This window comes from Manis javanica, chromosome 15, assembly GCF_040802235.1.
Source record: "Manis javanica isolate MJ-LG chromosome 15, MJ_LKY, whole genome shotgun sequence".
Taxonomy (NCBI): Eukaryota; Metazoa; Chordata; class Mammalia; order Pholidota; family Manidae; genus Manis; species Manis javanica.
In genome coordinates, this window is record NC_133170.1 from 28634084 (window position 1) to 28777879 (window position 143796).

Here is a 143796-nt window from a genome sequence, read left to right on the forward strand (position 1 = left end):
TGGCTCAGTCCAGCCCTCCCAGTGCCTGGGGATCTCAGAAATGCCTGCCGGCCTCAAATGCTGCGGTTCCTGGGGCACCTTGAAGGCTCTTGGCCATGTAGGATTTTGCCCCACTGACCTGGATGGAATCCTTCATGAAGTTGAATGGGCTCCCTGCCCAAGATAGGTAGAGCCCTGGGCTCCCTGACTCCCACCACAGGAAAAACCCACTAATGAGCTCCCCTCGAATGCCCACTGGGAAGCCCACACCCCCATGTCCTTCCTCAACCCCTTTCCCTCTCCTAGCATGCTAGTTGCTGTCCCCTCTGAAGCATCTCTTCTCTGTCTTTCCTATCTAACACACAGGGGCAAGAAGCATTGTATGATTTTTCTCTGTCTTTGTCTCCAGGTGCAAAGGGAAGCCTCCAGGGCCTGAGGTCTAAGGAATCATCACAGGCAGCAGAAGGCATGTTGAACAGGACTTGAGGTCACAGAACTCCACTCCTCATCTCAGGACCTCAAAGTGCCTCAGCTACAAAGTGGGCATCCCAGCCTGGCTCCTGGGACTTTGAGAAGCCAATGAGCATGGAAGAGCCAGAAGGGAAGGAGCCGTTGCCCCTGGAGGCAGCTCTCGTTTTCAAGGGCACTGCCGGCCCCAGTACATACCCCCCCACAGCCAAGCTGAGGCCTCCCTGCACTCCCACTCCCAGCCCTGGGCCCTGTAAGCTCTGTTCACTCCTGAACAGCCCTCTTTCGTCCTGTACCTGCAATGCCTCTCGTGGGGGAGATGACACAGGTAAGACTGCCTGTCACACAAGCCAAAGCATGACCCCAAACCAAACCAAATCAAAACACTTCCACAGGCCTGGCAAGTACCTGGTATTTCCATTCTAAAGATCCTGTTACCACCATTTGACCGAGGGCAGAACTTTTGCCAGTAGGTCGCTAATGAAAAACATGATTGGCTCAGAACTGAAGCACAGGACAGCCTTTGCTGGCTAGAGGGGAACAAACAAGGGCTCCAAGGGGACCAGCACAGATTCTCTCGGGGCCTCTGAGTACTGTTGTGCATTCTGCGCACTGCACAAAGGCAGCAGGCCAGGGGGCAAAGTGGGGATGGAAACCTACTTTGCCTGCCAAGCAGAGCATGCACAGAGCTCTGTGTGCCTTGAGGGGCCCCTTTTAAATTTCAGACAAAGGCCCCACGTCTGTCCACAGAGCCTGTCCCCTTTTCTGAGTGATGACCGTGCCAGAGAGAATATTTTAGAGCTGATTAGAATGGGAAAACATAAAGATGCAGGCGTGTGAACGTGTGGTTCTAGGCCAGGTGGTGGGCACCCAGCCAAGACCCAAAAGCTGCTCTGGGGTCTTTACAAGAAACTGCACAGGGCAGGAGGGAAGGGAAGGGAGAGGGGCCAGGATGTCACTGACCGCAGAGTCTGAGGGCCAGGAGGACCTGGGCTCACCCAGGTGAGTCATTTCAAAGGTGTTCGGTCTGGGTCTTGGGTTCTTTTCATTTCTTTATTTTATTTTTATTTTTAGTAGTAAAACTCTCTCCCCAAAGAAAACTAAAACAGACAAGGGAGAAATTGTTCATTTTGAATTTGGGGAGGGGGCCCCCAGAGCTCTGCCTGCCCAGACCCTGGCACCTCCCACAAGCCCTAGGGCTCCGCAGGACACAGTGTGGAAAACACTCCTAGTCCAGCTACCACTCCTCAGTGACGAGACTGAGCCCCAGCTTGCCCGAGGTCCACAAAGCATGGTAGGCAGGGCCAGGCCTGACCCCACAGCCCAGCACCTGGCCCTGTCCCATCCCTACAGAAAAGAGGCAGGCCCTCACACTTCTTGGTCACTGAGTCTTCGTGGCAGCTAGGCCTGTATTCTGCCTACAGTTAAGGCCCCCTTTTTATCTTCAGTGATCATTCCCAGCCCCAGGAATCTCTTATCTGGTCTGTCCTCTCCATTATTGGAACAGAGTCTAAAATCTTAGAGGTGGCAGGGCTGAAGAAGTTGGGGCACTGGAGATTGACCAGCCCCACTAGGGAAGGGGGCTGTGATGGGCACCTGGAGAATCACCCTGGGGTCCAAGTGTCTTTCACCAGGGCTGGGTGGGAAGGCCTGCTCTAGATCGTGGCTCCTGCTGATGCAGGGGGGCTGGCCAGTCCAGATCCTGGCCCAGGGGTAAGGGGGCAGAGGCCACATGCCCCAAGGTTCCCCTAACTCTCAGCACCCTAGACAAGGCCCCTCCCTCCACTGGCCTTTCCCACAGATCCTGTCCAGACTCCCCAGTGACCCAGACCACAAGCTCAGCCACCATGTCCTGCTTTCTCTGGGTCCTCCCTGCAGGGTGCACATCCCAGGGTTTCCCACTCCTGACCTCGGACTCCCTCCTGGTTACGTGCCAGAGCACCTGAGAGATGGTTCATGACCCCCCATCCATCCCCTAAGACTCCCCTCCCACCCCTAAGAGGTGGCAGGGAAGATGCCCTAGGGCTAGTCCTGACTTCACAGGGGCTTTTGCCAGGGACTACCTTCCAGTGCAGGGAGAAGCCAAGGGGCAGCTCTTTTGATCTTCTGTTCCAAAGTGGCCTTGACTTCCTCCCCAGAACCTCCCACGCCAGAGTACCAGGAATGCAGCCATTCCATCGCTTTGTTCTCAGGTGCATTTATTGAGTGCCCACAGAGTGCGCAGTACTATGCTCAGGGTTCAGAGCCAGGGTCTAGTCAAAAGGAGACCAGAGCTGGTACAGAGAACGTCTCATAGCTGCTTAACATCTGTAAGGGATGGGGAAGGGGGAGAACTAATCACAAAACAAATTCCTATTCGAAAGCAACAGAATCTCCTCTGAGAGTAGTATATATTCTATGCACGCACACACACACACACGTACACACACACCCTGAATGAACACATAAGTCTACCCACTCAGTTGTATATGCATGCATATACAGGTGTTGTGGGTAAATGAACTGGTAGATAGCTGTGCTCACGCACGCGTGCACCGCAGGCACACGCCACCACACAGACAGGTAATCTGGCTTATGCTACCAAAGACACTCCAGGTTCTAGTGAAGCAATCTGTCCTAGTCGCCTGCAGCATGCAAAACTTGGAAGACCTGGAGATTCACAGTTAAGGAGGACGATGGGTATGCATGTGGACTTCTCCATCCTCAGCCCAGCCGCAGCCCTGGAGGTTGCTCTTTGTTGGCGGCAACAAAGCCATTGTGAGAGGCTCCCAGAGCAGAGCTGAGGAGCTGGAGGCTCTCAGTCCAGTGGCAGGGCCCGCGGGAGCCCTGGTGGGTTCACCAATCTCCAAGGCAGAATTTAAAACTCTGGTTTTCGAGTGTGTAGTCCTGCAAACAGTGTCCCTTGTTACAGCGCCGCAGATCGAGATGAGTTTCGTCTCTCTCTCGCTCTCTGCAGCCTCCCACCTGTGCTAACGCATTTTGTAGTCATTAGATACAGATGTTTCACACAGCTGTCCCTTAAAATCCAAGTCTACTGTGAAATCGAGGTCTCGCTGCAAAGAAGGAGCAGAGAGTCCCTGTGTTAGCATGGTGGGAAGGCTTGCTCCAGGCCCTCCGGGCTGGCTGAGGGGTGGGTAACCCTGCGCTTCTAGGGGATTCTAGCAAGGAGTTCTCACGAACAGCCCTCAGGAATTTATTCTAGTGCTCGTTATTCTCACAGGAAAGTCTTTGATTTCCAATCTATGTCCCTCCTGTTACAATATAAAAATGTGCCCTCTGATTTCATCTTGGGAGAAAACAGAGGGGAGTGGTCGAGTCTTCTGCAGCATAACCCTCAGAGCTTTCTGTAGACTGCTTTGTTCACTTGCCTGCAACCAGGGTTGCTCAGAAAGAATCGCATTGTCTCCAACCCACCAGGCCACCTGAAGAAATGGGAACCAAACATCTTCCAGGCCACTGGAAACTGTTATTTCCTGGCTCCACTCACCCTAAATGAGGGGAAGCTTAGCCTCTGTGCTCAAAGCCCCTCTGATGAAGAACTGGAAGCTATCCTCAAGGCTAACTGAATCCAGAGAAGTCTCTTGCCCCCGAGTTCTAAGGGACCAGGGTTGGAGTCCTTCAGTGATGCCCAGTCACACCCACACCTGCCTTCCTACCGCCTCCCCCAGGGCCTTCTCTGATTGTGTACAAGGCACACAGGCAAGTGGGCCCTGGGAGCTCCCTGGGGGCCAGTCCTGGGGTCCCTCACTCTGACCCCAGCCCTCACAGGGGTGGCCCCAGCACTCACCACGTTTTTGGCATTTGGCTTCATGGATATGGTCCCATAGATTTCTTCCCCCCTCCGGACAGTGAGGTAATCTTCCAAGTAGAAGACAGTCTGCTTCCAGTGGGTGTAGGGGGCGTCAGGGGCTGTGGGCGAAGGAAATCGGAGACAGAACTCAGGGGAGACATCTCAGAAGGGTGGAAGTGGGCACCTGCCTAAAAGTTGCCGGGCTCTCCCTGGGACTCCCTGAGCCCCGTGTGTCCCAGCACTCTTGTCAGGTGGTGACAAGAGGACCCCAGGCCCTCCCCACTCAGCATGTGCCCCTCCCTCCAAACCCCTCCCCTCCGGGCTGCAGATCTGAGCTGGGAGTGAGAGGAGAAACAAGCTGACAGTCCAAGTTCACACCTGGAGGGGTTTCTGAGCAGAAGTGTGGGGAAGATGACTACCCCTCACCAACTAACCTCATTATTACAGATGAATCTCAAAATGCTAGGTTTTTAATTAGTCTGATAGAGTGAAGACGTCCAGACAGTATAAGGGGGGGGATTTGTTGAGCAGGCCATCCTGTCTCCCCATGAAGGACACCATTTATGCAAACCCCACAACTGAACAAGTTCCCCCACTTCCACTGATGTCCCAACCCATCAGACAGCTCTCCCCGCCTGCTTCTCTGTTCTAGAACTGAACCTCATACCCACCATGGGGCTTCAGTTGGGCTTCCTAACTGGGTCAAAAAGAAATGAGGGATCATTTTCATTCCACAGCCTCTGGCCGGTCTGCAGCTCACTCACCCTGCAGGATGCAAAGCCACAGATGCCGGGCCTCACCTGTATTCACCATTAAACCCCATCTATCCCCCCGCACACTACAGACTCCACAGCTAAGTGAGGGGACCTGCTTGCAGGCTTCTTCCTCAGCAGCAGTCTTTGGGACACTCTTCCCTCCATGCCCACCAGGCTCTCTCTTCCTCACTCTTCAAGGTCACGTCCTCTGGGAAGCCTTCCCTGATCACCACCTGCTCAAAGAGCACCTGAGCTTACGTTACCATGGTACCTATCGTGCCACAGCATAAACGCCTCTGTCTTTATCCACATGTCTGTGTCTTCCTCCACACAACTGCAACCTCCATGAGGGCGGGGGCCATGCCAGGTTCATGTACTGTTATATCCCCAGTACGACCACCACACTTGGTAGATTTCTAAGTACTGAATACGTGAGCGATGGTAAAAACCTAGAGTAGACATTTGTCATGCTTCAGTGTACCCACAGGTGTTCAACTACCTGGGGGCTTTGGAACCTATGGACTGTAGGAGAATCTGTATGATACAAGTTCCCCTTGGCCCTTCAGGCTCTTTGCTTCCTCCACTAGGATGCAGGGCTCTTCAGTAGTGATTTCCTCTTTACTTAGGACCAGAGATAAAGATAAGAAGATTTGGGGTGAATATTCTAAGGGCCTTTCAAATACGTCAAAAACTGTCCTATGGGATGGCTTATATGTGGCCTTATTTATGGATTTGGAGGCAGGGCAAAGGCTAGTCACTGGGAATTACTAGAAGGTAGATTTTTAATTTGCCAGGAAGAATTGGGGCTGCCCTGCAGTTGTATGAGCTATCAGAAGTGCACGCTGGGGATGTTCACACCACAAGCACTGAGTGGGGATTTATCATGCCCTGAGTCAGACCAGGTGACCTCTAAGATCTTTCAAACCCCAAGATCTATTCGAATGATTGTGAAGAATCTGTTTTGTTTTGTTTTTTAGCTCTCTGCAATGAACTGGCTTGATCAAATGTCAGTGGTTTGGATAAAGACTCAAGTAGCCTTCAATGTGTGCATTTGGGAAATCAATGCGAACTCAAGGTCATGGAGGCGGGGGTGGTGTGGGGAGCAGCCTGAGCATTTGGGATGGCTTGAAAGAGGATCATGAACATGAAATTGGGCCTCTCAGATACTGGATACCCAACTATATCCAGCCTTCCTGGCCTCTGAGGCATACTGCTGTCTACAGACAAAGTCCACCTGCTCCCAGCACCCTCCCTGCCAACCATGTCTAAATAAATTGTCAAAAGATAGTCTCTGGTGCGTGCGGAGAATGGCAGTGTCTGACTGACAGCACTCTCGCCCCCACCTACACCTACACCGGCTCAGACAGGTGTCTCCTATTCTTAAAGACCTTCAGGCAAGGGAATTCAAGCAGCTTCCTTCTGTCACCTAATCAGATGCCTTATGAGACTCCCAGAGACTTCATGGGTTTGATTTGCCAGCCATCGAGCCTCAGAGTGTGTCTCTGATGGTGATCCCCCAAAATATGCTAGCCTTGGGTTGGAGGAAAGTGACTCTCCCCCTTGACATCAACATCAAAAGGTTGAGGACTTCCCCAAACATCTAATTTCCATGATGGGTCCATTAGCCATGGACTAATTGTCTAAACTAGTTTTCTGAATCCTAATTCTCCATCAAAATGTCCAGGAGAAACTGATTAAAATTCAGATGTTTTGATTATGCTCCTGGAGATCTGAATTCAGTAATTCTGGGGATGAGAAGGGGACCCGCTTGCCACTTAAAAATATCCCTCCAGGTGTTGTGGACACATGGCTATGGCTGAAATTGTGTGCAAACCCAATCTTTCCTATCTAATAACATCTCTTGGGTGGTTATCAGTGGAAAGGGTGTTTAATTAGGCAACAATAGCCCGGTTTCAGTCTCCACTTTGCCATGTGTTTGCACTGAGACCATGGGCTCATTTCCTACTTCTGCAGAACATGGGGCATGATATTTATCTCCTGAGGTACTTTAAGGATTAGATGGGATGAAGAGGAAAGGGTATACCAAAGGTGATCAGATCTCCCTATGTGCCCAGGACAGTTTCAATTTCCTCCTCTTTTCCTGGCATGATTATTAATAGCTTTTCCCTTCACTCTCAAAAGTGTCTTTAATTGAACGATAAATTATATGGTCATCCTACCTATAACATAGGTAGGGCCAGGCCATTGCATTAGGTGGTTACTTAATCATTATAGAAAACAGGATAGCATTTATTTATCCATCAACCATGGCTTTGGCCTGCAAGGATGTGCTGCCTCACTCTAGTCATCTACAATGTTCTGGGGAAGCATCCAGAAAGTTGCCATGCCCCAGGGTGACCACTCAACACAGAGCTATGAACAATATATAGAGTTCTCATCAGGGAACAAGTCTGTCCCTCCCTCCCTCTCCTGCCCCAAGTACAGCCTTCAGGATTGTGTAACTGGCTTTCAACTTTCTCTATTATGAAGATATCTTCATACTTTTAATATCCTGACCTTACACATCAACTCCCCTTTTCTCCCTCCCTCTGGTGCCCTCCCCTTCTGTCTCTTGACTAGGGACAGCTATTGTTCTAGACGTTGGAGTGTGACCAGTACTGCCTGCAGCTTTCTAAGTACACGCACATTCATTCATTCGCTCATGTGCACTTTCATTAATTTAAATTATCCTGATGCCTATCAGGTGCTAGATATGGCCCTAAATTGGAGGAACCGCAGCCAGTACAGCCTTCCCCAAACCCAGATCCTATAGCCTAAGTGAGAAGACAGGCAGCTAGCAGAGCCTGGTGGGGGTGGTGGCCAAGGGCAGGGGTAGGGGGCACAGGAGGCTGTGGGACAAGGGACAGCACCTCTCACAAGAAGCTGTTGCCCAGGGCTTTGAGGAAGGGACTGGAATCCTGCCTCCTGTCCCACTTCCCAGTGGCTAAGTGGCTGGCAGTTCTTCCTGGAATTTAATACTTTTTCTAGCTGTAAACTATAATTACATTCCCAGGAGGCTCAGAAGATTTTTGCAGAGTTAAAGACTATGCACCAAGAAGCTTCTCTGACCAGAGAAAATGACTCAATATCACAGGATGGCAAAGCTAGAAAGGGGCTGCCAGGCAGTCCAGCTCCAACTGAGTCATTCCTGACATAACAAGCCCAAGGCCCAGAAAGCACCTCACTCAGGATCATCCCCAGTGTCTGACCACCCTACACAGCACCCCCAGGGTCCCAGGTCCCATTCCCTACCCCCAACCGCTGAGGATATGTCCAAGGGGGCAGCTGTGCCCACTGGCACCCTGGGTGCCTATGTCCATCTGGGGCAGTTTCCACCTGGCTCTGCAGAGAAGAGATGCCAGGGTCATCACAGGGGCCATTTACAAGCTGCATGATGGATGATGCGCTTTGGAGTGGGCCCTCCAGAGCCACCTGCAGCAGGCTCAGCTGGAAACCCAGCCGGGTATTGATGCGAAGGGGCCACCTGCAGCAAGCTACACTTTGCATGAAGTTCAAGCACAGCTGAGACTGAGCAACTCCTTGTTTAGGCCTCCACATCCATGATAAAAGTTGTTTAAAATAGCAGGCGGATAAGGAACACAGAACTCAGGAAAATGTTCATCTAGAGCAGGGCTGGGAGGATGGGATGGGCGGGGCATCCAGGTAAGTCAAACGTATTGGCTGTATTAAAGTCATTGAGTTAGTCAGGGAACTCACAAGGATTTGTTACATGACTATCAATTAATTTACTCACATTTATTAATTATAAATATAATCATGCATTCATTAATAATGTATTGCTGGTTAACATTTATATTCTATTTAAGAATGGTTTATTTCTTGATATTAACTAATATACTTAAATTCTGATAATAACAATAGATTTGTTTCTAGTTACTATTACCTTCTATTTGATAATACTTTATTTATATTCTAGTAACAGAGTTAGGTGGTGAGTTCAAAGGTGTTCATTTATTAATAAATAAGCAAATAGGGAACCATGCATAACTCCATGATGATAGTATATCATGACCAAGAGTTAGTGTTTATCTAATTCCATGCGACTGAGGTTCTTAAAAACTAATAAGAAATAGTCTTTTATTGTTCGTCAGTGCAGAGGATCTAAGTAAAGCCCACTGCCAAACATAAATGCTACCTGGTAGGTGTCTGCTACATGCCTGAAGCAAAACCCCACGCTGACATTCCGAGGTGGCCGAGAGAGCAGCTGACGAGGGGGTGCTGCAGCATGAGGGGTCCGTGTCAGCCAGAAGGCAACAGTCTTGGTGAGAACAGAGGGTATATGCATATAGCAAGAAGGTGGAATTACCTTATCAAAGGGCGTTTACATCAGCCAAGTTCACAGTCACCTTGTGCAGGCAGTTCTGCACAGAGGCAGTGGGTCTCAAAGGGATTTATGCATCACAGGCACCTGGAGGGCTTGTGGAGACAGATTTCTGGGTCCCACCCAGAGTCTCTGACTCAGCAGATCTGGGGTGTGGTCCGATACTTTGCCTTCCTAACAAGTTCCCAGAGGAGGCTACTGACACTGGCAGGTGGGCCACACATGGGACTGTTGCACCAGGAGGCAGGAAACAGTAGGACCTCCCAGCGTCCTGTCAGAACCCGAGCTCCTGGGATTCTGCGCACAGGCAGATGGCATAACACCATCACTGCAGAAAGCCAGAGGAGCATGCTCGGATCTTGATCTGGACCCAGGTCTTTGAGCTTATGGCACATTCCTCATCCTCTAGAGGGACTTGTGTAGGGCTGGAGTCGGGGTGTGACAGCAGACCCAAAGGGAAATCCGCGCCCATGGGTCAGAGGCTTCTGCCCCGAAGACGAATCCTCAGCATCCTTCAGGCAGCCCAGGGCCGACTTCTTTGATCCTGAACTTGAGTTTAACCAAGCTTCCTCCACGTGGGGGCATCAACCATGTTGTCCCTGCCAACGCTGAGCTAGAAAGCCATCTCTGGACAGGGGCCCAGGGGTCTGCTCAACCTCAAGGCCTAGAAATAAAGCATCTCAGGGAAAGGAAAACTGCCACTGAAAGCTCCAGGGCTGGAGTCTGGGCTTCAGAAACCGGAACCTTTTCAGAGTACCCTTGCCCCACTGACTTCCTCCTCCCCTGCCGCAGGGCAGGCCCTGGGGAGGCATGCTCCTGGGGAGGGGGGAGGCAGCACCACCACTGTAGCTCCACCCTGGCCTCTAGTCACAGCCAAGGTCCTCAGGCGGACTCCCTCTCAGCCCTCTCACTGCCACAGCCTCAATGCAAGGCTGCATCTCATCCACCTTTCTAGGCCCAGTAAAATCTCCCTTGCCCCTCCTGGCTGTGCCTGCCCACCAGAAAGACGAGCTTGCCACTGCTTCTCTCAGGAGGGTCACCACTGATATTTAACTAACGACCCGGATTTGGGGTGTCTGGGTTTCCCCAGGGGAGGTGGGCACCAGCACAGGGCTGGCTGACAGACACTAGGACATCCTGCTTGGTGGTCAGGAAACACTAGTTCTGAAAAGAGCCCTTCTGAGAGGGATTAGATAAGTCTCTTGCCCTTCCGTCCACAGGTAAAAGAGGATCAATGTCACCATGGCTTCAGGAAGTGAATAATCACGTCCTTGAATTCGGGTAGAACTCACCTATCCCTACCCCACGCACACTCACCCTCCCCCGACAGCATGCCCCCAATTCCCAGGAAGACTGCACACGAATGGTCAATATGAACATATTCCCCAGGGCAGGAGTCATACCCTCAGGGCCTCATTTAGCAGAAACTTATTGGGACCCTACTCAGAGCCCAGCAGCACTGTAGAAGCCAAGGAGGGCAGATTAACAAGACACGACCCCAACCCACGGGCAGGCTGAGGGTTGCAAAACAAGGTGGAAGTGTCAGATTAATGGTGGCACACCCTACATTGCAATCCTGTGTGGATATTTAAAAAAAGAAAGTAGATATCTCCGTGAGGCTCTGGAATTATCTCCAAGATTATGTTGTTAAATAAAGGCAAGGTAACAGAGGGCAGTGTGTATAGTATGAAACAGTTTTTTGAAAAAGTTGTAGTGCTTATATTGTACTCTAGTTATATAAGATGCCACCAGCGGAGGGAGCTGGGGAAAGGGGTCACAGAACTCTGTGTGCTATTTTTGAACTTCCTGTGGGTCTATAATTATATCAAATAAAAATCAAAAAGAAAAAAAAAGGTGTATAGAGATATCTATGTGCTTTTGTAGCACTGAAAGTTTTTAGAAGGATACAAAAGAAATCATTAACAATATATACCTTTGAGGCCTGGGACTGGGAAGAATGCGAAGAGGACATTTTCCTTGATTTTTTATACCCTTTTGTTGTCTTTTTCTCATTGTGCATATGTTTCACTTTAAACATTGCCATGACAGATGTAAGCACAGGATGTTAGGGACCCCTGAGAAGGACACGGAACTTTGACCCAAGAGGGAAGGGGGGATCAAGAAATACCTGAGCTGAGAGGTGAGGCCTCTGCTGCCCTTGGCCTGATGAGGAGGCAGGGTGGGGAGGGGTTATGGGCTGAATTGTATCCCCCACTGAATTCATGTACTGGAGCTTATCCCCCAGCACCTCAGAATATGACTACATTTGACCCTTGAACAATGTGGGGGTTAGGAGTGTCTACCCTATGTGCAGTTGAAAATCTGCATATAACTTTGACTCTCCAAACCCTTAACGAATAATAGCCTACCTAAAACATTAGCCTTACCAGAGCCTTACCTAAAACATAAGTAGTTGATTAAGACATATTTTGTATGTTGTATATATTATATACTATATCCCACAATAAAGTAAGCTAGAGAAAAGAAAATGGTGTTTTGAAACTGTTGCACATCTCCAAAATATTTTCTAATATATTTACTGAAAAAAAATTTGCAAGTAAGCAGATCCACATAGTTCAAACCTGAGTTGTTCAAGGGTCAACTAAATTTGGAGATAGGAACTTCAAAGAGATGATTAGGTTAAATGAGGCCTTCGAGTGGGCCCTAATTCAATCTGGCTGGTGTCCACATAGAAAGAGGAGATTAGGACACGCAAAGACACAGGGATGTGCACACACACAGGACAGGCCATGTGAGGACACGGCTGAGGTGGCCGTCTGCAAGCTGAGAGAGGCCTCAGGAGGAACCACCCCTACTGACACCTTGATCTCAGACGTCTAACCTCCAGGACTAAGCAGAAATAAATTTCTAATGTTTAAGCCCCCAGTCTGTGGGACTTTGTTGTGGCAGCCCCAGCAAAGTGACAGAGGGGAAAAGGAGAGGACAAGAACCACTGACAAAAGACCCTCTTCTCCCATGGCACGCCTGGATGTGCAGGGGCTAGTGAGCACAGAAACAAGGGCCTGGATGCTTGAGCCCCACTAATGAATGGCAGGAAATCGCCAAGCGCTTGGTGTGATGGGGCTACACAGGCAGTGGCAGTGATGGGACGCGTGGAAGGTGAGGACTGTGGGGGAGGAGCGGGCAAGGGCCGGGTCATGGAAGCTCCATTTGCCAGGCTAAGATTGGGTTCATCTGCTGCAGGCAATGGGACATCCTTGAAGGAGGGCTGGGAGGCGGCAGGGGTGGTCTCTGGGGAGCAGTGTCGGGGGCTTGAAGGGTGGATTGGGGTGGAAGCAGTGAAGAAAAGGAGACCTAGAGGCCCGTCTGCAGCCTCCTGAAATTTGCCAGCACCGTGGTGACACGCGGCCTTGGAGACAGGGACATCTCCGTGTCCTCACCCCTCACACAGGCTGTGCTCTGTAAATGCTGAATGAACAAGTGTGCATTAGAAAAGGGGCCCTACCCCTGCCTCTCCCCACCCAACACATGCTCCCAGCTCTGACACGCAGCCACAATTTAATTTACCTTCTCCTTGGGCAGCCAAAAGCTTGGGGATGTGTGAGTCCTCCACAGCTGGAGAAGGCTTACGAGATGCCTCGTGAGGGCCCCCAGCTAAGGCCCAGGTCCTTCTCCCTGGTCACTTCCCACAGAGCCTCAACATGGGTGGAGGGGAGGCTCACCTGTGGAAAACCCCATTTTCTTGTGGCACTTGGTAAATTCAATATTAAAATAGGTGACCAGGGCGTGGACATAGTCGTTGCGCTGTATCTGCAGGCAGAAGGCAGACGTGAATGACAGCTCCTCCGTCTTCACCGTGTAAATGTCCACCTCCTGCAGCCCAGAGAGGAGAGAATGCTGGACCCTTAGCGCCTTGGCAGAGCTGGAGCCTGGTCAGCAGCTCCAGTCCCGTGGGACACTACCGATGACAGATGTCATCCCCAGGCCCACCACCAGGCCCTCCTCCCAGTGACCGCCGGGTCCTTCCCAGGGAGCGTGCTCAGGCTGCCGCACAAAGGGATCTGGATCAGAACCCAAGGGGAACAGAATCAGGAAGGTATCTCTGTGGGCCTGGGGCTGGTGGGAGCTGGGGAGGGGACAGAGTAGGAGTCACGAGCCAGAGCGCCCGGGAGCCCAGTGTGGGTGGCCTGGGAGCAGCCCACTCGCATTCTCACCGTGTGGGCCCAGGGCAATGCAGGGCAGCACCAACCAGGAAAACCCCTGCAGTGGGGAAGATGGGGCCGGGAGCCAGACCCACTGAATCAACCCAGCAGTGTGCTTTACCAAGCCTCCCAGGGATCTGGGTGAACCTGAGGGCTCATTTCCCACCATTTTGATATTCAAGTGCCCAGCACCAAGTACTGTCTCTGCAGCGAGGACCCCAGGCTGCCCACAGTCACAGGCAGAGCCAAGGGAGGTCCTGCTGGCTATCTGTGACAGGCCTGGGCAGTCAGACAAAAAAGGAAAGGGAGAAATAAAGAGGTAAGAATTTTTCCATTATGGCTGTGAATGGAGAACACAAAGGACTAATACTTCTTGCAGTTTCAAGTGGCTGAAAGTCAATCTTGTGTTGGGGGCAAGTATAAGGAAGGACGATTTGCAATGAGCTGTCCTTTTCGGCATGAAGGATGCGGACTGGCTGTTTGCTGGCTCCAGAGAGACAGGTCAAACCTTCCGAGTGCTCTGGAGGCATCCTGTCAGACAGCTGTCAGTGAGGTCTAGGGAAGGGCTTCCCTTGTGGGGATGGTGCGGCAAGGACATTTGTCCTGAAGACTCTGTCAGAGCCACACAGACACCTGTGTGCCAGGAATGGTTCCTGGGGGCTCTCTTGGGACCCAGATGATGGACTATGTTGGGAATAACAGGAGAGGGGCCTGAGGGTAGGGGAACAAGAGCAGGGAAGAGACAAAGTGGCATGGTTTCATTCTACATATTTTTCAGATAAATAAGGAATAGTAGATGCAAAGCATGCCGGGAACTTCTAAGAGAAGCCCTGCCTCCACGGGGCGGACACAGGAAGAAGTGTGGTCAGGGAGCAGGTCAGCGCAGAGCCCTGCTGTGGTCTGGGGTGAGCAGTTGGGCATCCTCTGGGGAAATGGAAGCTCTCAGCTGTTAGCTGGGAAGAGGGTACAATTGTAGGTTTAGGGGAATGTGGAAGCCTCTTGGTGATGTCACTTCAAATGCAAGTTACACTGTTCTTTTAAAGACAAGGATGAGGAAAAAGAACCAATGGGATGTGAGCCCTGGGTCTGCCACGCAGATGTGATGGGATGAGAAAGCGAGTTCCCTTAACCCAACATGAGAGCCGCCTTGGTAGCAATCCCAGGAAGCCAGGAAGGGGCCGTCTGGTGCTTGCTTGCACACCTTCACTGATGCATTCACTACCTACCAGGCAGCCGATTCCATTTCCTGACATCTCCAACCAGTAGGTGCTCCTCAAAATTACTGAGGAGAGCCCACACCATTCTCTCTGACTTCCATCCCTGTTCCAGCTCACATGGGTCCCCAAAACCTTTTCTTCTCCAACATAAAGTGCCTCTGGGTTTTTATTTGCTTCTCATAAGTCATGATTTCTGACTCCTTTACCCTCCTTGTTTGGGACGTACTTCCAGCAGCCTCTGATCACAAAGAGCGCTCTGCTGGCAGGCTCACACTGCGTTTGGTCAGCCAACTTCCCTCGTCCACAAAGGGCCACCTGTAATTCTTCTTCCTTTCATCCTGGGCCAGGAGTTGAGGGGTCCCTCATGACACACCACCCTGGTAGTTTGGGCCATTACTAGAGTCTGGGAAATCTTTTTAACCCAGTGCCCATCAGCCTTCGTGATGTTCATTGTCCCTAAGCCACAGGTTCCTTCCAGCTGAACAACTCTTAGAGCAAGCCATGATTAACTGAATTTTTGTCAATGGCATCAGCACGGTCTACCGGGCTGGCAGTGTCTCCACTGACTTTTTTTCCATCTTAGTCAGGGCCAGCTGGTCAGGGGCTTCAGGCTCCCTGGTATCTTTCTCTCTTGGTCACCTCTGCCACCAGCCTGGCCTGCTCTTTCCCACTACTTCTGGCTCATCTCAGCAGCCTCACCAACCTCCACCCTGGCCTTGCTGCTGGACTGGAGCCCTGTGGGGACAGGGGCTGCACCGTCCCAGTCTTCAGATATAATAGACTGGTCTGGTGTCTGTATTGGTCTAGCTATATAACAGCTCCTGACACTCCAAAGTCCATCTTAACAGGTCTCCTGCTTGACAACTGTCCTCCCCTGCACGCCAGTCCTGCACACCAACCAACTAGTCTCTCAGATCCATTCAGACTTGCTGCTCCCTGGATCCAAAGAAGATAACCTCAGAACATCTAAACCTCCTGGCCCAACCACTGGGAAGACTGGGAAGGAGGCTCCGGCACACTGAAACCTGGTTCCTTTGTCCTGCTGTCAGGCCCCAAGGTCTTTACCACTTTCAGCACATGTCCACACACACCACCCCAGCTATCAGGAATTTCGTCTCTACAGGACTTTGCTCTCAGACAGCCATCCACCCCATGTCAGCTCTCAATCCCTGTGTCAGCTGACAGTATTCACTAGACCCTACAGACATTTGCATCTCAGCAGGGGCCTCTGTAGGGTCACAGGCCCTCAGAACAGGAGTAATGAAGGTCTACCAGAAACTGCCAGCAGTGGAGTCAGTTGGCCTTTCGGAGAGCAGGGCGGGATGCCCCGTAGGTGGGCTTCCCAGACACAGAGGAGCTGTGGGCTCAGCGCCACCTCCTCTCAGACCCAGGGTCAATCTAGTCAAACCCAGTTGTCTTGGTGCCTCAGAGCATGGACCCCTTCTCTGGAAGATTTCTTTTCTTCTTCCTGCAGCTTCAGCAGCTCTGAGACCTCAGGGAGACCCTGATGCGGCCCCAGGCGACCCCTGGGAAGCAGAGGACTCCTCGGGCATCAGTCACTCAGAAGAGCGCCTGGCTGCTGCCATCCCTGCCCCTAAATCATGTTACAAATGGATGTCTCAGAGCAGAAAGTCTGGTCAAAACAGAGTCTTAATTATAATAAAGTGTCACACTCGGCAATGTTAATAGCGATGAAAATAGCAATTAAGTGTGTGAAGAAGGGCAAGTGTTTTCCCAACAGGCTCGATAAAACATCACTTAGCACATTAGCAAGAGCGGCTGGCTGACGGTGGAGCTCTCCTCGTTGCTGGAGGGAGCACAGACAGTCCTCACCCTTCCCAAGGGAACAGAGAAAGCAAGCCTCCAGGCACAGGAGAGCCAGGGCTTCTGCACCGAGCCCCAGGCCCAACACAGACTCGCCACCCAGCGGAGCTCCCGGGAGTGTGTGTGTCATGTGCCCCTCTGGTGCCGTCTCGTTGAGCTGGGCCATGTTGCCCCTGGTTGCTCTCAGGTGGGTCCTGGCTGGGAGTTGGGAGAAGAGGGAGGCCAGGGTGGTCTGGGGGGACAGGAGCGGGCCAGTCCACCAGTGGCCAGCAGTAGATGAACAGAAGCTCAGTGTCTACACTGGTAGACCAGGGGCAGAAAGCGACCTGGGGCCCCAGCACAGTGAAAGAATTGTGTCCCCAGGCTGAAGCCATTACCTGCCATGTCTAGTGCTTAGATAGAGCTGCCAGATGTCCTTTGGTAAATTCAGTGGCGCCAATCGATTTCTATGAATTCTACAACATGCACAGAAATGGTTTGCACTGTGGGTGGGCTTGTTTCTGACACCTGAAGGGAGAGGCTTCAGGGTCCAAAGTAGGAAGAAATGAAAGGACACGCTGGCTTGCAATCAATCCCACCTAGAGTTGGAACCAGCAGGTTTAGTGAGAACCTTGTCGTGGCGAGTCCAAGGCCTGGATGAACAGGAGGGAGGCAGCCTCTGATGAGACCTGAGTGAAGCTCATCTAGTTTTATTTGCCCTCAGAGTCCCTTCTACATGGCACAGTGATATCATGGACGGAGGGTTGTGGTTCTTCTTGGAAGACTGTCCGGAGACTAAGGACAGGTGTCACCTGGGCAAAGCAGCCATTTGCATCAGTCCTTCAGAAATTCCCCCTAATCCCCAGGGGCCCAGGACTCTTCGCTGGTACCCCCTGGAAATGTACCAGTCCACCACCTCAGTACTTCCAGAGAAGAAGGGGTCTGCACAGGATCAGAGCAGACAGGTAGGTTTTAGTAAGATGAGGGCTGGTTGGACTGATGAATACTCACATAATGAACCCAGATTTTTAAATTAAGACATTAGCTTGAACCATATGAAATTGATGTCTTTCTAGATTTAAAAACAGATATCTAATTTATATGGTTCAACATAGTATATATTAGCATATTTAAATGCAAATACATAGAAAAAGGACTGGAAAGATGGGTTTCACACGTGAACAGTGGTCACCTCTGGGGGGAACATGGCAGTTGCAAGTGGGTGGAGGTCAAGGGGAGCATTTATTTTTACTCTCTCAAATTTGGCATGTTTGAATATTTAAAAAGGAATGCACTGAGGATTGGGGTGCCAAGGGTGCTGACCAGCTGTTCTTCATCAGCACTGAAGAAAGCCCCAGAAGGAGAGACATTAGGGTGCATGCACACAAGGACGCTCGGGAAGGGCTGGTGGGCAGCTCTGTCTGGACAGTCAGATGTGTGCTTGGAGGTAGGAGTGTAATGACCATTAGACTTACAGAGTCTCAGACTTCTTTCCTAAGAAGGCCATCCCGCTCTGAGTGGAGTAGCTACCCACAACCTGGGCATATGCCCTGCTTCCAGCATGTTCTCTCCTCTGATGGCCCCCCACATCCCCACACCTCCAAAGAAGCACACTGGAGCCCCCACCCCTCAGCTGTGCCACCGTGGAGTCCAGTGGCTCTGTCCACAGCCCTTTTCAGTGACAACATCTCTTTTTGACAGTCATCTTGGGATGCCAGAGGCTCTGGCCAGGTGGCCTTGCCTCACCAGGCCATGGGCGTGCAGATGCCAGTGCTGCCCTTACTCCAGGGTGGCACAGCTGGGCCTCCAGCATGCCCAGGCCCAAGCAGGGGGAGTCTGCAGACCTTTATTAAACAGGCGTTGGTCACCACTTGCTTTGGGTCCACGATGTCCACCAGGGGCTCCTTCATGGCAACGTCCCGGATGCAGGTCATGTCAAAGCCATAGACATTCTCCCACCCTGTGGGAACAGGGTGGGACATGAGGGCTGGTAACAGGACCCCAGAAGTCTCCCCAACCCTCCTGAGTACTAGAGCATGGCATGCCCAAGATGCGGAGGGCCAGCCCATGTTCCCCTGCAACAAAACAGGAGAACCTGCTCATCTGGGCAGAGAGCTTTGCAATGTGCCAAATGCCTACTCACACTCTCATTTGTACAGATCCCATTTCATGGTTTGGGACATTAAAGCTTAGAGAGGCTGATAAACTTCTCCAAATATCTCACAGCTAGAATGCCATGGGGCAAAGACTAGAACCCAAATCACATGATTCTTCCTGGACCAACTACCCTCACCCCCGTTCTGAGCTGCAGAGTCGCCTCTGAACTCTCTCATCGGCTCTTCACATTTCTGTCTCATCCTGCACACCTAGAAGGCCTGTCTCTCCCCCTCCTCCTATCCCCTTACACTGAACCTTCGAGGCAGCAGAAACAGGGGCTCTTAAGATGAACCAGGCTATAGTTTGAATCCCAACTCTACCACTTACTGGCAAGACCTTTGTGCAAACTCCCTGACCTCACTGAAATTCAGTTTCCTCAACCGAAAAACAAGGGGGCTGGGTCATGAGACTCTTTGCCCTCCTCACCTGCCATGATGCACTCCCTAAGGATCCATCCCTTAAGAAATACCCTCCAGGAGGGGCACAAACCATCCTGGGGGTGCTCGCTGGCTGGCCACTTGGGGCTGCTCCTGTATGCTTTGAGAGGGAGAAATATTTAGGGTGCACGGTTGATGAGTAAACGCGTGGAAAGCTGATGGCTCTGACCACCCTTACGTGACGGTCTCAGGGCTATCACTGATGTACCACCTAGCCCAGACCAGTCTTTGTTCAGCCTACCCAACAAGGACACTTCCACACACAGGTAAGAAAACGGGCTGGGAGAATTGGCATCTGTCTCGTGTGCAGTGTCAGTCCCCATATCACATATCGGGGAAATGGTGGAGCCTGGGCTCAAACCCAGCTTGCCCCCTAACCCTTCAGTCACACTGCTTGAGCTGTGGTAGCAATGAGGAACGCAATTGCCTCTCCCCACCATGCAGAGGGCAGCCTAAGCAAAGCGCTTAGTTAGTGGGCCGCTGAGTCTCATCTGTCTGTTTATTCAGGGCTTGGGAATGCATTGAAGTAGAGATGCTGGTCTCAAAAATCTTCTGGGATTAAATTTCTTTTAAAATTTTCATCAAACAAATGGTACCTTGGGGAACTATGTCGCAGTGTGTTAGGGGAGTGTTCGGGAGGAGGGGTGTGAGGAGGGAGGTGTGAACAGTCAGTAAAAGCTGTGCTCCTTCGACTCAGCCTGTTTTCTAAGGCACACAAAGACCTTCCTCAGCGAGAAGAGGCAGAGAAAATAATCATCTCCCAGAGGGCGAGCACTTTGATATTCTGGCTTGAGGATAAGATGGCAGTCATGTATCATTAAATCACCCAGAGCTGGTGTCTAATTCACTATTGAAACCTCTGTTTGTAGAAGAAAGCTGCTTGGTTGACAATAGGACATGCTTCAGAGAAGACCCCCTTCTGGGTCTGGAAAGAGCTGCCCATTCTATCTCCAGATTAACATGCACAATAATACTCATGCCTTCAGATGAAATCCTTCTTTAAGAGACCTGCAGCCGTGCTCCTGATCTTTCTGTCTCTCGGCCCTACTTAGGTTAAGGTTCAGTGCAGGTGTTGGGCAGATACCTGAGAGAGTCTGTGTGTGTAGTGTTTAAAGGCCTGAGGTTTGAAGTTCAGATCTGGGCTCTGCCATTTCTTTGTTCTGTAATCTTCATAAGAATTTAACTTCTCAAGAAGTTGGTTTCTTCTTCTTTAAAATGGAGAGGATGATAATTATGTCTACTCTGTAGGGTTGTTATGATGATTAAATGTAATCATATACATAAGGTGCATAAAACAGTGTCTGGCACATCAAAAGCAGTTGATATGTAGTTGTTATCATTACGTGATTTGAGATATGTCCTGTCACCCTCTGAGCTGTGTGACCATGTGATCAATCCCCTTCTCAGGGCTTATTTGTAAAGTGAGGAGTTTGATCCAGTGTTTCTGAGTTCTAGAATCATATGGGACACCTTTAAAAATACAGATTCCTAGGCCCACCAGACCTATTGAATCATGATCTCCAGATTTGGGATCCAGGAAGCTGTAATTTTACAAATCTATATATACAATTCCAACCAGAGTGTGGAAAACATTGAGCCATATGATCTTTAAAGTCCCTTCCAGGCCTCAAATGGTGAGCTTAACATCCATGCATGGCCTTTGCAAAACCTTTTGCAACTACACCCATCCATAGGACTTCTCCTTCCGTATCCTCAGCACCCGTATAGCACATCATCTGGCACACACAGGCCCACAGATAATGTTTTTTTAATTGAAATGCATTCACAAATATTTAATTTCTATACTGCTTCACAATGCCTGGTATTTACCTATGTTAATAGGGGTTAATTTACATCTTCTCTCCCCAGCTAGACTACCCTACCTTCATTATTCAGGAGAGAGATCACCCAAGACATTAAATTTTTTTCTCTCTTTTCTGCTGACCATTCATTTCCCACTAGCTTCTTTAACATAAGTGCAGCAAGGGTGAGAGACAATTCAAATTAAGCAGATTAATTTTTTTGTTGTAATCCTGCCATATCTATTGAATGAGTTAATGTGGGGTGAGGGCCATGGGCTACCAAGAAATGTTGCTATTAATTTTATGACAATTTAAAAAATAACATCAAAGGGACCTGTGAACTTTTATTTATGGATTAAAACAAGCTCCCAAAAAGGACTGCACTATGCTGCAATGAATGTACCTAAAGCACCACCTGACCTACCATAACTCAAGATTGAAGATCGACTCAAATCTCCACTTCATTAGCCCAGCAGAGGAAAAGACATGCTCTTTCCTTGGCATGTCTCCACTGTTCTTTTACTTACAATGTCCAGCATTAATAAACAATTACAAGACATAGGAAAAGGGAAAAACATATGACTCATCACCAAAAGAAAAAACAGTTCATAGACCCAAACACAGAGAAAATTCAGATGTTTAAATTATCTTATAGAGACTATAATAAATATGTTAAAGAATAAAGAATTTAATGGAAAAACATGCATGAACAGGTAGAGAATTTCATTGGTGGAGCCAGTGGAGATGCTAGAAATTGAAATCAAAATATTGAAAATGAAGAATTCTCTCAATGAACTTATTAGCAGAATGGATACATCAGAGGAAATACTGAATAACTTGAAAATAGGTCAATAAAAACCATCCAGACTTAAACACAAAGAAGAAAATAGAAGAGCAAAATATAGCGCATCCAAGATGTGTGGGACATTATCAAACAATATCTACCACGTATGTAATTGGAGTCCCAGAAGGAGGAAAGAAAGAGAATCAGGCAGAAAAAAATGTATGTAGAGATAATGGCTGGAAATTTTCCCAAACTAATGAAATCATCAGCCCACAGATCCAAGAATCCTATAGAATCCAAGTAATATAGATGCAAAGAAAAACGCACCTAGACATTTCAGAGTCAAACTGATGAATATCAAAATGAAGAGAAAATCTCCAGAGTAGTTGAGTAAAAGAAATACAAAGCAATAGAGAACAAACTTCACATCTCACCAGAGAGAGCTACAGGGCCATCCCCCTCCATCTCCTGGCCCCTGCAGTGTGAGCAACTCTGTGGGGGCTGAGGGGCTGCCTCAGAATGCAGGCACAGGAAATAAAGCAAGTGCCACTAGGTGCCCCTTACAGTTTCTCCTCTGGACAGAAGGGGAGGTGTTTACAACAGTTCCACGCATTTTAGGAACAACGTCAACTCCTTGTATAAAGTAGGCTGGGGCCAGAGACTAGAACTCAGGGAGGTGGGAATGGAGGTGGACGAGACAACAACAGAGCCCCCAGAGGCCCTGCCCCTCAGTCCTCCAGCTGCAGGCACTGCAGAGTCCATAGGAGGCCTTCCTTTCCATCTCAGCAGTGAGGGAGCAGGTGCCCATCCTTCTGATTCTCAGCAGGTTATAGATTCATGTATTGGGTGAGACCCATGTGTTGCATAAGAAATCAAATAGAATACCTACCAAGTTTTCTCCCAGTTTTGAGATTCTGTAAATTTCCTCCATAATAGAATTTTTTTTAAATGATTGCTGGAGAGGAGAGGGGAGGGGAGGGGAACAAAGGGGTGGGGAAGGGAGAGGCAGAAGATGCTTGCCTAACAATTCACTTCCTGAAAGCGGCTGGGCATGTTTCACTTTCCTGCCCCACTTTAAGATGTTTCTTTTTTAGCTGGCTCTTGCGCCAACTGCAATTTGCTTGCAATTGTTTCCTTTAGCAATCATAAAGCAACCTTTATGCTTTACTTTTGATTTAGAACTCAGAGTCACCAAAATCTCTGTTTATTGGAAACAGATTTCTAAATGGGCTTGCTTCCTTTACTGAAAACAAAAACAGATCATTAAAAAAAAGCCATTTAAATAGAAAACTAAGTATTTTAAATTAATTAAAAATGTTTAGTTTGATTTTTGGTTTTTGTTTTGGGGGGCTTGACAGAGTTTCCAAGACACACATTCCACAGAAGAAATGGGGCTCACTTCTAATTTTCTTTCTTTTCCAGAAGCTATGAAAATTGCAATGGGAAGTGCAAAATTAAATCACATGATCTCTAGTCCTGGACTAGCACCTGTGTAGCTGCAGCTGCCCTCCTAGGGCCTCTCGGGGCTGCCCAGTCCTCTCCAGCCCCAGCTGGCTCATTACAATGTGCATGTGGCAGAGGTTCCCAAATGCAATCCAGGAAAGGGAAGACGGTATGGCATGTTTGCTTTTAAATCATGAGGAAGTCCTTAAAGAGTTATGCCCAGGGTCATGGAGCTTAATACATATTTAAGTGTGCTTAGGAATGAAGAACGTGCCTGAAGGTTCTCCTCAAAACTGTACTACTCAGTACAGTTACACAGCAAGAACTCCAAAAGCAGCATTATAATGCAGCTCCAGGGGAAAAATATGTCCTATTTATACGTGCATTTGATCAATGCTCACTGTTGAGTTGTTCTGCAATCTACCATGAGAGCACATCTGTCCTAGATTCAGAGCCGCTGGAGGCCAGCAAACTCGGCAGTCAGGCTTGCTCACAAGAACCACTTAACTCCATGCTTTGATGTTTAATTACAGAAGGGTGTGAACACACACGTATACACATTCTGTAGCACAATCCAGCTGAGGTATTATTAGCAGCAGTAACGTCAGGTGGCAATTGTGTGAAATCAAAGGATCAATGATTTGTTGAACTACTGAACCTCAGCCTCACAGGCAAGGGTGTTCACTCATCTGGTGCATCTGTGGCTGGCTCCACGGTAATCGTTCCAGGGGCCTGACCACGGCGGGGGCGGGGGCCCAAGATCTGGGCCCATTGGACTATTGGGAGCTTCTCCCTCGTGCTTTGGGCCAGTCATGTGCATGCTCGCATGTGTGAGGGGCTCTATGCTCCTCTGTTGTATTTAGTTCTAGCTGAAGGGACATGGCCATTTCTAACCTTCCAAAAACATATTTGACATAATCTTGTTGAGAACCACACTTGCGTCACTGAGAATGTTACCCTTTAAATTAAATATGAAAAAAACAGCCCTTTTGGACCAGATGAAACATGGAAAGACTTTTGTTTGTTTGTTTTTTGCTTTTTGCTTTTTTTCCTAAGGGACATGTTTTCAGCTGCTAAAGCATTATGAATACAGATTTGGGCACAGTCTCCAATACACATGCGCACGCGGTCTCCACTACTCCTCACCCACTGTCATCCAGGCCCCAAAAGAGCTCAGAGAATGATACATATTTTACTTAAACTGAAGGAGAATCTATGTCATTTTGATAAGTGCGTGGCATGGAATGGTCGAACTCAGAATGATTTGCCTGGCTGGGGATCTGCCATCTCTAACTCTTGTGGTGGACTTTTGGGGTAACTGAGCCCTGACAGCCTGCTATTCTTGGAAAAAAACTCAGGTTCTCTGCAAAAACTCAGTTTCTGCTGCTGCAGTTCATTTTTCTACTCACAATGCATTATTTGCTCATCCAGAACATGTACCTTATAGCAGCCATATTGCTTGTTTGCTGTCTGTAGACCTCCCACCCTTGAGATTACAGGAAAACATTTAGAGAGAAAAATCCAAAAGGGGTCAAGGTAAACTGCTCCACAGGCACAGCAGCAGTGTGGATGAGACCAGCTGCTCACCTCAAGCCCACCTCAATCACACAAAGAAAAACAAAAAACCCAACAGAGCATCAAAAGACGACTTACAGTGGATTTTGAAGTCCTTGTACTGTCTGTCTTCAATCGCTACCACGTACAAAGCTGCCCGGTCTGGAAACATAAGCCCTCCAGGTTTCTGTTGATGAATGGTGGGGAAATGGGTCTTGTAATCTATTCACCTGACAAAGACATCACATTTTGAACTGCAAATAGAGTAAGTCACCAGACAGGCACCTCCTTACTAGCATTTTTCATTCAACGAACTGTCACTTTGGTCAGGGTTAGGGTTAGGGTGGCAATGCTCAACTTTCATTTTGCAGTAGGGAGAATTTGAGAGTCTGTGGAACATATGAGGTGGGGCATGGCTAAGTCCAATGACAAACAGAGAAGACATTATGGCCCTTTAGCTTGCAGAAGCCAAGGTCAGAAGCATGCTCAACTCTCTGGCAGCCATGCACGTCCTAAACACTTCTTGGCCAGAATAGTCTTCTGTCTTGACAACAGAGAAAGGGTGTCAGTTATGGCCAAATAGGCCAAGGTTAGGCCTGCAGAAGAACACTGTGACCCTAGTTTTGACATTGGACCCCAGTTTGATCATTCAGTCCCCTGAAGCAAATTTGGTTTAAAGAGAGGGGCTTGGCAGGGGTGACCTTCTAGCCCAAGTCCTCTCTGGTGTCCTCATATTCATTCTAGGCTGTAGGCCAGGGGTAGAACAGCATGACAGTCAGCAGACCAATGAGGGGACAGCATGCAGGACACTCACCAGCCACTTGTCCCTGGCAAAGATCACTGTGTTGAGCATTGACTCATAGAACAGACAGTAGCCCATCCACTCACTGATGATGATGTCCACCTTCTCCACAGGCAGCTCCACCTCTTCCACTTTGCCCTTAAATATGGTGATGACTGCAAAATAGGAACCCAAGGCCATGCTTTGCAGGCACCCTAGCCAGAAACCATGAGCACCCATGTCAGGGCTGCGCCTACAGATTTCAGCTCTGTTCCGATCCCGCTCTTAGGATGTGACATTCCTCACCCTTCACCAACCTAGCTTTGCTAAGAGAATTGAAAAGTACTTGCCTGTTTCCCCCTAAAATGTATGGAGCAGTAACTACGTGCCTGGCACTCTGCTAAGCCCATGAAATGCACCATATCCTGTAATCTCCCCAATAACGCTATGCAGTAGGCACATCATGATTATTCTCATCTAAAACTAAGGAAGCTGAGGCTCAGAGAGGCTAAATGATGCTGTGGAAAGAGACCAGGTCAAGTATGCTATGAGGCTGACACACTCTCATCCTGGTTCCCACCCTGTGTTAGGCTACCAGGATGATTCTAATCCGAAGGGCAGGGACGCCCTCCCTCTATGACTCTTGTGTCTGTTCACAACCAGGGCCTAACCCTCAGTGGGTGCACATCCACCAGCGGGTGCTCACCCCCTGATGGGTTCATGAGGAAGGCAACTTCTTGTTTTGACAAGAGCATGGGCTCAGAAACCTCGGTTTAGGTGCCAGATCTTCTCATTATTACCTTTATGACTTTCCACAAGTTACTGTACCTAACCAAACTCCAGTTCCCCAGAGAATAACCAGGAAAAGTCATATCGACTTAGCGGGTGACTGTACCCGATGAGATAACACATGTGAAGTGCCAGGCTCTCGGCCAGGGCTCCACAGAAGGCAGCCCTCACTTGGCATTGCTCCCGCCGCCAGCTGATGGAGAGGTAAAGGGGATTAGGACCCGGATAAAGCCCCTGCTCTAAGTGGCCTCTGCTCTGAGTCACTTCCAAGACCTTCCCATTCCTCTGTGAAGAGAGAAACTGTTGGGTTGTGGTTTTCTTTTTTTTTTTTTTTGTATCATTTGACATAGAGGTACACATATATACATAATTGTGGTGTCTCTCTTTGCATCCATTGCTGTAAAGATCATAGCAAAAGCTATCTTAGATGCCACTGTGAAATTAACAGGGTGATGTATTGGTTGGCCGGCTCCATCTGAACATTTCCTCTACTCTGGAGCTCTTTCTGCACCATGTTCTGAAAAATCACACAATGACTGAGCTTGCAGGGAAAACTGAATAATGGCCTGTACTTAGGAGTTAAAAAAAAAAAAACATAGGAAAACCTGCATCTGCCCTGAATCTGAGTTTTGTGAAAATTAATTTGGATTGGAGTCTCCTAAGAGACAAAGAGCACACAGGTCACTGACCATCGGCTCTGATCACACTAGAGGGAGGCCCAGACTTGGGTGGCCTTCCTGGTTCCTGTCCCCAAGCCCCGACGCTAAGAGGGAAGAGCAGGGAGGGCTAGTCTCTCCAAAAGGTTTGGAAGCAGAAGGAGGCATAGGTGCCAAAGCTCAGCTTCTTTGGGGGCTCTGAGACCCCAGCGGGAGGAACTCAAGGAAAAGCAGGGCCCAGGATGAGCCAAGAGAATTCACAAGGGGACAGTGTAAGGGATTTTTGAAAATGCAACTAGAGTACCTAATTATATTTCTTACTCTGAAAAAGAATTGACTAGTATATGCCTGATCCACCTGTCTAACTATTTGCATGCAAAACCTGGTTTGTCTTTTGTAAATTTTTTTTTACATACCACATTGTATTAGTGTCTTGTGCACAAGGTAGTAATTAGACATATTGTATACATGGCTAACTTGTCACCCCAAGAAGTGTAGTTACCATCTGTCACCATACAAAGTCGATACAATGTTATGGACGGTACTCCCCAGGCAGTACATTGCATTCCCCTGACTTAGTTATTTTATAACTGGAAGTTTGTACCTCTCGATCCCCTTCACCCTATTCACCCCCAGCCCTGACCCCCTTCCCTCTGGCAACCACCACTTTATTCTCTGTATCTGAGTCTGAGTTTTATTTGTTTGCTTTGCATTTTAGATTCCACATATAAGTGAAACTATGTGGTATCTGTTTTTCTCTGTCTGACTTATTTACTTAGCATCATGCCCTCAAGGTGGCCTCCCTTCCTTTCCTCCTCGCACATTTTTTGAGGGCTAACATCTGCTTGCGTCTATGGGGCTCTGGCTCAGTTCCTCCTCCTGCATTAGAGCATGGCCTCCCTGTAGCTCAGGAAGATATCTCCTTTCTGATGTTCTTGCCCCACAACCTCCACCTGGGAGCCTAGAACAAGGTTCACCCGTGATGACTCCATAGACAGGACTCGGGAGGACTGTAGGAAGCAGAGATGGATGAGCACTTACAGCCTAGCCTGACAGCTGGGTACAGAATGTTCCTTGGGTGCCTGCGGAGTGAGTGGATGCACCCCTGTTCTCCACACTTGCCCCTCACCCACTGACGGCCGTAGCCTGATAAACACACGTACAACAGGTAATAGGTTGGTAGGTACCTACAGGCATATATACACACACATACAGTGGGTCACAGAACAGCAAAAATCACACTGTTTCTGCTACAAAAGGGCTGAAATCAATTAACTCTATAAAACACTCAACACTGTAGACCTCTGTTGACTTACCCTTGTGCATCTAAGCATTTCTCAGAGCAGATGCGGCTTGGTGAGCAAATGAGCCCTTTTGTGAAAGGTCAAAGGTAAACACCCTTCAGTCCAGCTGGGAAGGGGATTTCAGACCCCTCTCTTCCCTTTGCCCAGGTGCTTTTGTGCAGTGCCCAACCTTCACAACCTTATGCTGAGGTCCTAGAGGCAGACAACTTACATTTTGGTTTCAGTTGACAACTAACCTTGATCAAACAGTTCTTCTTATGGTCCCAATTTTCTTATGGTGTGGGGGGCAGCAGGAGGAAGAGGACTGAACTTGAAAGTCCCTAAGATCCTTTACAGGGCCAAAATGGCTTGATTGTTCAAATATGTATCAAACATGTATAAGGCATTCTGCAAAGTTTATTGGCAGCGAGACAGCTGACATAGAGAAAGAATCAGAATCAGATCTGCAAAATGCTCTCTTGTGGTGAGGTTTACGGCAACTGATTGGGGGCCATTGGCCAGTGAAAGGCACTGAGTTGGCTCAAAGCACTGTGTGGGCATGCAGAGCTTCAGGTGTCCTTCTTCCATGTTGAGCCTTTTCCAGGGGATATTATCCACTGATATTAAGGTTCTGAGCACTGTGGGCTGCAGAATGCCACCCCCCAGGTGGACCCCACGGCACCAAATCTGTGTCAACTTGAGGTTGCATTAGAGGCCCTCTCTGTAGCTGTGTTTCGTTTCCATAAGGGTGATGGAAAATTTGTTCGAATAACTGTGACAGGACCCTGGCTTGTAAGTTTTGGAATGGTTAATCATAACTAAGCATGCAACAGGGAGCAATAAATCGTAATTTGGGAGGTTTCCTTTGTAACTTCAAGTTTGCGAATCAGACATCCAGATTTCTTGGGGGGGGGGTGTTTTTAGTAGTATTTTTTTTCTTTTTCATTTTGACCAGTTATTACAGAGATTTAGTCATTGTGATTCACGGTCACTAGATCGATTTTCTGTTCTGACACATCAGTGCGCCCACCAGGGCCAGCTGCCCGCACTGAGCCTGATGTCGGCGGTCTCCCCGCTTTAGACTCCTCACAGTGCTGGGGCGCATCCTGTCCCACAAAATGGTGGGCATGAGGGTCATGACTATGCAGACAGGGGGCACAGCATGGGGCACTGGAGCCCTCCACCTCAGAGTGACCTCTCGGCTCCCTTTTCCTGTTGCTCACATACCTATTTTGGGGGTGCCCACACTGGCAACCACATCCCTTCTGGGGACCTGACCTCGAGCCTAGAATCTCCTCCTTAGTTGTCTATTTCCTCTTCCTATTTCCAGCAGACCACCTGACTGCTCACAAACACAAACCATCGCTGAATGAATGGATGGATGAATAAGCAATTTTGAGAAAAGGGTATTGGGTTCAAAGGCAAAAGATCTTCAAGCTAGTCCTGATCATGATGGCAAAATGCCTGGCATGTGAGCAGCAGCTTGCAGAGTGATGTCACGTATATTATCTCAGCAACCCTCACAGGAGCCTGCGTGACTGGTTTTATTCCATCTGTCTAACGAGAGGACTGGGATTTAGAGAAGTCAAAGGGTGCAGTCAAAACCTAGCCAGGTTGTGTGGATTGGCACACATCACCAGCCTCCCTGAGATTCTTTTCCTTCATCTACAAAGGGATACAGTGTCTGACTTACCTACCTCATGGGATTGTTGTGGACACCAAGCAACCACTCAGGATCATGGGAGAAGAGAAATCAGAGAAGGCCAGGGACTAACCCAGTCCTCTCCTGGAGGCCAGTCAAGCTGGTCAGCAGGGGGAGAAGGGGTAGAGCCGTGTGAACAGCCGGGGTGAGCAGGGGTCTATCAACCACCCTGAGGCAGCCCTTCCCCAGCCTCCCACCCTCTCCTCCTTCTGGGTCGGGATGCCCAGACCAGCTTCTCTCACAAGGTCAGACCAGCCTGAGTCAGTGCAGCTGGGAGAAAGGGCCAGCCCACCCCCTTCCCTTCAGCACCTGCTGGCACTTGGAATACGTCCTGTGAACAGAGCCCATAAGCGGAGCAGCATGGATGGGCCTGGGGTGCTGTGCAGCCTCAGCAGAGCAGGAGCTTCAGTATGGCACCCCTTTCATTCCCGAATCCCTGTTCCCCCAAGAACACAGAGTTTGGGCTTCTGCCTTGCCCCAGGTGCACAAGCTGCCTGGCTTCATGTCCCAGCTGGCTCTGGCTGTCCTGAGAGCCGAGGGCCCAGTCTGCTTAGCTGAGCTCTGAAGTCCGGCCAGCTTTGGTAAGAGCCCTTCTCTGGCCAGAGATCCTGCTTGGCATGTCTCCTTCCCCTACAATGGCTGGACTAATGCCCGGGTACTCCAAACCACACCAGGTTATTGCCCACCACTTAAAGCCCCCAGAATGGCACAGCTGGGCATGTGCCCAAACCCCAGGCCACCGGCAGACGAGCGTGGGGAGTGTGGGGCCAGCCAAGGCAGACAGGGGGAAGGGGAGCGTGCTGGACAGAGCTGTTGAAATCAGTGGAAATATAGGAGGCAACAGATCTCCCCCGGGCGCAGGGCATCACCGTCATTCAGAAAGCACACCTGTGGGGCAGGCAGCAGGCGCCCCCACCCGGGGAGCCCACGCAGGCAGTCTGTGGGAGCACCCTCCTCTCCACTCCCCCAAGCTTGCCGGCTCCCCCTCGTCCGGGTCACAGCTTCACTACCCTCTACTCAGGAGAGTTTCCTCGCTTCCAGGGCTGTGCTCTTCCAGGCTTAACAACGGGCTCCAGGAGCGAAAAAAGCCCTGATTGGGAGTGTTTGCTGGTGTCTGTGGTGTGAAGAGCCCCACTGTGACCAATTCCAGCCCGCTGTGATGTCATCCGAGCAGAGTCAGAAGGGAAGTGCATCAGCCCTGGCAAGGCGGGGTGCGCCGGCTGCAGTGTGCCCCTGCGACTGCCCCATTTTCTCAACTGTTCCGTGGTGTCTCTGCCTGGGAGCTGTCACAGTTTGTGACTCTGTTGAAATGCCCTCTGTCCATTTGCTCTATGTCTGTCCTCTCCATGGGACTGTAAGCTTCCTGAGAACAAACATCTTGCCTGTGCCCTTGACCCCCTGCCCAGTCCTAGATTCTTAATGGGCTGCTTCAGGAATGATTAGGAAAGGAAGTAGCAATTGCCAGAAGTCACTAGTACAGGCTCATTAAAATCAATTATGTCTGATTAATCTCATTTTTCCTTTTGACAGGGTTATTAGTCAAGTTAATAAATGAAGTAATGATTACAATAGCTAACATTTATTGGCTGCTCAATGCCCGTGGGACACCACTGCATTTTACATAGTAGTGAGCTGGTAGATTCTTAACAACTGGCTCTCCAGGAGAAGGAAGCCCTAAGTTGTATCATTATTAATTTCTGTGATGTAAATATTACCAACATGGCCAATTTCAAGCCACCAAAGTGACTTCATCCATTGCACAAATTTATTGAGAATTTAACCATCAGCTCTCAGGAGCTGTAGGAGCCCATTCCAGCATACCACAGATTGACATGCAGCAAGTATGTGACCCTCACCATGACCCTCTGAGGAACGTACTGCTATTCTTCCCATTTCACAGATGAGGAAACTGAAGCACAGAAAGTAAGGTGTCCAAGATCACAAGCTAATCTGGTGCAACCAGGAAGTCTGGTCCCAAAGCCATGCTCTTCTCCAGGTGCTATGTGAGGACCTTTGATGAGGTCTCGCCTCCCCAACGTCCTCATGGAGAAGATGGTGGAGATGCGTGGATCTATTACTGGCCACCTGGCTGTATTAAAGGTGCAGGTCAAGAGCTGGGCTCAGATCAAGAGCTTCTGTCCCTACCACAGGGCACCTATCAAGTATGTGGGTAACACCAAGTGGACAGCCATGAACCAGGAGAGCAATGCTCTTAGTAATTGCAAGGATAGATTAAATCTAATGTCATGAAGTTTGATATGAATAAAAGGTGTGTTTGGTTTCAAAACACCCACTGACCAGATAGAGGCTAGGAACTATAGGTTGGCAGTAACATAGACAGAGTTCATCTATGGACAGGGAGAGATTCCAGCTCAGGGCCAGGGTGATGTGCTGATTTCCATAAGTGCTAATGGAAACTGGAGCCACATTGTTACAAGTATAGCTTCTGGATCCCTCCAGTTGCATGGCTGGGTTTACTTCTTAGCATGAATTCTACAAGAGTGAGAGGGACACGGAACTGTGCCAGAGGACACGTGACCCCAACCAGAGATAAGGATGAAGGAGCTGGGGATGTATTGCCTGAACATTAGAGAGAAGGCTGTCATGTGAAGAGGGAGGGGGTTCCCTCCCCTTGTCTGGCCCTACAGGAAAGAAAGCATTGGTAAGCCCCCAGGGAGGCAGAGCTCCCCACCCTGCCCACCCATTCTCCACCCCATGGAAGGAAGAAGTGCTTGCTAACAATCCTAGCTCCCCAGTGGCTGGTGGCAGGGTCTCCACCAGGGCAATCAGCCCAGGACTGGATGCTCACAGAGCACAGAGGAATAATGCACAGAATCCAAGTTTCATAGCTATAAAAGGCTTGGAGCATGAGGCCAAGAAGGGGCATCGTGCAGAACATGAAGCCTGACAGGACCCATAGTTAATACTTACAGATCACCTTTTCCGTGGGAGGCCCCAAATTAGGCATTTTACAAGCATTCTTTCTAATCCCCCAGTAACCCTGAAAGCTGTACATGGACCTCTCTCCTCTATGGGCAGCAAGCAGTAGCTCAGAAAGGAGAAAGGGTTTGACAAAGCCCTCCCCACCATGATGTGGCAGAAGGCACCTGTCAGCTGCCATTCTGCTGTGTCATGCTATGCTCAGACTTCTGCCCTCAGTGACATTTATGCTTTAGGATGTGAACAGGTCAAACAAGAGAAAGGAGGGATACACTTTTGTCCTTTAGTATTCTGAGAAGTTAATGGATTAGAATTTTTTTGGTTCTGGAACTATAAAAATACCAATCCCTGAGCTTCTGTGCCACCTTTCACCAATGAATCTACCTTTTTAAGCCTTTCAGCAGCCCATTAGCTTCCTTGGCAGGGAAAGAAGGAAATAATAGTCATCAGTGCTTAAGTCACAGAGGAGTCCCTGAGCACGTGTGTGGCCATGCATGTGGAAGGAGCTGCGTGCAGGCCGCACGTCCACTCCAGGTGGCACGGTGGAGGTGTGCATCTACATGTGAGGAAATCCATCCCGAAGAGCCGTGTGGAGGTGGAGAGGGAGAATGATTGATTCTGGGTGGCAGGGATTTTATGTCCTGTGTTGTTATTTATGTCTCTCTACCTACACTCCTAAGACCCACCAATTGGCTGTTGCAGCATTTCAAAAGCATTTCCATGGAAGCACCCATGCCGTCAAGCTGTCCTCTTTCTAGTACACACGCCGAGGCTGCGTGAGCTGGCATGGCAGACAGCGTCCCGGGCGGTGCATCGCTCCCCCCACCTGGTGCTACCCAGGAGGAAGAAATGAAGACAAATTTGCCTTAAAAAGGCCCCTGGGTGGAGTGCCCTCTTCCTGGGTGCGGTGTGAGGGTAGGAACAGGTAGGAGGCATGGGCATGCCTGTTCCCTTGAGGCAACGGCTTGTCGCCTGTGGGCCTTTGCCTCAGCAGCACAGAATCAAGCGTGAGCCATCAAGATGAGGAGCATGAGCAGATCCCATTGCAGACCCATTGGGTAGAGCTGAGCAAACTTGATGCTCAAACTGCCCAAGGAGGGGTGGGTGTGGGTGCTCCCATGGTCCTGTGTGTGGTGTGGTGCTGGGGCTAGAGCAGCAGGGCGACAGCACAGCGCATCAGAACCTGAGTTGGGTAAGGGGGCACCCTGTCGGCGGGGCCGCCTGGTGAGGGAGGGTGAAGCCTGAGGGGGCGGGAGGTGGTGACAGTGGGAGATTGTGTACAGAGAGGGAGGGGGGATTGATCCCACTGTCAACATATTAACAATAATGGCATCCAGGTTTCTGATTGTGAGAGAAGGAAGCATCGGAACATGGAAAAGGAAAAAACAGAGACAAGTCACCGGGCTGGATGAGAAGTGGAGTCACCACATGAATTCACGCTTGGCAATAAGTACAGATAGAATGCATTTCTGGATGTTATGTAATGCATGTGTATACACACACACACACACACACACACACACTCTCTCTCTCTCTCTCTCTCTCTCTCTCTCTCTCTCTCTCTCTCTCTCTCTAGTTCTTTCCACTGATCCCTGGGAGCCTCAATACCCTAAATCAAACCAGAGCCTCGTTTCTAAATGCCATGGTCCACTAAATGGATTCAGATACTCTTTGGAGAAATGGCTGATTCTAGAACAGAGACCTGGAAAGTACAAGATGAGCCTGGAACATGGGTGCCAGAAACTAAGAAAGCTCTCAAAAAGTGAAGGAGGCCCGTCAGAAGGATGCAGAAACCAGCTTGAAGGGAATCCAACCATTGAATTAGGGACAATCTGTATATCAAAGTAAGTACTGATGATAACAGACATAACCCATTGAATAAAATAGGAAATTGATGAAGAATGAAATATTTATGTGGTTTCAAATTACCTCTCTCAGAAAATCTTACTAATTACAGAGGGGAAATGGCAGCTTTACTGTGGAGAAGCTAGCAGACATCACCTTAAACCAATGCTGTGATTAACAGGACAGATCAAACCGCACACCGCCCGGAGTACACAGTGAGGGGATCCAGCCCCACGCCGGCAGCGCTCCTGCCGAACGCGTGACCTGAGGCCCATGGTGTGGAAGCATCACACATCCCCAAACTGAGGGCTCCCCTACAGAATGCTGCCCTCTGACCTTCTAGCATCAAGACCATGGAAGTTGAGGGAAAGTCCTGAAGGAAACTAACACATGAAACCAAACACACCATGTGATTGGCAACAGCATCCTTTCACCATGAAGGATACTGTCACAGCCACTGGCAAAACATGACCAGCCCTGAGCACTAGATGAAGATGACCTACTGATGTTAATCTCCTGATGCAAGTGGTTACAATGTGGCTACGTAGGAAAACGCCCTTGTAGAAAATGCACATGCATGTGTTCATGGATGATGGGGGATCACAACAACAACTTACTCTCAAATGTCTCAAAGAAAAAAAAAGCAGCTATATTTGCATATTTTCTGTAAGTAGGAATGTTTCAAAGGTTAAAAAAAAATTTAGAAAAAGGAAGGCCAAGGATGGAAAGGGGAATTAAAAATTACAGGAATCCAAATCAGGAGAGGGGAGAGAGGGGCCTGGACAGGCTTGGGGGCTGCGTGGGACTCTTTTTCCTGGCAAGCCTCCGGAGCCAGGCTTGCCCTCCTCCTGAAGGGCAGGGACTGCTCAGCTGCCACAGGTACATCCCCTTCTCTGTCCCCGCTCTGCTCCCAGTGGCTGCGGGGCAGTGGCCGCTCCCTGCAAGGCAGAGGAGGGAGGGGAGCCAGGGAGGCTGTGGGTCCAGAGCCCAGGGGCTGGCTGGCAGCAAGAGACAGAAGACAAGTTAGGGCCAGGCAGGTCCTTGGAGGGCCACACAAACCCTGTTCAGAGGCAGGGCAGGGCCTGAGTGTCTCTGAAGGCCCCCAGGGGCCCAGGATGAGACTCGAGCCCTGGAGGAAATCGGATTCCACATCTGTTTGAACCTCCCTCCCTGGCCAAGAGGAGTTCCTTTTCATCTTCAGGACTGACTGGCAAGCACTCCGCTGCTTCCACATCAGTGCAGATACACTTCAGGAGCAAGACTCAGGACCAAGGCTCTACCCTAAATCTTCAAACCACAGCTTTCACATCTGTTAAATGGGGAAACTGCTTCCCTACTGCACAGAACTGGGCAGGGGGGATGAGATGAGAACTCAGGGATGCCAGGCTGTGTCGCCCTCTCAGAGAAAGCATTTCTTTTTCCATCTTAAGTCACCTCTGCCCAGGTCAGGTACTTTTCTGAGGCATGTACAGAAGAGATCTGGCTCCCCTGAGAGAACAGAGAGAGGCTGGATACAAGGCCAGAGGTCGGGGTGTCACTGACCAACATCTGCCTGACTCAGGCTGGAGGAGGCCTCTGGACCCCAGATCCTGGACCCCCATGTTGCCCGCCATTGCCCTAGCCTTTCCCACCTCCGCTCTGGTCACCCCTCCTCACCCAGCTTAGAGTCCACAGACATTACCACCACTAGCCCCTGGCCCCACTCCCCTTTTGTGTCCTCCCAGCACAGCCCCGCCCGGGTGGCCCTCCTCCCCACCCACTCTCACTGTGGGGCACTGTAAATGCAAAACCACACAGCGGGAGATGGGAGCCCCACTGTGTGTCTGTGTCAGTGACTCCAGGTGCTGCCAGCTCCCCAGGGATCCCCACTGGCCTTGACTGTTTGCCTTCCTTCTCCCCTGGGAGACCATTCATTCCCTCTCCTGCCCTTCATCCCTGCCAGTGACTGTCTCATCCTTTGTTGAGAAAATGGAAGCAGCAAACCGGAGGCCTTCCACCAGCAGCCCACCTCCATCTGGACCTGCATGCCCCACTGCCCATCAGTTCCTGGGGTTAAACGGTCCCTACTCCAGACAAAGGCCAGCCGCCCCCGCTCCTGCCCCCCGCCTGCTGGACCCCTTGCCTCTCACCTTCTCAGGGGCGTTGCTCCTGGACCTACTTTTCCGGCATCTCCAATTTTTCTGTCTCCACTGGACAATGGAATCATATACATGCACTTTCCTATCTCCTATCTCTAAAAAAGCAACTCCTTTCCTCAGCCCCACATCCTCCTGCAGCTGCAGTTCCATTTTCTGTGCCCCATCACAGCGAGAAGACTGATTCAGAGCCTCCTTCATGGTCTCTCCTTAACTCGCCCCAGCTGGACCTTGGTCCCCACCCTGGCATTGAGTCTGCTCTTGTTGATAACATGATAGCCTCCACATGGCCAAAGTCAAGGGCCACTCCTCGGTTCTTACATTACGTGATCCCTTAGCATTCCCCAGCATGGGCCCCGCGGGGATGTTGGAACGCAGGGGAAGAAAGGGGAGGCAGGAAAGGCATTGCTCTTTCTATTCAGAATCCAGCCTGAAGAAGGTCCCGCCCCGAAGGGCAACCTTATTGTCAAGGTTCCCCCAACCCCCAGGGCCTGTGGGCAGTAGGGGACGGTGTCTCCCCACAGGCAGCGCCCAGGGTCTGCTGGGGTGCCGATGGCTGGCTGCCAGGGAAAGGCAGGGTGAGGGTTGTGGCGAAGGAAGAGGGGGAGAAGGAATAGCTGCCCTTTTGCGAACGTCAGCAAGAAGCCTCCAGCTGCACCAAGCGGGGAGACGGCAGCTAATAGCCACAGACCGAGCTTCCCGGAAGCGGAGCCCATGGTAGACATGGCACAGACAGGAACCTCAGACCCCTGTGGGCAGGCAGCTAGCTGGGCTCCACCTGCAGCAGTCGCTGCGCTGTGCCCCTCCCTCTCCTGCCGGTCTGTGCCACCCAAACAAGAAAGCACAAGTCCCTTCACCCCCTCCCTCCCTGGGAAAACACACTGGAGGTCCATCTTACTGTTGTCCAAGTGGTTGGCCTTAATGATCTTCTCTGAGTAGTCGGAGATACTGGAGCATTCAATCTAGAGAGGACACAGGACAAAGGAATAGGGCTCAGACAAATCGCAGCACGTCCGACACCAAAACCCAACAGACCGGGAAGCGGGGACCTCCAGGGGCAGCGACTCGCCCTCAGCCATGCAGCTTGTTTGTGGCAGATTAATAACTACTTGCAGGCCAGTGGCTCTTCCACTACATGGAGCTGCCTTTGCCTCAAAGCCGATACCAGCCACTGTCAGCAACGGAGGGCCTGGTCCCTGAGCCACAGGCTCGGGAGGAGCTGGCAGGCCTCCCTCCCCTGGCCAGAGAACGGTGGGTGGCGCAGCCATCCTGTCCAAAGAGCACGCGGGAAGGCAGAGCTGCTGTGAGGCTCCCTGGACATTGTCCTCACCAGGGCCCCCAGCCCTCCCTGGTTAAAATGTGCACATTCCAGGATAGAGACTGTCTGGAAAATGGCAGGTCAGGTCTCAGGGCCAGTCTCAAGAGCCCTTCTCCCCACCCCGCACATCACACACAGGTTAATGCTCAGTCCCTCCTTGGTCTCTACCTTTCAAAGAATTGATTCCCTTTAATCTGCACATCTTTCCAGGCTCCCAAAATGTCCTAAGCAAAGCGCCAAGGTATTTGAGAAATGTAGTTCACCATCAGCAGAGAGCAGGACCTTGTGGGGGTGTCAGGGGATCAAGTCCCCGCGGGGAACCTGCAGGCCCAGGGTGGGCAGGGCTGGAGAGGTGGGGCGGAGGGCAGGAGCAGGGGTGCGGAAACTGAGGGGCAGCTGCCAAGAGCCCTTCTCACCTTTGATGCTGGCTCCCCGCAGAGGCTGCCCGTACTAAGGCCCTGGGGCATCACTCACCTTGACACTCCAGCAGCCCCAGAGTGTCCCAGGGCCTTGGGGACAGTGCCCAAGGGCCCTGAGGGGCACTACCAGCCCCATTGAGGCCTTGGGGTGGCTGAGGCCACTTACAGGGCCGGGAAGGGGTCACTGCATTAGAGGCAGCAGCCTGGCTAGGGCGCAGGCCCTATCCTTGTCCTGTGGCCCTGCCTTCCACTGCCCGTGGGACTGTCTCCTGCCAGGCCTTTCCCCTCTTTGCCATGTGACTGTGGGTCTGCAGGAGGCTCCTGAGCTCAGCGGTGCAGAGCAGGGCATCTGAGCCGGGTTCACGCCCAGCCTCTGCCACCGGACAACTGTTCCTCAGGTTCCTCAGGTTTTACCCTAAGTCAAGCCACAGGCCCTGTCCACGCGGCTGTGGAGAGCTGGGAACCCCTGCCCAAGCCAGGGAGGAGCTGCTCCCACTCTCTCCCTCCTCCTCCCCCTCCTGCCTGCCCCCCCCCCCGTCCCTCCCCCTGCACTCCCCTCCTCTCCCCGCCCTTCCTTCAGCTCCTGTGTCTTCTTTCCTCTGGCTTGTCTCTCAGTCTGTTTGTCTTTCTGTCTTGCTCTCCATTTCCCTCTTCACATCTGTCTCTTTCTTTATCCTTGTTTCACTGTCTTCATTTTCTGCCTTTGTCAACTGTTTCTCCCTCTCCGTCCATCTCCCTCCCTCCCTCCCTGTCCCTTCCACTCTATCTGTCCCCCTCTCTCCTGCTAGCCCATCTCCTGCACCTGGGGTGGGTGGAGGGGGTGCCTGGCACAGGAGAGCCTGAGAAATGAGCCATCGGGAAAGCAGCCCAGCTGGATGCGGTAAGCTGTTCTTGGACGAGCAGTTGCAGCAAAGGCCAGAGGTGCACAGACTGGGCCAGGTCCCCAAAACTGGAAGGCACTGAATGGGAGCCTCCTGACAGCACCTTAGCTGGAGCCCCAGGGACCTGGAGGCCAGTGACAGGCAGCCTTGCTTTCACCTGCTGCCCAGGCCCCCAGCTCAGACCCCAGCACTGGAGAAAAGGCGGGATCGCCTGGCCCAAGTCCAGCCCTGAGGCTCCGGGCCCCCAGGGGTGGTAGAGTCTGTCCCTTGGCCTGATGCCTCCATCCTGGGGAGGAGGGCCTTGTGGAGGAAGGCTGGAAGGCAGGAACGGGCACTACCGTGGTGACGTCAGGGCTTGACCTGGGCATCCAGATTGGCCCCATATCTGCAACACGTGCCTCAGCTGAGACATCATGGCTTCTCCAGGCAAGGCTACACCAGAGGTGACTTGAGGACAGTCCAGTTCTCCAGAAGACCCTTATAGCCAAGGCCAAGTGCCTCCCAAGTCAGGGGAGCAGGATGCTGTCCCTCTGGGAACCAAGGGGCTGGCCTCTGAGGCTGGGTGGCCAAGGGCATTTGGAGAGCACCCGTCAACCTGGGAGCCTCGAGTGCCAGGCTAAGGTGACCCAGCGCTGCACGGAGAATGAAGCCCCTACCCACGGCTCACAGCCCATGGGCCCCACGCACGGCTGTTTCCTACACGGGCTGGAAGTTTGTAGCATGGCCCCTTCGATCAAGATCAAGTCCCATTTTCCAGCCTTGGACCCACATCATTTTTTCAAACATCAGCCAGAAGCTCAGAGATCTTTGTCCCAGTTTTTCCCAGCTCCAGGCACCCCCCCCACCCCCAGCCCCTCTGTCGTCAGGCCATGGGCAGCTGCATTGCGGGAGCTGCAGGGAGGCCAGGAGGCTTCCCAGAGGCTTGGCCTCCACTTCTAGCTGGAGAGGGTGCAGCAGCCAGAGCAGTGGAATCTAAATCTACCGACTTGCCCTTATTCATCTTATTATCTCCTAGGGCCTCATCCCAGCAACTCTAATAAACACTGGGCATTTGCCATGTGCCAGGCCCTGTTCTGAGCACTTCACACATGCATCACACTCATTTGCCCCTTGCAGCCAGCCCATGGGCAAGGCACTGTCATCCACCCTTTTCATAGGTGGGGGGTCCAAGGTGCAGGGCAGCGGCTTGCCCAGGGTCACACGCCCTGCGAGAGGCAGAGCAGAGACTCAAACCAGAGCTCACATGTGAGACCAACACTGCGCTGCCTCTCAAGCACTCTAAAGTAATGGTGATATAGGCATGGCTTCCCAAAAGTCAAAAATCCTCCCCCGTGTCAGCAGTCACCAGGGCGAGGAGCCAGGAGCCCGGGACTTGCCCCACCTCCTGAGACTCACACTTGGTTTTCTCCACTCCTTGAGGGTGTGGCCCAGGATTGCACCGGGGTTGGTCCTTTTAGGAAGAGCTGGTGAAGGCCGAGGGCTGGGGCCAGCTCTGTGGAGGGCAGGGGTGTGTGCTCACCCCAAACACCTTCTTGGCCCCTGCTTTGGCAGCAAACATGGAAAGGATCCCGGTACCGCTTCCAACATCCAGCACCACTTTGTCCTTGAACACATGCTTGTTGTGGTACATGGAGTTCCGGTAAGTGAGCGTCCGCACCTCATCCTTCAGCATTTCCTGTATGGGAGAAAGAAAAAGGCAATGTTAGTGTATGCAAGGCCCTGGGGAATACCCCAAGGGCACGGGCCCCAGGACTGTTTCACCAAATTCTTCAGGGATCTCAACGATGTCATTCAGCAGAGCCGCAGAATAGTATTACAGAACAGCTGGGCCAGGGGTTCCCTGCACCATTACAAACAGCTACAGCCTCAAAACTCTGCCTGAGGAAGAAGCTTGGTATTCTCAGGGGAGAAACTCATGTCCAGACCTGGGAGAGCTCCAATTTACCAAAGAACAACAGGAAAGATCAATGCAATGCAGCTTGAGACTTAAATTACACCTGCAACAGGATTTTCTGCCACAGTGAGAGAATTGTTGCTGAACAAGTTATCAAGGAGTTTCATGTTTTTATTTGGGCAGGGGGAGGGCATGTGTATTTCTTTTGTTTGCTTGTTTTGAAGAATAGAAGGTGTGTTCCTTTATCCACCATTATTTAAGTGCTTTGTGGTGAGAAAGTAGATTATCTGTTACAACTGTCTCCAGCCCAACGAGAACATGATTAATGTGTGTATGGCGATGAGGCAGGGGTCTTTGACCATTCTAGGTATCAGCAAACACTTCTAACTCGACACCAATAGCACCAGGATTTTTTTTTAAGAACAATTTTAAAGTATAACTTGCATACAATAAAAAGCACAGGTTTTAAATGTAGAATTCAACATAAGAGTTTTGACAAATGTACACCTGTGTAACCACCACCATAACTGAAACAGAGAACATTTCCATCACTTCAGAAAATTGTAATGCCCTTTGCAGTCAATCTCTTCACCCCTACCCAGACAACCAGTCATTCAACTTCATCACCAAAGCTTCCTTCTGCCTTCATATAAATAGAATGTCCAGTAGTTACTTCATATAGAATTAATATAAATTGAATCATACTGGTTGTACACTCCAGTGTCTGGTTTCTTTTCCTCATTTTACGGTTTTTGAGATTTCTTCATTTTGCTGCATGTATCTAAGGTTTGTTCCTTTTTTCTTATCCTTGACATTGACTAGTATTCCACTGTGAGAACATACAATATATTTATCTGTTCACTTGTTGATGGAGGTTTGTATTGTTTTCAATAAAGCTACTAGGAACAGTCTTGCATAAATATATATTTTTTATTTTGGTATCATTAATCTACAATTACATGAAGAACATTATGTTTACTAGTCTCGCCCCTTCACCAAGTCCCCCCTACATACCCCTTCACAGTCACTGTCCATCTGCAGTGCTGTAAAATTACTACCTGTCTTCTCTGTGTTGCATAGCCCTCCTGTGCCCCCAACACACTATACATGCTAATCATAATGCCCTCTTTTTTTCCCCGCCCTTATCCCTCCCTTCCCACCCATCCTCCCCAGTCCCTTTCCCTTTGGTAACTGTTAGTCCATTCTTAGGTTCTGTGATTCTGCTGCTGTTTTGTTCCTTCAGTTTTCCTTTGTTCTTATACTCCACATATGAGTAAAATCATTTGGTACTTGTCTTTCTCTGCCTGGCTTATTTCACTGAGCATAATACCCTCTAGCTCTATTCATGTTGTTGCAAATGGCAGGATTTGTTTTCTTCTTATTGCTGAATAATATTCTATTGTGCATATGTACCACATGTTCTTTATCCATTCATCTAGTGATGGACATTTAGGTTGCTTCCATATCTTGGCTATTGTAAATAGTGCTGCGATAAACATAGGGGTGCATCTGTCTTTTTCAAATTGGAGTGCTGCATTCTTAGGGTAAATTCCTAGAAGTGGAATTCCTGGGTCAAATGGTATTTCTATTTTGAGCATTTTGAAGAACGCCCATACTGCTTTCCACAATTGTTGAACTAATTTACATTCCCACCAGCAGTATAGCAGGGTTCCCCTTTCTCCACAACCTCACAACATTTGTTGTTGTTTGTCTTTTGGATGGTAGCCATCCTTACTGGTGTGAGGTGACATCTCAGTGTGGTTTTAATTTGCATTTCTCTGATGACAAGCAATGTGGAGCATCTTTTCATGTGCCTGTTGGCCATCTGGATTTCTTCTTTAGAGAACTGTCTGTTCAGCTCCTCTGCCCATTTTTTAATTGGATTATTTGCTTTCTGTTTGTTGAGGTGTGTGAGCTCTTTATATATTTTGGATGTCAACCTCTTATTGGATATGTCATTTATGAATATATTCTCCCATACTGTAGGATACCTTTTTGTTCTATTGATGGTGTCCTTTGCTGTACAGAAGATTTTCAGCTTGATATAGTCCCACTTGTTCATTTTTGCCTTTGTTTCCTTTCCCTGGGGAGATATGTTCATGAAGAAGTCACTCATGTTTATGTCAAGAGATTTTTGCCTATGTTTTTTTCTAAGAGTTTTATGGTTTCATGACTTACATTCAGGTCTTTGATCCATTTAGAATTTACTTTTGTGTATGGGGTTAGACAGTGATCCAGTTTCATTCTCTTACATGTAGCTGTCCAGTTCTGCCAGCACCATCTGTTGAAGAGACTGTCATTTCCCCATTGTATGTCCATGGCTCCTTTATCAAATATTAATTGACCATATATGTTTGGGTTAATGTCTGGAGTCTCTATTCTGTTCCACTGGTCTGTGGCTCTGTTCTTATGCCAGTACTAAATTGTCTTGATTACTGTGGCTTTGTAGTAGAGCTTGAAGTTGGGGAGCAAGACCCCCCCCCCACTTTATTCTTCCTTCTCAGGATTGCTTTGGCTATTTGGGGTCTTTGGCCATTCCATATGAATTTTTGAACTATTTTTTCCAGTTCATTGAAGAATGCTGTTAGTAATTTGATAAGGATTGCATCAAATCTGTATGTTGCTTTGGGCAGGATGGCCATTTTGACGATATTAATTCTTCCTAGCCAAGAGCAGGGGATGAGTTTGCATTTGTTAGTGTCCTCTTTAATTTCTCTTAAGAGTGTCTTGTATTTTTCAGGGTATAGGTCTTTCACTTCCTTGATTAGGTTTATTCCTAGGTATTTTATTCTTTTTGACACTATTGTGAATGTAATTGTTTTCCTGATCTCTCTTTCTATTAGTTCATTGTTAGTGTATAGGAAAGCCACAGATTTCTGTGTGTTAATTTTGTATCCTGCAACTTTGCTGAATTCCGATATTAATTCTAGTAGTTTTGCAGTGGAGTCTTTAGGGTTTTTTATGTACAATATCATGTCATCTGCAAATAGTGACAGTTGGACTTCTTCTTTACAAATCTGGATTCCTTGTATTTCTTTGTTTTGTCTGATTGCCGTGGCTAGGACCTCCAGTACTATGTTAAATAACAGTGGGGAGAGTGGGCATCCCTGTCTTGTTCCCGATCTCAGAGGAAAAGTGTTCAGTATGATGTTGGCTGTGGGTTTATCATATATGGCCTTTATTATGTTGAGGTACTTGCCCTCTATGCCCATTTTGTTGAGAGTTTTTATCATGAATGGATGTTAAATTTTGTCGAATGCTTTTTCAGCATCTATGGAGATGATCATGTGGTTTTTGTCTTTCTTTTTGTTGATGTGGTGGATGATGTTGATGAATTTTCGAATGTTGTACCATCCTTGCATCCCTGGAATGAATTCCACTTGGTCATGGTGCATGATCCTCTTGATGTATTTTTGGATTTGGTTTGCTAATATTTTGTTGAGTATTTTTGTATCTATGTTCATCAGGGATATTGGTCTGTAGTTTTCTTTTTTGGTGGGGTCTTTGCCTGGTTTTGGTATTAGGGTGATGTTGGCTTCATAGAATGAGTTTGGGAGTATTCCCTCCTCTTCTATTTTTGGAAAACTTTAAGAAGAATGGGTATTATGTCTTCTCTGTATGTCTGATAAAATTCCAAGGTAAATCCATCTGGCCCGGGGGTTTTGTTCTTGGGTAGTTTCTAAATTACTGCTTCAATTTCGGTGCTGGTCTGTTTAGATTTTCTGTTTCTTTCTGGGTCAGTCTTGGAAGCTTGTATTTTTCTAGGGAGTTGTCCATTTCTCCTAGGTTTTCCAGCTTGTTCGCATATAGGTTTTCATAGTATTCTCTAATAATTCTTTGTATTTCTGTGGGGTCAGTCGTGATTTTTCCTTTCTCATTTCTGAATCTGTTGATGTGTGTTGACTCTTTTTTTCTCTTAATAAGTCTGTCTAGAGGCTTATCTATTTTGTTTATTTTCTCAAAGAACCAGCTCTTAGTTTCATTGATTTTTTCTATTGTTTTATTCTTCTCAATTTTATTTATTTCTTCTCTGATCTTTATTATGTTTCTCTGTCTGCTGACCTTAGGCCTCATTTGTTCTTCTTTTTCCAATTTCGATAATTGCGACATTAAACTATTCATTTGGGATTGTTCTTCCTTCTTTAAATATGCCTGAATTGCTATATACTTTCCTCTTAAGACTGCTTTTGCTGCGTCCCACAGAAGTTGGGGCTTTGTGTTGTTGTGGTCATTTGTTTCCATATATTGCTGGATCTCCATTTTAATTTGGTCATTGATTCATTGATTATTTATGAGCATGTTGTTAAGCCTCCATGTGTTTGTGAGCCTTTGTGCTTTCTTTGTACAATTTATTTCTAGTTTTATACCTTTGTGGTCTGAAAAGTTGGTTGGTAGGATTTCAATCTTTTGGAATTTACTGAGGTTCTTTTTGAGGCCTAGTATGTGGTCTATTCTGGAGAATGTTCCACGTGCACTTGAGAAGAATGTGTATCCTGTTGCATTTGGATGTAGAGTTCTATAGATGTCTATTAGGTCCATCTGTTCTAGTGTGTTGTTCAGTGCCTCTGTGTCCTTACTTATTTTCTGTCTGGTGGATCTGTCCTTTGGAGTGAGTGGTGTGTTGAAGTCTCCCAAAATGAATGCATTGCATTCTATTTCCTCCTTTAATTCTGTTAGTATTTGTTTCACATATATTGGTGCTCCTGTAGTGGGGTGCATATATGTTTATAATGGTTATATCCTCTTGTTGGACTGACCCCTTTATCATTATGTAATATCCTTCCTTATCTCTTGTTACTTTCTTTGTTTTGAAGTCTATTTTGTCTGATACTAGTATTGTAACACCTGCTTTTTTCTCTCTGTTGTTTGCATGAAATATCTTTTTCCATCCCTTGACTTTTAATCTGTGCATGTCTTTGGGTTTGAGGTGAGTCTCTTGTAAGCAGCATATAGACGGGTCTTGCTTTTTTATCCATTCTATTACTCTGTGTCTTTTTATTGGTGCATTCAGTCCATTTACATTTAGGGTGATTATTGAAAGATATGTACTTATTGCCATTGCAGGCTTTAGATTCATGGTTAACAAAGGTTCAAGGTTAGCTTGTTTACTACCTTACTGTCTAACTTAACTCGCTTACTGAGCTATTATAAACACAGTCTGATGATTATTTCTTTCCCTTCTTATTCCTCCTCCTCCATTCTTCATATGTTGGGTGTTTTGTTCTGTGCTCTTTTTCGGAGTGCTCCCATCTAGAGCAGTCCCTGTAGGATGCCCTGTAGAGGTGGTTTGTGGGAGGCAAATTCCCTCAACTTTTGCTTGTCCAGGAATTGTTTAATCCCTCCTTCATATTTAAATGATAATCGTGCTGGATACAGTATCCTTGGTTCGAGGCCCTTCTGTTTCATTGCATTAAATGTATCATGTCATTCTCTTCTGGCCTGTAAGGTTTCTGTCGAGAAGTCTGATGATAGCCTGATAGGTTTTTCTTTGTAGTTGACCTTTTTTCTCTCTCTGGCTGCCTTTCATACTCTGTCCTTGTCCTTGATCTTTGCCATTTTAATTATTATGTGTCTTGGTGCTGTCCTCTTTGGGTCCCGTCTCTCGGGAGTTCTGTGTGCCTCCGTAGCCTGAGCAACTATTTCCTCCCCTAGTTTGGGGAAGTTTTCAGCAATTATTTCTTCAAAGACACTTTCTATCCCTTTTTCTCTCTCTTCTTCTGGTACCCCTATAATGTGGATATTGTTCCTTTTGGATTGGTCACACAGTTCTCTTAATATTATTTCATTCCTGGAGATCCTTTTATCCCTCTCTGCATCAGCTTCTATGAGTTCCTGTTCTCTGGTTTCTATTCCATCAATGGCCTCTTGAATCTTATCCATTCTGCTTATAAATCCTTCCAGAGTTTGTTTCACTTCTGTAATCTCCCTCCGAACTTCATCCCTTAGCTCTTGAATATTTCTCTGCAGCTCTGTCAGCATGTTTATGATTTTTATTTTAAATTCTTTTTCAGGGAGACTGGTTAGGTCTGTCACTGCAGCTCCTCTCTCAGGTGTTGTCTGAACTCTCTTGGACTGGACTAAATTTTTTTGCCTTTTCATGGTGATAGTGGTGGTTGTAGGCAGGTTGCAGGTGTGTCAGCTGGGAGAAGAAAGTCCTTTCCTGCTTAATGGATGCCTTGGCCTTCTCCACTGCCTGTGTCAGTTACCTGCACTCCTGGAGCAGCCACCGGGTTAGTCCCCTAAGCTGCTGTGGGCAGGGCCTCCGTCAGAGCAGCGCGGAGCCCTGTGGGGAGTGGCAGGCATGACAGGTGCGCTCCTCCATGCTGGCAGCACCCCTGCCGGGCAGCTGTGTGCCAGCAACGGCTTTTGGGTCTGGCCCGGGCGGCTGTGCGTTGGGCTGGGATTCTGGTCGACTGCTGGGAGTGCGCCTGCTCCCTATGGCTCTGCTGTAGGTGCGTGCGGGGCTCTCCCGCGCGGGCCTCTACCGGGCTCCTCTGGCCCCACTACTGCCGGTGCGTGCAATCCATACCTGGGCTGTTTGGTTGCCGCTGTTGCGGGCTCGCACGAGCCTCTCCTGGTCTCCTCTGTTGCTGTAGGCACACGTGATCTGCTCCCAGTCCCTTCCGGTGCAGCTGCCCCTGGCACGTGCTACCAGTCTCCCGCTGGGCCAGTGTGTCAGGGTCCGAGCCAGTTGGAGGAACGATTGGCAGGCTGCTTAGTACCATGAGGAGCTTCAGAGCTGCGCTGCCTCCCTGGGGTTTAGGGTGTCTAAGGTTCCCCAGGATTCCTAGCTGCTGGCTAAGTGTGCCGGGACTACTTTGTTCAGCTATGGGGTCCCTATCTCTTTAAGATTTGCAGAAAGCACTCGCTTTTCTTTTGTCTCAGGGGTGCCAGTTGCAGGGACCTGCCCACAGGTTTTGCTTTTCCATTTCTCTAATATCCAGCACACCGTGCACCTTGTGTCTGCGCTCCGGGTGTGGATTTCTAGAGCTGGTTGTTTAGCAGTCCTGGGCTTTCACTCCCTCCCTGTTCTGACTCCTTTCTTCCCTCCAGGTTCTGGGGTGGGGGAGCGTTCAGGTCCCGCCTGGCCATGGCTTGTATCTTACCCTCTTCATGTGATGTTGAGTTCTCACAGATGTAGATGTATCCTGGCTGTTGTACTGCATCCACTGGTGTCTCTTTTAGGAATAGTTGTATTTATTGTATTTTCATAAATATATATGTTTTGGGGAGGAGATTTCCTCTGAACTGCTCACGCTGCCATCTTCCTGTGATCCCTTGCATAAATATTTTTGAGGATATATATTTTCTCTTCCTTTTGGCAGATAACCTAGAAATGGATTTGCTAGATCTCAGGGGAGGTGTTTATTTTCATAAGAGTTCAAACTGCTTCACATGCCAGGAAGTTATTATCAGTCTTTAATTTTAGTTAAACTAGTGAATGTGAAATAGCGTCTCATTGTAGTTTTAACTGCATTTCCATGACTGTTGACATCGATAACTTTTTCAAGTACTCACTGGCTATTCATACCTATTTTCTTTTGTGATGTGTCTGTTCAAGTATTTTTTTTTTCTTGAGCTATTTGTCTTTTCCTTGTTGAATTATAGGAGTTTATATACTTTGGCAACAAACCTTTGTCAGATATACCACTGTGAATATCTTCTACTCTGTGGTTTACCTTTTCATTTTCTTAGTGTCTGTTGAAGAGCAGTTTTTAGTTTTGATAGAGACTAATTTTTTCAGCTTTTTTTTTATTATAAGAGCTTTTAGTGTCCTGCCTAATCTTTGTCTACCCCAAGGTCACAAAGCTATTCTCCTACTTTTTCTTCCAGAAGTTTTAATTTTAGGTCTCTGATTCATGTCAAATTAATTCAGTATATGGTGTAAGTAGGAGATGCAGGCTCATTTTTTTTTTCATACAAATAGATGGCTCAAGCACCATTTGCTGTATAGATTATTATCATTTCCCCTATTAAATTAACTTGCTTCTTTTGTCAAAAATCAGTTGACTGCACATGTTGGGTTCTAAGATCTCTTCCATTAATACACCATTCAATACCAACTTGGTTACTCGAGGTTTATTTTAACTTTGAAATACAGTCGTGTAAGTCGTCCAAATTAATTCTTCTTTTATAAGATTATTTTGGTTTTTCTAGGTCCATTGCATTTCCGTATACATCTTAGAATCTGCTTGTTGATTTATACAGAATAGCCTCCTGGGGTTGGCTGTAACTGCATTAACTTTATAGATCAGTTTGGGGAGAACTGACAGCAGTATTGAGTCTTACAATCCAAGAATACTGATACAACTCTCCATTTATTTAGGTCTTCTTTCTCTCTGTAATATTTTATAGGTTTCAGTGTGGATGTCTTGCATGTCTTTCATTAAATTTATTCTTAACTATTTTACTTCATAGTACTGCATATAATATTCTTTAAATTTCACTTTCCAATTGTCTTATGTTTGTCTACATATTGACCTTGTATTTTGCAGGCTTTCTCACTGCACTTGTTACTTCTAGTAGGATTTTTTTTGTAGATTCTTCATTTTTCTATGTAAAAAATCTTGTCACTTATGAATGAAGAGAATTTTACATCTTTTTTCCTGCAAACACCTAAATTACAGCACATACTGATTTCCCATCTTCACAGGGTCTCTTTTGTTAAAGTTGAGGCATCTGTGTGGCAGGAATGGGATCCTGAAAATTGGTATGGGAATATACGGGCATATTCTGATGAAGCTGGTGCCTCAAGCCCATAAATTACACAAAGCCACCTCTGCCGGTAGAAGCTTCTTCTACGCTTGCCTGAGGGGGTTAGTTTTCCTTTCCCTGAAGAATCGTATTGCCTCCCCTTGAGGTCATTGCTTGCAAGGTATGGCTGGTTCTCTCAGGACCCACCCCTGGCAACCTTCTTTACTACTAGCCCTGTAACAAGACTCAACTCCACTCAGGCCCCAAAGGGCAAGGTATAAAGTGAGACTCACGAGATGTGATACACACCAAAAGAACTCACGGCTTCCCACTGACTTAGAATGGAAACTGGGGAATATGTATGGGAATGCATATTCAGGGTGTGGGATTAGGATGGAAGGGATATAAAGTTGGATCAGGCCGTTTATTGATATGGACCCACAAAGCAGATTCTGGAGTCACTGCTTTAGCTCCAGGGGCTTGGAATGCCTCTCCCAGTTGGTTTAGTTGGTAGACTGAAACATGGACCCAAAGTTAGCCCGCACTGAATGAAGTTGAAATGCCAGAACTTCCTTAGTATACCGAAGAGGGAGGCCTAGGGAGATAGGAATAGCAGCATGCCTTTGTCACGTGATACCTGCTCACCATCGCCAGAGAACGGCCCTCTCACCTCAGCTGTGAGGGAAGTTTGCTTCCTTTAAGAGCTCTCTGGTCGCTGTTCTGTACAGGTCAGAAATCACAATGTCAACTGCTGCCGAGGAACCGAGTTCCCTAAATGCAATGGGAATAACATCACATAGGGATTCTGAGGAGGCCAGGGCCAAACTGCAGCACTTCATCACCAAAGATGAGGTGGGCATGGTGACTGTAAAGGACAGGGGCATCAAAGCACAATCAGAATAGTCTGACTCACAAAGACCTGTGATGCTGGCCCGTTGATCACAGTGCCTCTACAAAAGAAATAGATGGGACACATACTAAATTCTTATTTAACCTGTTTAAGCAAAGAATTCTAGGTCTAGTGAACAGAAGTCTGGCCTGAGTCACCAAAACGGAGAGCCACGGCCCCTTAATTGATTCCCGGGCTTGAGCCAGTTTATAGAACCAGAAACCTTTGAATGAAGGAAACGTCATGTCCCATGAAGAAGACTTTTTGTCACATTAGCAGAAATGCATACTGTTTGTCTTTCTCCTTGTTTTCCCCAAGAGGACCTGCAAGCAGTCAGCAGTGCAACAGCACAGGAGGAATATAAAAAGGATTTTTGAAGATTATTGGACACTGGTGCTGAACAGACTCGAATTCCATGAGACCCACCAGGAGACTAATTCCAGAAGACCCACACCCCCATTCAAGTCGCCCATTCAGCCAGCACAGAAGAGAGCTGGGTCTGGGGAGTGAGGTGGTTATGAACATAGTCAGGTGACGATTCCAAGTGTGGTGGCTTGTTTCAGATGTTGTTTCATTGCTCAGGCAAATTAATACCCATTGTTTTTATTTTTACCCATTTTAGAAATGTATCCACGTATAGTTCTTCAAATCATGGCTTCAATGCTTTCGAGCTGTCTGACCCAGAACACCATTTAGTCTTCAGTGCCTCAATCTCCCCATCTAGAAAATGGGATAACAACAGTACCTACTTTGAAGGGTTGCTGTGATGATTAAATAAATATAAGTGTTAATAAATATATAATTATATATATCATGTAATAGAAATATTACATGACACATAAAATATAAAAATTGTACCTTATATAAATATGAATATATAAAAGTGTTAGCTCTGGCTCTCTCTGACAGCTATGAACCTTTTCATCCATATGAAGAAATGGTTGAGGTTGAATAATAGTTGAGGAATGCAGGCAAAATAATGGCAAAGGTTTCAGAAATCTGTCAGCAGTAGCCATGGCTAAAAGCCCTGCCTGCCTTCCCTGGTGGAACTAGATTGGCCCAGAACCTCTGCAGATGCTGTTGTTGCTAAAGGAGAGCTTCCAGAACGCTTCCCTTAATTCATTGCCTTTTGTCACTTTTTGGTCCCTTCCCCCCTTCCTTCAGGCTACAGATCCCAGGAGTTAGGTCCAAAGGTACAAGTTCTGGCAGAAAAGAAGCTGTGACTAAGCACGGCTTCCACGGCTTGGCCTGCCAGAAGAAAAAGCCCTCTCCCCTTCCTGCACCCCCACTTTAATCATCCCTAGGAGAGAACAGGCCAAAGAAGTCTCCAGACTTTCAGACAAGAACATGCCACTCTATGGAAAAGGATTCCCAGCCCCCAGCTGTGGATGGCTTTGTCTCCCAGCTTTCCTGCCTATTAAACACATGATAGCACATTGAGTAATTGCTGGGAAATGGGACCCGAAGAATCTATTTCAAAGAACCGGCAGCAAGGTTGCCAAAAGAAAACTGACTGGGAGTGAGGTCAGTGCCTGGGGCTGGGGGCTGGGAGCACAGCCCCACCAGCTGGGAATCTTCGTGCGGCTGAGGCCCCCAGCCTGGTGCTGACTCTAAGAGGCTGAGAATTCAGAGCTTGGATCTGGGAGGTCACGGAGCTGGCCCCTCCCCCCTGAGCACAGGCCTCAGAAAGCACACATCTGTCACTTCTGCTCCCTTACAAGATGCCATTCTTCTCAGCGAGGCCCTGTGACAGACTGCTGCAGTCTGCACTCCCTGGCCCTCCTGGAGGCTGAGAACACAGTCCCTCTGGATGGGGCCACAGGATGGAAGAACACAGGTGCCCAGAATCACCTCCTGCTGTGCTCCCCGGGGAGGGGGGTGGCAAGAGTGCCCTTCTGCACACCGGGCACTGTTTGTTTGTATTGTCAGACTAATCAAACCAATCCATCCCGCACACGTTTCCTAAACACTCAATGATCACTATTAATCAGCAGGCTGGCAGTGCAGCAGCCTGCCCCAAGAGCCTCTTGTTATGATGGGAGAAGACTGCCAAATGGCCAGCTCGGCTCCGGATGGTGAGATACGGGTCTGGTCCAGACTAAGGAGGCAAAGGCATCTCCGCGAGCCATCTGGCCCGGAACAGAGATCCCTGGTGCTTGATAACGAGAAATGAGCAGGCCCTCACAAAGAGCAATGTTAAGAGTCCATCCACATGTTCCTGTATACCTCCTCTCACAATAGATGATCTTGCAGAACAAAGAGGGTGGGGGGAACCTCAGGGAAGATGGAAGTCTAGTTAGCTACCCCTACCTTAAAGACCTATGCATGTCCCCCAAAGCCAGAATCTAGAAATGGCCAGTAACAGCAGGAGGGACTTGAGCTAGGTAATCAGAAGTACTTCCCAATGTAAAGTGTTGCTGAAACTATTCTAGGAAACAGATCTTATGCAGGACCTGCAGACCTTTTACTCCAAGTTTATTAGTTCAGCTGCACTATGTTTATGTATGCTCATGTACAAGTTTGGTATGTAAATGGAGGGTACCTGGTATGTAATTTATTGGTGCCCCAATTTACAGGGGAGATCATTCTTTTCTGGATGCTGGCCCCATGGTGCTGACCAGACATCACTTGAGCGATTGGATTAACATCTGCATCAAAAAACATTTGCAAATCAGACAAGGTGCCAAGCTCTGGGTTGGAGACTGGGCAACCAAGTTCTGAAGGAAATATAGAGCTTACTAAGAGCATGCAGAGCACGTCCTAGGTGTGAAAGGCATGGCCCAGCAAGGACGTGGCCATTCAGAGGCAGGTGGCCAAGAAGTTGATGGGAGGAGGCCCTATAGGTGAGGCCCTTTCTTCCCCTGGAGCCTGAAGACCAGGGGAGGCAGACCTGAGGGGCACATCAGGATTGGCTGGTTCTAGTTGGGGGATTTATTTTGGGCAACTGCTGTCTCTTTTTGCAGGAATCTTCCCTGAAACAGTGCTGGGAACCACAGGCCTGTTAGAATTGTCACATGGAAGGCACATCCTTTAATTAGGGGCAGGGTCTTGAGGTAGAGAAGCCTTAGAAGTCCATTCTGCCCCCCAGAGCCTCTTACAGCCTAGGACAAGGCTCAGCACCCCATCCCCATCCCTCACCCACTTGAGGAGCAGGCCCACGGAAACTGCAGCTGCTCCCCAACAGCCCTGAGATGGCATCTGAGTCACAGAGACAGTCTCAGTGGCCCAGGCCCTCCTGAGCCAGGACCCCCAGGGGAAACACAGGGCCCCACCCCCTCCCCGGTAGGCCCCAGGCGTAAGTGCTTGGGAGAGCAGTTCTCAGCGAGCCAAGCCTTGAGTCCCCAGGGGGTAGATGGACAAGCCCCCAGCCTAGAAGGAACCCAGGGGTCCCTCCTCCACCCTGTCTCCACACAGAAGTGCAACAGAACCAGCAGCAACAGAGTCAAAGTTTCCATAAAGAGAAACCTGTTTTAAAGGCTACATGGCATGGTAGTTAGGAAAGAAGCCCCTGGGCCCGTAATGTGAAGGTTTAATTTCTAGCTCCACCATTCATTAGCTCCTGACCTTGTGCCCAGAGGAACCTACAAGGATGAATGAAAGTTGATGCTTGATTCTTAAGGTCTTATATCCTCATTGGTTAAATGGGAACAGATAATAGTACCTATCTCATAGGGTTGACCTGAGGAATACATGAGCCAATAGTGTAAAATGCTTGGAGCAACAACCAGAATGTTGTAAGCACTCAAAAACAAAAACAAAGCGCTGGCTATTATCATTGAGCCTCTTACAGCCTAGGACAGGGCTCAGCACCCCGTCCCCATGGCAATGGCGGCACCACCGTTTCTATACAGGGAGGTTTTACAGCAGCATCTCATGACCTGGGAAAGGGAGCTTTGACACTGATTTTGAAAATGCATTTACATAGCAAGGAAGCCTTTGTACCTTTTTCATCATTTCTTCATACTCTAAGGGGATAATAGAAATATGTTCTTCAAAGAGTTGTTAGGAGGATTTAATGAAATAATACATACAGCATCTTAGAACAGTGCCAGGCACTGAGCAAACCCTCAGTAAATGTCAGGTGTCTACTTGGGGTGGCTTGGGAGAATGCTGGAGGTGACAAGGGGGAGGTAAGAGCAGTGTGTGCCCCCTCTACAGCCAGGAAGAGTTTTGTTTCGAAGCTCTGCTCTGTTCTACAGCTAACATAAATCTTCCCTGCCATGGTATAAGATGTGCATTTAGACACAAGAATTTCCTGACAATCAATCAGGGTGTCAGACATGGTCCAGGGCTTTCTTCCCCTGGAGGCAGTCCTTGGTCTAGGACTTAAGGGTTCATGTTCATGCCTGCCTAAAGACCTGACCTTATTATGACAAACTGGAGGCCTTTTTGGTCTTGGGACTCTAGTTGGAAAGCACCTGAGCTCCTAGAGCAAAGACCATGGACGTCTGATTCACCGGCATCACCTGAGCTTAGGATTGGGAAGAGACACAGGTGCTAGACTGTAAAATGCTAAGCACCCCTTGCTCTCTGGCTGAGAGCCACAGACACACATCTTCAGCTACTCACCTGCTCCTGGCCTGGCCCTGACCCCCTTCCAGGGGCTCACAGGATGGAGAGAGGGTCTGGGGCCTTAGGCCTCTGGGAGAACAAACATTACAACAGCAGAGAGTTGAGCAGTTATGCTGCCTCAGAAAATAGTAATGAAACAGGAGGGCCAAGCTTGCCCCATTCGGCCACCAGCTCAGGATGGTTTACCTCATGGATCCCAAAGTGGGCGTAGGAGTCGAAGTAATAATCTCTGGAGGTCATCTCCTCTGGGTTCAGCAGCTTGGACATCTTGCCCCGTCCTGGGCAGCTGGGTTGAGTGGACACGTGATGGACACATTGCACAGGCTTGGGTGGGATGGCGGGCTGGAGGGGCTGCGGGGGGGCACTGCTCACCTGAGGGCGAGAGAACGGGGCCTCATGTCAGCAGTGGCATCCAGGCCCTGTCCTCAGAGGTCTCGCGCCTCCTTCTTTCCCCTCCCTGGGCCTGGCTCCAGTCAGCCAGAGCAGCCACTCCTAATGGGTGGATGGTCCCTTCTAGCTTTCCAGAAGTCACTGAGGGCTGGGATTTACACAGAGGTGACATGCTACTGAGGAGCCATGATGGTCTGGATTTAACCCAGTTTCATCTCTTACTGGTCGGGTGACCTGGTCTATCTGGGCCTTTTTCCACGTCTGTTCAGTGGGAACATAACGCCTTCCTTCAAGGCAGTCAGCAGGCCCTCAGAAAGGCGAAGATGTACAGCATCGCACAGCATGGCAGCCAGAGGCGAGGCGCCAAGCCAGCTGACAAGATGTGAATCCCAGGTCTGCCCCTTGCTAGCCGTGCAACCATCTTCCCACCCCTAAAATGGGAGTCAAATGACCCCCATCTCCTAGAGTTGTATTGAGGAGAAAACAAGTTAGCCATTGTGATGTGCTTAGCAAAGCACCCAACACGTCGTAGTAAGTGTTGAGCCACAGTGAGTCCCACTTAGGAAAAGCAAGCCCATGGGCTTCTCTCCACCCAGCAGGTGCACTTGGCCCCCAAAACACAGGTCTCTTAGGTTTGGGTCTCACACCTGCTGTCTTCCCTCCTAGTTTCTGATGCACAGGTTTACTCTGACCCTGAGCAGAAGTTCATTCTCCAGTGTGAACGCCCACCCTGATGGACACCTTCAGCCTGCGCCCTACCAGTTCCTGCTCTTTGAGGGCCCCCCAGGGCCAACTGCCGCCCCCTCTACCCCACAGCCGCTGCCCGTGCCTGACTGGCCCCTCCTTATGCACGGGCTAAGGGGAGGAGGGAGAAGGGTGACAGCTCAGAGAACTTCACCGAAAAGAACACCTATGCTTGGAGGAAAGCCTTCTCCGCCTGGAGGGTAGGAAGTCCAGGTGCATGCACAGCTGGCTGAAGGCCTCAAAGCAGTGCAGAAGTTTAAAGAATAAGGAGGCAGTATTATCCTCTGGGGCTGGGAACCAGGGCTTCTGATCCTATTGTGGCTCTAGTAAAATTAAAAATAGATATAGGGAGGTAGATGGTGTGGTGTTAGCGCGCAGACCTGGGGCCACTTCATGGCTTTGAGACACAGCCATGATACTTGTTGGCTGACAATGACCTTGGGAAGCCATTTGTCATCACTGTGCCTCAGGTTCCTCCTCTATAAAACAGAGATCATATTAAAATCCACCTGAGGGAGTTGTCAAGAAGTTGGAATGAGTCCCTATATATAAAGAGTTTAGAACACTGCCTGCTGTTATTATTACTATTATTATTATTATTATTCAGATTATATGAACAGAAACATGTTGCCATGTTTTCTCATCGGGGAATCTGGGAACTGGATCAGCTCAGAGTTATTGTTCTCTTTTCTAGTAAGGGATATGGGAGGTCCTAGGTCAGAGCAAGATCAAGAAATCCAAGTGATGCCATTCCCTGCATCATGCTGTGCACCCAGCCCCAAGACAGCCCTGTGTCCTGGACTGGAAGGGAGTGAGCTGGGGGAGTGTGATGGTCCCATTTTCCTGGTGGATCTAGGCTGCAGCCTCTGGGAAATGAGCAGGCTTCCCAGTTTAGCAACACCAGGTTTCAGGTCGGCGAGCTGCGGGCTGGCTGGCAGCAGCGTGGGGCCTGTCTCATTAGGATGCAGCAGGTGTGCCCACCCTCAACTTGAGATGTTGGTCACGGTCTCCAGGAGGCTAAAAATAGACTGTGTCAACTGCACACTCCTGCGCTGGCTGCAGAGTCACCTCTAAAGCTGAAGAAGGCTCAGTGCATGACGCTGACCCCAATCTTGATTCTATTTAAATATATTAAGGAGAAAAAAGTCCTAGCGGATCCAGCCAGCATGTGTGGCCAGGGTCACAGAGCCTCCTGCACCCCTTAGCTGCCATCAACTCTGATGCCAAGACCCCCTTTTCCATGGGGTCACTGAGACTCTTCCCTGCGAAGTCATCTTACAAAGTGTCTACCATGTACCACACATCACATTCATGAGGTAAAGGGGCAGGCGGCATTTGCCCCGGTTGGTCATGGGGACAAAGAGGTGACTGTGGCTCAGTCCCTGGTCTCAAAAGCTGTCAGCCCAGTTCAGCCTCCTGCAAAGGCAATGGCACTCTGCCCATCAGCTGGCAGGCATACCCTGTCCCAGAGGCTGAGAGTGGGGTGGGATAAGCAGAGGCCATGATCCCTGGGCATTCAGCAACCTGGGGTGGTGCTTTTCATTCTACAAATGCCTCCTGAGCACCAGCAGCACCAACCCTCTGGGTGTGTCCCATGGAAGAAACCGACATGTAGGAACAGTGCCCTCAAAGGACTCTGCTCTCTAGTAGAAGTGTGAGACCTTTGAGGGCTCTGCCAGATAATGGAATAAGATTTGTTTTACAAATTGTTCTGGGTGTTCAAAGGAGAGAGAATTTGCTTCAGTGTAGAGTCAGGAAAGACTGGGATAGCTGGCTGGGGGTTGGGCAGGGTGCTTTCTGAGTGGTTCTGGTAGGTGTAGATGGCAGGAGCAAATTCCAGGAGGAGGGGATGGCTTGTGCAAACAGGTAATGGGGTGGAAACGCAGGGACCTTGTTTTGGGAGCAACTTGGCAGAGACAGCGGGAGATTCCGTTGAAAGGAAATTAAGGCTGGGCTAAGAGGCCGTCATTAAATACAAGACAAGGGGGAGCTGTTGGTGGTTTGTAACCAGGAGTTCTATGCTTGAGCTCTACTTTAGAAAGACTAATGTGGTGGCAGTGTACAGGAGGGGTGAGGAGGGGAAATGGAGAGTGCAGGACCGGGGACTACAGAGGCAGGCTATGAACTGACGAGGCTGTTTCCATAGTCCAGTCAAGAAATCATGAGAACCAGAACTCCTGTTGTGTTAGAGGGGCTGCCTGCCAGAGAAATGGCAGAAATAGAATCCATAGGAACAGGCAAGTGACAGAACGTGTGGGAAAAACATTTCCAGCTTGGGTGATGAGGGAAACGGTGGTGACATTAACAGAAACAAGCAAGTCAGCAGGAAGAGCAGGTTGGGGTTGGGGGAGAATAATGAATTTCAATTTGGATATGCTAAGTTTGAAATGTCATTGAGTCATATAAGAAAGGATGCCTAGCAAGCAGACAGTAATGCAGTTCTCATCAGTTAATATCATAAACAAAATGGAAAGGCAAATGATAAACTGAGAAGCATCCTTCTAACATATATGGCAGACAAAGGTTGATACCCTTAATATAAAAAGAGTTCTTACAAACCAATAAGAAAAAGATGAAAGCCCCCAATTTGGCAATGGGCAAAGGATCTTACAGTCACTTCACATGAGAATAAATACAAATGACAAATTAGCATGCAGCAAAACTATTCCACCTCCCTAGAAATCTGGTAACTTCACATAAAAACCAAATGAAGTTATAATTTTTAAATTCCAAATACATTTCACTCCCTGCAAAGCTACAAACACTCCGCAGTTCCAGTGGGGCTTTTTTGGGGGAAGGTAGTTTGATAAAATCCATTAAAAGTCTTAAAAAGCACAAATGTTCTAATCCAGTAATTCTCTTTTATTTGGAATTTCTCTTAAGGAAAACATCATGGAGAATCATGAACGTATAGCTGTAAGAATTTGATGACAACACTTCCTAACAGCAAAAGCAGGAGTCAACCTAGAGGTTCCACAAAACAAAACTGATCACATAGACAGGCGCAGCCACACGCAGAAGGCTGCGCAGCCATTAGAATGTCATGGAAGAGTGTTAAACAGCACAGAAATACGATCTCGGTAAACCGTGGGCTGGGGAGAACAAGCGGGAGGAGAAGAGACAGTGTGGTCACATTTTTAAAGTTAAAACCTATTCATGCCCATGTGTGAGGTGGGGAGACTCAACCAGGCACCAGAATTGGCACTGGGGGTTGGACTAGGAATAGTTAATTCTTCCCTTTCTTGTGTTTGTTTATATTTTCTAAGACTTATGCCCTTAACACATACCATTTTTGTCAAAGACAAAAGGTAATAATATTGGGAAAAGAAAGGACATGAGATCCCAGGAGCCTGGAGAGAAGCTGAGGCTTGTGCTCAGGATTTGGAAAACCCCTGCGCGGAGGGGCTGAGGGGTTCGCTTGGGAGAGAGCCACGCACTGGGAAGGAGGGAGGGGATGGGGTGGGCCAGGGTGACACGCCAGAGCATCCTCCTCTGCGGGCCTCAGGCCTGCCAGGGGACCAGGGAGCGAGGCTTGGGAGGACGTGTTCTCAGCCCTCGTTCTGCGACTGCCCCTGCTCCAGGGATATGGGGCCTGAGCCTCACCTCTAGCGACCAGGAAAGGGCAGCAGAACGGACAACCTCCGTCCAGCCTCACCCATCAGGAAGGACGCTGTGCTTGGAAGTTGTGTGTTACCTCTAATGCTGAAGCAGCCTCTGTGTGTGACACTGACCCCAGTCTTGACTCCATTTAAATATACTAAAGGAAGGAAAAGTCCCCTCTGATCCAGCCAGCATGCCTGGTCAGGGTCACAGGGGCCTCCTGTGCCCCTTAGCTGCCATTCAACACTGCTGCCAAGGCCCCTTCTTCCATAGGGGTTACTGAGACTCCTTCCCCAGCAGCCCACTTACAAAGTGTTTACCACATACCCTGTGTCACGAGGCAAAGGGATGAATGGATTGTGGTGGGGTGGGAGCATTCACCCCAATTGGTCATGGGGACAAAAGAGGTGACTGTGGCTCAGTCCCTGGTCTCAAAGGCGGTCAGCACAGCTCAGCCTCCTGCAGAAGCGATGGCACTCTTCCAATCAGCTGGCAGGCGTGCCCTGTCCCGGGAGGCCGGGAGTGGGGTGGGAAACAGCAGAGGCCATGATCCCTGGGCATTCAGCAACAGGGGTGGCAGTTTTCATTCCACAAATGCCTGCTGATATCAGCTGCCACCAAGGCTCTTGGAAGAAGCAGAGATGCTCATGGATATTCTAGGTCACCATGTAGGCACAGGAACCCATATAGGAATCCAGAGTGTTTCTGGAAGCTGTTGAAGATGGTTCAACATCAGTGGAAGGTGCTTCAGGGGCCTCTTCTCATTTGCTGGCCCTCCCATGGCCCTGGAAAGACTTGAGAACTGCAGGGGGTGGGCCTTGGGGGACAAGGGCCTTGGGGGCTCATCTATAAAGTCAGAAGCCTTGACTCTCCACAGGCCACAGTGGGCAGGCAGAGTGTCTGGGTGAAGGTCTTCAAATTCCAACCAGTTTTGTATAAACCGGCTGAGAAGTCGGCCAAGGACTGGGAACCACCACACCAGGGAGGGAAGCCAGCCTGACTCCCATCTCAGTGCCTCTGTTCCCCCACAGCTGTGGCTGCCACAGCCCCAGCTGGCTCCCCAGGCCCAAGTCCCTTCCCACTGGACATCGAATCCTCCAGCCCTCAGTGTGAGACTTGTGCTCACGTCCCCTGGAGTTCCAGCCCTGCCTTCTAGAACTCTCCCCGCCGTTGTCTCCAGCCTTGACTTGCTGGCACGCCTGGTGCCCTGGTGCACACAGGGAGCCCACCTGCTTTCCCCACCTCCTCCTACAGGCCCTAGGAACAGGGCACTCCTGAGAGTCACCTTCCACTGTTAGGCTCTGTGACTTTCTCTTCTGCTCTTAGGGCCACCTGCTGACCAGGGCTCTTCAGACTGTCACCTGCCTCCAGCCTGTCCTTCCCCAGGGCATCTTCAGCACAAGTTTTTCTTGCCAATAAATCATCGATGATCTTCTTAGCCCACCCCCATTCCACTGGTGTGAATGGGCCCAGGCCCCATCAATGCTGAGATAAGATAAAGGGTTGTGGATGCACAGAGCTGGAGGCCAAAAGGAGATGGCTTCCGGAAGAGGCTGTGTTTGAGCTGGTCCTTGAAGGGTGGCTCGGTTTCCACAGGCAGGGTTGGGGATTCAGAGAGGGCATTTTCTACCTAACCACACTTCCACCTGAAAATAAGGATAGGTGATAGCTGGTGATGGGGATGATGACCCATAACACTGACTGAGGACCCACTGTGCGCCAGACGCTGTACTAAGCACTTCACAAATGTCATTTCATAAGACCTTCATGATAACTCCATGAGGTGCTGAAACCTAAAGACAAGCAAGCTGACACTCAGAAATTCAGTCCAATGTCTGAGCCCAGAGCTAGCAAGTAACAGAGCCAGGATGTAAACCAGCATCTGTTGGATGCCCAAGCCATGCTCTTGACATTGATACTATGGGTAGCTCAGTTCAGTCCCACCAAGCTTTACTGAGCTGCTGCTAGGAGCCTTGTGCTCAGAAATGGGTGGTGAAGCTGGCGCAGGCAGAAAGCTAGTCCTGGGGGAGAAAGAGGGCCAACAGGCTTTGACTGACCAGAAAACACCTCACTGAAGGTAGACACAGGGTGACAGAGTTCGAAAGGGAGAGACCGTAGGCTCCAGTTTGTGGAAGAAACCAAGGCCAACATAAGAAAGGGAATATGTGCGGGGGTCACACAGGCAGATGGAGACCTGGAGCCTCCAGGGGAACAGGAGAGGGGAGGGGGGAGAGGAGAGAGATGCCGTACAGAGAGGGAGCAGAGGTAAGAAGACCTTACTGGGAGGAAGGGCAGCTGGGGCAGGGAGAAGCAGGGCAGAAGCTCACCCAAGCCCAGGGGCTATAAATGGCTTGTGCTGGCACCAGCCCAAGTTGGGAAAATAATTTTGCTGAGAACAAGAGGCTCCACTGGAGGAGCCAAATCTGCTCTGTTCTCCAAATATCAAGAGAGCTTTTTCCAGCCTCTGCTGTCCATCCTCTGCAGCAGCCTGGCTGGCCGGAGGTCCTGTGGAGGGACAGACAGGGGACGGTGCAGAGGAAGGCAAGGGGCAGTGGAGAACATGGGGGGGAGTTGAGGTGGCGGTGGTACATGGGGGAGCCCCCAGCCCTGGTCCCACCGCCAGCTTTCCTCCCAGCAGCCTTTGCCTTCTTCCCACCCAGCCCACCCTCACATCCCAGCCCACCAAAGGGTCCCTCTCAGATGTTCATCACACCCTCTTCCTCCCCAGGTTTACACCCAAGGCTGTGATCTAATCCATGGTCCACGCAGTTGACAATCCCATGGAGTTAACTCTCCAGCACCATCTGTCTGCCTGTAGGTAGGGACCCGAGTATTAACTGAAAGGACAGCATCCCAGGATGGACTGCCAGCCTGCAGCAAGGCAAACAAGGGCCCTGTTGTGCCTGTGTGCCTTCCTATTGCCCAAGGTAACCCCACAAATATGTAGCTTTCACATCTGCCTTTGGCCAAGGATGGCCCTGGTTCTGCCCTCATGTCTGCACCTATGTTTCCTATCACCTGGATAGCAGATGAGGTCCAGCAAAGCAATGGAGGAAGTGCCACGCTGGAGTACTTAGCCTCAGCTGGGTGCCTGTCACCCTGGGTTCAGCAGCCTGTGAGTGGGGGTCATGGGGAGGGGGACATAGATGCTACCGGTCCTGGAAGGCACTGTTGTCTTCTTGTACGTGGCTTTTTCACGTGTCAACAGGCACTCTCTGTGCCTCAAAAGAGTTGGCTTTTTAAAGGCAGACACTCTCCAGATGCCCCTGGGGCAAGGCCATATACCAATGCATGTCGTAGTGGCAGCTGCCATCACACACTGCGGCCTTCCTCTCTTAAAAGTGTCCCTGACTATAACTCTGGCATCCTGGCAGAGCCCATCCCCACATTCTCTTCTGCTATTTTAGACTCAAGCCTTCTCCAAGGCTGTGCTCCCTGGAATCCCCTTCTCGGGTCCTGCCTCCCACCACCCTCAGTCCCCACCTTCCCCCTGGGGCATGCTGCCCAGAGGTCTGCAGCACCCTTGCCTGGGCCAGGGCTTACAGAGGGGTCTAGGGCAGTGGTTCTCAATATGGGGTCCCTGGACCACCAGCATCAGCATCAGCTGGCAACTTGCAATAAATGCAAGTTCCCAGGGCCTGCCAGAAACCACTGATCAGGATGTCTGGGTTGGGACACAACAGTCTGCTCCAGCAAGCCCTGTATGTGAGTCTCATGCATCACACACTTTGAGAACCACTGGTCTAGAATTCATTTTCCCACATTATATTCCACAGAATAGATACTCCTAGAAAAGGGGGCACATGGTCAGGTAAGTTTGGACAAATAAGCTAAAGAAATCTCTTTACTTCTTCTTCTCCTGTGTTAAGATATAATTGACATAAAACATTGTGTGTAAGAAATTCAGATGGCCCACAGGCACGTGAAAAGATGCTCCACATCGCTAATCATCAGAGAAATGCAAATTAAAACCACAATGAGATATCACCTCACACCAGTTAGGATGGCCACCATCCAAAAGACAAACAACAACAAAGGTTGGTGAGGTTGTGGAGAAAGGGGAACCCTCCTGCACTGCTGGTGGGAATGTAAATTAGTTCAACCATTGTGGAAACCAGTATGGAGGTTCTATAAAAAAACTAAAAATAGAAATACCATTTGACCCAGGAATGGAATTCCTCTCCTAGGAATTTACCCTATGAATGCAGGAGCCGAGTTTGAAAAAGACAGATGCACCCCTATGTTTATCGCAGCACTATTTACAATAGCCTAGAAATGGAAGCAACCTAAGTGTCCATCAGTACATGAATGGATAAAGAAGATGTGGTACATATACACAATGGAATATTATTCAGCCATAAGAAGAAAACAAATCCTACCATTTGCAACAACATGGATGGAGCTAGAGGGTATTATGCTCAGTGAAATAAGCCAGGCGGAGAAAGACAAGTATCAAATGATTTCACTCATCTGTGGAGCATAAGAACAAAGCAAAAGCTGAAGGAACAAAACAGCAGCAGAATCACAGAACCCAAGAATGGACTAACAGTTACCAAAGGGAAAGGGACTGGGGAAGATAGGTGGGAAGGGAGGGAGAAGGGGAATAAGGGGCATTACGATTAGCACACATAATGTAGGGGGGGCACAGGGAAGGCAGTATAGCACAGAGAAGACAAGTAGTGATTCTATAGCATCTTACTATGCTGATGGACAGTGACTGTAATGGGGTATGTGGTTGGGACTTGATAATGGGGGGAATCTAGTAACCACAATGTAGTTCATGTAATTGTATATTAATGATATTAAAATTTTAAAAAAGTAAAAAGAAATATTGTGTAAGTTTAAAGTGTACAACTTAATGATTTGGTATATGCATACACTGCAAAGTATAAGAGACTTCTTAATTGCAGTACTTTTAATCCTTTAATTTGCTAAAATGAATTGTGAGTCTCCAAGAGAGAATTAGGGTGCCTAGTGCTACCAAATTTATGGCTGTGGCACCCTTTTTTTTTGAGCTCTATAAGCATCTCTAGAAATTAATATTTTGAGGGGAACCATCTGGCAGACTCTGATTTAGGAGAGTGTCTATTAAATTCTGTGTCAGTCACCTTGGGGCAGGTCTCAAGGCCCCATCCCCAGACCACTGGGTTCAGAGCCCATCGGGGTGAAACCCAGCAAGCTGCACATTTAACAAGCTCCCTTCAGTGAGGCTTATGAAATCCTGGTCCAGACAGGGCTGCGGACAGCTGCCTGACTTTTCCGTGACTCTCTGACCCCTGATGCAGCCCTTAGAGGCCAGCCTGGTACTGCCTTGCTGCTAATGCAGTTCCCAGACAGTGTCAGAGCTGGGTCACGGATACCTGGAGAAGGACAGTCACAGATTACAGAAAACACCTTAGCTCCCATGGTGAGAGAACTGGGAGCGGTGGAGTCTCTGCCACCTTCAGGCTGGGTGACCGTGGGCCAGCACCGCACTTGCTGTCCACTGCCAGGGTCATCAGGTAGCTCGACACTAAGGGCAGTCATGGCCATCTGTGTGCTGTGTCCCAGCGCTTCCCACCGGCCCCTGGCTGCGTCTTTGTGGTACCACAGCACCGCCTGCCTCAAACCAAAATGGCATCGCACCCACATGGCACTCCCTCTGTCTCTCAGATCACTAACTGCTGGGAAGAAATCTATTGGATTTGTTGGGCCTGACCTATTTTTTAAATAAACTGGGGCTGTTTTCCAGCTATTAGTCACTTTTCTCCCGAGCCTCCACATATTAAATTCTCTTCTTATATCCTCAGATATTTTGGTTGAAGAGATGTCAGGTTAATTGGATGCTTGGTTCCTGGCTCTTCCTCCTTAATGGGCTTAAAAAGCCGACTTCCCCTCCTCTTCCTCCCTCTTCCCTCCCTGAGGCGAGAGGAGCCTCTTTCTCTCCTTTCACTTGAGGGAGGTCACTGAGCTCTTGGCTTCCCTCTCCACTCCCCTTGGTGGGCAGATAAGGGGAAAGACACGGCCGTCTCCTCACATCCACACCTTGGCCAGAGGGGGGCTAAGCTTTACTCCCAGGTTGGGGTCAAAGCGTCCTGTGGGACCCGAGGCAGACTCATGACTCTCTGGCCCGGGCCGGGTCAGAGTGCAGGCAGGAGATGTCAAGCGGAGGCCTCACAGAGCACCTGTGGGTCCTGGTCTGGTCCTCCCTTTCCCCCACGCAGGTCACTATGTAAAAGCCATTTAAGCTTTCTCACCCTCAGCTTCCTCTTCTGTCAAATTATGGCCATTACATGTCCTGCCTCTTTCATGGGTCTGCTGTGATGACTGAAAGGTGCTTAGGCTGTGAGTATTCAGAGGAAGCTCTGAAGGGCGGTGCAGGAGTACCAGCCTCCCATCTCTGGTACCCTGACTCATGCATGCCCTCAGGCCCTTCTGGGTCTGCTCGGCCCGTCTCCCGCACTGGACATGTGGTTTGGGCACTGTGTTCTGCAGCTTGCCTGATCCTGGTCCTCACCCTCCGCATGGTCCACCCTCTAGGCTCCATTCCACCCACCTTCTTCAGAGCTTTCAGAATATCGTGCAGTGGCTGCCTTGAGGAACATGGCCGTTAGGGAAAGCCAGTCCTTCTCTCAGCCCCCGACACCTGGTCTCTCCTGATCCTGTTCTGAACTCCTATGCTCCCCACTGGTCTAAGGCTGCCGGATCATGTTCTGTCTTGCCTTGTCGGCAAATGATCTCACACAAACTGTCCCACAGTTGTAGGTGTTGCTTCTACAAATCAGGAAGTAAATTCCTTCAGACCACGACCAGATCTCACATGTCAGTGTTTCCCCCTTAATACTCGGCACAGCGCTGGGGATCAATAAAGGTGTGTTGACGGCAGGGTCCTTACACTTCAGCTGGGTCAATGTTGCCCTTCATAAATACATTATGAAAGTGGAGTGAAGGAGGCTCTCTCCCACCGTGCAATCAGAGACCTCTTATTCTCCTTAATGGGTGGAGAGATGGCAGGAAGAAAGACAAAACCGAGAAGAATAATCAGAATCCTAATAACACTCCACACTCTTTAGAAGCTTCAGTGGTACTCCACATGTCTTTGCCAAGAAGTGTCTTATCTCCTGAGATTTCTAGAAAAAGAAAATATCTTGCAAGTATCAAAAGAGTTTACTAAGCACCTGTAATTCCATCCATACAGACTAAAAGAGGCTTTAAGTACAGATTCAAGTGTATTTATTAGACATTTTTCCGACAGTCTCTCCACACCCAAGTAGCACGAGATCAGAATTGCGGGTGAAGATGCTGCAACTCAGAGAAGTCGACTGACTAATTCATCCCGGATAGCATAGCTGGTCAGGACCCAAGAACTGACCCTCAGAGTCTCAGGCCCATCATCTGGCCATTAAGCTGATGGCTGAAGAAAAGGAAACTACAAAGTCATGTTATAAGTCAGATAGAAAATCACAGGTTGTTGGCCAAGACCGTAGCCACACCAACTTAATCGAGATTCTCATCTGGCTTCCAAGGACTCCTCCAAACACTTGCCACCTGGTTCTAGCAAGTCCATCTACTCCAAATAAATATATTTCCACCCAGATTCATAGCAGAAGTGACTGAATCCATTAATCAGAGATTCTGATGCAAGTTTCCACTGAAAATACTGGCATTCCAACTAGAAAGAGAATAATGCTGCCATCAGATAATATTCAGGTCTACTCCAAAAGTGGCCTCAAATTAGCTAATCCAGGAATATGGATTTTTTTGAGAGCACTCTCAGGCAATTCCCATCATTAGTTAGCCAGACAGAACATAAAAAACAACAGATTTCAAGACACTGAACATCAGGCAATGAAAAAAAACATATCCCTGAGAGATGGCGAACAAACAAGGTAAACCCTATGGCAACCCTGATTATTGCCTAGTGTGAGGGTCCAGGCTCCGGTGCGGAGGGTGGGGACCCAGGCAGAGCTGCAGTCTCTCTTGGTGGCAGAAATGGAGATAGAACTCTGGGGGCATCAAGGCAGCTAGAGCTTGCACAGCAGCATGCAGGAATACAGAAGACTGTAAGGGGAGGAGGCTTGGGAGATGGGGGGAAAGGCCCCCTCAAGGCTCCAGCTGAGTTGGATCCAACCATGCCTGTGACGACACTACCTGAGACAGGCAAGGAACTACTGAGAAGGCAGAGGGACTCAGGTACGGGACTCACACAAGGCCAGGAATGATTCTCGTGCTCCTACACCAGAGTGCAAAACCTCATAATTCATGTGTTCTCAGAAAAGGTTATTTTCCCTCAGGAGTGGGAAATTAGCCCTAGAATAAAGATCGCTCTGATCCCAGAAAACAAAGCTTAAAAACAATACCTGAGAGGGTTAAACTGCATCCCAGAGCAAAGCTTAGAAATATGAAATCTGTAAATATATCCATTGCCCAACAAGGTCTGGATTACACAATGTCTGGATTCAGTCAAAAATTATCAGGCTTGCCAAAAGAAGTAAGAAAATACTACCTATAATAAGGAGTAAAACCAATCACTTGAAATCAGTCCAGAAAAGACACAGATGATGGACTTAGCAGACAGGGCCATTAAAATTGTTATTGTAACCACATTTCATATGTTCTAAAAACTAGAAGAAATATCAAGTAGAGACCTGGAAGATATCAAAATAACCCAAACTGAATTTCTAGAGATAAAAACTATATGTGATGAAAAATACACTGCATTAGGTTAATAGCAGATTTGACATTAGAGAAGAAAAGATTAATGAACTTGACACAAGGTTATACAAACAATCCAAAATGAAACAGAGAGAAAAAAGACTGAAAGAAGTTAAACAGATCAGTAGGGAGCTGTGGGACAGCTTCAAGTAGCTTAGCACACATGTAACTGTAGGACCCAAAGAAAGGGAAACAGAAAAATATTTAAAGAAATAATGGAATGGTGGCTGAAATTTTCCTAATTGATAAAAACCATAAATTTACAAATAAAAAAAATGTTCAACAAACCCAAGGGAAAAAAAAATGAGGTGGGGGGGGGGTGCGGAAACTACACCATGGTACATCATAGTCAAATTGCTTAAAACCACTGATAATGAGAAAATCTTAAAAGCAGCCCAAAAGAGGAAAAGACATGTTACATACAGAGGAACTGAGACAAGAATGGCAGCCAACTTCTTATAAGTAAACACAGGCCAGAAGACAGGGCAACAACATCTTTACTAAAAAGAAAAATTGTAAACTTAGAACTCTATGCCCAGTCAAAATATCTTTCAAAAGTAAAGGCAAAATAAAGACTTTCTGAGACTTACAAAAGCTGAAAGATTTCATCATCTACAGGCATACACCATAAGAAATGTTAAAGGACATTTCCTTCAGACAGGAGGAAAATGATACCAGACAGAAATCTGGATTTATTCCAATAATTAAGTGCTCTGGAAGTGGTAACTACATGGGTAAATATAAAATATCTTTTTCTTATTATTTAAATCTTTTAGAAGATCACTGTTTAAAAAATAAGAAGAACAACTTCTTGAGGAATTTATAAATATATAGGAATAAAATGTAGGATAGCAATAGCACAAAGACCAGAAGGAGAATGTAAGTTCACCCTTGTGAGATTTTTATAATATATGTGAGGTTCTGTAATACTTGAAGATACACTGTGATAAGTTCAGTATATATACTACAAACTCTCAAATAGTTACTTTATAAAGACACAAAACATTATAGATAATAATCCAGCAAAGGAGATAAAATGGAATCCTAAAAAAATTCAACTATTGCCCCCAATGAGAGACGACTGAAAAAGAAGATAAGGGTAACAAAGAACAGATAAATTATGTGAAAACAAATAGCAAGATGGCAGGCGTAACCCCAGCAGCATCAATAACTGCAATAAATATAAATGGTCTAAATGCCTCAGTCAAAAAGCAGAAGTCAGATTTAAAAAACAAGTATTTTCCACTTTATTTGAAACTTTTTAACATAAAAAATAAGTTAAAAGTAAAAAGATGAAAAAAGGCATCCCATACCAACTGCAATGAAAGAAAGGCTAGAGTAGCTATATTAATACCAAACAAAGTGGATTCCAGAGCAAATAATATCAGGAAAAAGAGGATGTTTTCATGATGATAAAAATCATTTCATCAAGAGGATGTAATTTCAAATGTTCACTAGTCTAATGAAAGATGTAAAATATATGAGGCAAAACTTACAGAACCAACCATTAGAGAAACATAAATCAAAACTATAATGAGATATCACCTCACACCTATTAGGATGGCTAATACTATTAAAAAGAAAATGAAAATAAGCTGGGAATTAGCGAGGAGACGTAGAAATTAGAACACTTATGCACCATTGGTAGGAATGTTAAATGATATAGCCACTGTGGAAAGCAGTAATGCACTTCCTCAAAAAATAGAATTACTGTATGACCCCACAATCTACTGCTAGGTATATACTGAAAAGAATTCAAAGCAGGGTCATGAAGAGATTTTTGTCTAACCATATTCATAGCATTATTCACAACAGCTAAAATGTGGAAACAACCCAAATGTCCATCAATAAAAGAAAGGATAAGCCAAATGTGGTCTATCCATACAATGGAATACTGTTCAGCCTTAAAAAGGAAGGAGATTCCAATAATTGCTGCAACAGTGGAGGAACCTTGAGGACATTATGCTAAATGAAATAAGTCAATCACAGAAGGACAAATACTGTCTGATTCTACTTATATGATATACTTAGAGTAGTCAAAAGCATGGAGACAGAGAGTTTCCTGATGGCTGCCACGGGCTCGGAGCTCGAGGAATGTCATGTTGTATAATGGGTACAGTTTCAGTTTTGCAAGATAAAGAGTTCTGAAGATGAATGATAGTGATGGTTGCACATCAACGTGAATGTACTTAATATCATTGAGTTGCACACTTAAAAATGATTGAGATGGGTAAATTTTATTTATGTACTGTTGGGTTTAATACAACACATTTAGCATTTACTTGTCAAATTAACACCATAATGTAAACTCAGTCATTAAAGTGATGGTCTCTTCCCTCTTTAAAGGGAAGAAAGTACATTTTAATAATGGTAGGGAAGAGGGAGAAGGCCAGTCCAGGAGACCATTTTCCCAGGAACACCTATGGGTCCTGGAGCCTGGGAAGGGTAGTGCCTGGAAGCAGAGGAAGGCCATGAAGCGGGAAGGCCTAGAGTCCAACTGCCATCCCCTCTGTGTCTGGGTTCTAAACTGTCATTCCCAAATTCACACCACAAGGCCCTACACTGTCCCCAACCCCTTCCTGTTATTCACTCTCTGTCACCCTGGCCTTCATTATGCTCATTGTACACCCCAAAACTTGTTCCCACCTAGAGACTTTGCACCAGCTGTTCCCCATATATTTGCACGGTTCACTCTTTGACCTCACTGAGGTCTTTATTCCGATGGTACCTTTGCAGAGTGGTCTCTCCAGAGAACCTTACCTGCAAACACCCCCACCTCCATCACATTCCCTTCCCTTACCTACTTTATTCTTCTTCGGAACCCTTGTTTGTCCATGTATTAGTCCAACATTAGTCCATGTATTTGTTTATGTCTGTCTTCCCCGTAAAATGAAAGCTCTATAAATGCAGGAAGCATCAGGCTCTACTGTAATCCCAGCTTATAGAACTGTGTCTGCACTGAGTGAATGTTCAGTAAATATTTGCTGAAGGCATGAATAAATGAGCAAATAATGAATGAGTGATCCCCTTACCAAGGTGCCTGGGGGAACTATGAAAAGAAAGGGCTGAAAAGCAGTGGTAAAGCAGCTGGAAGTCAATCCTGGAGGCCCTCTCCCAGCCTCCCAGGCAGCTTCACCCCAGAGAACCCTCAGGGCACTTGATGAGGAAGGGCACCTTCCCACCTGTCCACGCTTGAGTCATGCTCTAAGATGGTCCCCCACATGAACGGCCTGCTCTGCCCTGATTTATCCCAGAAGGAGGCAGAGGCCAGGAAAGCTGAGTTTGCTACTGGCAGACACTGTCTATGAGGCCAAAGTGTAAGCTGGAGCTACCAGAGTCCTGAGAGATGAAGTCCAAATTCCTTAGCAAGCCGCACCAGTCCTGTATCCCCCATCATGATCTCACCCTGTCTGCTCCTCAGGCTCCTTCCTCAAATACTGCTCCCGGGCTACTGCCTCCCTCTGTGTCCCCTTAGCACTGTGCCAGTGCTGCCTGGCCTGGGTCCCAGCTGCTCCTCTGCCTGGAATCGTCAGCATCTCCCCATCAATTGCCACCTACCTGCCCAAACCCATACCTGGACCCCCTCCAGTAGGTCTTCAAGGAGCCTCAGGCATTGCGTCCCATAGCAAGTCTACTCTGATTAGCCCCCACCAACTTAAATGCCCTCCTGAAGAAATTAGTCACAGAGCATGCAATCTGCCCACTAGAGAAAAATTAATCCCAACAGGATGACAGGGCCTCAGCACTTTGCAGTGCTCCTTTCTCAGGTCAGTCTTTTGAAGTTGCTCATCAGAGGGTTCTGAGATCTCTTATTAAGTATCATGGGATTTTCCCTTCCATGATTGTCACAGTCCCTTTCCCACATGTAGGTCATGAAGTGCTTCTCCTGTGTGACCACAGAGCAACTCTTAGAGGAAGGTTTGGGCTTTATCTCTGGATAAGAGAAAGGCTGTGGCTTTCAGGTGCTAAGGAATGTTAAGGAATGGAGGGAATTGAAGCACACCGCCTTCAGGAGGACGTGCCTCTGCCTCTCTTCCTCCTGCATTGCAGTTCCCAGCAAGCGGTGAGGTCTTATTTTAAATTACAAGTCTTGTCTAGTTTCCCCAACAGCCCCTTGACATCCCTCCTCCAGGCTTCACGATACCCCTGCAGCGGCTGGCCCTGTCTGAGCCCCCTACCAAAGCATAAGATCCTCAAAAGCAGGACTGCTTCTTAGACAGCCTCATCTCTGGGATTTGTCATAATGCACAGCATGAGGCTGGCACATGGTCCATTCTCCATAAATGCTTGCTGGAGGAGGAATGACTGATTGAATGGTAAATGGGTGGATGGACAAACAGCCCTGCAGAGGAGACTAAGACTCAAAGAGTTTACACATCTTTCCTCAGGTCCCTGATGTCAGCAAATGACAGAACTCAGGGCTGCCACGCTGCCAGGGCTGGCCTGGGCAGGACTGTTGAGCATTTAGAACATAGCTTCAGAGTTCAGTAGCCCCTTCCATTCCCCAGGTACCTTCCTGGGTCCCCCATGTTATCTAAACTCCCTTTGTGCCTAACTTTGACATGCACACACCAGGCCTGCTTTTCTGAATTCATCCAAAACAGGTGAGCGGCAGCAATCTTAATCAACACCCCCCCATGCCAAACAAAAACACAGCCACTATTTGTTTCCCAGGTCCTACACTAAGAGCATTTTCACTATTATTTCATTTGATTTTCACACTCATCTCTTGAAGAAAGAATATATGATCCCCATTTTAAAGATAAGAAAAAACGTCACCCAGAGAAAATATGTAACTAGTCCAAGGTTACCAAGTTAGAAATTAGAAGAATGGAGTCAAGCCTAGAGGGTACCGCCTCCCGTGTCTTAACACAGACTCCAGAGCATCAGCGTAGTCCCAAGGCCAGGACCCTGAGCTGCAGGGCCAGCAGTGAGGGCCCCTGCCCAGAACATTTGCCATTCAAAGTCCTCCCTCTTAGGCCCATGCTTGCACCCAAGAGCTCTTATTTCTAGTCCCAGCATTGCCACCAACAAACTGTATCCTTGAGTCAAGTGTCACCTCGGTCCCATCTGCAGAAAGGGGAGACACTAGATTTGATAGTATGGAGCCCAAGGATGGAAGAGGCGCATCTAGGGGGAACAAGCCAATGACACGAACGAGGGGAGCCAGTGGGTGTAGGTGATGCCGCTCTCCATGGGTAAGCAGGGGGCTGTGACATGTGGAAAATGGACACAGCCTTTCAGAAAAGCTACCTTCTGGTCAGAGATCTCTTGACTTTTAAATGTTGGCCTCTTTGAGGCCAAATGAAATGTATTTAGACATGGTGGGTTTGGCCCATGTCCTCCCGCTACTCATCACCACTGTGTTCGCAGCTGGGGGGTTGAGGCCCAAAGATGGGAGAAGGTCACTGAGGGACAGAGCCAGGCGTCCACTCCTGAGAAACCAATTGTGAGGAGAACCGGGGCTTCTGGCTGATCAGAGTCACCAAAAAGTCCAAAACAAAACAGAAAATGCAAACTGCCAAAGCCAAGGGCAGTGTGCACCTACTAAAGGGACATAGCCTATTTCCCAGAGCAGCTGGAGAACAGAGTCAGCCACACTAGTGGCTCCCTCCTTGCCCCATCTCTGCGCCTGCCTCTCCCTTATCATCCAGGGTTTGGGGCCTGGAAAAAGATTCTAAGATGTGTTAAGTCAGCCTAGGCTCCTTGGAGGAAATCACTAGAGTAATACCTGATACAATTGTGATTATTCATTATCTAAAATTGAACGGGATCAAGTACTACAAATAATATACTGTGGGGAATGGATCTCCTGAGGCAGGAAGCTTAATTAAAATAGTCACTATTAAACATTTTCCCCAGACTGGTAACTTGTGATGCCCTCCCCACTCTTGTGCTGGCTCTCATGGACTTGCCAGGGGCCGCTGCTCTGCCCTTCCCTGACACTGACGGGGAAAGGGGCCTGAGAGAGGCATGTGGCCAGCTTTCCAAAACACCTAGGTACAATGGCTGGATTTTGCCATGGAAAGAGAAGGTGGTATATATACAATTACTGATTGCAATTGTATTTATTATAAAGTGTAATTATATTCACTGAAAACTGCAATTGGAACAGGAGAATTAACAGCTAGAAACTGAAAGGGACCTTCATGAGTCCTGTGGTCCCCTAGCTTTAGGTCAGGTGCTATTAGCTCAGCCCAAAGAGCCTAAGGGACTCACAGGAGTCACCCAGGTAGCTACGCAACTCTACATATAAAATCCCCGTTCAAACCAAAATGTAAGGAAACTTAAAAAAGAGTTATCTGTTCAACAAGCTCATGCTGTGTTTGGCTTAGGAGTCAGAGCTCTGCAAAGAGGCTCCCAGAATCCCCAAGACCACGCCCATTTTATCACAAGGGAAAGAAGAAGGAAGAGGATATGGAGCCCACATTGGAACTTTTTGAGAGGACTGGGTGTTGCTGGGGGACTGGACATTTCACATAAGGAACAACCAAGACACCACTTCATGGATGCAGCCACTTCTCCAAGTCACTCTTCTCAGGTCCTTCTTCCTCCCAAAGGATACTGCTGCACGACGGTAAATGCACAACACCTGAGAACCTCAAGCTCCGTGATTGTTCTCTTTGCAGCACTCTCAGGGTGAAAGACAGCCTCCGACAAGACCTGTCCCATAGTAAGCAAGTTGCAGAGCCTGGACTACCACCCAGGTCTTCTGAATCCCATGAACCTCAATCCCATGAATTACTCAATATCCAAGCATCTCCACCCAGGACAAATGAGGTGGAGAAAGATGACCCTGATATAGCTCACAATGCCAACCAGCTGCAGAACAAGCACACTGTACTGCTCCTCTGAGCAACAATCTCTGTCCATAACCCATTCATTCACTATGCATTCATTCAACCAGTATCTACTGCATCCTCTTGTAGTCCAGGCATCGAACTACAGTGTAGAGAATGGATGGGCCAGGAGCAGGAGCAGAAGTGGGAAGCCAGTTGCAGTGGCCCAGACAAGAGATGAGGATCTAATCTAAGGTATTGAGGAAGAAAAGGAGATAGAAGTAAACGATGTTAAAAAAGTAGCATTAGCAGAATTTTGTTATGAATTATCTGGGATTGGAGTAGGGGAAGTGAGAGTGAGGTGGGCTTCTAGTGTTAAGTCCTGATTTCTGGCTATTGTGAAGGAGAGAGTGGTAGTGCTATTCTGGAGACGGGCATACAAGGGAGGAGAAACTGAACATGTCTGGAGGAAAGGGAGGGGGCTCAGCTTGCGTCTTACTGAGTTTGAAGTTCCTGAGAAACATTGAGACAAAGAGTCAGCCAGAGGGGCAGGCCCGGCTGTCACAGGATGTGCAAGAGGATGAGATCATCCAGGGACAGTAAGCTGGAAACTGTCACTTAGAGGTGGAAGGCAGAAGGGACCCCATGAGATCCTTCAGTCAGAGATGTAGAGAGTCGGGAGAAAGCAGGGCTTAGGAGCCCAAAGAAGAGAGGTCATCCAGAAAAATGCAGTGACCAACAGTGTCTAATGCCTTGGATCAGGTGAGATGAGTCCATCGCAGTGGTCGGCAAAGGTGTTTCCAAGGATGGTGGCAAGAGCAGGCCCGAGGAGGGTGACTGCAGGGACGGCCACAGGATCACCCCACCCCTGCCTCCCTGGTGTGGAGATCAGCTGCTGTCAGCAGCCGTGGTAACCTGAGGAATACAACATCCGAGCTCCAGCTGGTATCCTGGGAGAAGAGCCAGGTCCCAGCACTTTAGAAATAATGGTCCAGCCCTGCACACTGAAGAAGACAAAGAAGTATGGCTTTAACAGATTTGAAATTCAAGTCTTCCCTTTCCTTTACTACTGCACACATTTGGAGCAGGCTAGACTTGTGACACTTAGTAAAGTTATGCCTCAGTTGCCTGGTCAAGCAGGTGTTGATAGAACGGCTGCCTGGGACTGGATTCTCTCCAACATCCGGGCCCGCAGAGCCCAGAGCCAAGAAGCTGGTGCTCCTTCCCCCTGCCGCCTGGATGGTGAGCCCTTCACATCTCTCCTGCCTGGAAAAGAAAGAGCGTTGCTCTGCCTGGGAAAGTGAGAGAGAGTGGAGGAAACTAAAAAGCCAGCTGGTGGAGAGTGAAAATGAAGGCAGCAGTTTCTGGAGGAAGGTTCATTCTTCCCCAGATAAATACTTGACTGCAAGCTGCCTTCCCTTATGTCATGCATTCAAGTCAGGACCCTAGAAGAGGTTTGTTCCCAACAGGCAGAAGCTCAGATTGAAAGCACCTTTTTTTCTTTTCCCCAAACCTCCACTTTCTATGCCATTTGCCACCTGGGAGGAGACATCTTCCATTCTGAACAGCACGAATTTAGCACACTGGGCCAGTCTGGAAGGGAAGGCCATGTAGAGGATGCAATGAGCTTGTCTCCAGCTCCACTAACGATTCAGCAAGGGGAAAGAGGCATAAAGTTGCAAGGGAGGCACTGGAGATAGCCAGTGAATCACAACCGAATTTAAGACTGCACAATACCTCCTCCCCTTTCCAAATGTCCTTACACTCATTGTCCCCATTTACTTCAGGTCACCCCTCTTGAATACACTAGACAAGGATCGACCCATCCACTTTCCAGATGGGTAACAGAGGCATAGAGGGCAGATGGCAGCAGAGTCAGGATCATGAGCTCTGACTCTTGATTCCCCACTCTTTCTACACCCCTGTGAGCGGCTGAGGGCTAAGGAGCTGGAGTGAACAATCAAGGGAAGTTGAGGCGGTGGTTCGCTGGTGCTCAGGAGAGAGCTGGACTGTCTTGGCTAAAGCAGGGGGACATGCCCCAGAGGCAGGGAGAGATGTGAAGCACGCACACTCTGGGTTGCTGAGGCTGATGGAAAAAGGGAGGTGGGCACAGGCTAGGCTGAGTTCAGTGAAGCCACCAAGAAAAGCCACCAGTTTGGGCCTTGGAGACAAAGTCCTATGGCCCCACAGTACTGGCAGCCCAAGCCTTTGGTTTCTTTCCATCCTGGAATACAGAGCATCTCATTTTTTTGAAAAACATTATGTTTACTAGGCTCCCACCTTCACCAAGTCCCCCCCACATACCCCTTCACAGTCACTGTCCATCAGTGCAGTAAGATGCTGTAAAATCACTACTTGTCTTCTCTGTGTTGTAGAGCCCACCCTGTACCCCCCACACACACATTATACATGCTAATCATAATGTCCCCTTTCTTTTTCCCCACCCTTATCCCTCCCTTCCCACCCATCCTCCACAGTCCCTTTCCCTTTGCTAACTGTTAGTCCATTCGTGGGTTCTGTGATTCTGCTGCTGTTTTGTTCCTTCAGTTTTTCCTTTGTTCTTACGCTCCACATATGAGTGAAATCATTTGGTATTTGTCTTTCTCTGCCTGGCTTATTTCACTGAGCATAACACCCTCTAGCTCCATCCATGTTGTTGCAAATGGTAGGATTTGTTTTCTTCTTCTAGCTGAATAATATTCCATTGTGTATATGTATCACCTCTTCTTTATCCATTTATCTACTGATGGACATTTAGGTTGCTTTCATTTCTTGGCTATTGTAAATAGTGCTGCAATAAACATAGGGGTGCATCTGTCTTTTTCAAACTGGGCTGCTGCATTCTTAGGGTAAATTCCTAGAAGTGGAATTCCTCGGTCAAATGGTATTTCTATTTTAAGCATTTGGAGGAACCTCCATGCTGCTTTCCACAATGGTTGAACTAATTTACATTCCCACCAGCAGTATAGCAGGGTTCCCCTTTCTCCACAACCTCGCCAACATGTGTTGTTGTTTGTCTTTTGGATAGTGGCGATCTTTACTGGTGTGAGGTGATATCTCATTGTGGTTTTAATTTGCATTTCTCTGATGACTAGTGATGTGGAGCATCTTTTCATGTGTCTGTTGGCCATCTGAATTTCTTCTTTAGAGAACTGTCTATTCAGCTCCTCTGCCCATTTTTTAATTGGATTATTTGCTTTCTGTTTGTTGAGGTGTGTGAGCTCTTTATATATTTTGGATGTCAACCCTTTATCGGATCTGTCATTTATGAATATATTCTCCCATACTGTAGGATACCTTTTTGCTCTATTGATGGTGTCCTTTGCTGTACAGAAGATTTTCAGCTTGATATAGTCCCACCTGTTCATTTTTGGTTTTGTTTCCTTTGCCCAGGGAGATATGTTCATGAAGAAGTCACTCATGTTTATGTCAAGAGATTTTTGCCTATGTTTTTTTCTAAGAGTTTTATGGTTTCATGACTTAAATTCAGGTCTTTGATCCATTTCAAATTTACTTTTGTGTATGGGGTTAGACAGTGATCCAGTTTCATTCTCTTATACATAGCTGTCCAGTTTCCATCTGTTGAAGAGACTGTCATTTCCCCATTGTATGTCCATGGCTCCTTTATCGAATATTAATTGACCATATATGTTTGGGTTAATGTCTGGAGTCTCTAATCTATTCCACTGGTCTGTGACTCTGTTCTTGTGCCAGTACTGAATTGTCTTGATTACTGTGGCTTTGTAGTAGAGCTTGAAGTTGGGGAGCAAGATCCCCCCCACTTTATTTTTCCTTCTCAGATTGCTTTGGCTATTTGGGGTCTTTGGTGTTTCCATATGAATTTTTGAACTATTTGTTCCAGTTCATTGAAGAATGCTGTTGGTAATTTGATAAGGATTGCATCGAATCTGTATATTGCTTTGGGCAGGATGGCCATTTTGACGATATTAATTCTTCCTAGCCAGGAGCATGGGATGAGTTTGCATTTGTTAGTGTCCTCTTTAATTTCTCTTAAGAGTGTCTTGTAGTTTTCAGGGTATAGGTCTTTCACTTCCTTGGTTAGGTTTATTCCTAGGTATTTTATTCTTTTTGATGCAATTGTGTATGGAATTGTTTTCCTGATTTCCCTTTCTATTAGTTCATTGTTGGTGTATAGGAAAGCCACAGATTTCTGTGTGTTAATTTTGTATTCTGCAACTTTGCTGAATTCCAATATTAGTTCTAGTAGCTTTGCAGTGGAGTCTTTAGGGTTTTTTATGTACAATATCATGTCATCTGCAAACAGTGACATTTTGACTTCTTCTTCACCAATCTGGATTCCTTGTTTTCTTTGTTTTGTCTAATTGCCGTAGCTAGGACCTCCAGTACTATGTTGAATAACAATGCGGAGAGTGGGCATACCTGTCTTGTTCCCGATCTCAGAGGAAAAGCTTTCAGCCTCTCACTGTTCAGTATGATGTTAGCTGTGGGTTTAACATATATGGCCTTTATTATGTTGAGACACTTGCCCTCTATACCCATTTTGTTGAGAGTTTTTATCATGAATGGATGTTGAATTTTGTCAAATGCTTTTTCAGCATTTATGGAGAGGATCATTTGGTTTTTTTTTTTTACATGGTGAACAAATTCTTACATAGTGAATAAGTTCTTACGTGGTGAGCAGTACAAGGGCAGTCATCACAGAAACTTTTGGTTTTGATCACGCATTATGAACTATATATTATTTATGAATATATAAACTATATAAAATCAGGTCAAATATGAATATTCGTTTGATTTTTATACTTGATTTATATGTGAATCCCACATTTCTCCCTTATTGTTATTTTTAATAAAATGCTGAAGTGGTAGGTAGATGCAAGATAAAGGTAGAAAACATAGTTTAGTGTTGTAAGAGAGCAAATGTAGATGATCAGGTGTGTGCCTGTAGACCAAGTGTTAATCCAAGCTAGACAAGGGCAACAAAACATCCACGGATGCAGATTTCTCTCAAAACAAGGGGGGTGAGGTTCTAAGCCTCACCTCTGTTGATCCCCAATTTCTTACCTGATGGCTCCCTGCGACTGTGCCTGTCTTAGGTTGTTCCTCCCTTGAGGAATCTTACCCGTCTCTGGCTAACCAGTCATCTTCTGGAGCCATACAGGGAAATGTAAAGTTGATAAGTGAGAGAGAAGCAATATTGTTTGAAAAGGTTAGCTTTTTACTTCTTTGCAGATTTATGCCCTGTGGCTTCTATGCCCAGCATTTGTCTTGAGGTATCTTTACCACTTGGAAGAATTATGATACTCGGTAAATTCGATATGAGGCACAAATTCTATTTAAGGGTTGTAATTAGGAAGGAAGAAGAAAAGCTATGAAGTAGCAGACGGAAGAAAACATGGGAAGATTGATTATTTCTTTAACATATCTTCTTGTAGAGTAACTTAAGCATGTATAGGCTTTAAACTACTAATTAAATTGTACACACACATTAACATAATAGGAATACAGTTACATAACCAAAGCAGACCTATAATTACCAGCCATCTCCAGTGAAACCAAGAAAACCAGTTAGGCACCCTAGGCATTTGTGAAAATTTATCTATGATATGATGGATATTGTCCAACTGAACTTGAACAGTCTGAGAGAAATCAGACAAATTAAAACAACCCATTCCTGGGAACTGTTCACATCCCATATGTTCTTTTAACAGTAGATAGTCTGTAGTTGTAAGATCATTTGGTTTTTGTCCTTCTTTTTGTTGATGTGGTGTATGATGTTGATGGATTTTCGAATGTTGTACCATCCTTGCATCCCTGGGATGAATCCCACTTGGTCGTGGTGTATGATCCTTTTGATATATTTTTGAATTCGGTTTGCTAATATTTTGTTGAGTATTTTTGCATCTAAGTTCATAAGGGATATTGGCCTGTAATTTTCTTTTTTGGTGGGGTCTTTGCCTGGTTTTGGTACTAGGGTGATGTTGGCTTCATAGAATGAGTTTGGGAGTATTCTCTCCTCTTCTATTTTTTGGAAAACATTAAGGAGATTGGGTATTATGCCTTCTCTCTATGTCTGATAAAATTCCAAGGTAAATCCATCTGGCCCGGGGGTTTTGTTCTTGGGTAGTTTTTTGATTACTGCTTCAATTTCATTGCTGGTAGTTGGTCTGTTTAGATTTTCTGTTTCTTTCTGGGTCAGTCTTGGAAAGTTGTATTTTTCTAGGAAGTTGTCCATTTCTCCTAGGTTTTCCAGCTTGTTCGCATGTAGGTTTTCATAGTATTCTCTAATAATTCTTTGTATTTCTGTGGGGTCCATCATGATTTTTCCCTTCTCATTTCTGATTCTGTTGATGTGTGTTGATTCTCTTTTTCTCTTATTAAGTCTGGTTAGAGGCTTATCTATTTTGTTTATTTACTCGAAGAAACAGCTCTTGGTTTCATTGATTTTTTCTATTGTTTTATTCTTCTCAATTATATTTATTTTTTCTCTGATCTTTATTATGTCCCTCCTTCTGCTGACCTTAGGCCTCATTAGTTCTTCTTTTTCCAATTTTGAAAATTGTGACATTAAACTATTCATTTGGGATTGTTCTTCCTTCTTTAAATATGGTTGGATTGCTATATACTTTCCTCTTAAGACTGCTTTTACTGCAACCCACAGAAGTTGGGGCTTTGTGTTGTTGTTGTCATTTGTTTCCATATATTGCTGGATCTCCATTTAATTTGTTTGTTGATCCATTGATTATTTATGAGCATGTTGTTAAGCCTCCATGTGTTTGTGAGCATTTTTGCTTTCTTTGTACAATTTATTTCTAGTTTTATACCTTTGTGGTCTGAAAAGTTGGTTGGTAGGATTTCAATCTTTTTTAATTTACTGAGGCTCCTTTTGTGGCCCAGTATGTGGTCTATTCTGGAAAATGTTCCATGTGCACTTGAGAAGAACATGTATCCTGTTGCTTTTGGATGTAGTGTTCTGTAGATGTCTATTAGGTCCATCTGTTCTAGTGTGTTGTTCAGTGCCTCTGTGTCCCTTCTTATTTTCTGTCTAGTGGATCCATCCTTTGGAGTGAGTGGTGTGTTGATGTCTCCCAAAATGAATGCATTGCATTCTATTTCCCCCTTTAATGCTGTTAGTATTTGTTTCACATATATTGGTGCTCCTGTAGTGGGGTGCATATATGTTTATAATGGTTATATCCTCTTGTTGGACTGACCCCTTTATCATTATGTAATGTCCTTCTTTATCTCTTGTTACTTTCTTTGTTTTGAAGTCTATTTTGTCTGATACTAGTATTGTAACACCTGCTTTTTTCTCTCTGTTGTTTGCATGAAATATCTTTTTCCATCCCTTGACTTTTAATCTGTGCATGTCTTTGGGTTTGAGGTGAGTCTCTTGTAAGCAGCATATAGATGGGTCTTGCTTTTTTATCCATTCTATTACTCTGTGTCTTTTGATTGGTGCATTTAGTCCATTTCCACTTAGGGTGATTATTGAAAGATATGTACTTATTGCCATTGCAGGCTTTAAGTTTGTAGTTACCGAAAGTCCAAGGTTAGCTTCTTTACTATCTTACTGTCTAACTGAAGTCTCTTATTGAGCTATTATAAACACTGTCTGATGATTCTCTATTTCTCTCCCTTCTTATTCCTCCTCCTCCATTCTTCATATGTTGGGTGTTTTGTTCTGTGATCTTTTTAGGAGTGCTCCCATCTAAAGCAGTCCCTCTAAAATACCCTGTAGAGGTGGTTTGTGGGAGGCAAATTCCAACTTTTGCTTGTCCGGGAATTGTTTAATCCCTCCTTCATATTTAAATGATAATCGTGTTAGATACAGTATCCTTGATTCAAGGCCATTCTGTTTCATTGCATTAAATGTCATGCCATTCTCTTCTGGCCTGTAAGGTTTCTGTTGAGAAGTCAGATGATAGCCTGATGGGTTTTCCTTTGTAAGTGCCCTTTTTCTCTGGCTGCCTTTAATACTCTGTCCTTGTCCTTGATCTTTGCCATTTTAATTATGTGTCTTGGTGTTGTCCTCTTTGGGTCCCTTCTGTTGGGAGTTCTGTGTCCTTCTGTGGTCTGAGCAACTATTTCCTCCCCCAGTTTGGGGAAGTTCTCAGCAATTATTTCTTCAAAGACACTTTCTATCCCTTTTTCTCACAGAGCATCTCATTTTTAACCTTACAAACAGAAGAGTGGATAGCAGGGCTGGACCAAGACAGCTGTGGATGGAGGAGGCCTGAGCAAAGCTGGGGGCAGGAGTCATGTCCACACTGTGGAGTGGCCAGTGCACAGTAGGTGCCTGGGGCCCGTGGTGCCTGTGCCGGGAGCCAGAGCTGCAGGGCAGTTTGGATTCCTGGTCTGGGGACGCAGAGTACTGTCTCCTGCTCAGATCAGCCGACAATGCCGCAACAGGCAAGCCTATGTAGGCATCAGGCAAGCTGATATGGGCCAATCCAATACCCCAAACTCCCCTGCTTTAGGCAAGGTGTTCCAGGGGAGCCTCCATGTCTCTCTGCTGCCTCTCACCACTGCCAAAGCACAGGGAATTCCCACTGCTCTAGGCACAGACCTGATGCCACCCCTCCTGAGACTTAAGCCATACTTGTTCTGGAGGCAATTAAGCTTATCCTTGTCTAGCCAAAAACCTCCTCTTACTCAATTCGCATTGACAATAAACCTTCTCTATGCAGTTCTGGCTTTGTCCCTCAGCAGGGGACATATAACTGGGACAGCTTAATTACTGGCTGGGTTTGGGTCAGAGGGATGACTTCCATGACCTCAGAGATTTCCTCTTATAGTGGTATCCTACATGGCTGACACCATCTCAGCCAGTATATTAGGAAGGGGGCAGTAAATAGATACTCATTTAAATGCTAGCATCCATAGCATATTTTCCATACAGGAAAGGTACATGTAGCAGAGATCATTCACTTATTCACTGAACAAATGGTTTTAAGCCTCCCGTAGGTATCAGAGGCTGTGGTAGGTGCTGGCATTCGATGGGGTACAGCAGAGACAGAGCCCCAGCTCTCACAAAATGTGTGGTGGACTTACAGACAAGAAAATCAGCAAACTAAGTACAGTATGATCTGTGCTGTGATAGAGAATGCATGGGTACTATAGGGTCACTTAGGAAGGAGAACAAAGCCAAACTTAGATAATGGGGTGGTATCAGGGAAGGCTTCCTGGAGGGGTGACATCTAAGCTGGGAACCATAGAAAGGGTAAGAGGCACTAGGCGAGAAGGGAATGAAGCTGTTGAGTATAGCTGGAGTGGAAGGGAAGGGCACACTAGAAATGAGCGTGGAAAAGTGATTAGGGGTATGGTCATGCAGAGCCTTATAAGCCACAGTAAGGAGGGGACTCTTTCCCCTAATGACAATGGAAAAGCCACTGAAGGTATCTAAGGAGGGGAGACGTGTAATCGATTTCTACTTTAAAACATGCATCCTTGCTGCTGTGAGAACAGATGAAAGCAGGGCAAGGGAAGATGTGCGGAGAGCATTCAGGGGATACTGCAGAGAGCCAGCAGGAGGCGGGGGCCCCCGAGGAAAATCACAGCACCTGAGTTACATAATAAATATTGCACACCAGCTACAAAGTCTGGGCTGCATGGCCTTCCTGACCCTGAACTCGGATCTATCTCTACAAGACTCTCCTTCTCAGCCTCACTCCCATGTGTGCCCCACGTACAATACATTGTCCATGTTGAGTCATCAGATCCTGTGTCTAGCTCAGAAGCTCCAGGCTGGTAATTAAATATGTATCTTATGCATCACTGATTATGAATTGCAAGCCACATATGATAAAGATGTAGATGTATGAGCACATGCTTCTGCATACTGGACCTACATGCTTGGGTGTGTGTACACATCCCCACACATAAACACTCACACCCTACAGTCTCAGGTCACTTATATGTACTCTAACTGAGCCTTTGAAGTGACCGTTCCCACTTTGAACTATAAAATTTCCCTTAAAAACAAAGCAAAGCCTGAGCAAATAAAGTTATAACAGGAGGGGGGAAAAATCTCATCAAGATTCTTTTTTTCATGTCTTATCCCACGATCAAATTTAATCCTCATGGCTACCAGATCAACTGGGTCTTTATAATCCCACAGGGATGGAAATGAGACTGAAACTCAGGTGTGACTCCACAACTCTCTCCCACACCACACTGGGATGACAGCTTCAATTTCAGAGCAGGGGGAGCAGAAAGAGATCCTGAAGAAAGGAAGTGGGCATAGTGTATTATGTGCAATAAAGAGATTCTTTCTTCCTTCATTCAATAAATCTTCATTTCTTTCCTACTGTGCACCTGAAGGCAAGAGGTGAACTAATGCATGTTAATAGAGAGCATTCCTTAATTAAGACCCTATCTGCACTTCTGATGGGCTGTGATCATTTTGTGGGATTCTCTGACTGAGCCTCCTCAGAGGACTGCTGTCGTAACTGCTTGTCAAAGAGATGAAGTCCTTGAATTTGACGTGTCTGTGGGAATTGTAGTCTTTCATTTTTTGGCAGGCCCAGCCTTGAAAGGCCAGCACTCTACTTCAGCTGACACAACAGAGCTGCAAATGAGGCCCTACTTGATGAATTCGGTCACAGCCATTCCCTTTAGAGTGGCATTAGCCCAATTTGGTCTTAGCTGTGCCACCCTTGGGTGAGACCTCAAACACAGTGAGTGTATTCTGTGAGATTTAGGGCGAGGAGGGCCAGGAGTTGAACTTGCTAATTAATTATACATACAATTTGCCACCTGAGTCTGGGCAGTATCTCTGCCTCTCCTTCCCCTCCTGCCTGCCTCAGTTTCTCTCAGTGGGCACATGGCAGAAACTTATCTACCAGTTCAGTAATCGAGCGGATATTGCTCTCTTTTTAGCAGGCAGGTTTGCGAGGGGCCCAGAGAAGCCTGAACCTGCCCTTCCTAAGGAGGTCAGCAATGCAGCGTGACTGACGCTCTCCCACCCCCTTTCTCTCACATTGGTAGGGACTCAGTGAGATTTCAGTCTTTAGATGTTGCCAAAACACCTGAGTTTAGGATTCCAGAGCTGGATGAAAGCTTGCAGTGGGGCAGGCCAACCCGTGGGTCACAGGGGACCCCATCCCTCCTGTAACTGGGGCACTTCACATAGGGGCTGGTAGCCCCCTGGGTGGGGGTGCTGGAGCGCAGTCTTCAGCTGTCTTTGTGGCTCCAGCTGGCTGACCTGAAACAGGCTGAATTGGTGATTCAGGACTCCCTTGACCTCCCTGCTCTGGCTTTGCCAGCATGGACTCCCTAATGGCAACAGGGAAGGTCCTGTGTTCATCTGCTCCCCTTCGGAACACCACCGGATTACAAACAGTATCTCAACTTCCTGGAGCATTTACCACGTGCCTGATGTGTGTTTCACATGAAATAACCCGTTCACTCCTCACAGTAACTCGATGGGATGAAGTGCCAATACCGCATCGCAGATGACAAAGCGGGCACGCGAGGACTACAGGAGCTCGTGCCTGCTCGCAAGCTGCCATCTGGACCCATGGACACTCATCCCCGGCCTGCATGCTTAAACTCTGCATAAAACAGCCTTGGGCAGAGAAGTTAGTGTCCATGTGGCTTAACTGTTTGGAAGGTACCAAGGAAGTTCTTACACCTCCTGCCCTCCAGAATAGCCCTTCAAATAAGCAGCAACGGGCTCACTGTCCTACCACTAAAATAATTCCTCTGGCAATGACGAAGCAACTCTCCTGGGAGGATGAGGTGGCTCCAGCACTGGGAGCTCTCAGAGACTGGCAGGTTCCAGTCAGCAAAGGCCCTTTTCCATGAATGTATCACTTCCCTCCCCCCAATCTCCCAAAGTTCCCCGTGAATGGGAGCCAATGGCCGGGGTGGGAGTAGGGGGGTGCAGAGGTGAGGACAAGTTTGGCTGGGGGTGTGGATAAAAGAGGGAGAAAGGCCTCAAGTGAACAGCAGAGCCCATTCCAACTCTCGGAGCACTCCAGCTCGGCCGCGTACTAGCCCTCTAATCTTGGGCAAGATAACCAGCCAGCCACTGCAAGTTTCCGTTTCTTTCAGCAGCAAAATGGGAATAAGAAGAAGAGTTGCTTTGTGATCTTGTGTAAATTAAATAAAGCAGTCTCCAAAGGGCTTAACACCGTACCCAACACACAATATGAATATTAATATGATAGCTCTTGTTATAATTACTGGTACTGCTCAAGGAAAGGAGGCTGATAAAGATGCTGGGAAGCCAGCGGACAAGGTGGACAGCTGAATGAGCAGCAGGAAAGAGATCCTTCTTTCTCTTCATATTTGAAGTTTCTATCCTGGTCCCATGATGCCTTTACAGCCTGGTAGACTGGGAAAAGCGTGGGTCTCCATGGCTAGAAAACCAGTTTGAATCCCAGCTTACTATCTGTGGGATCGTCAGCAAGTAACACTGACTTTCTATGCCTTAGTTTCTTCATCTGCACCATGAGGATCACATGTAACTTGATACTGCTATGTACATATGTATGTCTGACATACGTTATGTAACATGTGTGTATATGTATGTAATAATGCATGAGGGCATACATTACACAAGATGGCATATGCCAATGTATTTTAAGTGTCATGTGAAAAGGGGAAAGTTCTCCCTGTGCACATTTCCCAGATTTTATGTACAGAAACACTGGTTTCAGATATTACATATCAGGATATACTAGAAAATTTTCGCACAAAACATGAAAACAATGACATAGGTGGTACATGTAAAAGAGGATGGCATTGGCCTAGGAATAAACATGGCCTCAACACCAACACTAAAGAGCTTTGTGATATTTGGCAAGTTTTTCCATCTCTTAAATTTTTTGAGTTTCTATCCAGCTCTAAAATTTTGTGACTTCATGAAAATGTGTACATCGAACTGTTTGTTCTTATAAAATTACAGTGTGAAAAGAGGTCATTCCTTAGGGGTCACCCATTACAAATCTGGGGAAAGCTGTGATGCTTGAGGGAATTCTGATAACAAGTAAAGTAGAGAATCTATTTGATGTGTGAAATATCCAATGGGCTGGATAACCCTGAGGAGGCAAGTCTTAAACATTCCTCTCCTGGCTGTTCTTATTAGAAAGCTATGCCAGAATATTGGAGAATGGGGTTTGAATCACTTGGAATAAAAGCTAGTAGAGAGAGTGAGACAGCCTAATACAGGCCAAAATGCAAAAGGCAGCAGGCAGGTTTTATCTCCTTTCAGAATAACAAACAAAGGTGACTCGGTTCACAATAGAAGAGACTGAAGCAGACCTTAAGGAAAGGCTTCCTGACTACTGAGGGGCCTAAAGAGTCTGGGGAAGATGACCTTCTCTGAAGCTCCTTAACAAGAGACCAAGTGGCCAACTGTGCCTCCTGGGTTAAGCAATCACGCTCAGCAGCAGACGCATGGACAGAGTGACCTTTTGGACGTCCCCCTTGCCTGTGCTGTCTCTAATCCTGCACTAAGTCAGTTCACAGTGGTACAATAGCACCTGCTTTTCACACAACAGCACAATCCTGCTTCCAGTTACCTTGGCAGTTCACAGATTGTCACGTTGCCCACTTTTCCCCCGCTGGCACAGTAGACTCCAAGGTGTAAGTACTGTTTTTATAGATTTTTGCATGCTCTACATGGGTATGTGATAATCACTTCCCATTGCAGTTAGCAAAGAGGAGGAAATGAAACCCACTCCTGAATTGGAGACGGGAGTGTTGTGTTTCACCCTTGCTGACAGCCAAAAGCCAATTTAGGACTCTCTAAAAAGCCAAGTTTCCAAGGGAAAAAAAAAACACATGTGGATATTGTCTTAATTCTCCTGAGCTCACTTAAGGACTGAAATCAGAGTTTGCTGAGGGAGGAAAATTGATGTGAACTATGGATTAAGAATCATTTCAGCTGGAGAAATGAGGAAACTAGAGAATTCACCCAGCTGGCATTTTTTTCAGCAAGACTCCTAAAAGCTAGCCGGAGGGTAATCATAAACACTGAGCGCTCACCATGTTCTAAAACCTTTGCATTAATTAACTCACTTAATCATGACAACGACCTTATGAGACTCAGAGAGGTTAAGTTATACTCAATAACACATCTACTGAGTTCAGAGCTGCATTTTAAACCAGGCAGTCTGCATGGTTAGCTACCCACACACACTTCAGGAAGAAACTCAAAGGCAGACCATCTGCATGGATGTGAGCCTGAGCCCTGCCTTCTCTTGTCCTCTTCCTCCTCCAGTCCCTGACCTTTGCACTCTAGGACCACACACTTTACCTGAAAGGAACTTCCAGAGGAGAGGGATCCGCGAGCCCGAACCACCAACATCCACCACATCAGAAGTCAGCTCAGCTCTTCCCTTTCTCAGAGTTGCACTCATTGGTCCCCCTAACCCCACTGTCCTATTATAGAAGTTTCCTTAACCCATAATTATTCCCTCTCCCTGGGCCAGTAAGTCAACAGAACATTCAAAAAGCAGTCTCCAAAATGACTCCTTTGCTAAAACTGTTTTCTCACACCTGGGGGCTCCCCTTTGAGGTGCCAGAACTCCAATCAGGGAGTCCTAACCATGAATAATGCATCAGGCTTTTACCAAAAATCAGAAAAGCCAGCAGTGGCCCAGAAGGGTCTGTTATCCCCCAGGGTTCATGGGCATCATGACTAATCCATTGATCTGCTACCCAAATGAATGCCCCATAGTCAGACTCAGTAATTACTGAATATTGAATAGGTACGTAAATAACTAAAATGTACTCATACTTTGAGTTGCTGTAGCTCTTTGACACCCAAAATCTTTACTCATTTTGAGTTTTAAAGGTCCACAGTCACGTTAAATATAGTTGGAGGGGTTGAGAGATGGGAAGCCCACTTTTCAGAAAACCACGAGTGACTAAAACCCAGAAGGCTCATGAGCTTGTATCACATGAATCAATTCAGTCAATATTTATTAACATCTATTATCTACTGTGTGTTGAGCAGTGTTAAGCACAAGGTGTGGCAACAAAAAGACGTTTATTATCTAAGTGGAGAGATAGACATATAAAAAGCTAATCAGCTTATAATAGGAAACGTAAGGAGAATGAGCACGCGCTCCCCGTGAGGATGGGGGGGTAAATGGCAGGTCCTAGAAGGCTAAGCAAAGGGGATGACTTTGGAGTTGGGTCTTACAGGTCGAGGAAGATTTTTTTTTTTTTCCAGAATGAAGAAGGGGAAAGAAACAGCAGCCCAGACAGGGGGACTGGTATGCACAAAAGCATTCAGGCATGAAGTCAGGGGTCTGTACAGAGAATTGCATGGGGCAGGTATTAAAGGGACTTGTATATACACTATACTAAGGAAATGGGGCTTTATCCTGTATCCTGTAGGCCATAGGGTGACATAGTAAGTTTTTAAAGAGATGCCTGATCATGAGCAGATTTGTGCTTCTGAAACCCCCTCGGGCAGTAATAATAACGAGGCTGGATCAGAGAGAAGGCCCAAGAGTTGAGAAGCTACTTCCTTAGTGAGGGCAGAAGGGTAAAGATTCTGCCTCGGGACCGAGAGGGGACCGAGAGTGGCCCGGAGGCTTGGCAGGCATTTCTGAAGGCCACATCAGGTTTCTGATGGTGATGGGGAGGGGGGGTGAAGATGATGCCCTTGGCTAAGGAGAGGCATACGTGAGGGATCTGGATATGAGTAACGGAACTCACGCTGCTGCACGTTTGTCAGGCCTTTCTGTACACCCTATGCCTGCTCAAAGGGGAATCAGCTCTGGTTAACCTGTAATGGACCTGGGTCCAAGTTTGCACTCAGGGCCACCCAGAGCTAACCGCGCACACCAAGCCCGCACCCTGGATGCTTGTCCTGCCCCAGCTCCAGACTTGGGAGTTAGCTTGTTGAGGGAGGCTCTGCTCACAACATACATCGTTTTAGCCTTGGCTTTCTCCTTCCTGCCTAGCGATTAGAATAGCTTGCCCTTATCTTTACCTTGTGAAAGAACACCTTCTCCCACAAGGAGCCCTATCCTCAACATTGTGTCTCTCCCTTCCAAAGCAGCCGCCTCCTTGCCACTCCTTGCCAACTCCCATTCACACCTGGCATCTTTTCGGAAGTAGCAGATGTAGGGCAGGGGGCAATGAATCAGAGGCTGGGGCTATCTGTTCCAAGGCTATCCTCACCAACCACATGACTTTCAGAAATTGGGTGACCTCTCAACCTCAGTGACCTCACTCAGACAACAGGGGAAGAGAAATGGATACTAATCTTTGCTTATCTCGCAGGATTGTTGTGAGGATAAAATGAGATACAGCCCTTGCAAACAGCACCAAGAAAAATCTGGAAAAGGCGCTACAGAATTATCAGGATTACCAGGTGCTACTGTCCACCAGCGAGTTCCTTGAGGGCAGGGGCCTGTTGTCTTCCCCTTTGAGACTGGGGGGCCTGATTATTCCTGGTACAGAGTCAGTGTTTGATAAGAGTGTGTTCAGTTAAGAACAAGGACCACTACCACCATCAACACACATGCCCCTGCCTCTCTCACCAGAAATGCAGGCAAACCCCCATTTTTGGAAGTACAGCTCTAGTCCTGGAGTATTTCAAAAACAGCCAGTTCCTGGAGGAAAACCAAATGACTGTCACGCGCATGGATGCTCCCATTGAGCACGTTTGACCAAGCCTGAATTCGACCCCTTCTCAAGGGAAGTTACTGAAAACTGAACCCCCAGACTCACTCCCCTCCAAAGAGCCCCAGCTGGGTCTGCCCCACAGCTGCGTTCGACATAGGTTTTTTTGCCCGCAGGAGCTCGGCCGCCTCCACCGCTGTTTTCATTGATGCCTTGAGCAGAGCTGGCATGTGCAACTGCTGAGAAGGGGGAGAGCAGAGCTGCGGGGGAAGCAAGTAAAAATAGCCTGGCGCGCGTCGCTCTGCCTGCTCCGGACGCCTTTAACCCTGGCCGAGGTGCGGAGCTCAGCAGCTGCTGATGCACAATGCGGAACCTGGCAGGGTCTGCATCCAGACCCCGCGCGACAACCGGGCGCAGGGGCCAGAGACCCGCGTAAACTTTTCTTTTTTCTTTTTTCTTTTAGAAACCGAGCTGGGGGTGGGGGAGGGAGGGCAGGTGGTAGCTGTTTCTTGCTTCCAGCGCTCCAGCCACCTGGCTGCAGGGACTGCTACGTGCCCGCTAGCCCAACACTTCATACAGGCGCAGCCTTGACTCCGAGCTATTTTTAGAAACCTCTTCCGCGGGTGGGCGATCAAAGAGAAGAGGGCCAGGGAATTGGTAAGGCTAGCTTTCCGCTGTGAAGCTAGGCGCCTCGCACACATCGTTCTGAACGTCTGCTGTCCGGTAGGGGGCTGGGGGAAGAAGTGGCGAGGGGCAGGACGCCTGCAGGCTGTGCTCTTCTCAAGGAGACGGCTTTAGCTACTAAATGCCCCCGCTGTTTTCAAGTCCCAGAGCGTGTTTGTTTTTCGAAATCGACAGTTGCCAGATGCATGCTGCTTCTAGTCTCTTAGAGAATGGATTTTTAAAAGCTTTTCTGCCTACGCTGTGGGGAAAGGGTTAGCCGCAGTTAAGACCTCGAGGGAAAGGATCGGGTAAGGGTCTCGGCACCTTTTTTTCACTCCAGCAAGACAGAGGGACAATCCCCGCGCCACTCCTCCATCCCCGCCCCACGCTGCATATGGGTAACCATATGTGAAATGTACGGCAGCCCTACCAGACACCCGGCTATTAATAGAGCCCGGGAGTTTGCTCTCCGTCTTCCTCCTGCCACCAAGTAAGGAATGATCTTCACACACACACACCCCACTCCGCCCCCACCTCGGCGCACCGTTTCTCCAGGAAGGTAAGGGGGCTGCCCACGCCGATCCCGTTCGTGACTACAGGTGCCAAAGCCTACGGACTAGTCCGGTTGTAACGACAGCAGGGTCAGGACGAGGCCAGGGAACAAAGCCTCCAGTCTTGGGACGCAAAAGCCAGCCGGGCTCTTAGCGGCTCAGGGACAATTCGAGAATAGAGAAAAGACAGTTACTGGGCTGCCGGAGGCGGGGGGCCAGAGTGCAATTTGCGGAGCTAGAGCGACGTCTCCCGCTGCAGCCCGCGTCGCGCGGCCCCCACCGCCTCCCGGCCCCACTGCCGCAGAAACGGGCGCTGTCCCTGGTCCTGAAGGTGGCCGCGGCCAGTGCTCCCTCCCCGGGTTTGCAGACTTCTACGCGACCCGGATCTGGGTGGGAAGGTCTGCTGCTGGGACCCGAGTGCCACCACCTGCTCGGCTCGGTCCCCGCGGTCGGAGCTCCCCGCGGTGCTGCGGGCACCGAGAGCTCGGGGACTGACTCGAGCTTGAAGGGTAAAGCAGAGGCAGCGGCCGGAGATGGTCGAGGCGCTGCAGGGAGCGGACCTGGCCCCAGGATCACCCACCCCAGCTCTGCACAAAGCGGGACTGAGCCCCAACGGAGGCCAGAAGAGAGAGGGCAGGGGAGCGCTGCCGCCCAGGGTCTTGGACTTGGGGAAAAGAGAAGCGAGAAGCGGGTGGCAGGAGAGGGAGATGGGATGAGAGCGACTTTTTTGCATTTTCAAGAGGGAGGGGACCCGAGACATGCACTGTCTCCCCCCCACTACACACACACACACACACACACACACACACGGCCGGCAGAAGCAAGCGCGATGGAGCTGGGGAAAGTTTGGCACGCGGTGCTGAGCGGCGGCGGAGGCGCGGCGGCGGGGGGCTGCGGGGGTCGCGGGAGCCCGGCCCCTCGCCTGCTTACCTCGGTGCTCTCGGCCGCGTTCTCCGCCATTTTCCTCCTTAGGAGCAGGCAGCGGGAGGAGTGTTTCATGCCCATAAGAGCCGGCGAGGGTTTGGTGTGATACAGAGATAGTAGAGTCAGAGAGCTGGTGTAGCTTTAAAAGAGAGAGAATGGGAGGGAAAAAAACCAACCCAGCCCCTCCGCGGGAGCGTCAGCCGATACAATCAACTAGGTTGAGTCTTTTCTGCAGCCTCCACTTTGTTTTATTTTCCTCCCTTCTCATCTGCTTCGGATTCCTTCACACAGTTTTCAAGTTCTCGCGCACCGACCCCCTCCCTCCCCGCCCCTCGCCACCCGCGCTGCGGGCTCAGCAGGAGTGCCGTGGCCCCGAAGGCTCCGAGGCGGCGGCGGAGGCTCTTCTCCAGGCTGCTCGCAAAGTCCGGCCGGCCGGGGGCAGCCACCAACTCCTCTCAACTTCTGCCGCTCGGCTGGGCGAAGCAGAACGCTTCCTGCGCGTCTCTCCTAGGGGCTGAGCCGGGTGAGTGGGGGGCGGGGTAGGAGGCTCGGCAGAGCGCCCGGCGGCTGGGCGCGGACCCAGGACCCCCAGCGCCCCGGGGCCGCCCCGGCCCGCAGGCTCCAGGGGTCCCCTGACCGTGTCCACTCCCAGCGCCGGTGACGACCTGCACGGGGGCAAGGGCTGCGCGGACGCCGCAGGGCCGCGCGGGAGGCTCGGGGGAAGCAGGCGCCCGGCTGCGCTCTCGCAGGTTCTTAGCCTCGGGTGTGCGTCCTCCCAGCCGAGGGCAAACTCTGGGCAAGACTGGGCCACCGTTACCTCGCCCCCGGCCCACCCCACCCCTGACGCTCCCGCTCCTCTGCTAATTCCTGGATCCTTCTTTGGAGAATTGCAGTGTGGGGAGCGAAGGGGTGAGTGCCTGGATGAGGGAGGGTCCTTAACTCCTTCAGTTCTAAGGCTGAGTGTGGTCTCATCTCTCCTCTGCTACCCCCGTCCCGGTCAAGGCACCTGGGGCTCCGAGCCGCTCTCAGGCTGAGAGGGTGGGGCGAGGGTTCAGCCAGAGGTGGCCTGGGAACGCGGTGGGCGGAAGCCAAATGGATGAGCCTTCAGCCGCTCTCCCCTGCCCGTCTTCCCTGGCAGCCCCCTGCCCACACACTGCTCTGCTCCCTCCTCACCCCTCCCTATCATCACCAGATTTTGAAGTCCCTTTTATGGGAGAGAGGGAGGATGTCACGTACCCATTAGGATTCTCTTGATCCTTTTTTAGGGAGTTTGGGCGGCAGCAGGGGGTGTGAATTTTTATACAATACATTCCTGTCTGCACTTTGAGAGCTTCTTTCTCTCTGCCTTACTGGCCATCTGTCAGGCGGGTGGGAAATAGAACAAGGGGTGGCAGGGAGGGGGGACCCCACTCTCTCTCCCTTTGCAACAGGCCACTCAGGCTGACTTTGCTTCAAAGACAGCTGCACTTTCAAGCTTTTAGCCCAGAAGTCGAGGACAAGGACCTAGAGATGCCCCTTGAGTAGCCCAGCTCTCTTCACTTCATCCCTGACTTACACAGGGAGATGATTCCTGTATACATGCTCTATTTTTTTCTATCATCACCTTTGACAACCAGAAAGTATGAGCCTGATTGTCCTCAGCTAACCCCAGAGTCGATGAAGAAATGGGTCAGAATATAAGGAAGCCCCCATCACCTGGTCCTAGGGGAAAGAGCGGATGGACTGCAGTCAGAGGAGGGGATGGAGAGGAGTAAGAACCATGACAAGACACCATCAAGAGTTAGTGAGCAAGTGTGTGTGTGTGTGGATGTTAAGGCATGAATAAATTTAAGTGAATGACCCCCAAATCTCCACAATCTTTTCCTCTCTCAGACCACAGACCTGGACTAGTGTTAGGGTGAATGAGCAGAGTCTTTGGCAACACCTCTTTCTTTTCCCCTTTTACACCCAGCCACTGTGCAGAAAGTGTTAGAGGGGTAAATGAATCTAAAGAATGAATTTTGCCCTCTTGCACCCCACTTTCTGTAAGCATCTTTCTCAGAGACAAAAGATTATTATGATCACCTACCAAAAGAGCCTCAGTACTTGCACTATCAACGAAGATCAGAAAGGGTCCTCACTGATCATAAAATCCTCTTGTTTTACAAAGACAGACCCCTAGGATTAGAGAGAGGACAACGTTAGCTGTGATTCTTCAGCCAGCTGAGGGAGCATCTGAGATCAGCTCCTAGCCTCCTGACTTTCAGTCCAACACTCTCTCCCCAGCCCACCCCACACTGCTTCTGCCTGTGCAGTGCATCCATTCTGTGACTAACTGGGGAGGAGGGCAGCTGAGACAAGCTCCCACTGAAATAGGCTGCTGCCTGTGCGTGATTATGTTGCTATGAGAACCTCAGTGGGTGTGTTTCCTCCATTCTCTGTTGAAATCTTTTGCTTTGCTTGGCTTCTCCCCAAGCACAGACACAGCTCCCCTTGGAATAGGAGTGAAGAAGCTGAAATGGAGAGCTGATTCTCATGGCAAGAGCTTCCTATTCTAACCCATGCAACCCAGCTCCAGCCTAGGCTGCAAGAGGAGCCCAGCCCCTGGGTGGTCCCCTAGTGGCTGGAGGACATGAGCAAGCCTCGCAAACGTGGACACACCAGTCCTCTGCTGAGCCACCTTGGAGCAGAGACCTGTCCCTGCTGTGCTCCTCCTAACTACAAATTCACAAGCAAAATAACTGTTACTTTAAGAGACCAAGTTTTAGGGTGATTTGTTACACAGTAAAAGATTACCTGAACAGCCATCTGCTAGGGCTGTGAAAACTCATGATGCAGGAAAAGTGCCTGCATAGTAGGCATTTTATAGTTTTCTCACCATCCCCACCATTCACAGGAGTTTGGTCTTTTCTGTCTCTTTGGCATAAGCATATTGCGTAATCATCTACAAGGTTAGTTAATTTCATCATTCCACAAAGAATGGACATCTTTTATATACCTACCTCATTAATATAGGCACTGGATTTGACAGGAGGCAACAAAAGATATTGGACTGACCATTGAGGGGCTCTTACACACCTTGAATGCTCTGAAATGTACAGAACTTTTGGAGAAGAAATTTTGAAGGGATTTTGATGGGAGACAAGAAGACATATGGGATGACAAGGTAGTTCACCAGATGTGGTTGAATGGATAGTCTGGGACAATTATGTCCCACCAGGTAAAGAGTTCCTGAAGACACATTTTGCTTATGCCATTTCTTATACTAGATCTTCCACACAACACAGTGTATTAAATATTACATGTAAAGTGCTCAGAACAATGTCTGGCTCTTGGTAAGTGTTAATGTTTGCTAGGCCCCATCATGAGCTCTGAGATAAATTTTACAGAGCACTTATTATGTGCCAGAGACTTTTCTAGACTTAATGTCTTCTCATTCAGTTCTTTCAACAATTCTTTCAGGCAAGCACTGTTATTAGCCCCACAAAAACACAGAGACTTGCTGAAGTGGTAGTCAAGATTCAAATCTAGGATGCCTCATTCCATAGCATGACCTTCAAGAGGTTAACCAGGTTCTGGGAACAAGGCAGTGGTTCTCAATATTAGCTGCATAGTGGAATCATCTGAGGAGCTTTAAAAATTCCAGTGCTTCTGTCCTATTTCCAGAGGGTATGATTCAGTGAGGTCTGAGCATCAAAATTTTTTTTCTAATTCTCTAAGTGATTCTAATGCAGCCATGGGTGAGGACAATTGGATGAGAATATTTGGAGGAGATAAAAAGACCCACAAAGACGATCCCTAAGTTACATAAATGACCCCCCAGCACTTGAAGAACCCCCACTTTATAGAAACATGCATTTCTAACACAGAGGTTCTTGGGAGCCACGAGATTCTTGCGAGAGTAAAGTTGTGCTGATGGTTAAGCCAGCATGTGAAAGTTGGAATGAGACTCTTGGGGAAGGCTATAATTGGAAATGTTACCCAGCTTTATGAGATGCCACAGAGAAAGTGTGTTTCCTGCCCATGGAAGTGTTTAGTTAGGCTAATTATTTGACACAGCTGCTGCAGCGGAACTGCAAACCCTTGAAGTTTGAGCAAGGCCTCTAAGGATCCATCCACCCCATGCCCCAACTCCATAATTGTCTCCCTTCACCTCAAACACTCCAGAAGGAGAAGACAACATATAGTAGCTCGATTTCAGGAGCCAGCCAACATTTCCTTTGCTGCTTCCCAAACTCCAGTGTCCCTGAAACCAGGATGCAGTTTCTCTAACCTGCAGATGGTACTGTCTGAGAAAACCCAGGCTATGGCTTGTTGAAATGCGGATGCCACAATAAAAAGAGATGTATAAGACATGTCATATGGCTTTCCCCTCCTCCTCCTAGGGGTACCTCACATGTGGTCAGAGCTCACATGTGACCAAGTCACGCTACAGTGAATCCAGGACTCCTCAAGGGTCAGGCCACAGCCGTCATCCATCACCACCTCATGGCGGCTCTCCCGGCAATGTTCGGACTGAGCTTCCAAGCAGTCCCACACCTGGACTGTTCTCCTACATAAAAACCTGTGCAGTCCTATTTCTTCCTAATGCACAGCCCAATTACTTCTTAAACTATGTCCAAAGGACAACTTGTAAGAGGGCTACTAGCACCTGTGTAGTAATGTGGGTTTCTCTCTCTCTCTCTTTTTTTCTTTTTTTTTGCATAAAAACAATGTTATTTCTTCCCTGCTCTGGTAATATCTGATTAAATCAATTCATTCTAGTTTTGTGCTAGAAATGATTCGGTTTGTTTTGGCTATGTTAACAATATTTAGGAGACATTTGCTTAATAGTTCTGTATTAATAGCTAAACCCTCGGTGTTTTATGCCCCTAAGAAGCTGAGTGTTATTTTTACCTGCTTGTCTCTCAGTCAGGGAAGCACTGAAAAGACATCTAGACATTTTTTTTTCTCAGTGGCCTATAATGAAAACCAAACTTCTGTGGAGAAGGGGACAGACGGATATAGTAGTAGAACCATGAAGGTACTAAGATACTCTTTCTAAAATGCTATCACAAGAGAAATTAACTTTTTCTTCTTGGTTGAGATTGTACACTCCACTCCTTTCCTCCTTTTCAAATCTTTCATAAAGGCTCATCTTTTCCTGGAAAAATCTCTCCTAAATCTCCCAAGGCCAGCTGGAAATCAATTCAGTCTATCCGGTGCAAGAACTTAACACACATTTTCTTCCATTAGCTCTTGTATAGCAACTACTGTAAGCCCCATGCTGCACTAGGCATTCTGGACCAGAAAATGAGAAGACATATATCCCTGCCCTAATGACACGTCTTCCACGAAGAGATGGCTATAAATTCAGGTACTATCAGGCATCAGATGCATTGTTTCTTCGAGATTGAATATAGCTATAATCAATGGTTTAGAGTCAGGTAGGCCACATAAGAAGTATCTACCAATATAGATAGACAGGGAGACCCTGGAGGCTCTAGGGCCTGGACCAGAAGCATAGTAGCCTGCATTCAAGTAAGACTGGGGACACATTCTTAATCAAAATACCAAAGTTCTTCTGTACCTTGGAAGCTTTTTTGGGTGAGAAGTTTTGCAACCTTGGCCCTTCAAACTCATTATGTATGGATGTCCCGTTGCGATCTCTGCTGTTTCAGAGGTAGCCCCTCCTGAAAGTGCATCGTGAGCAGATGCCATCTGTTTCCTTTCTGGACTATTTAACCACCCTGGTCTCAATTCTTCTCTTCCAAGAGGGTTTTATTTCTTTTGTAAATTTAGACTTTGCTAGATTTTTTAAATTTAAAACTTCACCCCTCTAGGGTAATAGTAATATTTTGCTGTGTATCCTCCATTTTTTGCTCATGCAAATGCATATATAATCATTTATATAACATTTGTTTATATAAATGCATATATAACCCCTAAGTATGTGCAGTTGGTATGCATTGCATAGAAGTAGAATCATATTACATGCATTACTTTCCAGGTTGTTACATGTAAATCCAGGTTATGACTTTTAAGAGCAATGTAACATCTTACTGTATGGATAAAACACACTTTTCAAAACCCCCTTGGAAGAGAAGAATTGGATAAACCCCACTGATGGACTTTCCAGTTGTTTCTCATTCCCAATATTGCAATAAATGTTCTTTTATGTATATCCTTATGAATAGGAGTTTTTATTTCCGTATGATAGTCCCCCAAAAGTGGTATCATTTTAGTACGTGTTGCCAGATCCTTAACAAGATTGATTTATCAGACTGTGGCCTTCACCCTGGGGAGGCACAAACCCAGCCTTCCTTCTCCCTTTCACTATTCCAAGGCCAAGTACAAAACCCCTGCTGCACTCAAAGCCTTCATCTGGCCCCCCAGGGGGAGGGCCCATGAAATACTAGCCGCAATCTCGCTTTAAAGGCATTGCTACACCAAGCGCTATATAGCGCCCGGGGAAAGGCTTCATGAAAGATGGGACATATTTCCCTGAAGGGAAACCAGATTGCTTCCAAGTGCTAGGCAGCAGGGCATGAATTTGGTGCTGCCAAGAAGAGGTTCTATGGTCTGAAAAACAATAAAGACTAAAAGCCTTGACATCAATCACCTGTCACTCAGGTGGAATGGCCACCAAAGACCTACAGGCTTGCAGGGCCACCCTCCATTCCCTTTCCTTCCAGAAGGCTGTCCCTGAAGGATAGCCTGGATTGGTAGCAGTATAACCACTGCTACTTGGACTTAGTGCCTAACAGAAACCCCACCACTTGGAAAACCACACTCTCCACTTCCCAAAAGTGTCTTATATGGCTCCCTGTTAAAATAATTATTTATCGTATTCAGATTTTCCCACAAGATGTGGCCCACCCATTACCCCTGACAAGGAAACTTAACCATTTAAAACTCCCATCTGAGCCTGTTAGAAGATGCTTCCAAGTGTGAGAGGCCAAGGAAGGAAGAGGCAAGGGGAAGGAGACATGTGGGCAGATCCTGGGAGAGAGAGCCTGGGCTTCGTGGTTTTGCAGGCCAGGAGCTCAACCTCTTTATCTGTGTACAATTGGCTTAATGGTCACCTCTTTCTGGCAGAGGACTTATGAGAATAAAATGAGCCTGTGTAGATGATGAAGCATCTAGCACAGTTCCTAGGAAATAACATTCTAATAGAAGTGTGCTTCCCTTCCAGCAGCTGTTCTCTTATAGGAGGCCACACCTGCCCACGTGAGAGAGAGAGAGACAGAGTGCTTGGAGAGACAGCATCACCACTGAGGTCAGCTGACCTGTGCCCCAGTCCCAGCTCTGCCATTAAATAGCTGGGTGGCTTTGAGAAAGTCATGTTACCTCTCTGAACCCATGTCCTCTTCCTTAGAATGAGTGGTTTACATGAGACAAGCCCCATCAGATGTACCCCCTTTTGGCTTTGTCATTTGACACCTGGTGTTGGTAATGATTCTAACACCCAAATCACCACAAAAGCTAGTCTCATGCACCTCAACCCAAAATTCAGCTCTGATGGCCCGAACAAAGTCTGGAGAGTAGGAGCTCTCTCCCTGCCACTTGTAAGAATGACTGAGTGGAAATATACATTTCTGCAGGTCAGAGAGTTACGAAGGAGGCCTGTAGGCTGCGTTTCTTAAAGTGTTTGCTCCAGCCCAGGGCTGTAATTAGGGCTCTCTAGAGGTCAAAGGAGTTCCTTTTTTTTTTAAACAGTCCTGTTTGACTCTAGCAGCCTCAAAGGCAGCAACCAAGTAGCCGTTATAGTCATCACTCGATTTCTCCATCAGGCCTCAGGCAGCAGAGTTCAGGCGTGGAACCAGTAAATTTCTTAACAGCATAAGCTACTGGGCTGTGGTCAATGTAACGCCATCAGGCCTCAGTGATCCCCATCAATGCAAGAATATTGTTAATCAGCAGGTTATCCAAAAATTGCTTCTCTCTGACTCATTTTATGTACCCAGACACATGCAAGTAATATTTCTACCTGTCTAATGATTCTTGACTTCAAAACATATTCACATTAAGGTGTGGTCCCACAGCACACAGTGATGGCCATGGACAATGATCTGGAAGGCAGCCCACTGGGGTGCTGGAGAAGCAGGCCAGAGTCCTCATCCTGCCAGGAGCAGCCTGCTCTGTGGGTCCTTCAGCTGTGGAAAACAAAAACCAATAATCTTCACACTCCTCTCTGGGCCATGGATTGTTCAAGTTATTCCAGGGGAAAAACTTTATAAAAGTTAGATAACATTTTAAAATCACACAGCAAGAGAAGAACAACTTCAATGTCTTGAGCCTTCCAGGTACTCATTTAGCTCAAATGCAGCTGTGGCTTCCAGAGAGAAGGGCTTCCTCTCCTGGGATGGAAATGCCACTGGCAAGGCTAAGAGCTGTCTCCTGGGGATGTGGTCCTTCTCTCCTGGGGCCCCACAGAAGGAGAAGGAGCCTGTGACCTCAGATTAGTTGGCTGCAGGCCACATGCCCATTCCAGGCCAGGCACTACACTCAGTATAGTACACCCCAACTCCAGGGGTCAGTTGCATTGTTATCCCCATTTTATAGATGAGGCAAGGAAGACTCAGGGAAGTTAAAGGGCTTGCTCAAGTCGCATATCTAGTGAGGGATCAAATGCTGCTTAGAGCTTGCTTGTATCTTCCTGTCTCCACCACCTGAAGGACACAGACTGCATCACTGCACAGGCCTGGTTTAAATCCAAATTCTGATATTTTAACTGTGACTTTAGGCCCATTGCTTCATTTCTCTGAGCCCCAAGCTTCCCATCTGACAAAGGAGATGGTCCTGGTAAATCTACTATGCAGGCTTTTTGTAAAGTGCCTGACTCAGAAGCAAACTCATTGAAGACCCCCATAAATGGGCATGATGGCATTCAGCATATGGCTGGATGTGACCCCACTTCAGCAAACTGTATCTGTTGTTAGACTCTTGGGCACAAGTGTAAAAAGTATTCCCCATTCCCAGAGGCCGGAGTATCTGTCAACCTGGCAATGGCTGCACACAGGTGACTCCATTTGCATAGCACCCATCAACATGGATCCTTGCTGGTATGGAAGACATTTTTTTTAACTTCTCGAAAACTCAGCTTATGCAGTGACTAAGTCTCCCATACAGGTACATCAGGACTGTTTAGGCACCCTGAGCGAAGGAGGGACTAATCACAGAAAAGAAGGAAAGATCCAGCACTTTGGGAAGAGTATAGTAGAGGAGGAAGGGGGAGGGGAGAATGATATCAGAACAACTTTGCATATATGCCCCAACTCTTCTTCAACCTGCAAAGATGGCCTTTTCTTTTTAAAATAAATCTGCATCTGTATCTTTTCCTCCTGGCCAATAAACCAGGCCCTGTAAGGTTCAAGTCATAGTTTCCAGCTGGGAGGCTCTGGGCAAAGCTTGTCCTCTTCTTTGGGCCTCACCTTAAGTCAGTTAAGACTGGGCTTCTGCCTTCCTTCTCCTGATTGGAGATGGAGTCCCTGAAACTGCCCTTCCCAGACTAAGTTTGGAACAAGCTTTCTAGTCCTGTAGAATCATGGCCCAAATTTGTGTGGGTAAGAACGAGGGAGATTAGAAGACCAGCAAGATCCTGGATTTTTCTCCCTAGGGATGTTTTTTCCTGGCCCTGGGGACAGGGTGCATTGCTGTCTGCTACATATCAGATGGGTTCAAATGACATACAAGGGCCTCCAGTAAAACCAGGCCACTCCAGCCTGGGTCACACTAAACAATTGCCCCAAGTTCCTCCTCTCAACTTGTCTCGGGACAGAGAATCCTTTGTCAGCCCCTCCTGCTCTAACGGCCCTCCCAGAGGTGTCCAGCAGGCCCCAAAGGGCCCCATCAGATGCACCCCCAGTGAGTCTTCCTCACTTTGGCTCCCCTTTGTCCACTTCCAGTGAGGTGTAGGGAAGGCCTCCCCGCCTTCCCCTACTGTTCCATGAGGACAGCTGCCTGCTGCTTCACCCCTGATATGTCTGGCCTTGAGAAACCTGTTTTACCCGTGGGAAAGGAGCTAGATAAGGGCCTTGAAGGCCAGATGCCTGGCCGTGAGGGCCACACACACATGCGCACCTTAAAACACTTAATGTAACCATGAATTAGCAGTATAGCAGTGTAAGAAGTACAACTGTGTGCAGAATAAAGTGGCCTCTCTGAGCACCCTCCATGACGACTCCTGCTGCCTTCTTTGCTCTTCGCATTGCCCCAAAACCTCAAAGGCAACCCCCAAACCCCAACCGGAAGGCAGCTGCTTTCAGGAGCCTTGCAGTAACCCACACGGACAATGTCCTTCCTGAGGATGCTGATGGCTGTGGCAGGGCTCCTGTGCCCCAGCACACCCAGCAACTTCCCGGCATCATCTGCAAGCAAGGACAGGTTTGCTGAGCCTCCAGGCCCACTCCCTGTGCTTGCGGTCTCTTCAGGCCTCTTGGAGAAACAGCCCCATCCATTTCTGCCCTATGCCTTCCATTCTTCTGTGAGGGCACAAAGCCCAGGGTTGGAATAGAAGCAGAGGGCACATCATCCTGTTTATTGCTGGAGTCTCTTCTTCCCATCTTTCACCTATGGGACAGTAGAACAAACTCCTCCCCTCTTTAGCCATAAGCAAAAGGGCCCATTCAGGTCCATTCCTGTGGACAAAGCCTTGATGAGGGGAGGAGGCCTGGCTCCAACCAAGCCTCCTGGCCCATAACATGAAACACAGGCCGGGCCTCTTCTGATGGCAGATGAGTGTGGGCAACCCTGTCTTTCCCTCTGGGCTTCCAGACATTTGCTCATGCCTTGTGTACGTACATTTAGTTGGGCAAGTAGGTAGTGGCATCTATGGAATGTCTGTAATAGTGTAGACCCATTCTCATACCAGACCCTACTTTGTCCTCCTGTTTTAGTGAGTTCCAGGATCTCTCTGCCCTGGATTCCCCACTATACCACCTCCACCCCCTGTTGGTCATTAACTGTCCTGGAGAAACAGCTGCATGGGTTTATTAGCATCAGCTGTTGGTGGCCTTCCCAGAGGTATTTGCATTTCAAGAGGAGACTCAAGAAGCTTGTCTAACTGCCTCCTCACCAAGATGCCAAAGAATGAATCTCTAATGGTGGAAGCTCAAGCATCAATGACAGACTGGGGAGCATGATGTGAGGGTGGAAGTTCACCCTCCCCTCTTTAAGATCATTGCACTGGTATTTCATTCTTCTGCCTGCCAGCAACTTGTGCCCTGGCCTGCAGGCTATAGACAAAACAGGAGCTCTTGGAGAGTTAAAAAAAAAAAAAAAAAGCACCAAATTGGAATCAGGAGACTCAAATTGTCATCCCAGTTCTGTCATGTGTTCCAAGAGACCGTGAGGTAAGGAAGAAGGTGCCAAGACAGAGTCCCCAAGGAGTGCAGAGGGGTGACTGAGGTCTGTCCCTGCCATAGAAGCCACCACAGCTCTGGGGTTCACCTTTTCCTCTGCATGTGAGGGGCCTGCACAAGCTGAACTCATGGCTCACTTCCAACTCTTCCCTTGTACTCCTGTGGCTCCTACTGTTACAGAAAATACTGTTATGGAAAAATACTAGAAAACCTGGACTGGGTCACTGACGGAAGAACCAAGCGGCACTCGGAGGTCTTGGAGTGTTGAGGTTTTATTGTACACCAGCGGGCTCAGAGGGGAGTAATCTCCCAAGGTCTGAGCCCCGAGCACAAGCAAGGGGAGTAATTTATATTATTTTGATATGTGGCATTTTAGCATGTTCAGGGCAGAATAGGAGCCCAGAGAAGAAGGGGAGGAGGGTGCTGGTGGTGCTCTGCTGACCTTGCCACCTGGAGGAAAAAAGCGGTTTACTGACCTAGACGGCTGTGTTGAATATTTTCCTTAACACTATGGCTGGTATTCAGACCACAGATACTGCCCAGGGCTCTCTGAAAAAACAGGGAAAAAGAAGAGGCAGCCAGAACACTGGTGCCCCAGGGAACCAAGCATTCAGGCTCCAAGAAGACCCAACACTGCCTATCATTTTTTTTTTTTTGGTTTCATTCATCTACAATTACATGAGCAACATTATGGTTACTAGACTCCCCCCATTATCAAGTCCCCACCACAAACCTCATTACAGTCCCTGTCCATCACTGTCCATCAGCATAGTAAGATGCTACAGAGTCACTACTTGTCTTCTCTGTGCTATACTGCCTTCTCTGTGCCCCCCGCTACATTATGTGTGCTAATCATAATGCCCCTTATTCCCCTTCTCCCTTCCTTCCCACACCCACCCCCAGTCCCTTTCCCTTTGGCAACTGTTAGTCCATTCTTGGGTTCTGTGAATCTGCTACTGTTTTGTTCCTTTGGTTTTTCCTTTGTTCTTATACTCCACAGATGAGTGAAATCATTTGGTACTTGTCTTTCTCCAGCTGGCTTATTTCACTGAGCATAATACCCTCTAGCTCCATACATGTTGTTGCAAATGGCAGGATTTGTTTTCTTCTTATGGCTGAATAATATTCTATTGTGCATATGTACCACATCTTCTTTATCCATTCATCTGCTGATGGACACTTAGGTTGCTTCCATTTCTTGGCTATTGTAAATTGTGCAGTGATAAACATAGGGGTGCATATGTCTTTTTCAAACTGGGCTGCTGCATTCTTAGAGTAGATTCCTAGGAGTGGAATTCCTGGGTCAAATGGTATTTCTATTTTTACTTTTCTTATAGAACCTCCATACTGCTTTCCACAATGGTTGAACTAATTTACATTACTACCAGCAGTGAAGAAGGGTTCCCCTTTCTCCATGTACTCGCCAACATTTGTTGTTGTCTTTTGGATGATGGCCATCCTAACCGGTGTGGGGTGATATCTCATTGTGGTTTTAATCTGTGTTTCTCTTATGATTAGCGATGTGGAACATCTTTTCATGTACCTGTTGGCCATCTGAATTTCTTTGGAGAACTGTCTGTTCAGATCCTCTGCCCATTTTTTAATTGAATTATTTGTTTTTTGTTTGTTGAGGTGTGTGAGCTCTTCATATATTTTGGATGTCAACCCTTTATTGGATCTGTCATTTATGAATATATTCTCCCATACTGTAGGATACCTTTTTGTTCCATTGATGGTGTTATTTGCTGTACAGGAGCTTTTTAGTTTTATAGTCCCACTTGTTCATTTTTGCTTTTGTTCCCCTTGCCCATGGAGATTTGTTCATAAAGAACTTGCTCATGCTTATATTCAAGACAGTTTTGCTTATATTTTCTTCTAAAAGTTTTATGTTTTCATGACTTACATTCAGGTCTTTGATCCATTTCGAATTTACTTTTGTGTATGGGGTTGAACAGTGATCCAGTTTCATTCTCTTACATGTAGCTGTCCAGTTTTGCCAGCACCATCTGTTGAAGAGGCTGTCATTTCTCCATTGCATATCCACGGCTCCTTTGTTGTATATTAATTGACCATATATGTTTGGGTTAATATCTGGACTCTATTCTGTTTCACTGGCCTGTGGGTCTGTTCTTGTGCCAGTACCAAATTGTCTTGATTACTGTGGCTTTGTAGTAGAGCTTGAAGTTGGGAAGTGAGATCCCCCCTGCTTTATTCTTCCTTCTCAGGATTGCTTTGGCTATTCAGGGTCTTTGGTGGTTCCATATGAATTTTAGATCTGTTTGTTCCAGTTTGTTGAAGAATGCCATTGGTATTTTGATAGGAATTGCATTGAATCTGCAGTTTGCTTTAGGCAGGATGGCCATTTTGATGATATTAATTCTTCCTAGCCAAGAGCATGGGATGAATTTCTATTTGTTAGAGTCCTCTTTAGTTTCTCTTAGGAGTGTCTTGTAGTTTTCAGGGTATAGGTCTTTCACTTCCTTGGTTAGGTTTATTCCTAGGTATTTTATTCTTTTTAATGCAGTTGTGAATGGAATAACCCCACCTATCTTTGAAGTCATTTCTCTTTAAAAAAAAAGCTAAAATTTAAATACCACCTCTTCCCTTTGAGAAGCTCAAATGCTCATAGTCTCCTGGTAGGAATCATCTGTTTTAAAGCATTGCATTAAGTTTAGGATTGCAGAGAAGGTCTCTGTAGCTGGAAACTTAAGGAGAAATATGTTGGCTATGGTTCCCCATGCACATGGAAGGGGCGTGCTGGTGAAATGCACCATGGACTGGTGTCTCTGGGTATCTATTTTCAAGGAAGCCATAAACAAATGCCTGTCTACCACCTCCCCTTCACACTTTTACCCTCTGCCTCCACTATCATAGTTTCCTCTAGTTCTGCTCAGATGCTTTTAAATGGCTATTTAGTGCCTGAAGCATGAATAAAAATATCTGAGGGTGGAGACTGACACTAAAATGTAACATATAAAAAACCTCTACAGCAGGTTCAAGAACCAAGAGGCCTTCATATCCCTGGGCAAAGATGGCATGAGGCTGTGTATATTCAATGCCCTCTGTGCCCTCTGCTGGGTGGGGAGAGTTCTCAGGCTGGTATGTTCCCTAAGTCCAGTGACAACCTTTCCTGGCCAATAGCAAGTGAAATGCAGGAAAGCCTTCTCAATAGATGCTATAGTAGCTGCTTTTACAGTGGCATTAAATAAAAAAGCCAGACAGTTAGCTGAGGAAAATGGTTTAAATTCAGTCCCACTTAGAGCCAGAGCGCAGAACATATGGCTTCAAGGCTTCCATACTAGATGCACAATCCATAACAATAATAAAAGACTAAAAAATATTAGCCAAGTTCCTGGAACTCTTCTGAAGGTGGCCAGTTGAACATGGTTGATCCCCAATGAACTCTTCTTTCTTCCAACCTGGACAGCCAGGGGGGACCACCAGACAAAGGCCCACGTGAAGCGGGAATCAAGGAGAGCTCTGGGCTGGGCCCGACCTTAAACAGCAGACACCAGGGAACATAAACTCATGCTGGGAATATTAGCCCCACTTGGTTTTTCTCAAGCACAATTATGCGGAGGATAGAAATTCAAGGAGGAAAAGGTACTTAATAACATGTGAATTTTTTAAGAGCTTCCAAATCCTCCGATGTGGAGAACATCCAGACCACTTCCCAGCCAGAACCTCTTGTGCCCTGACTTGGATTCTGGTGACCTATGGGGCATCCCCTTATACCTCCTTTCACACCTGCCAGGAGGTTTCCTAAAGTGGCATTTGTGGGTTCACCTGGCCTTATGGTACCTATAGCCTCCTACACATTTTATTTCCTTCCTTTCCGGGGCTATCAAGGCCTCTTCCTGTCCAGTCTTCCCCCCTCCATCCAGCAGAGCTGGCAAGTGTCCCAAATTGCCAGGCCACTGGGCAGAGTTCCCAGAGGCCCAGGCCATGCTTCCCTCCACTTAGCTGGGCATACACCTGATGTTCTGCGCAATCTAAGTCTGTCATTGTATCACTTCCAATCAGAAAAAGACACAGAGGTGTGTTTACTGCAATCCAGCATCTGCCTGCGGAGAGAGCCTTATTCCCTCTGAACTCTCGTGGGGTGGCTTTGAGAATTACGAGACAACAAACATTTAATGAGATAGTGGTAACCCTAGCCATACCTTTTTTAGGCTCCAGAGACAAAAGCAAGGAGTTAGATCAGGGTTGAATGGAGATTGCCTACTTGCCATGCCCATTCCATACATTTTAATACAGTGAACCCACAGGGCAGTTCAAGTAAGAGAACTTCTGTATGGGCAGTTACTTCTATTTAATCAATTGTCTCTTAACTCCCATTTCTTCTATTTTGCTTTTTATGACATCTAGTCATTTTTTTAGAGCAAGCCAGTGGGTGGTAAACTCTTTAATCCATAATGTCCAAAAATGACTCTTTCCCACCTACACTCTTGAATGAGAGTTTTATTGAGTATACAATTCCAGGTTCAGTATCTTCTCCACCCCTGTTTTGCGCATACAGTTCAACTGCCCTTTTGCATCTAGTATTGCCAGTGAGAGGTCTGTTGCCATTCTTATTCTTATTCCTTTGTAGACCTTTCTGTCTGAACTTTCCCTCTGGAAGTTTTTTTCTTTTCTTTTTTCCTTTCTTTCCTTTTCTTTTTTTTTAAATTTTGGTATCATTAATCTACCATTACATGAGGAACATTATGTTTACTAGACTTCCCCTTTCACCAAGTCCCCCCAACATACCCCATTACAGTCACTGCCCATCAGCGCAGTGAGATGCTGTAGATTCACTACTTGTCTTCTCTGTGTTGCACAGCCCTCTCCGTGCCCCCCCCCCACTATATTTGCTAATCGTAATGCCCCCTTTCTTTTTTTCCCCTGCCCCTTATCCCTCCCTTCCCATCCATCCTCCCCAGTCCCTTTCCCTTTGGTAACTGTTCGTCCATTCTTGAGTTCCTTTTTTAACTCTTCTTAGTAGTTTTCCTTTAACTTTATTATTGTGGCATATCTAGTTATAGGTCTTTTTTCATTCATCTTATTTGGTCATCCTGTTTAATCTTAGAATTAAACATCTGCCTGTGGAGAGAGCCTCATCCCCTCTGTCTTATGCTGTTTCTTTTCTATTTTCTTCTCTTCATTTTCATCCATTCTATCTTTCTGAAAGTTCTTGTAGACAGATGTGAAATACCTGAATATGTTCTCTATATCTCCACTTCTCTTTCTGTTTTTCCATCTCATGATCCTTTTAGAACACATAAGAATTCCTCAGTTTAATCTTCCAGTTCACTAATCTACTCTTTAGCTATGCCTACTTTGGTGGTCTAACACATTTGTTGGTTTTTTTACTTTTTTTTGTAAGCAGTTTCCAAGGTCTCTGGCTGATTTTTTTTTACAAATGCCATAGCTGTACTTATTCCAAAGGCTCTAGAAAAGTCCTAGTCTGTTAACTCTATTAACATTTCCTTAGGTATGAACTTCTGTTTATTGCAGTCAGTACCTCTTTTTCATAGTTTTTTGTTTTCTGTACATTTTTGGTGAATCCTGTATACATGCTCCTTTTTGCTTTAGAAAGTCCATGTTGAGATGCTCAGTGGAGGGAAAGAGTGGAATATACTATGGGGCAAGTTTTACTTCAGCCTGTCCAACATAAGTGAGGGAGAGTGCCTGCTTTCTGTGTGGGTAGAGTGAGCCAGCAGGGAATACAGAAGTGAAAATCTCCCTCCCAGGTTGTGCTGGCCACCTGGAGCACTGCTCCGCCTCTCTGACAGAGGCAGCCGAGGAATCTCTACTGCCCACTGCCTACCCTGAAGGGGGTCAGGTGTAGAAGTGTGGAGGGATTGATTCCCCTCCCTGCGTGATATCCTGGTGACCCCACCTACTTGCCCTGTCAAGTACTCTGGGCTTCCTTCTGCCCCATCTCTGCCACTTCCAGACCTGGAACCCATTTTTTTTAAGCAATCTTTGTATAGGGACATTAGGATGTGGGCTTCCTTCATCAATCTGATCTTGAGTACTGTCCATCCTTCAGGGATTCCACAGTTTCTCATGTGCCAAGGACATCTTTTCCTGTTTTCTGGCTCTGCTTTTATTTTTTAAAGTATATACGCTGGCATTCCTGGGAAGTTTGGGTGAAAGGATGAAATGGTTAGTTCTACTTAATCCCTCATCTTGAACCAAAAGGCATATTACATTCTCAATGAAGAGTTGTTGGATGGATTAGATTCCAATGTCTTTTATGACATCTAGTCATAGTGTTTTATTTTAAGTATCTACATTTGAAAAACAATTGTTGATTCGATAACTTTGTGACTGATTTCAACATACCTCTCCCCCTGTTTTAAGAGAATGCAGAACTTGGCATCAGATGGTAGGATCTCAGGCCTCAGCTGCATGGCTCTCCCTGCTTTTCCCTATTCTTCTAGATTTTCTAAGGATTGGTAAATTGAAAATAGACCCTAGTATTTTTCATTAATAATAGATGCCCATATGAGCCAATACCCATTGGTGGCTCTTAATTTCAAGTGCAACATTGTAATCCTTGCAAAGTATTGGGAAGATTTGGATTCTAGAGAAGATGAGCCTTTGACAACATAAAAAGAAGATGAAACCAGTCTTCTTCCTCCTCTGCCTTTGAAGTACACATAGAGGCTCAGTGATACTGTCTCATTTTATGGCATCTGAGTGAAAGCTGAGGTACAAACTTCTTTCCTGCACTTCATGCTCACAATCCAGGATGCACTCAGAGCCTGCAAACATACAATGTCTCCTACAAAACGTGCAGGTGCCCACGCCAAGGTTCAATAGAATTAATCCCTGCCTGGGCTGGGGAGGTGGCTGATGTGGAATCACAGAGAACCTCACTGGAGATTGATTCCACTGGAGAGTCCAGTCCACCCCTTCTCAATAATGCCGCCACTTCCCCTCAGTCCCCATCCTGTCCTCAAGGTCTAGCTATGTTTCATTTCCATTAAACCTTTCGTGAGGCTTCCTAGCCCATGGGGAATATTTTTTTTCTTTAAACTCTCACAGCATTATAGATGGTGTCGCTCACTTTGACAACTCAGCTTATAGAGTTTTGTCCTACTTTTGCCAAAAGTTACATCTAGCAACTATGATTATGCAGAACACAGTGTAAGGGAAGGAAAACTCTCAGAAAAGGAGACTGGTTTACTCACTATGTCCATGCAGTACCCAGCCACCAAGCCCTAGCCTGTTACCCTGAAGATGAACATAAAGTTGTTTGCTCATTGGACAGGACAGCTTTCACTCCGCCAGTCAATCACCACTACTCAGTGGTCATAGCGGTGGAAACAGCCAGAACTTGACAGTGCGAGAAATGATTGCCAGTGGTTTTCAAGAAACACCAGCAACTAGAAAATGTTGGTGGATATTCAAGAAGAGGTCAAGTTAGGACCAAACCATGAAAAAGAGATGAAATTGTGTTCTGTGACTTTTGTTTTCTAAGGCATAAGAGGGTATTCTTTTAAAGATCTCCATCAAAAGGGTTCAAATGTTTCAGAACTTAGAAACCATTTAAGAATATCCACTGCAGTAAAATCCAGATACTTGGGGCACCCCACATCCCAGCCAGGATGAAGAAACCCCAAGCCACCTCCCCATTCCGGGCTGCGCAGGTGCTTAGCCATTTCCTGACTGTGCCTCTAGTTTCTCGGCTGTAAGTTCCAGGAGGGCAGGGCCATGCTTTCTATTTTGTTTCCTTCTCGATGCTTAGCCCAGTGCTGAGCACATAGGTGCTTATACATATTAAATGAATGAATGAATGAATGAATCTTAGTTCTGATCCCTTCCTCTAACTTTCATTTTTAGACTCACTGCCTTTCATTATTCTGGAGAAAGATTCGAAAGCAGATTTTTAAAGATAATTTTTGAACTAGGAAGCCTTGTAAATAAACTACCATGGCCCCACAGTCCTCCTGACCACCCACCCTTTAGCTTCCTCTCCAGATCCAGCACTATGAGAAGGAAAATCAGTTTTCACATATAGTCAGTCACATCCCAGCATAACCCTACAAATAGAAGTTGCTGGGGGAAAAGAAAAAACAACACAGAATGCTGATTCTCTTCAAAATGCTCCCTGATTTCTCCAGGACCCAGGCCTTGCGGGCCCAGCTCCTGAGGGGCCCTCATTCCTCCACCACCCACCGAGTGGACATACTCAGAGTCCAGCCTCTCTGTAGCTCGTAGTCCTGCCACATGCTAGGATGCTCACTTCCAGAGCCACAGGCAGCCACAGGCCCTTTGTCAGGTAGAAAGGAGAAAGAGTGTAAGAGGTCACCATCAGTGCTGCAGGGAGAGGCACCCTCAGCTGTTCTGATTAAGCCAGCCATGGAGGACTCTGCCACAGGAGGCTTTTTTTTGCAGAGACTCAGCCCATCTGCCTCATCTCATGCCCTCCTTACACAACATTGAGCAAAAGTCGTCATACAAGGGAGATGGGGAGGGACAGAGAATGTATGTGAACCACCTGGACAGGAGTGATGCTCCTTGGAAGCCCCAAGCTCCTGTGGACCTTCCATATAAATGCAGACAGACCAGCTCACAGGCGCTTCCTTGGCTCACTGTTTATATCCCCACCAACAGCAAAACCTGATTCAAGCAGAGAATCAGACTTGAAAGAAATGGTCTATTCAAGCCCAGCTGGCTTAGCCCCATCACCCAACAGATCCACATTTCTTGTCACTCCAGGAGACCTCACCCTTTCTTGAAGACTTCTAGAGAAACAGCTACAATCTTCCTCATTTCCAAACCCCATCTCCTAGCAAGAAGTGCTGACATGGGTCTAACCTAAACCTCTCACACTTATGGCAGAAGGTCCCTTCAAGTTCCTTGGCTCCCAGTAAGGCCAGAAAATGTTTGGCCTCTGCTCTGGAAATACACAGTGTTAGGAGGGAGGAAAAGGGCATTTTCATTAAGGTCAGTCTTAGAACCAGTTCCCCACATGAGGTCTTCCCTCCATCATGATGCTTAGGTTCTCTGTAGATAAAGCATGTCTCCTAAGGCTCTGCCGAGCCCCTGGCCCAACCCCATTTCTTAGCAAGTTGTCAGAAAGCCAACCTCAAAACCTCTGACATGAAAAATGGTGTCCAAAAGAGAACTTGAGGCACAAAATTCATCCCCCTCCAGCGTCTGGCCCTCCCTGTACATCCTACACCCACAGGATATGGAAGAGAGTGAGCATAAGGAACAAGACAGTTCTGGGGGCTCTCCTGTGGGGGCCGTCCAGGAGCTGCCTGTCCCTTCCTCTCCTCAAGAATCAGCAGCCAGAGTGAGCCCACCAGCTGCTGGGACCTGGGAGTGAGGAAAATTTGTCTTATCAATGTGGCTGGAAGAAATAGTTTATTCTGGGGGTCTTGCAGAACAACAAATGGGGGTGGGGGCAAGGGGCAAGTCTTCAGAATGCTTGCAATCTGTGTCCACTTCTGTTAGAGATTAAAAGCAATGAATACGCCAGTAATGTTGAACAACCCAGGAGACGGGCGCTTTCTATAGACATAAGGACTCTACAGGGCCCAGGGCTGGCAAGCAAATTCAACCCAGGTCTTCAGGCAGAGGAAACTCCCAAGGATCCCTTGAACTAAAGCAGGTTCACTCATGCACTAACGGAAAGTGATATTCACAGACTCTCTGACATTTCTGAAAACTCATTTTTAAACAAAAGCTAAAACCAGTTCACTGGCACAGGTCAGTCCTTGCCTGACAGTCCCTGGGGTAAATGTCTACAATGCTCCCAGCCAACCAAAACAAGAAACCATGCATTTCCTCCAGGACTTTGCTCTGCACCTCCCCTCTCAAATTTCTTCTGCTCCCCCCACAATGCCACCCCTCATGGCCACCACCACCCTGGTACCTAAAAGACAGCCCAAGACCCTCCACAGTCACTAGGTTTGATTTGCACAAAGTCAGATGAGGACCATCTCCTCACATGAGACTGGCCTTCTCAGACATCGAGAAACCTTTGTGATGGGGAGGTTGCAACTCTGCCAGGACCCTGCCCTCAAGGGGCTTACAGTCTGATGGGCTGACAGCCCCTCCTTCCAGGAGAAACAGAAAAATAAACAAGAATGCAAGTATTATAGCCAAATAAGTAGTGAGAGTAAGAACTCAAATACTACCTGGATAGGATTCCATGTGTAAATTTGTTCATTTTGCAAAGGTTTATTGACAGCCTGGGATGCCTGTGGTGTTATGGAAGGTAGTAGGATACAAAGATAAGTAAGACATGATCCCAACACTGGAGGGGACACCTGGCATGGGAACTTGAGAGAGGAGGTAACTGCAGGACAATGAAGTGAGGGCCTTGACAGCAGCGTGAAAGGCCTGCTAGGGAAACACATAGGTGCAATAAGTAGCCTTGTGTGTTCAGGAGAAACTTCCAGCGGGTGACGCCTGAGAAGGACCCTAAACGATTATGAGGGGTCAGTCACACAAGGAGGAGGAAGGTGCTGGGGTCGGCATGGGGGCTGCAGACAGTGTAAACTGGGTGGAGATGAGGAAGGGAAGCATGGCGTCTTCTGGGAAGAACAGCAGCCCAAGAGTGTTGAAGCAGAGGGCACTGGTGAAAAGCTGACCAACTGGCAAGAGACAGAGTTGTGGGAGCTGGAGAGGAAACAGCTGGTCTCATTTTCTATGTGACTATAGGGACCAGGACACTTTGGTAGAGGGAAAAAGATAAAATACAAAAACAAAGACACATACACATTACTTCATTTTATCCTCACAGTACCCATGAAGTAGGCGTATTTCTCTCATTATAGACCTAAGAATACAGAGGCTCATAGAGGTTAAGTAACTTACTCCAAGTCACACAGCAAAAATACTGGCAGGATTTGAACACAAGTCTGAGTCCCATTCATCATGCTCATAACGGCCTCTGGTGTGAAGGGCCTTGGACACCCTGTTAAGGACTTTGGACTTTATCTTGAAGGCACTGGGGAAGCCCCGAACATTTGTCAGCAGGAGCAGATGTGCGCCTTTAGGAGTTCCTTCTGGCAGCCATGTGGAGCATGGATGGGGGAGGCCCCCAGACCACGGCCAGGAGAGCAAGTGAGAAGACTGTGTCTGAGTCTGAGCAAGAGACAGGGGGTTCTGGAGTCCAGACATGCTTACAGAGAAGAAGAGACAGGGGCTTCTGGAGCCTTCCCAGGGTGGGAGGCCTGAGGAGCATTGTCCTTTGGGCTTCATGATACAGAGGTCAGCAGTGATTTCCACCAAAAGAGTTGCACCAAATGTTTCAGGAAGGGGGTCTGTGAAAGCCATGAGTTCAGGCTGTGCTATAGAGGCAAGAAATGCAGACAGTACTGTCAGGAGCATGGACTGTCAAGAGAGGCAGGGGCCACTGGGATCCAAAATAAGACCCAGGGTTGAAAGGCAATTTTGTTTTAATTTTTATTGAAAGAGCCAGGAGCATGTTTAAATGCTAATGGAAAAGAGCTGGCTGCAAGGAAAGGACTCGGGCTATGAGTGGAGGGCCGTAAATGGAATAAGCTCCCTAAGGAACAGGGAGGGGCACAACTCCAACTCCGAGCAGACTTCCCCGAGTCAGCTTGATTCCTAAGTAAGAGCCCTCTGCAGCTGTCACCGGAGGAGTGGGCAGGAGGGGTCAGAGAGTGAGACAGAGCCTCCCACGAGAACTTTACTTTTATCTTGAAGTAGAAGGGGCGGTAGCTAGGGGTTGGGGTGGGGAGGACCCTAGCAGGGAAGGAAGCTTAAGGAGACCGGTGAGGGTTTGAACAGCTACTGCGGGGGGCAGGACATAAAGCTGGCCAGGGGCCAGGGAAGTCCTGAACCACAGCTGCAGGGGCTAAGCAGAGGTTGGAAACCCTGTGCTACTCTAAATCCAGGAGCCTGGGTGACTGCCAGCAGCCCTTGGTCACCCAAGTCGGGGCCAAGAAGCTGTCCTGATAGCATGTGTCAAGGTCGGCTTCTCAATGAGGGCTGAGATGGGCCGACAAGGAGGCAAAGGAGGCGAAGTACTGCAGGAGTGGCTGACAGGATGGGCCCTGGGGAAGCAGGTGACAACTCAGGGGACTTACTGGGAGTCCCAGAAGGAAATGGAAAGGCTAAGTCCTTGATGCTGGATGAGGCCTTGAGGGTACAAGGCAGAGGACTGCAAGGCAAGGCATCAGGGTGGAAGAGAGTGGATGGGCTTTAGGACAGAACAGCTCTGTGTAGTGAGGAGGGTGAGGGTGAGTTTGACCAGAGCGACTTGACGGAGATTCGTGACCCAGCAGCGCCTAGGCCCCCAACAGGCTCATCCAGCGGGGTACCACCCCAGCTTGGCCGTGAGACAGCATCCCAGACTCGGACTCCGTAAGCCTGCCTGGCAACAAATGGCACACGTCGGCCTCCAGGGCCATGTCTCTAAGGTGGGTGAGGGGCAGACAGGAAGGGGAGGCCTCCAGTCAGAGGCCACCCTCCCTGGCCTGGGATCCTCCCCCTCCTGCCCCACAGTTTCCTCTTTTCATATCCTGCCAGCACTTGGCTTTTGGCTTTTGCCCCCAAAACAACCCACAGACTTGGTTTCTGACTCCAAGCCTTCATTTACCCCATGTCGATTCTGGCACCACTGCTGGTGCCTTGAATGGGGTGCATTCTTCCCCAGCCCTTTCTCAAGGACCAGTTTCTAGGACACAGCCCCACCTGCCAGACTTCAGGCCTAGCCCTGGATGGAACAGGGTCTTCCCCGGCACACCAGCCTCGCTGACCACCCCCCCGAGGTGAGGATGAGACAGGCACCTCAGGGTGGGCATGCCACTCCAGTCCCCTCCCCATCATCACAGTCAAGCAGTTGATTTCCCAGGGGGCCTGCACCCGCGGCCACCTGTCATGAGCTGCTCCCCACCTCCAGCCCCCAGGAGCTAGCCTGATAATTACAGCTCTCAAATCTCAAGCACTCTGTGTCAGATCCCATGCTGGAAATACAGTGTCACTTGGACTTCGCAGAGAACTTGAAGCGGGCATCTTGCTAACCTTACAGTTGAGGAAATGAAGGCTCAGAGAAGTAAAGTAACTTGTCCCGATGTCACTACCTTGCAAATGGCAGAGCACGGATTCAAAGCTAGGCCTTTCTTCTACAAAGCTAGGTGCCTCAACCTTCTCTCTAAGCAAGGCTCAGACTCAAAGACCAAGTCTATGGGTTGCACTGGGGCAAAAGCCAAAAGCCAAAATTCATGTTTTCATTTACATCTCCATTCATTCATCAAAAGTTTAAGCATTAAGCACTTAGTAGGCTCAAATGCTACTTCAGGATTTAGAAATAAATCTTTATAATGTATTAAGTTTAGTGTAAAAAGGGAAAGGTTCAGATGAGCTGGGGTGTCAGAGAGTAGGACGCTGTGGGCCCCATTTCTTAGGACCATCCACAGATCATCTCCTGTAGCCAGAATGAGGGCTGCCAGCCTTTCCAGTCACCTTTTCTTGTTCTCACCTACAGACCAAAAAAAGGCAGAGAGTGGGTAGGACTGAGGTAGTACCTTCGGGGCCTACCACTCTCTGAGACCGATGAGGAGCTCTGACTCCAGAAACAGAACCAGCAACATCAATGTCTCTCCCATGCCCACACAGGGGCTTTTGGAACCTTTACAAAGTGCCCCCAGTGCTTCATAATTTTTACTGCCAGGACGAAAGTTCAGAGAAGCCCAGTCTTAAGAGAACTGCTATTTCCTCGCTCAGCATCTTCACCCAACACACATCCACACACACGCATGCTCCACAAACAGTCTCCTTCCACATAGGACAAGAGGTTGCTACCCTAGCTGCAGCTGAATGGACCAGGGTGGGCATCGGCCTCGAGAACAGCCCCTTCCCTGTCCAGTCAGTGTCTCAGGAAGTGGCCTGGCACAAAAACAGCTGCTGGCGTGGGCCATAATGGAAACAGTTCAACTTCATTCTCTCCAGAAGCTTGAATCTGGGAGGAAAGGTAGCTGGTAGTGTGATTAGAAGCTGAAAGACACAAAGAGAGAAGCAGAAACGCCACAAGCAAGCAGAAGCCACAGATAGGCAGAAACCCATCACTGGGGGTGCAGCCAGGCCAGTGCAGGCAGAGACAGAGGAGTGGAGAGCCCAGCAGTAGGATTTCAGAGTCCCGTCCTACGGCAGAGCAGAGGGATCTCCAGCTCCCTACAGCTGCCTGAGGCGAAGAATCCTGTCCCTCGCTCCCACAAGCCAATCTGCCCTCAGTGTTTATGGACCCTTGAGGCTTGCTGGCCTCCCAGCTTCCAGAAGTATCCTTACAATAAGTCCCCATTACCCAAAGTAACCCAAGAGGGTCTCTGCGGCCCTAAGAGAGTCTGCCGGACACATGGCTCTTTAATCCTGCAAGGGAAAGCATTTGGAAAGCCACCAGACAAAGGCCCTCTGTGCTTCTTTCCCTCCATCCCGCCCTTCTCACTTGTGAGCAGCCCAGGTCTGGGTAGAGGCCCTGGGTCACAGATTTGGCTCCCTATCCATCATCTATCACCATAATCGTGGAAATTCCCCAGCACCTCCATTGTGACCATTTGTTTTCCCATGAAGAAATCCCCTTCCTTCTGTGCCCCAGCCCACACTCAACTTGGTTCTAGTCTCCCGGAACTCAGGACCCGGATCACCACCTCATTTTCAGCACTGGGACTCCACCAAGTGTGGCCGCCATGGAAAGCAACTGCAGGAAAGCAGGGCGTCTTCCCTTTAAGCATATCTTTTCCAGTGGCAGGTTTGAACTCAGGACTTTAAAAACTCCTACATGTTTACTTTAAAGAGCAGGCCCTGGGTCCCAAAGCCTGTGGCAAGTCAGAGCCTAGGGTCCCTTGAAGTAGCCTGAGAGTGGGACTAGCCATTTAGAGCTAAGGAGCGGATCCAAATTCACCAGGTTAGTGTTTGGCCGAGAGAGGGCTTTAGTTCTCTCCATGCCCAAGGCTCCCTCTGAAGCTGCCCTGGGACACGGCGGCCACCTGGTGGTTCGTAAGGTATTCTGGGGGATACTGTTCTCAGATGGATGCTCACAGCACACCCGCCCCATTTCCTCCATCCAGAAAACACCAGTGAATAGTCAGGGCCCGCAGAGCTTCCCAACCTCATCACAGTGTAAGGCACAGGCAGATCTCCCGCTCGTTGAGGAAATAAAGACCAAATGACAGGAGGGCAGGCTTAAAGGGGCCTCCCTCTCCAGTCTGCCCCCTCCCCCCACAGTAGCTGAGAATGCTGTTCTCAGCCTTCCAAGAACCACACTGAGACTTCTGGAAAAATAACCAAAGATAGTGCAACTGGTGCATCTGCCATGCGATCTCAGGTGCCCTGGGGACCCTCTGAGCTGCCTCTGCAGCCGAGGTGTAGGGGGTGTTTGCCTTTCTGCGGTTCTCTGGCTTCCCTGATTACTGACCCATCCACACGCAGTATCTTTCTACCTAACTGAAATACACTTTTAAAAGCTTTTAAAGTTTCTTTTAAAGTTTGGCAATTTTGAAATAAGTTTATTTCGTTTTTAAACTGGACATCCTGAAAATAACGTCACCTTTTCATGACAACCTGCTTTGGGTCATTAGTAAAAATACCCACTGTCACACGTGGAGGTGGAGTTCCTCCAGCATGCAGGGATCATGTCTTAAGTCATCTTGGCATCCCTTGGCACCGAGGTCAGCCTGCAGCCGTCTGCCTCAGTGGAAAGGCACTGATGAGAGCTGCAGAGGCTGTGCAGCTGCGGCAGGCGGGGTGGCTCCAGGTCTGTGCTCTGGGAGAAAAGCTTCCCTTTGTGCCTGAGTCCTGTTTTGCCATTTATCATCAGTTTGACACGCTTTTTTTAAACACCTTTTATTGAAATATAGTCCATATATCCTAAGATTTACCCTTTCAGCATGGTTTTTAGTATAGATGGTGTGACTGCTGCTTCTGTACCTATCACACCTTGAGCCTCTCTCTATTCTTCTCACCTTCTAGGTAAGATACAGTCCTGGTGTGATACCTGCTTACTGCAAATATTCAACCCAGAGAAAGGCCCTGCCTTCCTGAACCCTCCCCAAATTCTATAAATTCTTTCTAACACCCTCTTTACTGGTGGGCATTTCCTTCTTGCAACAGACAATAAACCCAACTTTGTTCAACTACAGATATGTTCCTGGAGGCTTTTAACTGGAGAATGTGGTCAGAAGTGAAAACTTCTACTGAGAGTTCAGCATAAACCCTCAAGTCCTTGGACCAAGAAACCCTTCCACAGCGTACACATCTGAAACCTCTTTGCATCTCTACCCATCTGGGGCTCTGTGTGGCCCATAGCTAGGAGTTAAGCTCAGGACGAACTGAGTTCAGTATTTCCTTAAGACCCTTCAGCTTTGAAGTTATGCCTCTAGAAATGAGGTGCCATGAGACATTCCATTTATCTGGTCAGACTTGGATGCTCCCAAGTGAAACTTGTCTAGCCTTCTAACGACTGGTCCTGTGTCTGTCTGTCTAATGTCTTAAGTGTTATTTGTCTGTAGGATGGAGGAAAGTTTGATAGGAAAAGCATAGACACAGGCCCAAGAAGTCCATATCCTGGGGCTGGAGTTGGTGGGCAAGGAATTCAAGAAATCTCCTCAGAGTGGCTTCATTTGGGACAAACTTCACCCCAGGTCACCATTTCAAAACCTTATTAAGGCCTCTTCCCCAATCTTGCCTTCGTGTTGTTCTGGGTAACTGCTGCTTTCTTTAAAGATTTGTCTGTCTTGAATCTGGAGGATTTGGGGCTGGCCCCTAATCGGTGGCCATCCACCTTCGGCCTTTGACCAAGCTCCAGGGGCGCCCGTAGTCTCCTTACACACAGTTCTGGCTTGGTCCGGGTCTGCTTAATCTAAAGTGAAACTCCCTGGGCCAAACATCTGCTGCTTTCATTTCCCCTAGCATGCTAACTCATCTCCTTATTTCACTAACACAATTTAAGAGACGATATGGAATTGCCATGGCCACATGGGGGACTTCTGACATGAGCAACATTATTCATTTGAGAGGTTCCATACAGAAAGCGAAGCAACCCATGAAGGCTCGTCTGGTCTCAAAGAGAAATCATTTTGTTTACTGTAAGAGAGACAACCTCTCCTTGGTTTCCATACTTCGGGGGTTATTAAGTGCTAGCTTTTTGATCACACAGCTTGATAAAATTGTCAAGGGCCCAAGCTATTGTCTAAAACAGAACAGTGGCACTCTCTTTCAAGCGTATTTGTCAAATGCTGTTTTCTATATCCAGTCTTGTTTTTTGACTTCTCTTTACAAAAGGAATCTCCTTAGCCTTACAGCAATAATCTCACAATTATTGGAAGCCAGGTCTGCCTAACTTTTTGTTTCTATATCTCCATTATCCCTATTTGGGAAACTAAAGATAATTGGTCAAAAACATCACTCAGCTGTTGTTGTGTGCATTCTAGAAATATCTATAGCGTCCAGATAAACTGTCACAAATGTCTAAAAAGAAAGTTATTCAGTTGTTTCTTTTTGTGGAAAGTAGATTTACGTAATAGTCTTTATTTTTTCTTCTGAGATAGTCTATTTTTATTAGTGGGATAATAGGAAAGAAAAGGTTTTAGCTCCAAGATAAAGAGTCTTGGACTTGGTTCAGAGTCTTTAAAAAAATTAATTCACCATACTGTCAGCACAATAATTTTGCTTTGAATAGAGCCATGGTTCAAGTTCCCATTATTTGAAGTTCCCAAGTTTTCTACACTGGTTTTATGACTTAAGTTAGGCTACTTCCATAACTTGCTCAAAAATAAAAATTACATGTGCATACACATAAAGTTATATTCAACTAAACAGAATCACAATAATGGCTTGTTTGGGGAGTGTGCAAAGGGCCTTGAGATTCCAGTTCATGTAGGTCACCCACTGAGTATTACCACACTTTGACCCCCCCTCTTTTCTCAATATGAACTTCTTATCTTCTTCCTATTATTTTTGACTCCCTATGATCTTCTGCCACTTGAGAAAAAACAAAAACTCTCATGGTTTTCTCCAGCATCGGCTACTGCTCTGAATTTAACTGATTTTTGACAAAATTTAATAACCCACACTTAAGAAGGTAGATATCCTTCTGCAGGTCCCTTCTGGTCCTAAGCTTCCCTCACATAATTAATTCCAAACTCGAATCTTTAAAAATTGAACCTTGACCCCACTTCAGCAAGATGCTTCTTCTGAGGTTATAACACCTCTATCAGCAAAGCTGAGCCCCTCAGGAATGGGAACTATTAGTGGGGGTCTTCCAGCTATAAGATCAGTCTGTTCTTGCTTTGAAGAGGTAGCAAACATTCAGTAGAAATATCAGCTTTGTAAGAGCTATTTGACTCAAAGAATTTGCCCACCTTGAAGAATAAAATATTGACTCAGTCCTGCTTTACTAAATGAAGCTTACTGTTCCAATATACAGTCAATGCCCCGTGAGGGGATTACTTCTTGGGTGGACATCAGGGTCACATGCACCTGCCAATACACAAATCTGCCCTTTCATTCAGCATAGCTCTTAGAGACTCTCTGATGTTTCCAATCACCACCCTCTACTGGATGAAGTTTCTCTGAGAGGTAGACTTTGAACCCTCCAAGAAAGGCCAAGCACAGAGTACTCAGTTTCCACAGGAAGGGTTAATACAATCAATCAACTAGAGAAGGCAGGCCGAATCTGTCTCTGACCCTAACAGACACCATAAATGACAGCAATTTGTGCACTAGAAATTCAGCAGATCAGTTTAAATTTCATTAGCCAGAGCTGGCTCATCATGAATAAACCCACAGCCCTAAATTTCTTGTTAGGTAGTCAGAGAGAAATGTTCATTACAGAAAACACATCTTGCTAGCTCTCTGTCAGTGCCACAGAACAGGTATGCAAAAGAGAAAGCCACCTGGCCATCCAAAGCAGACCCAGATGGATTTGGGGACATGTTTGCATTGTCCAAGTTTTATAATCTAGGCCCCTCACCCTTTTGCTCCTAATGATTGACTGTGTTGCAGTTGGTTGAAATATTCTGCCCAGGGTCTTAGGTGCTTCTAGGCAGCCATTATCAAGTCACAGGAACCAATGATTCACCCTGCAACCGAGGAGTCAGAAGAATATTGATCCCTAGTCCTACTGCACACTGTATTCTCTGGATACCCTCCTGAGTTCGATCAGCAAATATTCATCAGTGAGCACCATCTGGATGCCAAAGATTAATGTCCTACAGCCTGACTCTATCTCCATTGCCAAAAGTCTTCAGCTGGAGGATATTGACACATTATCTGTTTTTAGAAAAGAAAAGAGAGGCTCCCAGAAGTTAAGTGACTTGTCCAGCTGCTAACCTATAGCAAAGCCAGAACTCGAACTCAGGTGGTAAGACCTGGTCAGCAAGCTGAGCAAAAGGGCATCCTGTTGAGTTGCTTTCCTCTGCACCAAGGAGAGGGAAGAGAAACTTGGGGATCATCACACCAGCCATGCCAGAGCTACCAGCAGCCTCCCTCAGTCCCGTAAGCCCTCAGAATGTCAGAGCTCAAAGAAACTTTAGAGACCATCTGGTCTAACCCCTTAGTGTATAGAAGAGGGGATTCAGAGAGGAAAACTGACTTGTTCAAGGTCACACAGTAAACTAGTGGCAATATCCAGGCTTGACCCAAGATCACCAGAGCTGGGCACCATGACATGCTGCCCCGCATCCACAGCAGGTGCCTTCACCCCTCCTGGCCCTGGAACATCTCATTGTTTGCAGTCTTGGTGGCCTGGCCCTTAGGAAAAAGCGTCTCCACACTGGGGTGGCCATTTCCTCCCTGATGGCCAAGTGGAATTTCTCTTGGTATTTTAGTCAGAAGCACCATCCAGATTTCTTAAGTGTCTGAGGCTATCTTGACCACAGAGATAAATTAAGAAAGAATTCGATTCCCATGTACACATGCATGGTTATCCATGCTAACTAGAGAGTGAGACCTAGTGAGAATGACCTCAGGAGCAGGGCAAGCCAAACCTGCTATTCCCATTAAACATTCTTGAACCGTCCTTAAATCCACCCATGCAAACTAAATTCATTCTCAAAACTGAGATTCCAAATCTCAGGGTCTGTTTAGAGCCAGTCATGTCACTCCCCTGCTCAAAAAGAGCTTCAATTACTCCCTCTTCCTTCAAAATAAAGTCACAAATCCTTAATCATTTATCCAAGACTGCCTGTGGTCTGGTTGAAATCCACCTCTAGTGACAATACCCACTATTTCCTCCCCAGGAATGCAGCCTGCCTCCAACAGATAAATGAGATATAACTGCCCCTCTTTCTGAACCCCAGATCTGCTCTCTCAACAAACCAAGTGGTGAGAGGTAGGAATCCCTGGAGAGTGTGTAGAAAAATGTGAAATCAGCAAAAGGTGATGACTGCTGTAGGGTGATGACAGCCCTTCACAGTTTACAAATCTTTCCCCTGGTTATTTTCCCTCTTAATCATTAAAAGCGTTCTGAGAGATAGGTGTTGCTTTGCAGAGCACAGCTGAACATATTTGATGACTTGTCCTAGAGTGCATGGCTTGTTAGATTAAAATTTAAATCCAATGCTTTTTCCTCTGCTGCAGCATACCTCCCCTAGAGTTTATGAAGGTCTAACATGGAGAAAAAGCAACTACAACCTTCCTTGATATTCTAACGTGGCTAACAGCCTTCAACCCAGAGAAAATCTTCTGAAAGTTAAAGACAGATAGATGCATGTGCACACCTGTATGTATATACATCAGCCATAACCTTAGATACTAGGTACACATCGTCTCTCCCCAGAGGGCGGGGTCTCTTTAGTTTTATTTTTGTTATCCCCAACTGGCAGAGCGCCTGCATATGAAAAGTCTTAATGGAGTAAAAGAATGTATTGCTTGGAAAAAATTCACATTCATCCTCCCCCTCCATGCCTGGGAAGAAATCAACTACTACTGAGGAGAAAACAGATAATGTCTTGAGATTTTCTCAACAAACTATAAACATAAAGCTCAAATGAGATGCAAATTGAAGATAAAGCACAACACTGCTTTATTTTTAGGATTTTTTTTTTCTTAAAGACATGCCACTACAGAAAAAGAAATGCAACAGTTCAGGAGTGGAGAAGATAATGTCGACTATCTTTGTGGTTTATATGCACTTTTTAACCAGGATTCATGGCCGGGAAAACAAAAGAACGTCTTCGCCTGTGTAATTTTGTTCCCTTCCTTAATTGCTTTAAATAGGCAAGATGCGGTTTGCATTCCTTTCCTCCCTAATGTTGCTGCTTTGTGTTCCTGAACAAAAATAATTTGGCCATCATATTGCTCTCAAAGGTTGTTACAGGCTCCCCCAGCTCTGTATCTTCTGTGATAAAGCAGCAGGTGGTGGGTCTAGGTGCATTCAACACCAGGTAATACCAGTATCCTTTAACCTCACTATGAGAATCTAAAGCCAGCAGGATTATCTTGTATACGCAATTGCTCTAGGCAAGAGCGCGCACCCACATCCCCGGAAAACAAAGATCATCACCCCCACTGCTGTAGGGTGATGACAGCCCTTCACAGTTTATGAATCTTTCTCCTGGTTATTTTCCCTCTTAATCATTAAAAGCATTCTGAGAGATAGCTGTTGCTTTCCCGAGCACAGCTGAACATGTTCGATGGCTTGTCCTAGAGCACACGGCTTGTTAGATTAAAATTTAAATCCAGTGCTTTTTCCTCTGCTGCAGCATACCTCCCCTAGAGTTTTATGAAAGTCTAATGTGGAGAAAAAGCAACTACAACCTTCCTTGATATTCTAACCTGGCTAACAGCTTTCAGCCCAGAGAAATCTTCTGAAAGTCAAAGACCGACTGATGCATGGGCACAGCCCAGAGAAAATCTTCTCAAAGTCCAAAGTCGATTAATGCATGGGCACACCTGTATGTATATACATCAGCCATAACCTTAAATCTGAAGCCAGATATAGAAAGTCTCCAGGTAACATTGTTTCAGTCATGCAGTTCCACTTTCAAGTCCAGTTATGATTTGGGTTTACGTCTCCATCCTCCCCAGATAGCTCTGATCAAGCCTGGAATCCTAAAGCCTTTTGCTGATTTCACATTTTTCTACATTCTCTCCAGGGATTTCTACCTCTCACCACACTTCGTTTGGCACTGATCCCTAAACTGTGCTGGGATGAAGCCTTTCCATGTCTTTTCCATCTGCCTGCAGCTATGTTACAAGATCTCAGGGGAAAGGACTAGCCAGGTCTGTCTAACAAACACAGTTCCGTAACTTAACTGGCTTCTGCCAGTTCAGCCCTGAGTCGCAGTGCTTTTTGACACTGGTTGCAGTCAGGAGACTGCTGAGCCTCCCACGCACTTTGATTCCTGGGCACATGCCTCTCCCTGGCTTCCCCCTGCCCCTGCCAGCAGCATGTCACAGGACCAATCCTGATGCTCCTATGCAACCCATGAGTTCCTGGTGAAAATAAAGTAATGGCTCTGTTCCCTTCTCTGCCTAAAACAGACTGCACATGAGGGGACTTGCTGCTCCAAGCTAAGAGGGAGGCTATCTCGGAAGAAAGAGGAACTCATGTCCATAGGGACGTGGTTCTGTCCAATGAGGTCAGGGCAGGGCTGTTGGGCTGTTGGCAGCTTCCGTTAATTCTGTTGGGGTAGGCAAGCGGCAGTTGGCAGGTAGTTCTGAGGTCGAGCTGAGGATGCTGGGATGGATTTCTAAGTGAACAGTTGGCCCTTACACCATGAGCCTAGCTTAAGTGCCCAAGGAAATGGAGCAGCAGGGAGAAGGGATATTCACAAATAAAGCCAAAACCTCCTGCTAGTCTTTGGCTTCCATGTTCTTCCCAGAAACTTTAGCCCAAGTGCTGATAAACAGCCCAACTTTTCCACCTCTTCCCCATTCCTTCATGGTGGAGCAATAGCTGAGCTGTGGGAAAGATAAAGGATTATAGAAATTGCCCTAGATAATCTACAAAAAGCTTTGCTGGAATTGGGTTATGGATCTCTGAATCTGAGCTAAGCTAGGTTTGTTGGGTCAGTGACCTTGATAATTTATTGGCTCGAGAACTGACAAAGCAGGTGTTTAATATGTTTGCTGGATAAACAGCTAAGTGAATTTTTATTTGAGTTCTGAAAACTGCCTTCCCCAGCACAGAAGCCCCAGCAGCCTCAGGTCACACCTGCTGAAAAAATTCCAATTGGCCAGCCCCAAGGAAAAGTGATCAAAAATGAGCAATTCCTAAACAAAGCTAATCCAGGGAATTTCCCTCCTCCATTTCCAGCCCTCATGTCCACTGTGGTGCTAAAACAGCCCATCCTGGCCAGTCATAGAAACAACAACAGCAAGATGTAAAAGAATCATTTTTTGCTGAGGCTTTTTAGAGGCCTTCTGGAAACCTGGCTTTCTCCCTATGACACCACTGCCCTGTGGTCATGGAGGTGACAACCTCCCTGATGACCACCCATGAGGAATCAGGGAGCTGCACGTCTGAGTCCTGGGTCCTCTTCCTTACTAGATGCAAACTTTGGGGCAAATTACTTAACCTTTCTGAACCTCAGGTTCCTCAACCTATAAAATGGGGATAATATTGGATAAAGCACTGAGCCTATTGACAGGAATACAGTTAGTGCCCAATAAATGTTGATTTTTATTTCTCCTGCACCCATTCTGCCACTCCCTTTTTTCTCTTCCTCTTTATAACTTCTCATTACATTGCTGCCAGAGAGCAGAGTGATCAGAAAAATTAGGTAGTTTTGGACAGCCCTGAAGTTATTTACAAGTCAAAGAGCAGCCACTGCAGCCTGACCAACTGCCTGGTCTTTTGAAAAGCATAGTTAAAAGCTGATGTCTGTAAGGTCACATGGCTTCCTAAGAATGACTCATTCCCAAAGTAATTCCTAACCCTTTAAGAGAAAAGTAGTTCTTGCCTCCAGGGTATCTTAGTCTCTCTTGGATTGCCACAAGCCTGCTCTTCAGTCAGTAATGGCACCCAGAGGGGTACAAGGCGGATGAAGAGCCTGGGTGTGAACTGGGGGAAGCCACTTGTTCATCTAGGTCCCTCATGTATAAAATGGATTGGACCAGATACTTACTACAGTGCCTTCAAGTTTTAAGACTTAAGGTTTCAGTGGCTCTATAATAGAGGGATCATCGAAGAGAAAAATGCACACAACTTAACCTCCCAGAGGGACAATCCAAATGTTTTAATTTGAAGCCACCTACTAAGTGATGCAGTTTAATGTAAATGTAATAGCATGGGGAGGCCAGAAGGCCTGGGTGCTCTCAAACTCTTTCTTAGCACCACAAGCAGCATCAGAACCAGTCCCAGGGGAGGCAACTAGGTTGCATCCCCACCCTAGCTCTGGAGATGTGAGAAAGCAAAATGGAGCCTCCAGCTCTCTGCCCTTCACTGACCATGCCCAGGTTGGAAGGCAAGGGGAGAAGGGTGACCCAGAAGCTCATCACTACTGCAGACACCAGCCAAGCCCTTCTGTTCAAATAGTCTCCCCCTAGGTTTTAGGTGTCACCTCCACCTTACCTACCAAAGGTCTTCCTTTGCCAAATTTTTTTCTTCCTTTGCCAATTTTTGTCTAAAGTTATTTTGTGCTGTCTGCATAACTTTGCAGGTAAGGCTCAAGAGACTCTGATTCCAGTTACACAAGAGAAGAATACTGTGGTGTGCTTGTAGTCAGAGAAGGCTCTCAGGAGAGCACCCCTGACTCATGCTGCTGTGCTGGGAATGGCAGGCTAACTGTTCGGCTGGGCTGCCCGTAGAGTAGCCCACACGCCCACCCTCCCCACAGCCCTGAGGTCCAGGAATCGGAGCTTTTCCAAAACTGGCTTGAAGCCATACCTAATAGAAGAAAGTTTTGCCCAACCATGGGGGAAGAATGGGGAAGTGGGAGAGCAGCAGGAGCCCATCTGTTCCATCAAAAAGGGAGCAGTGGGAGACGGCTGGGAGCCCGAGTCTAGAGCTGTTCAGCCCAAATAGCGAGTGTTTCGTAACTCTGCCCGTAAGTTCTTCTTTCTAGTCAGTCTAACCAGGCTATGATTTTTCTGGTATTTCTAGAGAGTCAAACCAGTCTTCAAAAATGACTGTTTCCAGACAGTTCAGAGAGTGAAGGTATCTGAAAGATGCAAGGGCAACTGGTTGGTTGCCCCTGCCATCAGCTTTCAGGCCCCCTTAATAAAAAATAAATTACTATGCCCATTCATACTGTGCACACACATAGTTTAAGAAAAATACCCAAGTAGAAAAGCACGTGGATGAGCCCCAACCAAGGGGCCACTCATTTCCAAGTGGAAGCCCTCTGAGCACCAGGCTGTGACCTTCTCCCAGGAGGCTTAGGAGAACCTCCTCAATGACCACCCATGAGGAGCGGTGCAGATTACAACCCCGAACGGGAGTGACTACCCACTCACCTCAGGGATGTGTGGAGTGAGCCCCACAGCATGCAAAAAGTCCGCAAGGACCACTGAAGCAGTCTAAAGCAGACATTTGGGTTTACTATTTGCCGAACAAGGGGACTGTCCCATTTCATGAAGAAAGGCCAGGAAGGCTGCCAAAAAAAGGTGAATAGGAGAGAAGTTTTACCTAGATTTCTGATTGGCTCCAAAAGTAGACTGTAAATTCCCTCTCAGGATGGGTTGCTGTTCTGATTTTGTGTCACAGAGGCACGGGCACAGGTCGTGACAGGTCCTGGGTGGACCTGTTGCACGCGGCCCTAGCAGGCGAGCAGGTGTGCCCGCTCTCATCTCAGTGAAATTTTTCTTCAACGCCTACTTTAGTTATTAGAGTCAGGAGCCCTGAGGTTCCATTGGCTGCCCTGTGGCTTTGTGGCCATTATTCCTCACTCCCTAGCATGGATGGGCATGCCTGTCTCCTGGCTAAAGAGATAATATGCCCCTTGAAGCAGCTGGATAATTTTGTTAGCAGGCAGCTATATTTCCTAAATAGGAAAACTGTGGCACAGAGCCCCAAGCCCCAGGAAGCTGATGAATATATGATTAAAATGCTGCCAAAGAGGGGATGGGAGGTGAGGTGGAAAGATTTAACTAAATGTTAATGTTGCTTAAAATCTGAGTGGTGGGATTGCAGGTGATTTTTATTTTCTTCTTTCCTGTATTGGTTTTCTAGATTATTCTATCCTGTATTTGGTGTTTTGTGGTCTCCAAATGTTCTATTAGTATGTGTGGTTTTGAAATCCTATTTCTGAAAAAAAATTTTGATGCAGCAAGGATGAGCTCAAGGTCAAGGTGGCTGCAGAGTCAAAGGAGTGTGTGCTTAGTAAAAAGTCAGGGTGTTCTCACCAAACCCAGGGGTAGAGAATTCAGAGCTGCCGCTGAGTCTGGCCAGAGCCCCAGGGCCCCATTAGAGTGAAACAGGCCTGTCTCTGCTCTCCCGAAGCTCCAAGAGGCTGGCAGTGCTGGCCTGGGCGCTGGGGTCCCAGCCTGCCCTTGTAGAGCACACACAGATGCTGGTGGAGCAAAGATGCCACATAGCACCTCATCTTTGAGACCCCTCCTGTGCAAAAATAGGGAGAGAACTCCCTTGTTCTCTAAAATTGGTGATGCCACAATTTCACAGAGACTGTATTTCTCTGGCCTTGGTGTTTTCATGTCAGGCATGGTCAGCAAGGCCGCTCCCCCACCCATGCTGCTAAGACACGAGCCACACCCAGCAAATACGTCTGTCTTGTTTTTTGTTTTTTTTTAAGGCTTTTGAGTTAAGAAAGCCCATACCTTCTGTTCTGTTTACCTACTTTCCCTGCTAGAGTTTCAGTTCTTTCTGTCTAATAACATTCCTTTTTCTCTCTCTCTCTCTCTCATTCAATCTTCAGTCAAAGGGGAAGAGATGGCGGCCATCGCCAGTGCCTGGACCCCTTGTCAGCTGAGCTCCCTGCCGTCTCTCCTCCAAGTCCAGCCACCTCAGCCCTGCAACCCTCCCTCCAGGGTCGCCTCCCTGACCGTTGGGTAGATTTGGAAGGATCATCCTGGCCGTTTCACAAGGGAGAGACTGTGAATTGGCAAATGACTGAGCTGTAAAAAAATCACACATGATACTGAATTCAAGGAGTTTTATGTGTGGCTTCAGAGATTCGTGGAGTCCCCTGAAATTCTATAGAAAATGGTGTGGATGGATATGTGGGTATTTTTCTCTTGGGAAGTGGACCCATACATAGCTCTTACTGGATTCTCAAAGATGTCCATGATCCAGAAAAATGTGAAGAACACATGGCTCCATCCTCTAGGTTAGAACTGCATTATGCCAGCAGAAACTGTAGCTTGGGCCACAAATGACGGTGAGGCCAGAGGAAAGAGAGGTTGCCCTCTCCTCCAAGGGGCTGGCATGCAGTGTGGCAGCCCTAGCATGCTGGGACATGCTCACTGGGAAACGTGGTCCAAATGCAATTTATTGAGCACCTTGTTCATGGCAGGGAACTGGAATAAACATTTGATGTACATTTTCTTGCTCCGTCCTCACACTTCTCTGTGAGGTGGCATGTATTACCCTCATTTAACAGATGAGGAAACAGGCTTAGGGAAGTTAAACTTCCCCTGTGTCACAAAGCTAATGAGAGAGAACTGAATTCAAGCTAAGACTGCGTGTTCAAAGGCCCGTGCTCTTTCATTTCATGCCACAGCCCTATCCCATCTCTCGCGCCCCTGACAGGGTGAGGGGTAGGGCACCTATCACCTAACTTGCGGTCAGGTTCTCATACCTGCAAAATGGAAATTCAGTCTTCCTTTCTTCCCTCCACCTAGCTGGCTGTTTGTCAAAGAGCACTTGAGGGAGACAGGAGGCCCTGGACATACTCGGTTTATCAGGCTTAACTCCACCATCCCTGCCCACAGCTCTCCATGACCAGGAGAAGAGTTAGAGTTCAGGCCATGGCCTAGCAAGCCCAGAGGACAGGTTCCATGGCTCCCACCTGTCTGTCAATTTACGTTAGGTTTCCCTTCCTTCTCAGCCCCTTGCACTCCATCCTCTACAGCACTTCATATAATGTGGTCTTTGATTAAGATTGGCGGTTCATTTTCATTTCCCATCAAACTTCATATATCCGCTCCCACCCCCAAAAGGTGTAATTCTGCCTCAGAAGGGAGCCCTGGGGTGGCAGCCCCACCTCAATCTGGTTCTTGCCGCCTCCTGCCTTTCCCCGTGAACAGCATTACAGGTGCGGAAGTGAAACCACAGCTTACTCAAGAGCCAGAGCTGGGGGAGAGGCCCCAGGCGCTTGGGTCCAGCAAACTGAGTATCCCAGGCTGGAGGCAGGCATGGGTGGGCGCTGGACTTGGTGACCCAGACAATCCTTTCCAACTCCAGCTCTCAGGAATCTATTAGAAGCTTCTGGCAGGCACACATGAGGACCTCTGATAGCATGTGGGGAAAGCAGAGAGCTCTGTGTGGGCATGTCTCAGGGCTTGGTGAACACTGCCCCAGAAGGAGCTTCAGACCCGGCATGGCCCAGCTCTGGAGTAGCTCGGCCTCAGGTCTAGGCTCGCTCATGGTGTCCCCCAGGCAGGCTTTTCAAGTACATACCCAGATCTGAAAAGGGCGGCCTAAGGCCACTCCTTCCACACAGTCACCCTGCTTTGTACCCTGGGACACTGCTGCCCTGGCTATACCTGTTTAGACATGGGTTTGTGCCAGAGCCAAGAGCGGTGACCGGGAGGCGGAGCAGCAGAGGTGAGAAGGCCAGGCTGGGGACCCAGCCCTGGGAGCTCATGTGTCCTGCTTCCTGAGGACTTAGAAGAAATTCAGAAACTCCGTCAGGAGAGCAAAGCAGAAGCCAAAGGCACCCAGGGGCAGGTGCCAGACCAGAGGGGATTGAAGAGAAGCAATCACTGAAGCAGAGAGAGTTGTGGGGCCCCCTGATGGCCCCACTTCCTGGTGAGGCTAAGAGCCAGACGGCTGCCAGCTCGGCTTACTCCCTTACGGACCCCTGCAGAGAGTCTCTGACAACTGAGGTGACCTGAGTATATCCCTGCTTCTTGATCCCTGAAAGAGCCTATTATAAGTTTTCTGTGAGAACCATGAGATGCCAAATGTCAAGCCCTTACAAGGCCCCTGAGAGGCTAGAATTGCCCTCCCCAGGTGGACCGGGACAGGTGCTGGAAGCCCAGGTATGGGTGTTGGGCCTGAGCAACAGAATACATGAGCCAGAGTATAGTGGTACCAGTGGCTGGGCCATATCTGGATCCAAATCACAGGGGCCTGATGGGAGAAGCATGGGTGGAACAGAGAGAGAAATGGAGCCAGGGAACCTAAGCAAGCCCCAGAGCCCAGCCAAAGCTCAGGGCTCAACTCCTGGACCAGTCAGAGCACACACGGCACCCTACGGGTGAGCTGGGCCAGGCCCACCCTCCCTCACCATGGGATGGAGATCTCAGAGAAAGGGGGCTGGCCTTCTAAACGTGTCCCTGCAATCTGTGCTCCCCAGGGCTTGTCCCAGGCATGTCGTCCTGACTCTACTTCAAGGTCACGTGGCATGTGGAGTGCAGCCTCTGCAGTCTACTGATGAAAAGTAAGATCTCCTAGTTAAGAAGCTATGCCCTACAGCTCCTCATCGCCCCTGCAACAGTGGCCTCCGAACAGCTCAGACTTTGCCCAGGCTGGCATAGGAGGCTGCATTTCCACCAAGCTCCTCTACTGATTCTAATATATAGCAAACAAGAAAACTATCACCTTTGGGACCTGGCATCAGGCCTTCCACACAGAGGGAGCTCAATAAATGACCCCTGAGTGTGAGGCCTCAGGAGCCCTAAAAATGATCTTTCATCTTATTAAAATAGGATCCCATCCAATTTTTACTTCTCTTCCCTGTCAGGGTATAAGCTTGCAACAGGCAGGTGTGGTTTTTGTTGTTGATGTTTTGGCTTTGCTGTTTTATTTCTTGAAATGCCAACTAAACTGCCACTCTGCCTGTTGGTGCACAGGGCTTACCCAGCAGTCCTCGGCTGACCTTTCGTCCACCTTCCCCCCTCTTCTCCAGTCTTTAGGTATTTCCACAGCAGCCTCGTCCACTCAGCCTAAGTGCCCAGGGTTATGACTCTAACTCTCCTCTGTCTTCATGAGCCCCAAGATAACCAGTTTTGCAACCAGGGCTTCCCCTTCTTGAGAAGCCTGACCCAGGAAGCCCACCGTGTGAGACAGAATCCTGGGAAGAGCCCAAAAGACAGCAAATGTTGTTCCTAAACCTGGGGATGTGGGGACCACAAGAGGGGAGACAGCAGCAAGATTATTTGTGAAACAAGGTGATTCCAGGCCACTCAGCTGTCCTTCATGTTACAATCCTTGGATGTGGGTCCTTAGCTACTAGAAGGATCTAAGTACTGAAGTCACCACAAGAGGCCACCTTGTCCAGCCTCTGGCTCTGGACAGGGACACCCCAACCCAGGACAGCTTCCAAGGAGGCCACTCAGGAAATGAGCTTTTGAATAAATCTGGTTGGGAAAGTGCAAGAAAAACATGGCTAGGAATGATTTTCAAGTTCCATTTCAGATACTTCTAAAATTTCCTGTGCTCTTAACATTTTGCCAGTAATGTCTCACTTTGTGGTGTTTGAATGAAACCAAGAGGTTTTCTCAGCTCAACTGTCTGAAAGCCAGGCAGGCCTAGTACTTTCTTCCAAAAGAAAATTGGCAGGTCCCTGGGAAGAGGTTTTCATCTTAACTGTCATTAATAACGTTGACTTGGTTCTGCTGCTGATTGATGTGGCAAAGCCACATCTATCTTCTTTATTCCCCACATGCTGTCAGAGAAAAATGGCCACAGTCTTCTTTTGAATGCCATTGTTACTAGCTGAGACTCTGTTTTTCCCAGGATCGTTTCTCAGAGGCAATAAAGAATGAAGCCAGCAGATAAGAGTACAGAGCAGCCAAGATGCTCCACATCACTAGACATCAGGGAGATGCAAATTAAAACCACAGTGAGATCTCACCTCACACCAGTAAGGATGGCCAGCATCAAAAAGACTAAGAACAACAAATGCTGGCGAGGATGCAGAGAGAGGGGAACCCTCCTACACTGCTGGTGGGAATGTAAGCTAGGTCAACCATTGTGGAAAGCAATATGGAGGTTCCTCAAAAATCTAAAAGTAGAAATACCATTTGACCCTGGAACCCCACACCTTGGAATTTACCCAAAGAATACAACTTCTCAGATTCAAAAAGACAGATGCACTTATCGCAGCCTTTTTACAACAGCCAAGATATGGAAGCAACCTAAGTGTCCATCAGTAGATGAATGGCTAAAGAAGATTCAGTACATATACACAATGGAATACTATTCGGCCATAAGAAAGAAACAAATCCTACTATCTGCAACAACGTGGATGGAGCTGGAGGACATTATGCTCAGTGAAATAAGCCAGGCAGAGAAAGACAAATGCCAAATGATTTCCCTCATTTGTGGAGTATAACAATGAAGCAAAACTGAAGGAACAAAATGGCAGCAGACTCACAGACTCCAAGAAGGGACTAAATGGTTACCAAAGGGGAGGGATTAGGGAGGGCCGGTAGGGAGGGAGGGAGAGGGGATTGAGGGGTACTATGTTTAGTACACATGGTGTGGGGGATCACGGGGAGAACAGTGTAGCCCAAAGAAGGCACATAGTGGATTTCTGACAACTTGCTGCACTGTGGACAGTGACTGCATTGGGGTATGGGTGGGGACTTGACAATATGGGTAAATGTGGTAACCACATTGTTTTTTTCATGTGAAGCCTTCATAAGAGTGTATATCAATCAAACCTTAATAAAAGAAATTTTTTAAAAAGTACAGAGCAGCCAGCAAGACTCTTTTAAAAGAGTGCAAAGAGGAGACTCCTACTCCTCAGGTGGGGCTCCAAGGCAGGACGCCCATCAGGGCTGTGGTGTCTGGGGTTTATATTGCCTCCTGAGAGGAAGAAGTCCCACCCTCCCCAGACCAGAGAACTGATGACATCCCAACCCACTCTTGATTGGCTGAAAGTACAATGCTTCATTTGCACAGGGCATAACCAATCAGAGCTGAGGTCTATCTAAATAAGTGTTCTTTTGAACGGCCGAGTTGGATTGGAGGTTTTGAAACTTACAAGGGCTCTGAACTCTGCCTGCCTGCCTTTACTACCTGCCTCACCACAAGGCACAATACATTGAAGTAATGCCTGGATCAAGGCAATTAGCAAGGTCAAGGCAACCCAGTTAAGGCAGTTCCCATGGAAAATGTTCCAGAGGCTTCTTTTAATGAGCTACGGTGCAGATAGAAACATGGAGTCTTTAAGTAATCATATTGTGATGTGACCTAATTGAATGTGAGAAAATCCACAGGGTTCACTCGATTAACTAACCCTATAGGAGGTCTAACTGTTAGAGCACAGAGGCATAACAAAGGACCCCGTATACCTGTTGGCCAACTACAGCAACTTCAGGCCAAGCAGCTAGAGAAAATAGACTGCTGAATGCTGGCTGGGCAAAAACAAGCTTATAAGCCAACAGTAATAAAACATATAAAGCATTGCCCACTCTGAGTATAACCAGGACATTCTTGCAGGTGACGTGTGTTAGATGGCATACAGAGTGCTTGAGAATAGCAGGGCATGGTAGGAAGAGCTCTGCCCTGGGAATGATAAGGCCTGGGATCTAGGTCTGCTTCTGCCACAGCTCACTGGGAGACTTTGGGTGAGTTACTTCCCCTCTCTGTACCCAAGGAGGCTCCTCTATAAACAGAAGGGGCTAAATTAGACAATTTCCAAGTGCCCTTCCAGCTCTAAACTTTGAATCCACGACTATACCCTTGGCAAAGTATGAGCTAATCCCATAAGCAGAGGCCTTGCTCTCTCAAGACTAACTCTTGCAGTAATTTTGCTTCATGATCAAAGTAAAACAACACTGATGTAGACCAGCAATGGGGCCTGTTCACCCCTGGGGTCCCCAAAACCTTCAGAATCAGCAAGATCAAAACTATTTTCATCATAAAACTAGGATGTTATTCGCCTGTGTCACTGTGTTGACACTCACACACTGAGAGTGTCCAAGCAGTGGTGGGCAAGCCCTGTGCCTGAGCCCCATGAAAGGGGGAGCTGTTCATGTGTTCTTTACAGCCAGGGACTTGCTAAAGGGAACAAAAGCCAGTTTCCCTTAGGAAGGTCCTTGGTGAAGCAGTCAACATTAATTTTATTGAATCTCAACTCCAGAGTACATGTTTTAAAATACTTTCTGTGACGTAAGGGAAGTACACATGAAATACTTCAGTGGCATATCAAAGTAAGGTGGCTGTCGTGAGGCAAAGCCATTGTGTGATTTTTCAAGTTGCAGGGTGAATGAGCCACTTTTTATACAGAGCATGACTTTCAGTTGAAGGAACAATTATGTACACTTTGGTATTTGGCAACCCTTTTTTTTTTTTCAGAAATAAGTGAGCCAGTTGCTTCAAGGACAATAATAATATTTTTGCCAGTGACAAAATTTGAGCTTTTAAGAGGTAATAAGAATTTTGGAAAACTTGGCATCTGTCATTCTGACCATAATGGCTTCTCAGCACTTAAAAAACTTTCCTAATAAAATTAATATGAACAAATGTAATTAATTTCTTTTATATTGTACAATAAGATGTGTCTATATTTAAAAGACCTGCATAAATATTTTCCAAACAACTGATGCATGATGTTTTCAAAAACCGCACATGGGTAAAAGATCCATTCAAAATTTAAGATAATCTAATACAGTTTCATATAACAGAGAAAGAGAGTTTCCTTTAATATGGTTTCAGCTTCTACATTACAGCTATAAGAAACCACCAGTTGTTGAGTTTTGGAGCAGTATCAAAAAAGACTATGCACAATTTTAAAAGCTACTAAAATATTTCTCCACTTTTCCAAATATGTAACTGTGTAAGGCTATAATTTCACCATATACTTCAAGCAAAATAACATAGTGCAAAGGACTGAATGCAGAAAGAGATGTAAGAATCCAGCTGTCTTCTATAAATCAAGATATTGAAAAGATTTGCAGAAGCAGAAAATAAAGGATTTCAGTCAGGGTGATGTTGGTCTCCCTCACCCCCAAGGGGACATGAGGAAGCTCTGGGTTATCATAACAGGGAAGAGGGGATGCTACTAACATCTAGTGGGCAGGGGCCAGAGACACTACTAAATACCTATAATGCACAGGACAGCCCCTACCAACAAAGAATTATCTGGTCCAAGATTTCAATAGTGCTAGGCTCGAGAAACCCTAACATAACATACCACTGTTCTTTTTAGGTTGTTTGTTTCAAGATTATTTATGTTAGCAGGTAATGGGCTTATTGTTATTTTAAAGTGACTTAGTTTTAATTTCACAGTTTTAATGTATAATACAGCACCGATCAATATATATAACCCACATAAACAAAAGCTCTTTGGTGTCCTCAGTGTTTTTTTTAATAATTAATCTACAATTACATGAAGAACATTATATTTACTAGGCTCCCCCCTTCACTAAGTCCCCCCCACAAACCCCATTACAGTCACTGTCCATCAGCATAGTAAGATGCTGTAGAATCACTACTTGTCTTCACTGTGTTGCACAGCCCTCCCCATGCCCCCCCACACATTGTACATGCTAATGGTAAGGCCCCCTTTCTTTTTCCCCACCCTTATCTCTCCCTTCCCACCCATCCTCCCCAGTCCCTTTCCCTTTGGTAACTGTTAGTCCATTCTTGGGTTCTGTGATTCTGCTGCTGTTTTGTTCCTTCAGTTTTTCTTTGTTCTTATACTCCACATATGAGTGAAATCATTTGGTACTTGTCTTTCTCCGCCTGGCTTATTTCACTTAGAATAATACCCTCTAGCTCCATCCATGTTGTTGCAAATGGTAGAATTTGTTTCCTTCTTATGGCTGAATAATATTCCATTGTGTATATGTACCACCTCTTCTTTACCCATTCATCTACTGATGGACACTTAGGTTGCTTCCATTTCTTGGCTATTGTAAATAGTGCTGCAATAAACATAGGGGTGCATCTGTCTTTTTCAAACTGGGCTGCTGCATTCTTAGGGCAAATTCCTAGAAGTGGAATTTCTGGGTCAAATGGTATTTCTATTTTGAGCTTTTTGAGGAACCTCCATACTGCTTTCCACAATGGTTGAACTAATTTACATTCCCACCAGCAGTGTAGGAGGGTTCCCCTTTCTCCACAACCTCGCCAACATTTGTTGTTGTTTGTCTTTTGGATGGTGGCGATCCTTACTGGTGTGAGGTGATATCTCATTGTGGTTTTAATTTGCATTTCTCTGATGACTAGCGATGTGGAGTATCTTCTCATATGTCTGTTGGCCATCTGAATTTCTTTGGAGAACGGTCTGTTCAGCTCCTCTGCCCATTTTTTAATTGGATTATTTGCTTTTTGTTTGTTGAGGTGCGTGAGCTCTTTATATATTTTGGATGTCAACCCTTTATTGCATCTGTCATTTATGAATATGTTCTCCCATACTGTAGGGTACCTTTCTGTTCTATTGAGGGTGTCCTTTGCTGTACAGAAGCTTTTCAGCTTGATATAGTCCCATTTTTTCATTTTTGCTTTTGTTTCCCTTGCCCCCTCAGTGCTTTTTTAAGATTATAAAGGAGTTCCAAGACCAAAAAGTGTAAGAACTCCTGATTCAGACACTAGAGAACATAGATTACAGAACAAAATCTGTTGAGCAGCGCCACACATTAGCCACTCCAAAAATAAGAACACTACATGGCAATGTGCCTGTGGAAATGGTGTTCCTTCTCAAAAAAGGAAGGTATCCAGAGAGCAGCAAAAGGAAGAGGTCAGTGCGAGGCAGGCAACACCAATTTAAACATCTGTTATGTGTCAGGGTTTGTGAAATGCCACCATGACATGCATCCTCTGATCCCAGGAAGCTTACTGTCTAGAAGGAAAGAGAGACACATTAAGTGACATTCTAATTAAAATACGGGTGGAAGAAGGAAACATCTGCACTGTGTATGTGAGATCAGCAGGGAGGAGCCATACAGTTAGGGGTGGGGCATGGTCATGGAGACAGGGAAGGCTCCCTGAAGGAAGTGATGTACAAAGGATGGGTGGAATTTGGTTGCTGAGCAGGGAGGGAGGGGCGCTGCAGGAGAAGGCTGTGTTCCAGGCAGTAGGAACAGCATAAGCAAAGGCACAGAAGTATGAAATAGAACAGATTTTGAGAAGATATGAAAGGATGTAGAGAAAATGAGAAGTGTGCTAGTATAGCTGTATACTGTATAAATGTATAAATGTAATGACGCCAGCAAATTTAAAATACTAAAAATCAAGAAATAACAGCTCAGAGAGTATCAAATAGCTCTATTTTTAGAAGAAAATGGGCTGGCTCCTACTTTAGGCATATAAATACAAAGTAACTACTTTGAGAAACAAATGGGACCTTACTCTCTTTAGCCTGACCCACAGTAACACGCTCCCCACACACTTCTGCCTTTCACACTTATTCTCTCTTAACACTCTTTCTGTCTTTGGCTCCTGAGGGCTACCCAGAATGCTCGCTGTGGGTCCATGGATTCTGCTGGGAAACTGCAAGGAAAGCCCATACCCTCCTGGCTCATTGGCATGGCATGAACCCCCAGACCTCACTCTTCAGTGTTCAGAAAAGGTTCATGTGGTTAGTTCATCACGTGGCATTATTTTTCCTACCAAAGAAGTTGGTCAAGGTAGTTGAATGTTAATTTCAAAAGCAGTTTATCAACAGCATTCTGGATGACAGAAGCCTTACTACAGTGCATGGGGAAGCGGCTGCTAGTTACATAAAATAAAGAGGAGGGGGAGGGAAGAGGGACGTTCTCTAATGGTGATCTCTGCCCACCTGTTCCTACCGCTAGCCTTCATCAGAGGTTAAACTGCTCTGAAGGACAGTCTGGCATTTGCCCAGGGTCCCAGGGGAGAGCATGCCCTTTCCAACAGACACTGGAAGATGAAGCCTGTCTGACACACATCTGGGACTCTGCTTCCTGTGGAAGTCTGACTGATCCCCTCTCATTAAAGAGAGCCCTCCAAGTCCCCAGCCTAGGGCCCTCAGGGCGCCAGTGCAGGCTGGCATCCAGGCGGCCCATGAAGGCCAAACCAGGATGGGCATTTTCCCAGAGCAGCAGGCAGCTGAGGCAATGGGCCCTGGGGAGACTGACCTTGGCAGTCAGCATGGAGCTAAGGTGACAGGAAGAGAGCAGGCTTGCATTCATCTGTGGGTAGAGAGAATTCTACAGACAGGAGAAGGAAACTACAAGAAGAGGCTGGAGGCGTGGAGCACGTTGAGAAGGGGCTCCTGAGTAGAGTTGGGGGCAGACAGCAAAGGCATGAGTAAGCCAGCAGTGAGAAGCAAGCGGCCAGTCCTTACAGGCTGCACAGTTCAGGGCAGACATCCTACCTAGAAGGATCTTCCCCTTACAGAGCCTGGCTTACACCCCTTTCGCCAGTAATGCAGTGGTGGAAAATCACTCCGGGGCTTTATGAGCATCTATGGGCCAAGGCCCAGGAGGGCAGTGTACCTGAGAAGGTGCGCATTGTCTGCAGGAGGGCCTGGCCCTCCCCTGCCACCCAGTCCAGGATGCAGGCCTGAATTGAAGGCCGTCTATCCAGTCTCTGAATCCAAGTGGAATCATATGTGCACCCCCATCAGTAAGGCCAGGAGGTAGATGTCTCAGAGATGGCTCTCCTTAATGGGGACAGACAGGCCTCACACCTGACCCCTGTAAGCCTTGTCCTGGATTTACTCCACCATTGCCAACTAGTAGGTTCCCCAGCAGACGCAGAGCCTGCACACATCCTACAGAGCACGTGTGTACATTGAGCCATCGCTGGAGGGGTATTGATAACAGGGGGAGAGTGTTTCCTGTAGAGAGAGTGCCAGTGTCAGATGTCAGGTCTGTGTGTGCCCAGCTGTTGTCGCCTTTACTCCCCCCACCCCCAACCCCCATGCCTGCTAACCCCACCAGTGAAGCAAACCTAACTAATCAACCTTGCCTCGTCACCCTTGAGTAACCCGGAGAAGCATTTGTTTATACAGGCAGCAGAATTCAGTAGCTGAAACACCACAGCTACAGTGTCAGGTACTGTTCTAAACTCTTCACAAACACTTAACTCATTTAGCTGGCAGTAGCTGATAGGG

The 143796-nt window shown here is 47.5% G+C and overlaps 1 protein-coding gene and 1 long non-coding RNA gene across 4 annotated transcripts; one reads left to right on the forward strand and one right to left on the reverse strand.

Moving 5' to 3' along the window:
• Positions 1 to 2613: 2613 nt before the first annotated feature.
• PRMT8 (protein arginine methyltransferase 8) lies at positions 2614 to 98664 on the reverse strand. Of its 3 annotated transcripts, none has more exons than XM_073222856.1 (10): positions 94416 to 98664; positions 55679 to 55864; positions 40963 to 41118; positions 37724 to 37787; positions 25509 to 25651; positions 24794 to 24881; positions 18362 to 18477; positions 13018 to 13105; positions 4235 to 4356; positions 2614 to 3500 (listed from the first exon to the last, which is right to left on the reverse strand). In XM_073222856.1, the coding sequence occupies exons 1-10, from the start codon at positions 94488 to 94490 to the stop codon at positions 3417 to 3419; spliced, it is 1122 nt and encodes a 373-aa protein (XP_073078957.1). In that variant the 5' UTR covers positions 94491 to 98664; the 3' UTR covers positions 2614 to 3416. The 3 variants fall into 3 exon arrangements, with proteins under 3 accessions (XP_073078957.1, XP_017525978.1, XP_073078958.1); XM_017670489.3 differs by having other exon boundaries at positions 13018 to 13168; positions 94416 to 98655; XM_073222857.1 differs by lacking the exon at positions 55679 to 55864 and having other exon boundaries at positions 13018 to 13168; positions 94416 to 98662.
• On the forward strand, positions 94796 to 100557 carry LOC108403356 (uncharacterized). The gene is made up of 2 exons (XR_001854662.3): positions 94796 to 94932; positions 98774 to 100557. It is a non-coding gene; the product is annotated as an uncharacterized lncRNA (long non-coding RNA).
• Positions 100558 to 143796: the final 43239 nt, after the last annotated feature.

Bases quoted from the DNA above. Each gene is read 5' to 3' on its own strand.
- PRMT8 (XM_017670489.3), bottom strand. From the start codon at position 94,490: ATGGGCATGAAACACTCCTCCCGCTGCCTGCTCCTAAGGAGGAAAATG. The intron at 24,882-25,508 runs GTGAGTGTCCTG...ATTCATCAACAG, and splicing joins TTGCCAGGGACAAGTGGCTG to AAACCTGGAGGGCTTATGTT. The intron at 4,357-13,017 runs GTGAGCCTCCCC...CTTCGCCCACAG, and splicing joins GAAAATGGGGTTTTCCACAG to CCCCTGACGCCCCCTACACC.